This window comes from Jaculus jaculus, chromosome X (assembly GCF_020740685.1).
Source record: "Jaculus jaculus isolate mJacJac1 chromosome X, mJacJac1.mat.Y.cur, whole genome shotgun sequence".
NCBI lineage: Eukaryota > Metazoa > Chordata > Mammalia > Rodentia > Dipodidae > Jaculus > Jaculus jaculus.
Genome location: NC_059125.1, coordinates 29,222,522 through 29,338,026, shown reverse-complemented (window position 1 = coordinate 29,338,026; position 115,505 = coordinate 29,222,522). Strand labels below are relative to the sequence as shown.

The 115,505-nt window shown below is 41.2% G+C and overlaps 2 protein-coding genes and 1 long non-coding RNA gene across 5 annotated transcripts; 2 read left to right on the top strand and 1 right to left on the bottom strand.

Moving 5' to 3' along the window:
- Window positions 1–14,889: 14,889 nt before the first annotated feature.
- On the top strand, window positions 14,890–16,110 carry LOC101603851 (E3 ubiquitin-protein ligase RNF168-like). Its single transcript, XM_045139840.1, has one exon. The coding sequence runs from the start codon at window positions 14,890–14,892 to the stop codon at window positions 16,108–16,110; it is 1,221 nt and encodes a 406-aa protein (XP_044995775.1).
- Window positions 16,111–33,713: 17,603 nt separating this feature from the next.
- Window positions 33,714–102,765, bottom strand: Acot9 (acyl-CoA thioesterase 9). 3 transcript variants are annotated; one of them, XM_045140978.1, is made up of 16 exons: window positions 102,635–102,765; window positions 94,330–94,418; window positions 93,290–93,316; window positions 91,769–91,814; window positions 85,864–86,034; window positions 85,404–85,441; window positions 79,021–79,104; window positions 78,167–78,270; window positions 40,966–41,039; window positions 36,671–36,738; window positions 35,984–36,095; window positions 35,741–35,831; window positions 35,492–35,577; window positions 34,909–34,996; window positions 34,613–34,763; window positions 33,714–34,025 (listed from the first exon to the last, which is right to left on the bottom strand). In XM_045140978.1, the coding sequence occupies exons 1-16, from the start codon at window positions 102,652–102,654 to the stop codon at window positions 33,937–33,939; spliced, it is 1,338 nt and encodes a 445-aa protein (XP_044996913.1). In that variant the 5' UTR covers window positions 102,655–102,765; the 3' UTR covers window positions 33,714–33,936. The 3 variants fall into 3 exon arrangements, with proteins under 3 accessions (XP_044996913.1, XP_044996914.1, XP_044996915.1); XM_045140979.1 differs by lacking the exon at window positions 93,290–93,316; XM_045140980.1 differs by lacking the exons at window positions 91,769–91,814; window positions 93,290–93,316 and having other exon boundaries at window positions 102,635–102,684.
- A 217-nt stretch (window positions 102,766–102,982) lies between these two features.
- On the top strand, window positions 102,983–114,933 carry LOC123456727. Its single transcript, XR_006634642.1, has 2 exons — window positions 102,983–103,078; window positions 114,226–114,933. It is a non-coding gene; the product is annotated as an uncharacterized LOC123456727 (long non-coding RNA).
- The last annotated feature ends 572 nt before the right edge of the window (window positions 114,934–115,505 follow it).

The window sequence follows — 115,505 nt, the reverse complement described above, 5'->3', positions numbered from 1 at the left end:
ACCAAAGCTCTCTGGTTCCCTCTTTTCTCTGAATGCACAGTTTTAATGTAAAACTAAAATTATAAGTAGTACCTTTTACATACACAAACATAATTTAGTTGAAGAAGTAAAAATTGGTCTAGAGAGATGGTGTCAAGGTTAAGGCATTTGCCTGTGAAGCCTAAGCACCCAAGTTCAATTCCCCAGTACCCACATAAGCCAGATGCACAAGAAGGCATGTGCATCTGGAATTGCTTTGCAGTGGCTAGAGGCCCTGGGGTGCCCATTCTCTCTCTCTCTCTGCCTCTTTCTTGCTGACTTTCTCTCTCAAAATATTTTTTTAAAAGGACTGGAGAGATTGCTTAGTGGTTAAGGTGCTTGCCAGCAAAGCTGAAGGACCCAGGTTCAATTCCCCAAGTCCCTTGTATGCCAGTTGCCCAACGTGGTATATGTGTATTAAGTTCATTTGCAGTGGCTGGAGGCCCTGGTGTGCCCATTTATTCCCTCTCCCCCCCCTCAAATAAGTAAAAATAGGAAAAAAATTAAAGAAGTTGAATATATAGCTTAATAAATGGCAACATAACAAAGCAGAACTCCATTGCTACTTCATCACCCCCATTAGCCACCTCATATGACAATCACTTTATGGTCATACTATAAACATAGCATGTAGTAAGGGAGCTAGTATCCAAAAGTATTTCTTTCTTGCTGTCTTTCATGATAACCCCTTAGATACTCATTTTCTCTGGGAAAGACCATCATTAGAGGTAAGGGTGTCACTGGCATCCTGGTGAAGCTGAATTCTATTACATGTAGCAGGTGATTAGTACAGACATGGGAAACCCAACTGTCATTCATAATCTTTCTCTAAATCAAATGATATTCTAAATGCTAGCTGATAGTAAAAATTTTAGAAATCAACCTATTAGTAAAGTTGAATACTGCTAGGTTAATGTTGAATGGATTTATGATAACCTTATCAACATACCTATTACAATTGGAATTCTTAGATTTGTTCTACAGCCTGAAAAGTACAAGTTTCTTATTCATGGGAAAAACTTGTGACTTTTATTTCTTTTTTTTTTTTAGAAAGGGCCTCACTATGTAGCCCAGGCTAGCCTTGACTTCCAGATAGTCCTGCCTTGGTGTCCCAAGTGCAGGTGTGCATAGCCATACTTGGGAAGATTGAGCCTGTGTCTTTAATAGCTTATTTGAAGTTTTGTTAGCCTCTTGTTCATTTTATGTAGGTTTACAAGGTTTTTAGATCTACTCAAAAAAGCCAATGATGGCCCCATCATGTGGAGAAGGTTTAGTGAATATTCACCACTCAAGCCTGAGTTTCATCCCCAAAGCTGTGGAAAATGCTATAATCCCAGCACTAATGGTGAGATGGGAGGAAGAGACCTGAGAGTCTCCAAAGCTCAGCGAGCATAGTGAAAAAGAGCAACAGGGTTGGAGAGATTGCTTAGTGGTTAAGGTGCTTGGCTGCAAAGCCAAAGGACCCAGGTTTGATTTCCCAGTACCCACACAAAGCCAGATGCACAACATGCATGCTTCTGGAGTTCGTTTGCAGCAGCTAGAGGCCCTGGCGTGCCCCTTCTTTCTGTCTCTCTCTCTGTCCCTGCTTGCAAATAATTTAATAAAATATTTTTTTTAAAAAAAGCAACAGGCAGGGGGGCTGGAGAGATGGCTTAGCGGTTAAGTGCTTGCCTGTAAAGCCTAAGGACCCCAGTTCCAGGCTAGATTCCCCAGGACCCACATAAGCCAGATGCACAAGGGGGCGCACGTGGCTGGAGTTCGTTTGCAGTGGCTGGAGGCCCTGATGCACCCATTCTCTCTCTCTCTCTCTCTCTCTCTCTTCCTGTCTGTAGCTCTCAAGTATTTTTTTTTTTAAAGTAACAGGGCTGGAGAGATGGCTGAGCAGTTACGGTGTTTGCCTGCAAAGCCAAAAGATCCCAGTTCGAGTCTCCAGGACCCACGTAAGCCAGATGCACAAGGTGGCGCATGCATCTGGAGTTCGTTTTCAGTGGCTGGAGGCCCGGGTGTGCCCATTATCTCTATCTATCTCTCTCCCTCTATCTCTCTCGTTGCCTCTTTTCTCTCAAATAAGTAAATAAAATATTTTTAATTGTTTTATTTTTATTTATTTATGTGAGAGCGACAGATAGAGAGAAAGGGAAACAAACTCCAGATGCATGCACCCCCTTGTGTATCTGGCTTAGGTGGGTCCTGGAGAATCAAGCCTCAGAGTGGGGTCCTTAGGTTTCACAGGTAAGTGCTTAACTGCTAAGCCATCTCTCCAGACCTAACATATATATATATATTTTTTTTTAAAAAAAAAAAAGAGCAACAGCAGAATAATATCAAGAAAACCCTGCCTCAAATGGGGTGCAGTAGAAAGGATGGACCCAAAAATTGTCCTCATCTCCACATGCCCCATGATACTTGTTTATACACACACACAATTTAAAAAGCCATCATTAGCCAGGCATGTCAAAGTGGTGGTTTGAATGTAAAATGTTCCCTGTAGTCTTACATGTATTGAATACTTGGTCTTCAGCTAGCAGCAACTCAGGAAGAGGTAGAGCCTTGCTAGAGAAGGTGTGCCACTGTGGAGGAGCCTTCAGGTTTATTAGTCCAGATCCTTCTCATATGTGACATGAACCAGCTTCCTGCTCCCTTCATGAAGCTTCCTTTCAACACTATAAACCCCTGGTCTAGAGGGATGGCTTAGCAGTTAAGGCGTTTGCCTGCAAAAGCCAAAGAACCCAGGTTCGATTCCCCAGGACCCACATTAGCCATATGCACAAGGGGCCACATGCATCTGGAGTTCGTTTGCAGTGACTGGAGGCCCTGGCATGCCCATTCTCTCTCTCTCTCTTTTCCTCCCTCACTCTGTTCTTTCTCTGTCAAATAAAATATTTTTTTCCCTCTGTATGACTTTTTATTTATTTTTTAATCTTGTTTTATTTTTCCTCAATTTTTAAAAACATTTTCCATGATTATAAAAAATATTTTAAAAATGGATGACCAGCCATTGTGGAAATCAGTGTGGAGGTTCCTAAAACAGCTAAAGATTGATCTACCATATGACCCAGCTATAGCACTCCTGTTGGGGACCACCCTTAAGAAATGCTTCATCTTTCCCTTGCCCCCTCCTCCACCCCCGCTGCATTCTGGCTAAAGAACAAACATTCTGCTCTGCGCCTGCAGTATCAAGGCCCCTGAGTTATGACTTCCCAGAACAACCACAATGTCTCTGGCCTGAGGCCAAGAAGAGTTTGTAACCTTCCACCACCTAGGTCACCCTGACCCCCTTCCATATGATCCATGCCTTGTGCAAGAAGATTCTGTATTGTCTCACCCTCTACTCCCCTTACCCCTCCCCTACCTAAAACTGACTTTAAAAGATGAGCCTTCTGGCTGAATAAACGACTCTCGACAAGCATTGGTTTGCCTGAGTCCATTCCCCTCTCTCGCCCATTTTCTTCACAGGCTAAGGTCCTCCTGGTGCCCTCACGAATAACTAGGTCCCGCGGGTCGGGGCACACTCCTAGGCATATATCCAAAGGACTCATCTCATTTCCTTAGAAATACTTGCTCAACCATGTTTATTACTGCTCAATTTATAATAGCTGGGAAATGGAACCAGCCTAAATGTCCCTCAACTGATGAGTGGATAATGAAGATGTGGCACATTTATACAATGGAGTTCTACTCAGCGGTAAAGAAAAATGAAGTTATGAAATTTGCAGAAAAATGGATGGACCTGGAAAGGATAATACTAAGTGAGGTAACCCAGGCCCAGAAAGCCAAGCGCCACATGTTCTCTCTCATATGTGGATCCTAGCTACAGATGACTGGGCTGCGTGAGAATGAAAATACTTAGTAGCAGAGGCCAGTAAGTTAAAAAGGAGACATAAAGGGAAGAGAAAGGAAGGGAGGAGGATACTTAATAGGTTGATATTGTATATATGTAAGTACAATGATTGAGATGGGGAGGTAATATGATGGAGAATGGAATTTCAAAGGGGAAAGTGTGGGGGGTGGGGAGGGAGGGAATTACCATGGGATTTTTTTTTATAATCATGGAAAATGCTAATAAAATTTTTAAAAATTAAAAAAAATGTACAGACTTGAGGGCTGGAGGGATTGCTAAGTGGTTAAGGTGCTTGCCTACATAGCCAAAGGACCCAAGTTTGATTCTCAGGACCCATGTACACCAGATGCTTAAGGTAGCCTGTGCATCTAGAGTTGTTTGCAGTGGCTGGATGCCATGGCTTGCCTATTCTCTTTCTCTCTCTCAAATAAAAATAAAATATATAAAAAAATAAGTATAGATTTGAAGGGAAAACAAGACATTGGATAGGTGGATGGATGCTGTAAAAACGTATTATTTTTAATTTGTGTCTAAAGATGTATTTTGGAAACATGTTATCTTAAAGCTTCTTGTAAAGAAAAAAAATGGATGAGAAGCCTTTATTTCAAATGCTTTACTTATTTATTTGACAGAAAGAAGGAGGGAGAGAGAGAAAATGGGCACACCAGGGCTTCCAGATACTGCAAACAAACTCCACACGCTAACATGAGTCCTGGGGAATCAAGCCTGGGTCCTTTGGCTTTATAGGCAAGCGCCTTAACCACTAAGCCATCCCTCCAGCCTGAGAAGAGGTTTTATGAAGTGGCTTAAACTGAAGCCACCTGAATGTTCTGGAACTAATACTCTGTAGGGTGCAGGCTTCAAGGAAAAAAAAAAATATATATATATATATAAATATATATATATATTTATATAAAATATATACATTATATTATTATATATATTATAATATATATATATATATATATTATATATATATATATATATATATATATGTATATACCCTTTCCCCTATAAGCTATTCCTGGTCTGGTGTTTTGTCAGCAAGAAGAAGGTAACTGCCACAGTTAACATTTGGTAACTTTGTTGACCACTTACTCTAAATACCTGGCATCAGTGACCAAATGACAATTTTTTGCCTTATTTATTACTGAAGCAGGTGCTGCTGTTGTGATATTTATTGGTAACCACAGTAAGTAAGAATGCTCAATACTTTTCATATTAGCTGATGATGTAAAGAGCCTATGAGTGAAGAACCACTAAATACATATATCTCTTGGTCCTTTTAAAAGCAAGTCTGAGGGACTAGGGAGTGGGTTCAGTGGTTAAAGGACCTTGGTTGCAAAGCCTGTAAGCCCAGGGCCAAATGCACAAAGTGGGACATGTGTCATCTGCAGTAGCAAAAGCCCCTGGTGTGATCATAGTGTCTGTCTCTCCTAAATGAGTATAAATAAAAAAATATATTTTTATAAATTAGTCTGTGAAGGTCCATGGGTCCAAAATGATACACTAAGCAGAAGAGGGGGGAAAAAAAGTGATCTGGAGAGGATGGGCCCAGATACTGCCCAGAAGACCTATTTCCAGAAAATGCTGACCTACCATCATCCAGAGCAGTGATGCCCAACCTGGTTAGTGTAGTGATTTTTAGTTGTCAGAACTGGAAGGACTGGGGTGTAGTTCAGAAGTATAGGAGTACTTGGCATATATGATGTCCTGGGTTCAAACCCCAGTACCAAAAGAAAGTAAGGAAGTACTCTGGACTTACTTGATAGGGGTCAGAGATGCTGTCAAACACTCTGCTATACCCTGATAGTCCCACAACAAAAGAATACCGGTAGTGGTGAGGTTGAGACCATGTTCTAGAGACAGCTGGCAATGCATCAAAGCAAGGAGAAAACTAACACCATTTAAGTTACTACCTGTGCAGCTGGAGTACAAAACCATGCCATAGCAGTAGGAACTCATCTTAAATAGTGACTCAGAAAGCTACCTGAAGCTTTTGCTCAATATGAGACATGTCTTTTCAGTGTAGTAATTATATAATATATACACTTGCCTGTTTCTCAAATTTCTGCTGTTCTGTTGAATCTTTCCAGTATTTTGAGCATCATTATGACAATGGTGGACTACCCTTGGGTATTTCTTACTCCCCAAAATCTCACACAAAGGACCACCTCCTAACCCCCATCATCTCTGTCTAAGAGCATATCTAACCCTATATCCAAAACTTCCCTTCCATCAATAGGGTTACAAGTTGTAATGTTTCATTCTCAAACACATTAACCACTATTTATTAGTTAATTTTTGTATCTTAATCTACAACTATGAAACATGGAAGACTTCCTCACAATGTTACCTGTGTACCTTATGACAATACTAGGTCACGGAAGTATCTATGTAATTTTTTTTTCTTTAGTAAAATTTTTTAGTTATGGACATAGTATGTAAACAGTACATGTTAGTACCATCTTTACCCTCATCCTTGCCGTTCCTCCAAAGGAACCCTTTTCATTGGGCATGCTGGGTATCCCCATGGGGATTGTGTATATATTTTTTTGTTTTGTTTTAATTTTTTAATTAATTAATTTTTAAAAAATTTTTTTATTTTATTTTTTATCTTTTCACAATTTTTATGAACATTTTCCATGTAATTAATTTATTTTTATTAACAGCTTCCATGATTGTAAACAATATCCCATGGTAATGCCCACCGTCCCCCCACTTTCCCCTTTGAAACGCCATTCTCCATCATATCTCCTCCCCTCTCAATCAGTCTCTTATTTTGATGTCATGATCTTTTCCTCCTATGATGGTCTTGTGTAGGTAGTGTCAGGCACTGTGAGGTCATGGATATCCAGGCCATTTTGTGTCCAGAGGATGACGTTGTAAGGAGTCCTACCCTTCCTTTGACTCTTACATTCTTTCTACCACCTCTTCCACAATGGACGCTGAGCCTTGGAAGGTGTGATAGAGATTTTGCTGTGCTGACACACCTGTCACTTCTTTCCAGCACCATGATGCCTTCTGAGCCATCCCAAGGTCACTGCCATCTGAAAAGACAAGGTTCTCTACCAAAAGTGAGAGTACATTAATACATGGGCATGAACATTAAGAGAAGTGCTTACTGTGCAGTTTGATGAGCATAGTATATACATTTAGCCAGACAGCAGCAGATGTTACACCCCTAGGGCTCATGACTACTCCTCTTTTAAGTTTTCAGTATCAGGGATGTATTCCCTCCCATGAAGCAGGCCTCCAGTCCAATTAGAGGGCAGTTGGTTTCCACCATGACTGATGTGACACTATTGCACCCATTGGCTCATTAGCCTGGCTGACCAAATATAAACCTTTCAGTGTCCACTGTTGAGTATCTTCACTGGTGATTTCTCTGTCTCACATTGAACTGCATGCAGAATGGCTTCTTCCAGCTTTCTGTCAGCTGGCCTACATGCAGGAGGTTAACAGCTCAGTTCCAGCAGAATTTCTCAGTGGCCTTGCAGCCCAAGTATGTGGACTCTTCAGCAATAAGGTCTTACCATCTATGGCCTATAATGTTTTGGGGGCATCAGGGACCTCCTGGCCAACAACTCACTGGAAGGTATCCCATCCCTGGCACTGAAATTTTTCTTGTAACAATCTATGGCTTATGAGTGTTCCATTGTCCAAAAAAGTAGGTTTTATTTATATCCTCTTAGATTTTGATTAACCCTCCATCTACCTTTCTTTTACTCAATCACTTCCTCTGACCTCACTTAGGCCTTTTCACCCCCATTAATCTATTCTACTTACATAAATACAATACCATCCTGTTAAGTACTCCTCTCCCTTCCTATCTATCCCCTTTATATATTATTTCTAGCTTACAGGTCTCTGCTACTGAGTTTTGTTCCTACTTACAGAGAAGTCCTGTCTTCTGTAGTTAGCATCCACATATGAGAGAGAACATGCAACGTTTGGCTTTCTGGGCCTGGGTTACCTCACTTAGTATAATCCTTTCCAGATACATCCATTTTCCTGAAAATTTCATAATTTCATTTTTCTTTACTCCGTTGGGTAAATGTGCCACATCTTCATTATCACTCATCAGTTGAGGGACATGTAGGCTGGTTCCATCCCCCAGCTATTGTGAATAGAGCGGCAGGCAATAAACATGGTTGAGCAAGTATCTCTAATGTAGTGAGATGAGTCCATAGGATATATGCCTAGGAGTGCTATAGCTGGGGTCACATGGTAGATCAATCTTTAGCTGTCTTAAGAACCTCCACACTGATTTCCACAATGCTGGACCAGATTGCATTCCCACCAACAGTGTAGAAAGGTTCCTCTTTTTCCTCATTCTCACCAGCTTTTATGGCCATTTTTTTTTTTTCATGATGGTAGTCAATCTGACAGTAGTGAGATGGAATCTCAATGTAGTTTTAATCTGTATTTCCCTGATGAGTAGGGATGTAGAACATTTTTAGAGATGTTTATATGCCATCTGTATTTCTTCTTTTGAGAACTCTCTAGTTCCATAGCCCATTTTTTAATTGGATCGTTTGATTTCTTATTAACTTTTTGAGTTATTTGTACATCCTAGATATTAATCCTCTATCAGATATATAGCTGATAAAGATTTTTTTCCCATTCTGTAGGTTGCCTCTTTGCTTTATTCACAGTGTCTTTTGCTGTGCAAAATCTTGACATACCAGTGGTTAATCTGTGGTTGTATTGCCTGAGCAATTGGGGTTATAGTCAGAAAGTTTTTGCCAAGACCAATATGTTGAAGTGTTTCCTCTACTTTTTCCTCTACAGTTTCAGAATTTCCGGTCTGATGTTAAGGTCTTTAATCCATTTGGACCTAATTCTTGTGCATGGAGAGAAAGAAGGATCTATTTTTATATTTTTATCCTTCTACAGATACATCTCCAGTTTTCCCAGCACCATTTGCTGAAGAGGCTGTCACTTCTCCGATGAGTATTTGTGGCACTATTGTTGAAGCTTCCAGTTTTCCCCCATTTACTAATATGCTGGCTGTAGGCTTGTCATAAATAGCCTTTATTATATGGAGATATGTTCTTTCTATTCCCAGTCTCTGTAGGACTTTTATTATGAAGGGATATTGGATTTTGTCAAATGTTTTTTCTGCATCTGATGAGATGATCATGTGACTTTTGTCCTGCAGTCCATTTATACAATGTATCACATTTATCGATTTGTATATGTTGAACCATCCCTGCGTCTCTGGGATAAAACCTACTTGGTCAGGATGAATGATCTTTCTGATATATTCATGTATTCTGCTTGCCAATATTTTGTTGAGAATTTTTACATCTATGTTCATGAAAGAGACTGATCTATATTTTTTTTTTTGTTCTATCTTTGCCTGGTTTTGTTATCAGGGTGATGCCGGCTTCATAGGAGTTTGTTAGGATTCCTTCTTTTTCTATTTTATGGAAAAGTTTAAGAAGCATTGGTGTTAGTTATTCCTTGAAGGTCTGGTAAAATTCACCAGTGAATCCACCTGGGCCCGGACTTTTTTTAGTTGGGAGATTTTTGATTACTTCTTGGATGTCCATACTTATTATATGTCTATTTAAGTGATTAATCTCATCTTGATTTAATTTAGGTAGGTCATATAACTCAAGGAAATCATCCATTTCTTTCAGATTTTCAAACTTAATGGAGTATATGTTCTTATAGTATATTCCTATGATTTTTTGAATTTCTCTGGTATCTTTTGTGATGCTGCCCTTTTCAGCTGTAATGTTATTAATTTGTGTCTCTTCTCTCTTTCTTTTGCAGTTAGCCTGGGCTAGAGTGAGACCCTGCCTTAACAATATATATATATATACTGAGCGAGAGAAAATATGGGCACACCAAGGACAATGAAAACAAACTCTCCAGGCATATGGGCCACTGTGCATCTGGCTTTACATGGAGATAGGCCAATCAAACTTGTACTGAAAGGCTTTGCAAGTAAGTTCCTTTAACTGTTGAGCCATCTCTCCAGCCCAGAAACACTTCTATAAACTCTTAAATTGCTTACCCAGATTTTATGAAGGAAAAACAATTATTATAATGGTTACTATGTCTGGGCATGGTAGTGCATGCCTGTAGTGCCATGAGGCTGAGGCAGAAGGATCACAAACTTGTGGTCAGTGTGAGGTATATAGAAAAGTTTTGTCAAAAAAGCCAGTGGCTGAGGCATGTAGCTCAGTGGTAGAAAGCTTGTCTAGCATAACCAAGGCTCTGGGCTATATCCCAGCCCAACACTGAAAAAACTAACACAGAGAGAGAGGGAGGGAGGGAGGGAGGGAGGGAAGATTTGTAAGTTTTCTATTGAAATATGCTGTACCTGCACTATATCTCAAGGACCACAAGATGGCACCTAGCACAAGGAAACCATACAGTGACTTGCCAATTCCTCAGGCTGCTAAAAGAACTTACTTTTTAAAATTTCGTTTGAGGTAGGGTCTCGCTCTACTCCAGGTTGACCTAGAATTCAGGTCAGTAGTTTCAGGCTGGCCTCTAACTCAGAGCAATCCTCTCCTATCTCTGCCTCCCAAGTGCTGGGATTAAAGATAATGTGCCACAACACCCGATTTAATTAAGTCAGTCACAACTGTAACAAAAATTTTATTCTACAAGATTTTTAAAAATCCAAAAGTAATTGCCGGGCGTGGTGGCGCACGCCTTTAATCCCAGCACTCGGGAGGCAGAGGTAGGAGGATCGCCATGAGTTCGAGGCCACCCTGAGACTACAGAGTTAATTCCAGGTCAGCCTGGACCAGAGTGAGACCCTACCTCGAAAAACCAAAAAAAAAAAAAAAAAAAATCCAAAAGTATTTCAGCCATCTTATGCCTGAAATTCAGCTGCATTATGAGACATGTAACCCTTTATCATTAACAGCTGAGAAACTATGTAACAGATGAAGCAAAGGACCAGTAGTCTACACATAGATACGGTCATAGGGTAGTCTTTGGGAAGTGACTTTCTCTCTGTGTTGCTTTCCTTATTTGCAAAATGTGCATAATAATGGTACTGACCTCAAAGAGTCACTGTGATGATTGAGAGATTACATTTTAATATAAAAATAATTGATAGCCGGGCGTGGTGGCGCACGCCTTTAATCCCAGCACTCAGGAGGCAGAGGTAGAAGGGTCGCTGTGAGTTCAAGGCCACTCTGAGATGACAGAGTGAATTCCAGGTCAGCCTGGACTAGTGTGAGACCCTACCTCGAAAAACCAAGAAAAAAAAATTGACCTATAGTAAAAATCCACTATGTAGCTGTACATAGTGGCACATAACTATGATCCCAGTATTTGAAAGGTGGAGACAGAAGAATCAGGTGTTCAGGATCATCTGCTACACAGTGAGCTTGAAGGCAGTCTGCCCTACATGATACCCTGTCTCAAAATTAAAAAATTAAAAATACTGTGTTAGCCATATATATATAAATTATTTTATGATTGCAATCTTATAACAAGCTGATTTTGTCATGTTTGTGCTATATTTTATTAATATACAATTTGCTGTGAGAGTATATAAATCAAGTGAGAAAACTTCAATTCCTTACAAATGACTTTATGATAGAGTATGAAGCATTATTAAATTTTACCTTGAAGCTATTGTTCTGAAGCAGAAACCAGTAGCAAATTTGAATTCTCTTTATTATATAGGATATCAAGAATAAATTAACCTTTACCATCTTCCAAAGCCAATTACTTATACTCTCCTCATGTGCAAGATGCATCATAATGCTAAAATCACTCAAAATTTGTTTTTATAAAGTTAAGTAAGTACATTGGTAAAATTTAACATTTTATAAAATAACAGCAGTCATAGTAAACAGTTGTATTCCTCTTTAAAAAAAAAAAAAAAGAGGGGGCTGGAGGGATGGCTTAGCCATTAAGTCATTTGCCTACAAAGCCAAAGGACCCAGGTTTGATTCCCCAGGACCCACGTTAGCTAGATGCACCAAGGAGCACACACCTCTGAAGTTCATTTGCAGTTGTTGGAAGCCCTACCATGCCTATTCTCTCTCTCTAACCTCCTCTTTCCCTGTCAAATAAATAAATAAATATATTTTTTAAAAAGAGGGAGGCCAGGTGTGGTGGCACAGACTTCTAATCCTAGCACTCAGGAAGCAGAGGTAGGAGGGAGGATCACCATGAGTTCAAGGCCACCCTGAGACTACATAGTGAATTCCAGGTCAGCCAGGGCTAGAGTGAAACTCTACCTCGAGAAAAAAAAAAAAAAAAAAAAAAAACAGGCTTGGTGGTGTACAGCTTTAATCCCAGAACTTGGGAGGCAGAAGTAGGAGGATTGCCATCCTGAGTACATAGTGAATTCCAGATCAGCCTGAGCCAGAGTGAGACCCTAACTCGAAAAAAAAAAAAAACATGAATAAAAAACGGACTGGGAGATGGCTCAACAGTTAAAAGTGCTAGCTTTCAAAGCCTGCTGGGTTCAATTCCCTAATATACATGAAAAGCCAGATGCATAAGGTGGTGCATGCATCCGGAGTTTTTTGCAGCAGTTTGAGGCCCTGGTGCACCCATGTACTGCTCCCTCTTCTATCTCTTCTCACAAACAAATAAAAATAAAAGGCTACCAACCTTTAAAAGTTGGAAAGATCAGCCAGGCGTGGTGGCACACGCCTTTAATCCCAGCACTTGGGAGGCAGAGGTAGGAGGATCGCCGAGAGTTCGAAGCCAGCCTGAGACTCCATAGTGAATTCCAGGTCAGCCTGAGCTGCAGTGAGACCCTACCTCAAAAAAAAAAAAAAAGTTGGAAAGATCATACTTATAAACTGTCATCCAAAAATTTGCTTTTTAATTTTTTTTTTCTGAGGTAGGGTCTCACTCTAGCTCAGGCTGACCTGGAATTCACTATGAAGTCTCAGGGTGGCCTCGAACTCACAGCGATCCTCCTACCTCTGCCTCCCGAGTGCTGGGATTAAAGGTGTGCGCCACCACATCCGTCTAATTTTTTTTTTAATTTTATTTGCAAGCACTGAGAGACAGAGAGAAGATAAAGAGACGTAATGGGCACACCAGGGCTTCTCGCCACTATAAACAAACTTCAGGTGCATGCACCACTTTGTGCATCTGGCTTTGCTAGAGAATCAAACCCAGATCGTTAGGCTTTGCAAGCATATCAAAGGGTCATACATCCACACATGATTACTGATACACTATCCACAATAGCCATTATATGGCTCATATGCACATGAATGATATATAAAATAGAATGTGGGATAGAATATTATTTGACCATAAATAGACCAAAATTCTGCCATTGGCTCATGGATGCAATTAGAGGATACTATGTTAAACAAAATAAATCTTGCACAGAAATACAAATATATGTTTATCTCATAGGGGCAGAGTGGTACAGTGGTTACTAGATCCTAAGAAGGGGGGCTGCAGGAAGAATGGTCATTTGGCTGTGAAGAATAACTCTAATGTCCACTAGCAAAGTGAGTTAACTATGAATGACAATACTCATATACTTAAAATAAGTGGTGGAGAGGAATTTGAATGTTGCCGATACAGAAAGGACAAATGTTTGACATGGTGGATACACCAGTTGCCATCACCTGATCATTGTACACATATATTGAAATACTAACTTTTACATATATGAGCCATAATATGCCAACTGAAATTAAACAATATATTTTAAAAGAAACCTAATACTGAGCTGGGCGCAGTGGTGCACGCCTTTAATCCTAGCACTTGGGAAGCAGAGGTAGGAGGATTGCTGTGAGTTCAAGGCCACCCTGTGACTACATAGTGAATTCCAGGTCAGCCTGAGCTAGAGTGAGACCCTACCTCAAAAAAAAAGAAAAGAAAAGAAAAGAAAGAAAAAGAAACCTAATACTAATATTTAATTATTTATAGTAAGAGAGGGAAGAGCCACTTAGCCTTTGGATTATATATATTATTTTTCTTGTTACAAAATATTATTAATTATTAAAATTATTAATTGAAGCTTCCTAAACATTATAAAAATACTATTATATTTAATGTGCTCATAGATACATATACCACTTTGGACTTTAGATGGGTTCTAGGGAATCAAACCAGGGCTGGCAGGCTTTGCAAGCAAGCACCTTTATCCACTGAGCCATTTTCCCAGCCCCTCATAGATTTTTTTAATAGGTCTGTGACCACATAGTTTTCACAAGGCCTAGAGTTAGAAAGGGAAGCAAATTTCTATCTGTATTTTCAACTGGTTGTAAACGAATCTGCATTATAATATACCCAAGGAAGATTATACCCCAGTGTTTCCCAGTTATTTGTGAATAAACTTTTCTAAGAGTATCTTCCAAGCATGACTCAGTCCTTTCCACGTAGCACAAGACCCTATAACTTCTTTGAAACCAAAGATAATACACTATTTTGAAAACTGCATATTGGAGAAATCTTTAAAAACAAAAACTAAGAATTTGCAGCTTGTGTATGGTGACAGTATGTTGATAATCCCAGCATTTAGGAGGCTAAGGCAGAAGGAACAGGAGTTCAAGGTTAGCATGGGCTATTATGTAGTATAACATTGTTTCAAAACTAAAGAAAACCGGGCTGGAGAGATGGCTTAGCTGTTAAGTGCTTGCCTGTGAAGCCTAAGGACCCTGGTTCCAGGTTCGATTTCCCCAGGGCCCACGTTAGCCAGATGCAGAAGGGGATGCATGCGTCTGGAGTCTGTTTGCAGTGGCTGGAGGCCCTGGCACGCTTATTGAATACAAAGATATATTGTGGACAATCAGCAGTACTGGGAAATTATTAAAAGTTCTTCTCTAGCAAAATAGAACGTTGTTGCAGAAGAGAACGTTGTTACAATGTAGCGAGCGTGGACCCTGTGGACCGCGTGGACCTGGGGCTAAGAAACGAAAACATGGAAGGTGCCCTGCGGAAGGTCGGAAGGTGCCCTGCAGAAGGTGTCCTTGGCGGTTGGAGCTGTGGTTGGAGCGGTTGTATCGGTTAGAGCCGTTACAAGAGCCTGCTACGTGGCCAGTGATGTTACTAAGTAGTAACACAGGCAAATGGCTGCATCCAAATTTGTAGCCCCTTCCCTGTCAGAATGCCAGTGCCTTCTCTGTACGGAAATCCTAATTGAACCTGTGACTTTTCCTTGCGACCACACAGTGTGCAAACCATGTTTTCAGGAACTGCTCCTGAAGATGGAGCTACGCTGTCCTTTCTGCCGCACCTGGATCTCTTCGTGGGTGCAATACCATAGCCAAAGAAATACTCTCACCGACCTAGATCTGTGGGCGAAAGTCCAGAGACACTTTCCCCAGGAATGCCGGCTCAGAGCTTCTGGGCAAGAAACTGGGCTCGTCTTTGAGAGCGACCCGCCGGTTCATGTGTTAATTGCCCCTGGGGAATTGAGGCGAGAATATGAAGTGGAGAAGAAGAAGATGGAAGCTGAGCTCAAAGCCCAGAAAGAAAAAGAAGAAAAGGCTAGTGCAGAATACATACAATCACTATTGGAAGAGGAGGAGGAGGAGGAACAAAAACTACTGGCAGAAAAACGGCAGAAAGAGCTGGAAGAACAACTGAAAAGGGAAGAAGAAGAAAGAAAGCTAAGCATTAACAATCCAGCCACGACAAAAGCATCAAGAAAAAGAAAGATGAAGCAAAAGCATGGTGACACTACTGCAGCTCAGTCTCAGAGTGGGTCAACATCCCAGCCTGAAGTACAAGAAGTCAGGAGTGCGCTATCTGATAACAGGGGTAGCCTTGCAGAAGGCCCTGGGGGGCAAGATAGGAATGTGGAAGAAAATGTGCCAACCCCTGCTCCACAAACCAGCCTTGAAATTCAAAATCAAGGTGAGAAGTCCACAGTACAGTCACCTATGCTATCACCTTGTGCCAGTAATGTAGAGTGGGGTGTCGAAGAAAATGTCCCAAGACCCAGCTGTACTGGAATCAACTCGACTAAAGAAAACCCCAAATCTTTGCTTGTTTCTGCAAGAGGAAGGAAAGTGTTCAGAAAATATTCCTCAGAGCTACAGAAAGCAAAGATTAATGTTATGGAAAAAATGGCACATTTGGAGCAGCTGTATTTTGAGAAACAGAAACAAGAAGAACAAGATAGGCTATTTGCATTGCAACTTCATGAAAAGCTTAATAAAACCATAATTAAAAAATGGCAGAAAGAATTAAAAAAGGAAAATATAACCAACGATATAACAACACCTCCAAACACCCTGGAAATGGAAAATGAATGTACAACAAATTCCAATGAAAATGACTCCTAAAAGGTAAAGTGGTGCTTTTAAAAGACTTCATACTTTTAATTAATAACATTAATTGAATGCTAATGTTAATAATAATATTGTATATAAAGTAATGCATGGGTAAAATGTTCTATAATCTACTAAAATTTTACTGAGAACCTGTTTTCTATCACAAAGTCTATAAATTTGTCATTGAATGTTTATAAAATTGTTATCTGATAGGTATACTCAATACTCTTTTTTGTTTTTTCTTGTAGAAACAGTTTCTCTCAAACGTGAAATCCAATTGCTGTCCTCCCAACTGCTAGAATTACTGCATGCATCACCAATGCAGGCTACATTCATCATCTTTAAAGAATTTTGATTACAGAGAATATTCTGTACAACTTAGTGATAAGCTGTTCTATTGTTCTGTTGTTAATAGTGTGATAGACTAAGTATGGTAGTTCTTATAGGTATAAAAACACCTTGGAAACACTATGCCTCTGGAAAACTTGTATCACCAACTCCTGGATTGCATGTTAGTCAGATAAGCCTGTCAAGATGAACTCAACATCAGCAACTCTGCAGAGAGCATTCGGGCCTTCAGCATCTGACCAGGACTGCCAGAGGCTTCCAGAAGGCAGTGGTCTCGTTTTGTGAAATGCTACTTTTTTTGAGACTATTGCTCATGTTTCATTGTTATGAACTTTTAGCAAACAATAGTTTTAACACTTCTGATGTTTATTCATTTATCCTGTTAACGTAAAAATATGTTTAAATGTTCTATAGTGAATTTAGCTTGCATTTGTAAACATTTTTTCACTGTTTGCTTCTCCGAATTTTGTAATTAAAACTGTTAATCTTTACATACTCAATGTCATCTATAGACATATTATCGGATAAGTTATAGGGAGGATTTTAGTGTTTTTTCTTCTTTGCTTTTTTTAAATTTTGCAGTGCTGGGGATCAAATCCAGGCAAACACCATTGAGCTATACCCCCAGCCCTCTAGTGCTAATTTAAAAATTTGTTTGCCTTACTCAAAGAAAATAACCTCTGAACAGTGATAGCAGTGTTATGAAATATAATTGGAAACTAACCAAATTTGTTTAAAACAGAAAATATATCTTCTCATTAAATAAATATTGTTTGTAAGAGAAATTTCACTTTATATTTTAGGATAGACATTGTTGGAAATCCTCAAAACATCTATAATTAAATCTTCTTAGAATAGACCATAATCAGAATAGAATATGCTATATTATGGTATATTTGGATTTATATAATTGTTTACTAAGAAGCCTTCCTAACTAATGTTGATTTTAGGAGAGATTTTTCTCTTAGTTTTTCTGCTGTTTCAACCATATATGACTTGTTAAAAACTAATAAAGATTTGTTTTGGTTACTAAAATGCATTGCTTTTTCTTCTCATTTTGGTGAGAGGGTACAAACTGTTCAGTTTCACAGAGAATATTAAAAACATGCTAATATTAAGTCTAAAAATTAAAATTATTTTAAAAACATTTTATTATTTATCTATTTATTTATTTGACAGAGAAAGGGGGGAGAGAGAGGATAGACACACCAGGGCCTCCAGCCAGTGCAAACAAACTCCAGGCGCCTGCACCCCATTGTGCATCTGGCTAAACGTGGGTCCTGGGGAACTGAACCTGGGTCCTTTGGCTTTGCAGGCAAATGCCTTAGCTGCTAAGCCATCCCTCCAGCCCTAAAATTATTTTATTTATTATTATTATTTTTTTTTTGGTTTTTCGAGGTAGGGTCTCACTCTGGTCCAGGCTGACCTGGAATTAACTCTGTCATCTCAGGGTGGCCTTGAACTCATGGCAATCCTCCTACCTCTGCCTCCCGAGTGCTGGGATTAAAGGCGTGCGCCACCACGCCCAACTAACTAAATTTTTTTTTTTACTATTTTATATTTTACTTATTTATTTGAGAGAGAGAGGCAAATACAGGGTGAGAGAGAAACTGGGCACACTGGGGCCTTCAACCACTGCAAACAAACTCGAGAGACATATGCCACTTGGTGCATCTGGCTTTACATTGGGTATTGGGGAATCAAACCTGGGTCCTTTAGCTTTGCTGGCCAAGCACCTTAACTGCTAAGCCATATCTCTAGCTCTAAATTTTATTTATTTTTATTTTTTAAATTTATTTTTTAAAAGTTCTCAGGGCAGAAGAGATAGCTTAGTGATTAAGGTGCTTGCTGGCAAAGCCAAAGAACCCAATTTTGATTTCCCAGTACCCATGTAAAGCCAGATGCACAAAGTGGCACATACATTTGGTGCTCATTTGCAGTGGCTAGAGGCCCTAGTGTGCCCATTTGCGCTTTCTCTCTCTCTCTCTCTCTCTCTCTCTGCCTCTTTTTCCTTTGTTTTAGAGAGAGAGAGGAAAAATGAGAATTGGCGCCTCAGGGCCTTAGCCACTGCAATTGAACTACACATGTCTGTGCCACCTAGTGGGCATATGCCACCTTGCACTTGCCACACCTTTGTGTCTGGCTAACATGGGATCAGGAAAGTAGAATATAGGTCCTTAGGCTTCACAGGCAAGTGCCTTAATTACTAATCCCTCTCTCCAGCCCATGCCCCCTCCAAAATGAATAAATCATTTTAAAAAGTTCTCATCTTGATTGAGATGGGGAGGTAATATGATGGAGAATGGAATGTCAAAGGGGAACGTGTGTGTGGGGGGAGGGAGGGTATTACCATGGGATTTTTTTATAATCATGGAAAATGTTAATAAAAATTAAATTAAAAATAAATAAATAAATAAATAAATAATCCCTATGGCCAAAAAAAAAAAAAAAGTTCTCATTTCATTTCCTTCTTTCATTCTCTCCAGCCCTGAGAACTTTTATAAAAAATTTTAGGGATGGAGAGATAGCTTAGCAGTTAAGGTGCTTGGCTGGCAAAGCCAAAGGACTCAGGTTTGATTCTTTTCTTTTGTTGGGGGAGCCCAGGCTGCCTTCAAAACTCACTGTGTAGCTAAGGATCACTTTGAGCTTCTGATCATCCTGCCTCCACCTCCCAAATTTTAGAATTATAGGCATATTCCACCACACCCAATTTAGGCAGTACTAGAGTGTTGAACATGCTAAAAAAGGATCCTACACACTGACTTATTTTTCCAATCCTCTCTTCTATTTCTTTTTAATTTTTTTAGTTTTATCTATTTATTTGTGTACATGTATACATGTGTATATGGGTATACCAGGGTCTCTTTTCATTGTGACTTAACAGTAAATGCTTGAACCACATTTTTCATCTGGCTTTATGTGGGTGCTAGGGAATTGAACCCAGACTGGCAGGCTTTGCAAACAAGCTCCTTTAACCACTGTGATATCTCCCTAGCCCTCTCTTATGTTTCTTAAAAATAAAAATAATTAATAATTCAGAAACAAGGGCTGGATAGGTGACTCAGTGGTTAAAGGTGCTTGCATGCAAAATTTGAAGGCCTACATTTGCTTCCCCAGTACTCATGTAAAGCCACATGCACAAAGTAGCACATATATTTGGAGTTCATTTGCCATGGCAAGAGGCCCTGGCATGCCCATAGTCTCTCTCCCTCAATAGGTAAATAATAATCCAGAAACAACTGTAAATCTTTTCTAGTTTGCTTCTTTCTATCTGCTTTAAGTCCTATATGAACAATAAAAACACCTTTAATCCCAGCACTTGGGAGACAAAGGTAGGAGGATTGTCAAGAGTTTGAGGCCACCCTGAGACTCCATAGTGAATTCCACGTCAGCCTAGGCTAGAGTGAAATCCTACCTCAAAAAAACAAAAAAAAGAAAAAAAAAAAAAACTACAGCTGGGGAGATGGCTCAGCAGTTAAAGACACTTGTTTGCAAACCTTGATGGCCTGGGTTCTATTAGTCAGTACACATATTAAGCCATATACACAAAGTGGTACATGCCTTTAATCCCAGCATTTGTGAGGCAGAAGTAGGAGAGCGCTATGAGTTTGAGGTCAGCCTGAAACTGACTACATAGTGAATTCCAGGTCAGCCTGAGCTAGAACGAGACCCTATCTCAAAAAGGGTGGGGGTGGGGGCATGGAGAATCAGCTTAGCAGTTAAAGCATTTGCCTGCAAGGCCAAAGGATCTCGGTTCGATTCTCCAGGACTCACATTAGCCAGATGCACAAGGGGGCACATGCATCTGGAGTTCATTTGCAGTGGCTGGAGGCCCTGGTGCACCCATTCTCTTTCTCTCTCCCTCACTTTTTCTCTCTCAAATAAATAAATAAAATATATTTAAAAAACCACTTTTGGGCTGGAGAAATGACTCAGAGGTTAAGGCACTTGCCTGCAAAGCCCAAGGGCCTGGGTTCAATTCCACAGTACCCACATAAAGCAAGCTGCACACGGTGTGGGGAGGTAATATGATGGAGAATGGAATTTCAAAGGGGAAAGTGGGGGGGAGGGTATTACCATGGGATTTTTTTATAACCATGGAAAATGTTAATAAAAATTAAATAAGTAAAAATTAAAAATGATTAACCCCTCACCAATTTAAAATATAACAAAGATCTTGAAGGATGCCTCTCCATGTTTCGTGTTGTTATGTCTAATATTGGCCAGACATGTCATGTTTCATGTAGTCTGTCCTTATGTATGACTAAATTTATGATTATTAATTGTTCCACTGCTTATGGTCATTAAATGTTCTGATGCTCATATACTTTAACATAATGTTACTTTATTATAACCAGGTTTACAATATATTTAAAATAATTAACCTCTATGTTTTTGACAACATGCTTGTTCATGCTTACTACAATAGACGTATTTGTATACCAAATTCTAATCTTGCTTCTAGAGAAAGAAATGTATTTTTGGATCAGAAAAGACTTTATAAGATAAAAGATTATTATAAGGTATGTTATTAAAAGGATATGAAAGTGATATGAAAAGGTTTGAGACTTAAACTGAAAAAGGTTTGAGTTGCCTATGATAAAATGGGTTGACTTAAAAAAAAAAGATGTACACGGTGGTGCATGTGTCTGGAGTTTTCAGTGGCTAGAGGCTGACATGCCATTCTCTCTTCTCTCATAAATAAATAAAAATAAAAAATACTTTTTAAAAAAGTAGTTCATGTGTCTGGAGTTCATTTGCAGTGATAGGAGGACCTAGTGTGCCCATACATTTTCTCTTTCTGTCTCTCATAAATAAAATGTTTTTTTTTTTAAGATAAAAACCTTGAGGGCTGGAGAGATGGCTTAGCGGTTAAGCGCTTGCCTGTGAAGCCTAAGGACCCCGGTTCAAGGCTCGGCTCCCCAGGTCCCACGTTAGCCAGATGCACAAGGGGGCGCACGCGTCTGGAGTTCGTTTGCAGTGGCTGGAAGCCATGGCGCGCCCATTCTATCTCTCTCCCTCTATCTGTCTCTCTCCCTGTGTCTGTCGCTCTCAAATAAATAAATAAATAATGAACAAAAAAAATATTTAAAAAAAAAAACTTGAGCTGGGCGTGGTGGCGCACACCTCTAATCCCAGCACTCGGGAGGCAGAGGTAGGAGGATTGCCATGAGTTCAAGGCCACCCTGAGATGACAGAGTTAATTCCAGGTCAGCCTGGACCAGAGTGAGACCCTACCTCGAAAAACCAAAAATAAATAAATAAATATAAAAACCTTATGCTGGGCATGGTGGCACATGTCTTTAATCTCAGCACTCAGAAGACTGAGGTAGGAGAAGCAACATGAGTTTGAAGCCACCCTGAGACTAAATAGTGAATTCCAGGTCAGCCTGGACTAGAGTGAGGTCCTACCAAAAAAAAAAAAAAAAAAAAAGAATTAATGAATAAATAAACAAACACTTTGGGCTGAGGAGATGGCTCAGCATATATGGACCTTGTTGGGCAAGCATGAGTACCTGAGTTCAGATCCACTGAACCTAAAGGTGGATGCTGGAGCGTTAGCATATGCTATCTCAGCTTGCCTACTGGGGAGATGGACTACAGAGACAGGAGAATTTCCCGGAAGCTCATGGGTCAGCTAGAGTCATGAATACAGTGGTGATCAAGAATCCCTGCTTCACAGAGGCCAGTAAGTTAAAAAGGAGACATAAAGGGAAGAGAAAGGAAGGGAGGAGGGTACTTAATAGGTTGATATTGTATATATGTCAGTACAATGATTGTGATAGGGAGGTAATATGATGGAGAATGGAATTTCAAAGGGGAAAGTGGGGGTGGGGGAGGGAATTACCATGGGATTTTTTTTATAATCATGGAAAATGCTAAAAATTAAAAAAAAAGAATCCCTGCTTCAAAAACAAAAGAGAGAAAGGAAAAAGGAAGGAAGGAAAGAAAAACAAAAGGGAAAATGAGGACTAGAGAGATGATTCAGCAGTTAAAGGGGCTTGCTTGTGAAGCCTAACAGCCTGACATGAAAAGCCAAATACACAAAGTGGCACATGCATCTGGAGTTCATTTGCAGCATCAGGAGGCTCTGGTGCACTCATACTTACTCTTTCTCTCTCTGCCTCTTTTTCTCTGTCTCACAAGTAAATATATAAAAATAGATTTAGAAAGGGGAAATAGGGGCTGGAGAGATGGCTTAGTGGTTAAGCGCTTGCCTGTGAAGCCTGAGGACCCCGGTTCAAGGCTTGATTCCCCAGGACCCACGTTAGCCAGATGCACAAGGGGGCGCACGCGTCTGGAGTTCGTTTGCAGTGGCTGGAGGCCCTGGCACGCCCATTCTCTCTCTCTCTGTCTATTTGCCTCTCTCTCTCTGCCACCCTCAAATAAATAAATAAAAATGAACAAAAAAAATTAAAAAAAAAAGGAAGGGGAAATAGAATGCTTCTCTTTGGGTTCCTAAAGAACACTGCGGCACTGGGGATAACCTCCCCTATGGAATGGCTTGAAAGCAGTGTAGTGAGTGGACTGCTTAAGAAAACCCTGTGCTCACGCTGCCAGTTCACTTCTGAGCTGCTGAATCTTGGGTGAGCTCCTTAACCCGCCTGTGCTCTAAGTTGCTTGTAAACGTCTTATAGGAGTTACAGATCCTGCCTCACAGTGCTACTTGGGCTGGGTGTGGTGGCGCACGCCTTTAATCCCAGCATTCAGGACGCAGAGGTAGGAGGATTGCCATGAGTTCAAAGCCGCTCTGAGACGACATAGTGAATTCCAGGTCAGCCTGAGCTAGAGTGAAATCCTATGTCAAAGACAAAAAACAAAAACCAAAACAACAGTGCTACTTGTAAAAAATACATATGAACTAATGCATATCAAATGCTGAGGATGGCACCTACTTAATGCATGAGAAGTGCTCCACAACCATAGTCAGCTACTGTTCTTATGTTTTTATTTTAATTAATTTTATTATATATAACAGCTTATACTTTAAAATTTTATTTTTATTTCTTACTTTAGAGATGGAGAAACAGATAGGAGAGAATTGGAGTGCCAGGGCCTCCACCACTGCAATCAAACTGCAGACACTTGTGCCACCTACTGGGCATGTTCAACCTTGTGGTTGCCTCACTTTTGTGTGGCTGGCTAATGTGGGATCTGGAAAATGAGACATGGGTCCTCAGGCTTCGCAGGCAAGTGCCTTAACTGCTAAGCCATCTCTCCAGCCCACAGGTTGTACTTTTTTATACCCTTGCCCCTGCTCCTGTTTCCCTGGGGTTTACGGGGTTATGATATTCACTGTGGGGTCATGAAGGCCTCAGACAGGCCCTATGGAATTGGGGGGAACCAAACCTCAGGGTATTTCTGCCCATTCTGTGGATTTTAAATCTTTCTGCCTGTGGTGGTTTGATTCAGGTGTCCTCCATAAACTTATGTGTAATGCTATGTTCCTAATTGATGGCAATTTGGGAATTGGAGCCTTCTGGAGGCAGTGTATTGTTGGGGGCAGGTTTATGGGGGCTGCAGCCAGCTTCCCCTTACCAATGTTTGGCAAACCTTACTGTTGCTGTTGTCCACCTGATGATGGCCAGGAGATGATGTCCATCCACTGTTTATGCCATTGTTTTCCTTGCCATCATGGGAGCTTCCCATCAAGTTTGTAAACCAAAATAAACTTTTTCCTCCCACAAGCTGCTCTTGGTCAGGTGATTTCTGCCAGCAATGCAAAGCTAACTGCAACACCACCTGTTCCACAATGTTCCCTGGGCCATGGCAGGCCTGTTGGCAGTTTGATTTGGTGTTAAGGTCTCGGTAGCCTATATGGATTTCTGCTTTGATGGGTTTTAATTGTCTATCACCTTCACCCTTGAGCTGTTCATCAGGGTAGCAGTAAGAACTGCCTTTATTGTGTGTGTGTGTGTGTGTGTGTGTGTGTGTGTGTGTGTGTGTGTGTGATACATGTGTGTGTGGATATACATTCATGTGTGTCGTAGTGCATGTGTGGAGGTCAGAAGACAACTTGGGGGTATTGGTCCCTTTCACCTTATTTACCAATGTTTTTGCCAGACTAGCTGGCCCATGAGCTTCTATGTGTTTCTGCCTCTCCTGGCCCTAGGCATGGCTGGGTTATAGATATGGGATCTGGGGAATCTCAACTCATGCTTTACCTACTAAGCCATTTCCACCACCTGTGGTCCTATTGTCAAATTAGATCTATCCTGCCCAGCTTCTCACACTATAGGCTAAGGAGCTGCCTAGGAAATTAAAGAAGAAAGGGTCATGCGTTTCTTCATCTATATCATCTCTGAATAGATACTTGTGGTATTTTTACATTTAAAGTTTTCCAGCAAATCTTTTTATTTCTTTTTTTAAAATTATTTATTTATTTATTTGAGAGCGACAGACACAGAGAGAAAGACAGATAGAAGGAGAGAGAGAGAATGGGTGCGCCAGGGCTTCCAGCCTCTGCAAACGAACTCCAGACGCGTGCGCCCCCTTGTGCATCTGGCTAATGTGGGACCTGGGGAGCCGAGCCTCGAACCGGGGTCCTTAGGCTTCACAGGCAAGCGCTTAACCGCTAAGCCATCTCTCCAGCCCTTTTTATTTCTTTTTGATTTTATTTGTTTACAAAAAGAGGAGAAAGAGAGTCCAGATGCATGTGCCACTTTATGCATTTGGATTATGTGGATACTGGGAAATCCAACCTGGGTCATTAGACTTTGCAGGCAAACCCTTACCTGCTGAGCCATTTCTGCACAACTCACAATAGATTTCATATCCTGTATAGGGGTCATATCCTTTGCTAAATCCCTTCACCCCATTTTTCATGTACCTTTTACCAACAACAAAACCTTGGACAAGGAAGCAAGAAAAAATCGTGTAGGGTTGATGGAATTCTAGACAATATAGAAAAATTGGTCAGAATTCAAGGATGTTTTCAGAGTTCAACAGCCTGTGGCAAACTGTGGGTGCCAGACTACCCTAAGGAGGTGCTGCAGCACAGGTGGCCCCTGCAACATAAGCCAGCAAGATGGCAGAACTTCCACACTGATTCGAGAGTGGAAAATCTGAAGAGTCAAGCAGGAAAGAAACCTTAAGCCAGATATGGAAACTTACTTCATCACTAGCTAAATATACATACATTTTATAATTTTTGTTTATTTTTATTTATTTATTTGAGAGCGACAGACAGAGGAAGAGGCAGAGAGGGAGAGAGAATGGGCATGCCAGGGCCTCCGAACAAAATCCAAATGCGTGCACCCCCTTGTGCATCTGGCTAACGTGGGTCCTGGGGAATCGAGCCTCAAACTGGGGTCCTTGGGCTTCACAGGCAAGCGCTTAACCGCTAGACCATCTCTCCAGCCCTAAATATATGTTTTTTAAAAGAGAGTTTGGAGCTGGAGAGATGACTCAGCAGTTAAGGCATATGCGTGAAAAGCCTAAGAACCCAGGTTCAATTCCCTAGCACCCATGTAAGCCAGATGCACAAAGTGGTGTGTGCACCTGAAGTTCATTTGCAGCAGCTAAAGGGCGTAGCATGCTCATTCTCTATCTGCCTCTCTCTTTCTTTCTTTCAAATAAAATAAATGGGCTGGGCGTGGTGGGGCATGCCTTTAATCCCAGCACTGGGGAGGCAGAGGTAGGAGGATCGCCATGAGTTCAAGACCACCCTGAGACTACATAGTGAATTCCAGGTCAACCTGAGATAGAGTGAAACCCTACCTCGGAAAAAACAAAATCAGAAACGGGGGAGGGGGGAAAAATAAAAATAAATGAAAATTTTGGAAAGTACCCTCTGAGAGTGGATAATGCTATACCCATAAGCCATAGATTGTTATAAGAAAATTTCAGTGCCATGGGTGGGAAACTTTCCAGTGAGCTTTTGGCCAAGGATGTCCCTACTGCCCCAAAATATTACAGGCTGCTGCCAAGGCTCTTAGTACCCCACCAGAACTAGATGGCAAAACCCTACTGCTGAAGAATGCACATGCATAGGCTGCAAGGTCACTTAGAAGTCAAGCTGGAGCAGAGCTGGAAAGAGCTATGCAGTCTGTTGAGGGAGAAAAATCATAAATGGTCTTAACCAACAGTTGATCTTGCAAGCTTTATGGCTGGCAAGCCAGGCCAAATTTACCAACTATTCTTTTTTTTTAAATTTTTTTTATTATTATTATTTTTATTTATTTGAGAGTGACAGACACAGAGAGAAAGACAGGTAGAGGGAGAGAGAGAGAATGGGCGCGCCAGGGCTTCCAGCCTCTGCAAACGAACTCCAGACGCGTGCGCCCCCTTGTGCATCTGGCTAACGTGGGACCTGGGGAACCGAGCCTCGAACCGGGGTCCTCAGGCTTCACAGGCAAGCGCTTAACCGCTAAGCCATCTCTCCAGCCCATGTACCAACTATTCTAATGATAGAATATCTACTATGGAGAAACCAACTGCCCTCTGATTGGACATGAGGCCCACTCCACAAGAAGGAATTCCTGTCTGATACTGGAAATCTAATAAAAAGCCTATGCTGGGATTGGAAAGATGGCTCAGTCATTAAAGGCACTTGCTTGCAAACTCTAAGGGCCCACGTTTGATCCCCCAGTACCCATGGAAAGCCAGATGCACAAAGTAGCAAGAGTCCTGAGTTCATTTACAGTGCCAAGAGGCCCTAGTGTGCCCATACTATCTATATCTACTTTTTTCTCTGTTCTTAAGAAATCATTTATTATTTATTTACTTACTTATTGAGATAGAGACATGACCTCACAGTGGCTGACATTACCTACATAATACCTGCATAATAAGAGTGAAAAAAAATGATGACATTAAAATAGAAGAGAAGACTTCCGGTTAAGATGGCCGTGTAAGTACCATGCCAAAGCAGCATAGGGGGCAAAAAGACAAAAAAACTCAGCAAAATACACACTTTTACTAAAAAGTGAGGTGTATAGGAAAATGAAATGGCAGTGGAGAAAAAGAAGAGATCCAGAGCATCCAGAGCCCACACAGGCCGGCAAAAGCGGCCTCGGCAGGTCCCCTGACCACGGCGGTGCACCAGAAAGCCACCAGGCTCGGCCTGAGCCGTAGGAAAAGCCAGGTGCGGGAGCTTCCACTCACACCGGTGCTCTCCGCAAACTCTAAAAACGTGAAGGGAGAGCTGCAGTGAACAATGGAGGAGCAGATCACAAGGTAGAAGAACACGTGGAACAGCAAGAGAACTAGAGCAGCATCAGCTCCCTCCCCTCCCCCACTGCCTGTGCCCAACTTCAGCGAACAGAGAAGCATCCCCGGAGAGCCGACAGCAGGACCCAAGCAGGAGCAGAGTCTGGCAGCAACATCAGCAGCTCCAGCATAGGCAACAGCGGCCCCAGCAGCAGCAGATCCTGCAGTGGCAGCTTCAGTGGCAGCAGCGGCAGATCCCGCAGCAGCAGCTTCAGCAGTAGCAGGGGTGGTTCCAGCAGCAGCAGCTTCAGAGGCAGCAGTGGTGGATCCAGCAGTGGCAGCTACAGCAGCAGCAAAGGATCCAGCAGCAGCAGCTTCAGCAGCAGCAGTAGCGGTTCCAGCACCGGGGCTGCTGATCTGCAGGGCCACAGTTACTAGGCTCGGTTTGCCCCTCAGGAAAAGCCAGTGCCCAGCTCCAGAAATCAGAACAGTGGCCCAACAACCCAGGCAGCAACTTGACTGAGACCAAAATCATCCAAGGTAACTGGAATTGCACCAGGAAAGGGTCTCACTTGGTCACAAGCTGACTTGGATCCCTCGACAGACCAGAAATCTTAACCTCTTTGTTGATAGAGGATCTGGTTGTTATAATAACTACTCTTGTATATATACTTGGGGCTGTTTTTGATTGAATGTGTACAGTGTTTAGTTAACTTTTGGAATCTACCTATATTTTATTCCATTAAGCCTACCTGAATACTCCCATAGCAGGCAAACCCAACCCCTAGGAACACCTTTGTAGATACTCTGAGAGTCTTAAGAGCCACACCTACAACTTAAGCTCCTACCCTGAAGATATATAAAATCTGATCAATTGCTACAGCTAAGAATACCCAGCTAGCTAGAAAAACCAAGCATTAACTTAACCCAAGATGCAAAAATATATACATTATAACACAAGAAACACTAAAAAGAAAGACAATATAAATCCACCTAAAAGTATTAATGCATCAGAAATGACCTCCAGTGAGAACGAGTTAGAGAAAATGCCTGAGAAAGATTTCAAAAGAATGATTGTAAATATGTTCAAAGAAGTCAAAGAACAAATCAAAGGAGTCAAAGAGGAACTCAAAGAGGAAATCAAAGGAATCAAAGACGCAGGACACCAATTTCATGAAATAAAGAAGGCAATACAAGACATAAATAAGGAAATAGAAATAATAAAGAAAAAGCAGTCAGAATTACTAGCAATGAAGAACACAGTTAGTGCAATAAAAAACTCTGTAGAAAATCTCACCAGTAGAATGGATGAAGGAGAGGACAGAATATCTAAGCTAGAAGACCAGGTGGCAGATCTAATCAGTCCAACAAAGAGAAGGACAAACTTATAAAAAAGTATGAGTGGGAATTTCAAGATATTCGGGACACTATGAAAAGATCAAATATAAGAATTCAGGGCATAGTAGAAGGAGAAGAATTCCACTCCAAAGGCATAGTAGGCATCTTCAACAAAATCATAGAAGAAAATTTCCCCTAAATTGGGAAAGAGGTGCCAATGCAGATGCAGGAAGCCTTTAGAACCCCAGCCAGACAAAACCTGGAAAGAACCTCTCCTTGCCATATTATAATCAAACTACCAAACACACACACCAAAGAAAAAATATTGAAAGCAGTTAGAGAGAAAAATCAAGTTACCTACAAAGGCAAGCCCATCAGGATTACAGCAGATTATTCAACACAATCTTTAAAAGCCAGAAGAAGCCGGGCGTGGTGGCGCACGCCTTTAATCCCAGCACTCGGGAGGCAGAGGTAGGAGGATTGCTGAGAGTTCGAGCCCACCCTGAGACTACAGAGTGAATTTCAGGTCAGCCTGAGCCAGAGTGAGACCCTACCTTGAAAAACCAAAATAAATAAATAAATAAATAAATAAATAAATAAATAAATAAAATAAAAGCCAGAAGGGCTTGGAGTGATGTATTCCAAGTTCTGAAAGATAACAACTGTCAACCAAGGTTACTTTATTCTGCAAAGCTATCCATTCAAATAGACGGAGAAATAAGGACATTCCATGACAAAAGCAGGTTAAAGGAATACTTGAAGACAAAACCAGCTCTACAGAAAATACTTGAAAGAATCCTCCATGCTGAAGAAAAGGAAAAGCACACATATAAGGAACCTGGAAAAAAAAAAGGGCAATACTCAAATATTAGTTAACACAAAAGAGCAAAGGTAGAACTGGAACCACAAAAAAAAAAAAAAAGGCAAACATAAAAACACACCTTTCAATAGTATCTCTTAATATCAACGGCCTCAATGCCCCAACCAAAAGACATAGGTTTGCAGACTGGGTTAAAAAGCAGGATCCTACAATTTTTTTGTCTCCAAGAAACTCACCTTTCTACAAAGGATAGACATTATCTTGGGGTGAAAGGTTGGAAAACGGTGTTTCAAGCAAATGGGCCTAGAAAACAAGCAGGGGTTGCTATCCTAATATTTGACAAGGTAGACTTCAGTCCAACATTAGTCAAAAAAGATAAGGAAGGTCACTTTATATTGATTAAGGGCACACTCCAACAGGAGGACATTACAATCCTAAACATATATGCACCTAACATGGGGGCTCCCAAATTCATCAAACAAACACTATTAGAACTAAGGTCACAGATAACACCAAACACAGTGGTGGTGGGTGACTTTAACACCCCACTCTCATCAATTGACAGGTCATCCTGGGAAAAAATAAACAGAGAGGCATCTGGACTAAATGAGGTCATAGAAGGAATGGACCTAACAGATATCTACAGGACATTTCATTCAAAAAAACAAACAGACATTTCAATTGTCCCCACATGTGATTTTTTGGGGGCCCCAAATGTTTTTAACTAAAAATTTCATTACCAATTGAAGGTCAGTGGCATACAACATTAAAGTTTAATCACACTTTTCTGTCTCCTCCCACTTTCACAAAATAAAGTAAAATGAGTGGGCCATCAGCTATGTGGTAAAGTTTCTTAGAATGACCAAAACCAAAAACTCCCTAAACTTCCTTAACTCTACTTGTAATAAGGACCTCAAATTGCAACACAAAACCTGGTCAAACGAACCACGTAGAGACTGGTTGACAAAGATGCCCTAAGTAAAACTTATTTGAAAATAAAAATCAAGCTCTTTTTGAGATATTTGTAGTGATCTCCCTTCTCTCAGAAAAATAACAGCTTTTATGGAAAACTGCCTTTCAATATCAAAGAAACATGTCCTTTATCACATGATCTTTAAGTGACATTTGTTCACTTAAAGAATATCTTTAAATGAACAAAACTGAGAATTCAGAGCTGGGAGATGGCTTAGCGGTTAAGATGTTTGCCTGCAAAACCAAAGGACCCAGGTTCAACTCCCCAGTACTCACATAAGCCAGATACACATCTTGGCACATGCATCCAGAGTTCGTTTGCAAGTGGCTAGAGGCCTTGGTGCTCCCATTCTCTCTCTCTCTTAAAATAAATAAAATTTGGGGCTGGAGATATGGCTTAGGGGTTAAGGTGCATGCCTGCGAAGCTTAAAGACCCAGATTTGATCCTCCAGGTCCCATGTAAGCCAGATACACAAGGTGGCATATGCGTCTAGAGTTCGTTTGCAGTGGCTAGAGGCCCTAGTGTGCCCATTCTCTATCTCTAATAAATAAATAAATAAAAACAAATCTTTTAAAAAAATAAATAAAATTTAAAATAAAACAAGTTTTAAAAAATAGAAGAGAGAGGGCTGGGCGTGGTGGTACACACCTTTAAACCCAGCACTTGGGAGGCAGAGGTAGGAGGATCTCCATGAGTTCAAGGCCGTCCTGAGACTACATAGTGAATTCCTGGTTAGCCTGGGCTAGAGTGAGACTTTACCTTGAAAAAAAAAAAAAATAGAGAGAGACTAGTTGAAGGGATTCTATGGAGGCCGGATTTGGGAGTGGGACAAGGGAAGGTAATAGAAGATTATGATTATGGTATATTGTCTATATGTCAGGAGGTTGTCAATTTCTTTATTTTTTGGGGGGGTTTCAAGGTAGGATTTCACTCTAGCTCAGGCTGACCTGGAATTCACTATGTAGTCTCAGGGTGCCCTCAAACTCATGGGGATCTACCTATGTCTGCCTTCCAAGTGCCAGAATTAAAGGTGTGTGCCACCATGCCTGGCTTTGATAATTTTTTTTAAATATTTTTTGTTCATTTTTTATTTATTTGAGAGCGACAGACGCAGAGAGGAAGACAGATAGAGGGAGGGAGAGAGAATGGGCGCGCCAGGGCTTCCAGCCACTGCAAACGAACTCCAGACGCGTGCGCCCCCTTGTGCATCTGGCTAATGTGGGACCTGGGGAACCGAGCCTCGAACCGGGGTCCTTAGGCTTCACAGGCAAGCGCTTAACCGCTAAGCCATCTCTCCAGCCCTCGATAATTTTTTTCAAAGGGGCTAGAGAGATGGCTTAGCAGTTAAGGCACTTGCCTGAAAAGCCAAAGAACCCAGCTTAAATTCCCCAGGACACATATAAGCTCGAGTTTACTGGAAGTGGCCAAAGGCCCTGGAGTGCCCATTCTCTCTATCTGCCCCCCCTCAAATAAATGTATTAAAAATTAAAAAATATATATAAATCAGGAATGAGAAGCCATCAAACAAGCATCATGGAAGTCAGTCCTCCTACTTAAACTTCATCTCCTGTGATTGACAGGCCACTGAAATGCAATTCCTAATATGTAGGGCAATTCAGAGACTGAGCATGTGGAAGCTGGCTAGATACATGGGCAAGCTGGCACTCAACATGAGCATAAGCCAGATAGAAGGCAGTGCCCCAGACAAGGAGGCCAGCAACTCGCCTGAGAGCAGTGATGAGACCACCTTGTCTTGAGTCTAATATTGGCCCCTGAATATGGAAGACAGACCTGCTGTTCCCTCCAAGAATCAGAGCCCTGATAGTGGTATAGCAGCTTCTTCTGTGACCCCATGTCCATCCCAGGCCAGCGAAGGCCAACTTAGAGGCCCCAGAGGCCTCTGTGTCCCCTACTCTGGCAAAGCCCTCTGCACATACCCATAGACTCCACCTACCATACTACGTTACTGTGTTCAACTACACCGTGAAAACAGTGTCGCCACAGGATGCTATTTATTCAGGTGCAAAAGGCTTGAGCGAGCCAGACCCTGTCCACCACATGAGCAGACCCACCAGCATTGCCCCTGCTTTCCAACCCTGGCCTCTGGGCCAAGATATTCTTAATTCTCTTTTAAAAACTTTAAATTTTTTTCTCAGCAAAGGGAGCTGTTTTGCCCCCCCCCCAGCTCCCCCCACATACACCCAGGGTCTCAATCTAGACCAGGCTGACTTGGAACTTACTATGTAGCCCTAAATTGGCTTGAACTCATGGTGATTCTGCTACCTCAGCCTCCTGAGTGCAGGGATTAATGGTGTGCTCTACCAAGCCCAGTTCATTGTTTTCTGTGAAAGCCATTTTATGCATCTATGCAGTTCTATGGTTTCCTGATGGGGCTACACAAATTCATCTTAGGGAAATAATTTTGGTTCAAAACTAACTGACCAGGTATTTGTCCTTTCCATCAAAATAAGTAACACTTAAGGCCCAGGAAATAACTACTGATGATTTGTGTAAAAAAAAAAAAAAAAAAGTTACCTTTGGGCTGAATGGCATAGCAGTTAAGGCAATTGCCTGTGAAGCCTAAGGACCAAGATTTGATTCCCCAGAATCCATGTAAGCTGGATGTACATGGTGGCACATGTGAATGCAGGTTTACTGGACTGACTAGAAGCCCTAGCACACCTGTTCTTTCTCTCTCTCCCTCTCTCTAATAAGTAAATATATATATATTTTCTATTTTTTGAGGTAGGATCTCACTTTAGTCCAGCCTGACCTGGAATTCACTATGGAGCCTCAGGGTGGCCTCGAACTCACAGTGATCCTCCTCCTCTGCCTCCAGACTGCTGAGATTAAAGGCGTGTGCCACCATGTGCCACTATACCCAGCTTGATTTTTTTAGAAGAGTCATCCAAAAGAATGTGTCCATTTGTATAAAAAGGCAAATTTCTTAGGAGAGGTGGCAACATAGTAGATTCACTAGTCATATAGTTTTAAAAGTATTTATTGTTTAATAACTTTCAGTCATCAACTCTATACAGCCACTCTTTCGGTCTGCTTTTTTTTGATCATCCTAAAGGCAGAATATATGCTCTTCTATGGAGAATGCGAAACAATGCTAAAACCAATATATCTGATCAAGACTTTATCAGGTGCTATGTCACTGTGTATATGTGTGTGAGAGTGCTGGTTTGCCACAAGTAAGGTAATATTAGGGTTCCACATTGTAGTCCTTTTTCATGGTCACCGGGACACTCATGGACTTGAAATGCCGCTGCCCATCTAAATACAACATGGACTCTGGAACACAAGAAAGATACCTCTGGAGAAATTTGCAATAGCTGAAACAGTCACACAGAAAACTGTCTATTCAGGAACACTAAGACAGCAATGAACATGAAAAATCAATAACAAGGATGCAGTTGGGGGCTGGGGACATGCAACCATGCCAAGGAGCAGGCCCTGCTCCCTCTGTTTCCTTCGGCTGGACTAGTCTTTCACTACCAGAGGCTGCTTGCAGCTAAAACCAGCCCTGCCTATAACAGCCAGCTAGGAAGAATAGCAAAGGCCACCAGAGGCTAAATGGCATCTTTGGCCTTCAGGTCTATAGGAATTCAAAAGCACAATGCTCTTGGGCTGATAAGCATGGAAGTTCTATGACAATTTAAAAGAAGAGGGCTGGGGATATAGCTCAGTGGTAGAGCACTTGCCTGGCATATGCAAAGCCCTAAGTTCAATCCCTTCTGCCCCAATGAAAGAAATATATATATATATATTGGGCTGGAGAGATTGCTTAGTTGTTGTTACAGGTACTTGTATGAAAAAGAAAAAAAAAACTAACCATAAATATCTTCCTTAATTTAGAAGAAGCAATAATCACTGCTTACCTCCATATGTTTTAGGGAAAACCAAGGGTACTTCATTTTCCGACATGAATGTAAAATGAAAGACATTGGTGGTCATATGCTCTTTATTCTGAAGAGAGGCCACTTCACTATGTACTCTGACTTGAATGTAATTTTTCTGAGTAAAGCATACCTGAAAGGTTATAACACTGTAGTTAGTCGGTTGCATTAGAAAGAGGGAAAAGGCAATCATAAGAGAAATAGTGGATTCAGAACACAGAAACCTCTTTTCTAAGTACAAATGACAAAAAGTTTTTCATCTCTAATGAAACACCTACCTGTGAAGAAAGATAGAGCAATGAGCCAACTTCAACAGGTTTCTGAAACATGATATCATCCACTGTTACCAAAAATGGCCGGGAACCACTAATAGATAAAAGACCAAAAATGGAGTCAACTGCAAAATTCAGATGAACTCAATTTTTACCCCCTAACAATCCAATGAAACAAATTAACAGTGGTCAAAGAATAAATATGGAGAAGAAGGAAATTATTTTATTGGTGACAAATGGTAAGAGATATCACTGTGGCCACAAAGGGCCAAAATCAGTGTTGCTTTTCTCATCTATATATCACTACTACATTTTCTCTATAGGTCTTCAATGGTCTAACAAAGAGCAACAATTTCCAAAAGCAAAGTCAAACCCAGCTGGTATGAGGTCAATATTCATTTTAAATAGCATATTCTTATAGTAGGAATGTAGTTCAGTGGCAGACGCCTTGGGTTCCATCCCTACCAGTACTGAATGAATGAATGAATGGATTAATTCCCAAATATATCTCAACTGGTCCAAAATGTTACTTTTCAGTGGAGTGGTATAAGTTGCTTCTCAGAAGTTAACTGCCTTAAATTTAACTTACCCAAAGCTACAAGCAGTAGCCCATCCAAGTTCATATGCCTTCCTCATAAGAAAACCACCAAAGATCCTATTGAAAATGTTCCGTTCCTATAGGGCATAAATCATAAATTCCAGTTTATGGCTACCCCCATGTACAAAACAAAGAAATTAATGATACTATAGAACAGAGGTCAGTAAAGGTGTGTAAAATTTTGGACATATATTGTAAATCCAAGCTAACCTATTCAGATGTCTCACAAAATTCTAGTACCTGAGGGTGACAAATTTCTAAGCTCTTCAGTTTGGTATTCTCCATCCACACTGCATTAGAGGGCAAAACTCGACTCTGAAAACTTATAGTCCTGTTCAAACAGACATGAATTAAACCCTGTTAATATCATGTTTTCACTACCGAGAAGAATCCATTTGTAAATACTCTCTAGGCAAGTATGGACTGGAAGAAGAGTAAGTGTTGAATGTTTTCTAAACTCAGAGTCTCACCATCTTAACTTACTTTGGATCCAGTGTGCTAAGAAACATATCATGTATGGTGTTCCTCTCCTCAGCACTGGGAGCCATTTTCAGTAATGAAGCGGAGCTAAAGGCAATCCTTCTCCCCTTGTTCACTGCAACAGATGTGAAGAAGGAGCTATGATCAGGAGGGTCACCTCACAGCATCTAAGATTCTTTATAGCCTACAAAGGCAGCATTCCTAACTTTCAAAATCACACAAGAAATTGTATGATCCAAGAAAAGTCTGCAAAGGCCATATAAACTTTTCAGAGAGGAATCAGAGAAGTAGCTCAGTGAGATAGCACTTACCTAGCATGTACAAGGCCCTAGATTCCATCCCCAGCACCAATAGGATTTTGCTTTCAAATGGAAATTACATCAGTTTAGAGCAAGAACACTGGTTATCATCCTGGTCTAGAGCCCTGACTGGCATTTATAGCATTAACATACATTTCCTATCTCACAAAAAATAGTAAGACAAACTGTCTCACTTCATATCATATGATAAATAAAATTGTTCAAAGTGTGAATGCCACAGAACAAAAAATAAGGTATTTTAATGACTATAAATTCTTGGCATGAGTAAGACATTTGATTGATATGAGGGCTCCATATGTAATCTTAATCACTTTTGTAGTATAAATAATATGCTGTTCACTTTTATTTAGTTATAAACAAATTAACATACATTCTCCTTGTCTAAAGAGTTCTTCATCTTCTGGGCTTTCAAGGATGAGTGGATTTACAAATGCAGGCCTAAAGAAAAGAAGAATTTCAGTTTAAGATTTAGGCTTGGTAAGGGTGATGTTTTTCTGATGAACCGGATACCAGCACAAAAGGGAAGGAGATCAACGCAGAGAAAAATCAACTCCTACCAAATCAGAGAGCCAGAGCCTCAGAGGCCCCCAACACCTCAGCACTGAAGCAGACCAAAAATGAACCCAACATAACTCAGGGAAATTTTGCAGAAGAGGGGGCGGAAAGAATGTCAGAGTCACATGTTGGGTCATGATATGCAGAGACATTTATCATCCCAATAACTGTGGGCTAACTGCACAATGCACGACCCATTTACATCAACAAGGAGGGTCCAATGGGAGGGGGTAGATCATGGATGAGCCTAAACAATGGTACCAAACTGCCTGTATTTGCTGAAAAGAAAACTAATAAATTAAATTAAAAAAAAAAGATTTAGGCTTGGTGACTCATGCCTGCAGTATCAGCATTAAGAAGGCTGAGACAGATGGATGTCAAGTTCAAGGTCAACCTCGGCTGGTCAAAAAGCAAGAGATGTGTAATAATTCAAGATGAACAATTGTGCAATGGTTTTAAAGTCTGTGTCTGGAAATGTAGTTCAGTGGTAGAGTGCTTGCCTAATATGAACAATGCCCCTGGGCTCCATGGAAAGACCTGCAAACAAAGAGGTCTTCTTCCATTATTTTAGGTAATGCTTATTGATTGCCTCATAGAAGAACACTGAACAATTAAGGGAGCTGTTTATAGATTTTAAAAAACAAGAGAAAATTCCCACTATGAAAAATGTACAAAGCCAGGCATGGTGGTACACACCTTCAATCCCAGAACTGAGGAGGCAGAGGTAGGAGGATTGCTGTGAATTCAAGTTCACCCTGAAACTACAGAGTGAATTCTAGGTGAGCCTGGACTACAGTGAGACCTGACCTTGAAAAACAAAAACAAACAAAAAAACAAAAACTGTGTAAGTAAATGGCAAGAATGAAGCAATCTTGACTTTCTTTTACAAAGAACAAATGTTCCTAATAAATAAAGTCATGTTGTCCTTGATAGAACTCCAGCTAATAAACGTACAAAAATGACAGAACTTGAGAGCATTTTATACATCCCAAATGAAAATCACTACAGCAATGATCAACTTGACTTTAAAAGACTAGTGGAGAACTATCTAATAACAGGATGACAAAGAACACCCTGTAGGTACTAGAGAATTGAACCTGGGCCATCAGGCTTTGCAAGCAACCACCTTAATGGTTGAGCCATCTCCCCAGCCCATGTAGTTTGTCTTAAAATTGGGTATGGTGATGACAAAAATATGACTATTTTCTTAAATAACTACATCAGTGGACTAGGGATGCACCTCGGTGGTAGAATGCTTGGCTAGTAAGCATGAGCCCTGAGTTTAATCCCCAGCACTGAAAAACAAAACAAAATTCTAAACTGTATTACGATTCTTATGCCTAGCAAATACAGTAACCCTTAATATATTCTAATAATCAGTTCATATTCAGTTTAGTTTTTCCTAAATGTGTATTATTTGCTAAATATATTTTAAAAATTTGCTCAAATCAGCATCCAAAGAAAGTCTGCATATTGTTTACTTTTTAAACTTAAAAAATACATTTATTTATTTGCAAGCAGAGAGAGAGAGAGAGAGAGAGAGAGAGAGAGAGATTGAGGGAGAAAGAGAATGAGGATGGGTGTACCAGGGCCTCTTGTAAGCAAACTCTAGATATAGGTGCCACTGTGTATCTGACTATACATGGGTACTGAGGGATTGAACCCAGGCTGGCAGGCTTTGTAAGCAAGGGCCTTGAACCACTGAGATATTTCCCCAGTACATGCTTTGTAAAAATGTTTTATTGACAACTTCTATACCTATAGACAATATATTATGATTATAGTTCCCTCTCACTATGTTCCCTTTCCCCCTTTCTGAATCCCATACACACAGAATCCATTCTTTCCAATTCCTGGCATCTGGAGTTTGTTTGCAGTGGCAAGGGACCCTGGACTGCCCATATTCTCTCTCTCTCGCTCTCTCTCTCCTTTAAATAAATATATAATAATTTTATAAAGATATACTAAGGGCCAGGTGTTGTGGTGCACACCTATAATGTCAGCACACAGGAGACAAAAGCAGGAGAATTGGGAGTCAGTGGCCAATCTGGCCTACATAGTGAATTCAAGACCCTATCTCAAAAACAAAGCCAGAGCTGGATATGGTGTTGCATGTCTTTAATCCCAGCACTTGGAAGGCAGAAGTAGGAGGAGCACCCTGTGAGTTTGAGGCCACCCTAAGATTACATAGTGAATTCCAGGTCAGCCTGGGCTAGAGCAAGACCCTACTCGGAAAACAAACAAACAAATAAAAAAATCCAGGATGGTGGTGCACACCTGTAATACCAGGACTTGGGAAGTGGAGGCAGGAGGATGGGGAATTTAAGGCTGTACTCATGTAGTAGTTTGAATGGATGGCCCCCAATATATTCAGGACTCTATACTTAAGTTTGTAATTTATATTTCCAGCTACCTGGAAATATAAATTAAGCATGTGTCACCATGGGTGGATTCTAGGGTCCAGTCCTAAGGTGTGGGGACAGATTTGGAATTCCAGTCTAAACATGCAAAATGCCGGTACTTTGCCTTGAGTTCCTAAGTGTGTTTGCTTGTGGAGCTAGTGTGGCTTGTGGCTTTCTCTCTCTCTGCTTGGTCCTGTGAAAGTGGGCCAACTTCTGCCATTATGGAACTTCTCCTGGATCTGTAAGTTTAAAATAAATTTCCTTCTTCTAGAACTGTGTCTGGTCTAGATGTTCATCCTAGCAGCCTGAAACTGTCTATTGCATCTCAGATACACAGTTAGTTCGAGTCCAGTCTTGGCTAACTGAGATCCCATCCCTAAACAAAAAATCATGACAGGGCCGGGCATGATGGCGCATGCCTTTAATCCCAGCACTCGGGAGGCAGAGGTAGGAGGATTACTGTGAGTTTGAGGCCACCCTGAGACTACATAGTGAATTCCAGGTCAGCCTGGGCTAGAGTGAGACCCTACCTCAAAAACCAACAACAGGGCTGGAGAGATGGCTTAATGGTTAAGTGGTTAAGCCTAAGGACCCCGGGACCCACATTAGCCAGATGCACAAGGGGGCGCATGCGTCTGGAGTTCGTTTGCAGTGGCTGGAGGCCTTGGCGCACTCATTCTCTCTCCCTCTCTATCTGCCTCTTTCTCTATCTGTCACTCTCAAATAAATAAATAAAAATAAACCAAAAAATTAAAAAAACAACAACAAAAAATCATGACATACTATAGAGATTTAACAAGGAAAACATCATGATATTTGCATTAAATATATTCTAGGAGTCCACCAGTTAAAGGCATTTGCTTGTATAGCCTGCCAGCAAGGACAGATGCAAAAAGGTGGCCAGACTCAGGGAACATTGTAGAAGAGGAGGTGGAAAGATTGTAAGTACTGAGTGGGTAGGATACCTCAAGACATGGTATCCAGGCTACCCCACAGAGACGGACTGAGGTCTTCATGACCCCACAGTGAATATCATAACCCACTGAAGAGTGGCCCCAGGGCAATGTGAACAGGTGTGAGGGGTAAAATAATATAACCTGTTATGATAATACTATATATATATTTAAATTTAAAAGGTGCAATTTGTATATATTAACAGATAAAATATTTCACATTTTAAAAAGATGACTACACTCACTACATTTATAGTTCAAATATCATTATGTGTAAGATTTGTTTTAAAATACATATTTTCTTTTTTAAAAAAAAAGGAATCTGGGCATGGTGGCACACACCTTTAATAGCAGCACACAGAAGGTAGGATCTGTGACCTTTTGCAGGACAAACAAGGAGTCTGAATCTGGCGGAGGAGAAAGACAGCTCAAAACTCTAAACTCTGCACTTTGTAGATGAAACAGTTGGGATCTAGAACTGTGTGTGACTGGGACCCAAGGGCAAAGGTCACAGAGATAGGAGGATCGCCATGAGTTCAAGGCCAACCTGAGACTACATAGTGAATTCCAGGTCAGCCTGAGCTAGAGTGAGACTCTATCTCAAACAAAACAAAACAGAACAAAAAAAGGAATTCGGCAAAAATGTTACAGTTAAATCTGTTAAGTCTAGGTGATAGGTACATGCAAATTAATTATAACTTTATCTCTAGTTTTATGTTGAAATTCTCCAAAATAATTATGAAAATATCAATTACCCTTTATTTTCAGAATCACGAGCCACCATTACAAACGTTGCCTCCAAAACAGGACAAAATTCATCACCATGCAGCTAGAGAAGAAAGGGGAAAAATGTAGACATAAGAAATGCATTTACTGGGGAAGACCTGCAACTCTGACAGCATTTATGCTTTGACAAAGTTTGAAAATAAAAGCAGACAAGTGCATTCATTAATCACCTTGGCTGGGATAGCCCTAGGCTCTGAGATGGCAGGACAAACAAGGAGTCTGAATCTGGCAGAGAAAGGCAGCTCAAAACCCTCAACTCTGCACTCTGTAGACGTGACACTTGGGATCTGGAACTGTGTGTGAATGGAACCCAAGGGCAAAGGTCACAGAGCAACTTTCTGCATCAGCACTGAACTTACTGTACTGCACAGAATCCGGGCTTTCCTCAGGGCCCCCCCTTCACCCTAACAACACATGCACCAGAGTGGATCCCCACTGTACACACAGCATGGGTACTTTCATAGCACTGCAGCATGCCAACTGGCAACATGTGTTTATACTTCCTTAGCTGAGCACAGGAACTCCCAAGAAGGGATAAAAATCAGTGATGATTCTGTGGTGAAATGAAATATTCACCATGCACAGGCCTTCAAGGTTTTCAGATGTTCTCTTACTTTCTAGAAGTTTGTACTTCCAGGAAGGTCATATCATAAAGAAAAAGCAGTAATGAAAGCTTTTTATAACCTGAGAGCACATTCAGTTCCTTCCTCAATAGCTGATATCACTGCTGGTTCAGGCTCTTACTGCCAACCCCCATCAACTGTGATAACAGTTTCACCAATCTTACTATACCCCTGCCCTGTTCAAACCTTCCAGTACTGTCTCCTTTTTTCTGGCACCTGGGCTAATCCTGTTTTCTCAGCACAGAAAGCTTTTTTTTTTTTTTTTTGGTTTTTCAAGGTATGGTCTCACTCTAGTCCAGGCTGACTTGGAATTAACTCTGTAGTCTCAGGGTGGCCTTGAACTCATGGCAATCCTCATACCTCTGCCTCCCGAGTGCTAGGATTAAAGGCGTGTGCCACCACACCCAGCTCTAGAAAGCCTTTTCAACAAGTGCAGGATTGCTCTTTGGCTTTCACAAACACTGCCCATGTGCCTGTACATATTTCTCTAGCCATAGCTAGCTAACAACTGAGATGGGCGGAAGTGCAGTCATCTGTGGATGGACACCTAGACACTACACCTTTGCTTGATGCCTTCTTGTGGGCCTCATGCTCCACTGCCCAAACCCTTGTCCCCAGGCCAAGTTCATGAAGCCTTCCCCTGAGAATAGATCTCAGTGAAAGATTAGATAGATAAATAGGTAGACAGACAGATGAACAGAAGGAAGGAAGGAAGGAAAGGGGGAAGGAAAGAAGGGAGGGAAAAAGTTGGGGAATTCAGAGGGGAGACAAATTATCAAAGTAGCAGCTTCAACCTTCCCAAAGCTAACATTTCCACAAGCAATCCTCAAAGTGTTTAACATTGCTTACTTAGAAACAACTGGAAGAGCAGCTCAAGTTCAAACAAAGGAGTTCTCTTTTCCCTTCCTCACTTTCCCCCAACTGAAGAGTCCTATAAAGCCCACTATCTGAAATCTTAGGTTGGCTGTGCTCTGCTCTTGAGAGTCAGTCCTGGCAGTTCGTGTTTTTCCCAAATAAAAGCTTTTATCTTTGACTCAGTGGTTTGCATGGTCTTGGTCACTCCTGAACCTTACACTGACCACAAAGCTAAAGGGTGAACTGACAACAATAAATTCAATTAGCTACACCTTCTTGGTTGAAAGCTAAAAAGCTAAAAGGCAAACTCACAGAAATCAATTCCATTAGCTATCTCCTATCTCAAAAACCCATCCAGAGTTGGGCCACACAGAGTAGCCTTTAACTGAATGTAAAGTTACAACCAGGCTGGAGAGATGGCATCATGGCTAAGGCCTGCGAAGCCTGAGGACCCACGTTCAATTCCCCAGGACCATTTAAGCCAGATGCACAAGGTGGCCCATGCATCATGCTTGCAGTGGCAGGATGCCCTGGCATATCCATTCTCTCTCTTTGTATCTTTCTGCCTCTTTCCCTCTCTCTCTCAAAGAAATAAATAAAAATAAAATATTAAAAAAGAGACAGTTTGAGCAGAAGGATCTTGTGGGGGTAGATAATGCTGTACCTAGAAGCCATAGGTTGTTAAAGAAAAATCCCAATGGAGATATTGTTCAATGGTTAAAGGCACTGCCTTGCAAAGCCTACTATTATGGGTTTGATTCCCTAGTAGCTATGTAAACCAAGCACACAAAGTGGTTCATGCATCTGAAATTTGTGTGCAGTGGTGGCAAGAGACCCTGGCATGCCCATTCTCTCTCTCATATACATACATACATACATACATACACACACCCACACACACCTACATACATACACACAATAAAATAACAAAAGGGCTGGAGAGATGGCTTAGCGGTTGAGCGCTTGCCTGTGAAGCCTAAGGACCCCGGTTCGAGGCTCGGTTCCCCAGGTCCCACGTTAGCCAGATGCACAAGGGGACGCACGCGTCTGGAGTTCATTTGCAGAGGCTGGAAGCCCTGGCGCGCCCATTCTCTTTCTCTCCCTCTATCTGTCTTTCTCTCTGTGTCTGTCGCTCTCAAATAAATAAATAAAAATTAAAAAAATAAAATAAAATAACAAAAGATTTAAAAACCCCAATGCCAAGGGTGAGGTGCCTCCCAGTGAGTTGTTCATCAGGAAGATCCCTGTAGACCCCAAACCAATACAGGCTATTGCCAAAGCTCCTGGTTGTCCACCAGAACTAGATGGTAAGACTCTATTGCTTAAGACACCACATGCTTCAGTTGTAACACGCTGAGAAATCAAGCTAGAACTGAGCTAGAACCTTTATCTCTGATGACTAGCTGTCATAGTGCTGGAAAGTACTATGCAGCTTGCTGGGGGAAACTAGTCATCAACAGTCTTAACCCTGTAAGCACACAACTGGCCAGCCAGGCAAGATGAGCCTACGAGTACAACAGCAGCATGTTGTCTGTTATGGGTATAACCAACTGCTCTCTGATTGGACTTGAGGCACACTCCACAGAAAGGAATCTATACCTAATATGAAAACCTAGTCAAAAGTCTGTGGCTGGGAAGTTCATAAACCCTAGAGGGGAAGCTATTACTATTGTTTAGCTAAATGGGTATCTTATGCCTACTAAGTTGCCCTCTAAATATTTACATTTTATGCCAATGTATTAGTGCCACTCTCCCTTCTGGTTAAAGAAGTTTCTGCTTTCAGATGGTGGTGACTGCTAGGAAGATTCAAAACTCATCAAAGTGCTGAGAAAAAGTGGCAGTTGAGTGTTTAGCACTAAATGAGACATCTTTATCACAGTCTCCAAGGCTCAGGGACCACAGTGGAAGAGGTGGTGGAAAGAATATAAGAAACAAAGGGTAGGAAGGAATGCTTTGGAATGCCATTTCGTAGGCACAAAATGGCCAGTGCCTTCATGATCTCACAGCAGCTGTCATTACCTGACCTGCATAATACTGGGCCTATCAACATGTCATGGAGGATGGAAGGCAAAACAAAATGACAAAAATAAAAGAGGGACTAGTTGTAAAGAAGAACAGGTTCAGTGGACGGGGTATGGAGAAGGGAACAGAGGAAGGTGTAGAGGGGACTCATGATCAGGATATATTGTGTATATGAATGAAGGTTGTCAATAAAACCTTTCAAAATACTTAGGGATTAGGCTTAGGGATTTTCCAACTCTGAAATCCACTCCATGAGGAGTCTATGTTCTCTCTGCTTTCTTTTTCTCTTACTTTGAAAAAAGCTTTATCTTTTAAACCCTTTACTGAAAATGAGGTGGCTCATATATATAACCCTAGCACTTGAGAGGCTGAAGAAGGAGAATCACCACAAGTTCAAGACTTGCCCGGGATACCAAATAAGACCCTTCCTCAAAAAAAGGACTGGAGCCAGGCATGGTGGTGCACACTTTTAATCCCAGCACTTGGGAGGCAGAGGTAGGATGATTGCCATGAGTTTGAGGACACCCTGAGACTACATAGTGAATTCCAAGTCAGCCTGGGCAAAAGCGAGACCCTACCTCAATAAAAAAAAAAAAAAATCAATCAATAAATACGAACTGGAGAGATAGCTCAGTGTTTTAAAGGTAGTTCCCATGTAAGCATGAGGGCCAGAGGGGTTCTAAGACTACCAGAGTTCAAAATTCCAAATCCCACATAAAATAGCCAGGCATAACCACACTCACCTATAACCCCTGTCCCACAAGGGAAGAGAGACTCAAGAAATATTGGGACCCTGCAATCTCCAGAATCAGCAAAAAAAAGAGACTCCAGCTCAAAACAAGACCAGGTGGAAGAGCAATGGAAGGGAAACACCCAACATTCCACTCCAGCCACCTTAAGTGAGAGATCCTCCCACCACTGCAGGAAAGCATATGGGGCACCACAAAGGGACACACACACAAATGCACCATAACACACACACACACATGCAAACATTAAAGTAAGTAAACATTTTTATGTTTTTTGGGTTTGTTTTTTTTTTTTGGTTTTTCCAGGTAGGGTTTTGCTCTAGCCCTGCTAACCTGGAATTCACTATGTAGTCTCAGGGTGGCCTTGAACTCACAGCAATCCTCTTACCTCAGCATCCCAAGTGCTGGGATTAAAGTTATGCACCACCACGGCCCAACATTTTTTTGGGGGGTGGGTTCAAGGTAGGGTCTCACTCTGGTCCAGGCTGACCTGGAATTAACTCTGTAGTCTCAGGGTGGCCTTGAACTCACGGCGATCTACCTGCCTCTGCCTCTGCCTCCTGAGTGCTGGGGTTAAAGGCGTGTGCCACCACACCCGGCTGGCCAACATTTTTTTTTAAAAGGAGTTTAACTTGGGGATGGTGGTGCATATCTTTAATTCCAGTACTGGAGAAACAGGTAGGAGGATGGCCATGAGTTTGAGACTAGCTTGGGCTAGAGTGAGACCCTGCCTCAAAAAAAGAGAAAGAAAAAAAATCTGGGTATGGTAGTGCATGCCTTTAATTTCAGCACGTAGAAAGCTGTAGTAAGAGGATCACTAAGTGTTGGAGTTCTAGGTCAGCCTGGGCTAGAGTGGGACCATGGTTCAAAAACAAAATATAAAAGGGAGCCTATGTTTTATCAAGATAATTACTTTGTTGTTTTTGTTGAGTTCATTAAGCTCTTAACCACTTAGGAAACTAGGTCTTTACAAAATCTGGATTTAATTGTCTGTTTTAAACTTTTCTTAAATATGCACTTTATAATTTGTTAAATAAACAACTATTATGTTTGACCTGGGTGTGATGGTGCATGCCTTTAACCCCAGCACTTGGGAGGCAGAGGTAGGAGGATCGCCGTGAGTTCAAGGCCACCTTGAGACTCCATAGTGAATTCCAGGTCAGCCTTGGCTAGAGTGAGACCCTACCTCAAAAACAAACAAACAAACAAAAAGGCAAATAAAATAAAATAAAATAAACAACTATTATTTTAGGTTACTATGATACAGTTAAGAATATATATATATGTATATATATATCTCTTTATATGAATAAAAAAGTATGTATCTCTAAGAGCTAAAAGTGCTATTTATCTAAATGCAATACAAAAGTTGAAATGGAAACCCACAACTAAGTCTTCAAGACTGATAAGAGGAAAATGAGGCTGAGGAATCAATGTTTTGGCCCTTGTCCTACAAAGTCAACCAGGATACAGAGGAAAACAGGGCCCCTCTAAAATAGCCCTACAACTCCAGTAAGTCCCCTTTCCTTGCCCTCAGAGAAGCCATGGGGATCCCAGAGGTTGGACTTTCATTGGTGCACATTCTGCAGAGAAGACTAAAGGAGGAAATGCTCCTTGTCTTTCTAGGGACGCCACATGGTCAACAAGACCTATCCCAGCATCTCAGATGGCACAACTGGTAAAGGAAAAACAAAAGGACCCAGGGGGTCCCTCCTAAGTCCCTAAGAGTAACTTCCAAAGGGCCTCAATTTATCATGAAAGTAGATAGTTTTGAGCTGGAGAAATGACTTAGTGGTTAAGGCACTTGCCTTCAAAGCCAAAGGACCTAGGTTTGATTCCCCAGGACCCCTGTTAGCCATATGCACAAGGTAGTGCATGCATCTGGAGTTCTTTTTTTTTCTTTTGGATGAAAATATTTTATTTATTTTTTTAAATTTTTATTAACATTTTCCATGATTATAAAATATATCCCATGGTAATTCCCTCCCTTCCCACCCCCACACTTTCCCATTTGAAATTCCATTTGGAGTTCTTTTTATTTAATCTTTTTTTATTTTATTTTATTTTTTTCTTTTTTTCATTTTAAATGGTATATTTTTATTACACAGTGAGGCATGAATTTATTTTCAGTGTAAGTATATAAAAATAAACATCAAAGTCCCCTGTGATCATCACCCTCAATGCCATTTCTCCTCCTCAGGATAAATTGTGCAGCAATATTTGTCATGGTAGGTTTGGGTGTGCTGCAATAATAAACATTTTCAAGGTCTCTGTACTTTTTTTTTTTTCAGAGGTAGGGTCTCGGTCTAGCCCAGGCTGATTTGAAATTCACTACATAGTCTCAGGGTGGCCTCGAACTCACGGCGATCCTCCTACCTCTGCCTCCCGAGTGCCGGGATTAAAGGCATGTATCCCCATGCTGGGCAAGGTGTCTGTATTTTTTTTTTATTTTTATTAACATTTTCCATGATTATAAAATATATCCCATGGTAATTCCCTCCCTCCCCACCCCCACACTTTCCCATTTGAAATTCCATTTGGAGTTCTTTTTATTTAATCTTTTTTTATTTTTTATTTTATTTTATTTTTTTCTTTTCACAATTTTTATTAACATTTTCCATGATTATAAAAAAAAAATATCCCATGGTAATACCCTCCCTCCCCCCCTCATCTGGAGTTCTTTTGCAGGGGCTGGCGGCCCTGGCATGCCCATTCTGTCTGTCTGTCTGTCTGTCTGTCTGTCTGTCTGTCTCTCTCTCTCTCTCTCTCTCTGTTTCTCTCTTTCTTAAATAAATAAATATATTTTAAAGTACAGTTTTAAACACCAAACTAAAAAATATAACAGCAAAAATTGGACTAATGCAGAGCAAAAGAAGCTTGACTAAATCTAAAACAGGAAATAAAAACACAAAAAAATTTTAAAATGTAAAAAGGGACTGAGTGCTATGCCAGCTATCAGGATCTACTCATATAGATACTCTTAAACAGTATTCAGGAAAAATGGTAATAAATACCAGTAATTTCTGACCATTACCGTGGTGTTTTTAACTGATAGCCATAAAAAGTCCACATTACTACTCTCAGTAGCTCTTCTAAAATTATAAATGTCAACACTTCTTAGTATATTATCATCATATATATATATATATATTTTGGTTTTTCGAGGTAGGGTCTCACTTTAGCTCAGGCTGATCTGGAATTGTCTATGTACTCTCAGGGGGGCCCCGAACTCACGGTGATCCTCCTACCTCTGCCTCCCAAGTACTGGGATTAAAGGCGTGCGCCACCACACCCAGCTCCATCATATTATTACTTATACATCTTCTAAGTAATGGCCACTTAATATATATGATATATGTTCCTGGCCCTCTTATCTCAATCCTAAAACTTTCTTCTGGCACTTTCTACTTTTCCTATCTTAACTGTTTTTGGTGCATATATTCAGTCACCTTAAGTGAGAGACAATCCCCTCCCTCCCCCACCCCCCAGGATAGGACAGTAACATCTAGTCCTGATCAAAACTCAGCTTCACTATACTTTTTTTTTAAATGGGGCTGGAGTGATGCTCAGTGGTTAAAGGCATTTGCTTGGAAATCCTGATGACCCAGGATAGATTACCCAGTAAACACATAGAGCCAGAGGCACAAAGTGACCCATGTGTTTAGTTTGTTTTCAGAGACAGGAAGCTCCTACCATGCTCATGCTAATTCTCTCTGTGTGTCTCTGCCTCTTTCTCTCAAATAAATAACAATATTTTTATTTATTTATTTATTTGAGAAAGAGAGAATGGGCATGCCAGGGCCTCTAGCCATCGCAAATGAACTCCAGACATATGTCACCTTGTGCATTCAGCTTACATGTGCACTGGGGAATCAAACTTAGGTCTTTAGGCTTCACAGGCTTTGCCCTAACCTCTGAGTCCTGTCTTTAGCCCCCCAAGATATTTTTAATGACTTAAAGCAATATAATTCTACAATTAGATTTTCTTTACAAGAAAGACAAACTGGGGCCTGGAGAGATTGCTCAGCAGTTAAGGCACTTCCCTGCAAAGACTAAGGACCCGAGTTCAATTCCCCAGCACCCACGTAGCTCCAGATATACAAGGTGGTACATCTGTCTTGAGTTTGCTTGCAGTGGCTAGAGGCCCTGGCGTCCCCATTCTTTCTTTCTATCTGCCTCATTCTTTTTCTCTCTCTGTCTCTTTCAAATAAGTTTAAAAAAAGATATTTAAAAAAAAAAAAGACAAATGGAACCCCAGCACACAGGAGGCTGAGGTAGGAGGATTACTATAAATTTGAGGTCACCCTTAAGACTACATAGTGAATTCCAGGGCAGCCTGGGCTACAGTGAAACCCTACCTCAAAAAAAGAAGACAAATGGAAACTAGAGAGATGGCTCAATGGTTAAATGTTTGTGCTTGCAAAGCCTGAGTGTCTGGGTTCAATTCCCTGGTACCCACATAAAGCCAGATGAACAAGGTGGTTCAGGCACCTGGAGTTCATCTGCAGTGGAAGGAGGCCCTGGCATGGCCATTCTCATTCTCTGTTTCCCTCCCCCACTCTCTCTGCTTGCAAATAAATAAATAAAATATTTTTTAAAAAAAGATAAAAAGGGCAGGCTGGAGAGATGGCTTAGTAATTAAGGTGCTTACCTGCAAAGTCAAATGACCCAGGTTTGATTCCCCAGTACCCATGTAAGCCACATGCAAAAGGTGGCACATGCATCTGGAGTTCTTTTGCAGAAGCTGGAGGCCCTGGCATATCCATTCTCTCAATCCTTCTCTTTTTTTTCTCTCTCTCTTCCTTAAATAAATATTTTTTTAAAAAAAATTAAAAAGACAAAATGGTCTGAGATACTTGTGTCTTTATATCAGAACCCAAAGTTATTGGGATTTACAAGACTTGCTGTGTTCATGTGCCCCTAGGAAACAAAAGAGATCCCTTAAAGGATATATTACTAGACACCTGTGGAAGGTTACTAAACACCCCCAGCAGGCAACTAGAGGAATTCATTAAACAGCCTAAATCCTGGACAAAGTAAGAAGGTACTAGAGGCAATGCTTGCTACCCTTGTGAGAAACTAGATCACCGAAACTGCCCTCAGTGGGGGTTTTAAAAACCAGGCCTGGGCTGGATTTGAACTCATATTCAAATCTCCAGGTCTCATGTAGCCAGACACACAGTGATACAAGTGCACAATGTCGCACATGCTCCACAGTGGGGCACACACATCTGGAGTTTTTTTGAAGGAGGCTGAAGGTCATGGTGTTCCCATTCTCTCTCTGTCTCTTTCTCTCTCTCTCTCTCAAAAATAAAAATAAAAACCAGGGCTTTGGGGCTGGAGAGATGGCTTAACGGTTAAAGCATTTGTCTGTAAAGCCAGAGGATGCTGCTTCGATTCCCCAGGACCCATGTAAGCTAGATGCACAAGAGGGTGCATGCATCTGGAGTCTGTTTGCAGTGGCTGGAGGCCCTGGCACACCCATTCTCTCTCTCTCTCCCTCTCTCTCTCTCTCTCTCTCTCTCTCTCTGTCTCTCTCTCTCTCTCTCTCCCCCCTATCTTTCTTTCTCTCACTCTCAAATAAATAATTATGTAAATAAATAAAATTAATTTTAAAAAACAAGGCCTTGACCCTCTGTAAAGAAGTACTTAAATAAAATATATCCCTCCCTCCCTCTGAAGGGAAAGACCTTCAGCTTCAATAATCAATCCTCTTGAGGATGAAAGCTGTCTGAATTTTTTGGTAAAGTTCCTTCAAACAACTAGAGGTAATCACTGAGATGACTTGGATATGGCTGATATGAAGCTTATAGGGTTAGTTATAATGTCTCATTCTGGACCCTTCTCCAAACTTTAGAGTCATGAGGCCAAATAAAAGGTTGTTAAAAGGATTCAGGGATCTTACCACTTAGGAAGAGATGCTTTAGATCATTTTTATTGTTCCTTGTTTGTTTAAGACCATCTTTCATGTAACTGAAACTTGCTTGCCTTGAACTAGCTATGAACCAAGGATGATTTTGAACTGCTGATCCTTGTGTTCACCTCCTAAGTGCTAGGATTACAGAATTATAGGAACCATACCCAGCTGCTCTTTTTATTTTATTTTTTTTTCGAGGTAGGGTCTTACACTAGCCCAGGCTGACCTGGAATTCATTATGTAGTCTCAGGATGCCTTGAACTCACAGTGATCCTTCTACCTCAGCTTCACGAGTGCAGGGATTATAGGCATGTACAATCATGCTCCCAGCTGCTCTTGATCAGTTAACAAAAATTATATATATAAGCAAAATTCAGGGCTGGAGAGATGACATAGCAGTTAAGGCACTTGCCTGCAATGTCTAAGGACCACGGTTTGATTCCCCAGTACCCATGTAAAACCAGATATACAAGGTGGCTGGAGTTGGTTCTGGAGTTGGTTTGCAGTGGCTGGAGGCCCTGATGTGCCCATTCTCTCTCCCTCCATCTCTCGGTCAAATAATATTTGTTTATATTTTTTTGTTTATTTCTATGAGAGCAAAAGACAGAGAGAGAAAGAGGCAGATAGAGAGAGAGAGAAGGGGCGCACCAGGGCCTCCAGCCACTGCAAAGGAACTCCAGATGCATGTGTCCCGTTGTGCATCTGGTGTACGTCGGTCCTGGGAAATCAAGCCTCAAACCAGGGTCCTTAGGATTCACAGGCAAGTACTTAACCACTAAGCCATCTCTCCAGCCCAATAAATAATATATTTTTAATTCTACCAAAAAAAATTCTACCAAACCAGCAATCTTGACCTAGTTCAGCCAGGGGACCTGATAGACATATAGTCATCCAGAAACCAACTTCAGACCATTCAAAATAGGACTTTAGGCTGGGAAGATTGCTCCATGGATAAAGTCCTTGCTGCATCAGCATGAGGATCTGAGTTTGGATCCCCAGTTCCCATGTACAATGCCAGGCATGGTGGCATGCATCTGAAATCTCAGCACTGGGCTGGCTAGCTAGTCTAGCTGAATTAGTGAGATCCAAGTTTACTGAGGGTCTTTTTTTAAAAAAAAAAAATTAAGTGGGATTGGAGAGATGACTCAACAGTTCAATGTGATTCCCGTGCAAGCATGAGGGCCTGAGACCACTGGAGTTCAAATCTCCAGAACTCACATAAACACCTGGGTGTGACCACACCCACCTGTAACCCTAGGCCTACAGGGGAGCAGAGACCTAGTAACTGCCAGAGCTTGTGAAAAAAAAAATAATAATAAAACAAGCTCCAGGATCAGTAAGACAGTGAGGCTTAAGCAAGAAGAGGCAGAGATCCATAGTGCTCATGACCTCACAGTGACTGACAATACCCACACAATACCTGCATAATAGGAGAGGAAAATGATGACATCAGGAGAGAAGAGACTAGGTGAAAGAAGGGATTCAGTGAAGGAGGACTCAGGAGGGGGACAAAGGAGGGTAGTGGGGGAAATTATGTCTATGTTACATTGTCTTTATGTAGTAAAGATGTCAATAAAATGTTAAAGAAAAAAAAAAACAGGACTTCCGGTTAAGATGGCGGCGTAGCCACGCCAAAGCAGCCTAGGGGGAAAAAAAGACCAAAAAAACTCAGCAAAATACACACTTTTACTAAAAAGTGAGGTGTATAGGAAATTGAGGCGGCAGCGGAGAAGTGGAAGAGTTATAGAGCATCCAGAGCCTGCACAGGCGGGAACAGCGGCTCCGGGGCGGCCGGGGCGGCTCGGCCACCCGCCGCAGCCGCGGAGCGGCAGAAGCCGCCGGTCTCCCGGCTCGAGCCGCAGGACAAGCCAGGTGCGGGATTTTCCCCTCACACCGCGCTCTCCGCAACTCGGGAAACGTGAGGGGAGAACGGCAGCGAGCAACGGAGGGAGGAGCAGACCGCGAGGTAAAAGCACACGTGGAGAAGCGATACAACCAGAGCAGCCGCGGCTCCCTCCCCTCCCCCGCCGCCTGAACCCAGCTCCAGCGAACACAGCAGCGGCCCGGGACCGGCCACGCCAACTTGGGCTGACGGCGGGACCCAAGCAGGAGCAGAATTCGGCACCAACTTCAGCGGCTCCAGCACTAGTACCAGTGGCCCCAGCAGCAGCGGACCCAGGAGCGGCAGCGGTGGCAGATCCCGCAGCAACGGCTTCGGGGTGAGCAGCGGCGGTGGACACGGCAGCTTCAGCAGCGGTGGTGGCTCCGGGGGTGGCAGCTACAACAGCAGCAGAGGCGGCAGCAGCGGCTCAGTTTGCCCCGTAGGAAAAGCAAGTGCCCAGCTCCAGAAATCAGAACAGCAGCCCGACGACCCAGGCAGCAACTTGACTGAGACCACAATCACCCAAGGTAACTGGGATTGCACCAGGGAAGGGTCTCACTTGGTCACAAGCTGACTTGGATACCTCAACAGACCAGAAATCTAAACCTCTTTATTGATAGAGGATCTGGTCATTATAATAACTACTCTTGCATACATACTCGGGGCTGTTTTTGATTGAATGTCTACAGTGTTTAGTTAAATTTTAGAATCTACCAGTATTTTATTCCACCCAGCCGGCTTGAATACTCCTATAGCAGGGAAACTCAACCCCTAAGAACATCTTTGTAGATACTCTGAGAGTCTTAAGAGCCACACCTAATACCTTAAGGTCCTACCCTGAAAATATATTACATCAAATCAATTGATACAGCTAAGAATACACAGCTAGCTAGAAAATCCAAGCATTAACTTAATCCAAGATGCAAAAATATATACATTATAACACAAGAAACACTAAAAAGCAAGACGATATAAATCCACCTAAAAGTATTAATGCATCAGAAATGTCCTCCAGTGAGAAAGAGTTAGAGGAAATGCTTGAGAAAGAGTTCAAAAGAATAATTATAAATATGTTCAAAGAGGTCAAAGAACACATGAAAACAATCAAAGAAGAAATCAAAGAGGAAATAAAAGAGGAAATCAAAGGAATCAAAGAAGAGGCAGGACACCAATTTAATGAAATAAAGAAGGCAATACAAGACATAAATAGAGAAATAGAAATAATAAAGAAAAACCAGTCAGAATTACTAGCAATGAAGAACACAGTTAATGAAATAAAAAACTCTGTAGAAAATCTCACCAGTAGGATGGATGAGGGAGAGGACAGAATATCTAAGCTAGAAGATCAGGTGGCAGACTTAATGCAGTCCAACAAAGAGAAAGACAAACTTATAGAAAAGTATGAGTGGGAATTTCAAGATATTCGGGACACTATGAAAAGATCCAATATAAGAATTCAGGGCATAGTAGAAGGAGAAGAACTCCACTCCAGAGGCATAGTAGGCGTCTTCAACAAAATCATAGAGGAAAATTTTCCCCAAATTGGGAAAGAGGTGCCAATACAGATACAGGAAGCCTTTAGAACCCCAGCCAGACAAAACCCAGAAAGAAACTCTCCTCGCCACATTATACTCAAACTTCCAAACACACAAACCAAAGAAAAAATATTGAAAGCAGTTAGAGAGAAAAATCAAGTTACCTACAAAAGCAAGACCATCAGGATTACAGCAGATTATTCAACACAAACTTTTAAAGCCAGAAGGGCTTGGAGTGATATATTCCAAGTTCTGAAAGATAACAACTGTCAACCAAGGTTACTTTATCCTGCAAAGTTATCCATCCAAATAGATGGAGAAATAAAGACATTCCATGACAAAAGCAGGTTAAAGGAGTATCTGAAGACAAAACCAGCTCTACAGAAAATACTTGATAGAATCCTCCATGCTGAACAAAAGGAAAAGCACACATATAAGGAACCTAGAAAAAACCAGCTATACTCAAATACCAGTTAACAGAAGAGAGCACAGGTAGAACAAGTAACACACACACACACACACACACACAAATGGCAAACATAAATACACACCTTTCAATAATATCTCTTAATATCAACGGTCTCAATGCCCCAACGAAAAGACATAGATTTGCAGACTGGGTTAAAAAGCAGGATCCTACAATTTGTTGTCTCCAAGAAACTCACCTTTCTACAAAGGATAGACATTATCTTAGGGTGAAAGGTTGGAAGACGGTGTTTCAAGCAAATGGGCCTAGAAAACAAGCAGGGGTTGCTATCCTAATATCAGACAGGGTGGACTTTAGTCCGAAGTTAGTCAAAAAAGATAAGGAAGGTCACTTTATATTGATTAAGGGCACACTCCAACAGGAGGACATTACAATCCTAAACATATATGCACCTAACATGGGGGCTCCCAAATTCGTCAAACAAACACTATTAGAACTAAGGTCACAGATAACACCAAACACAGTGGTGGTGGGTGACTTTAACACCCCACTCTCATCAATTGACAGGTCATCCAGGGAAAGAATAAAAAGAGAGGCATCTGGACTAAATGAGGTCATAGAAGGAATGGACCTAACAGATATATACAGGACATTTCATCCAAAGGCTGCAGAATATACATTCTTTTCAGCAGCACATGGAACATTCTCTAAAATAGACCATATATTAGGACACAAAGCAAATCTTAACAAATTCAGGAAAATTGAAATAATTCCTTACATTCTATCTGACCACAATGGAATTAAACTACAAATCAGTAGTAAGAAAGGCTATAGAGCATACACAAAATCATGGAAACTAAACAATACACTACTAAATGATGAGTGGGTCAATGAAGAAATCAAAAAGGAAATCAAAAACTTTATAGAGTCAAATGATAATGAGAACACAACATACCAAAATCTCTGGGACACAATGAAGGCAGTTCTAAGAGGTAAATTTATAGCCTTAAGTGCCTATATTAAGAAATTAGAAAGGTCGCAAGTAAACGACCTAATGCTTCGCCTTAAAGCCTTGGAAAAAGAAGAACAAGGCAAACCAAAAAGTAGTAGACGGGAAGAAATAATAAAGATTAGGGCAGAAATTAATGAAATAGAAACAAAAAGAACAATCCAAAGAATTAATGAAACAAAGAGTTGGTTCTTTGAAAGGATAAACAAGATTGATAAACCCTTAGCAAATCTGACCAAAAGAAAGAGAGAAGAGACACAAATTAATAAAATCAGAGATGAACAAGGTAACATCACAACAGATACCAGAGAAATTCAAAAAATTATAGGGACATACTATAAAAGCATATACTCCACAAAGTATGAAAATCTGAAAGAAATAGATGATTTCCTTGATCTATATGACCTACCTAAATTAAATCAAAATGAGATTAATCACTTAAATAGATCTATAACAAACATGGAGATCCGAGCAGTTATCAATAATCTCCCAACTAAAAAAAGCCCAGGCCCGGATGGATTCACTGCTGAATTTTACCAGACCTTTAAGGAAGAGCTAACACCATTGCTTCGTAAGCTTTTCCAGGAAATAGAAAAAGAAGGAATCATACCAAACTCCTTCTATGAGGCCAGCATCACCCTGATACCAAAACCAGGCAAAGATAGAACAAAAAAAGAAAATTACAGCCCAATCTCCCTCATGAACATAGATGCAAAAATTCTCAACAAAATATTGGGAAACAGAATACAAGAGTATATCAAAAAGATCATTCACCCTGATCAAGTAGGCTTTATCCCAGAGATGCAGGGATGGTTCAACATACGCAAATCTATAAATGTAATACATTACATAAATGGGTTGAAGGGCAAAAATCACATGATCATCTCATTAGATGCAGAGAAAGCATTTGACAAAATCCAACATCCCTTCATGATAAAAGTCCTACAGAGACTGGGAATAGAAGGAACATATCTCAATATAATAAAGGCTATTTATGACAAGCCTACAGCCAACATATTACTAAATGGGGAAAAACTGGAAGCTTTTCCACTAAAATCAGGAACAAGACAAGGGTGTCCACTGTCTCCACTTCTATTTAACATAGTTTTGGAAGTCTTAGCCATAGCAATAAGGCAAGAGACACACATAAAAGGGATACAAATTGGAAAGGAAGAAATCAAGTTATCATTATTTGCAGATGACATGATTCTATACATAAAGGACCCTAAAGACTCTACTAGCAAGCTGTTAGAGCTGATCAAAACCTACAGCAATGTAGCAGGATACAAAATAAATACACAGAAATCAGTAGCCTTTGTATATGCTAACAACAAACACACAGAGGATGAAATCAGAGAATCACTCCCATTCACAATTGCATCAAAAAAAAATAAAATACCTTGGAATAAACCTAACCAAGGAAGTAAAGAATCTATACAATGAGAACTTTAAAACACTCAAGCGAGAAATTGCAGAAGACACTAGAAAGTGGAGAAACATCCCTTGTTCCTGGCTTGGAAGAATCAATATCGTGAAAATGGCAATCTTACCTAAAGCAATCTACACATTTAATGCAATCCCTATCAAAATTCCAAAGGCTTTCTTCATGGAAATAGAAAAAACAATCCAAAAATTCATTTGGAATCATAAAAAACCTCGAATATCTAAAATAATACTGAGCAACAAAAAAGAGGCTGGTGGTATCACCATACCTGATTTTAACCTATACTACAGAGCCATAGTAACAAAAACAGCATGGTACTGGCACAAAAACAGACATGTAGATCAGTGGAACAGAATAGAGGACCCAGATGTAAGCCCAAGTAGCTATAGCCACCTGATATTCGATAAAAATGCCAAAAATACTCATTGGAGAAGAGATAGCCTCTTCAGCAAATGGTGTTTTGAAAACTGGATAAATATCTGTAGAAGGATGAAAATAGATTCTTCTCTCTCGCCATGCACAAGAATTAAGTCCAAATGGATTAAAGACCTTAACATCAGACCGGAAACTTTGAAACTGCTAGAGGAAAAAGTAGGGGAAACCCTTCAACATATTGGTCTTGGCAAAGACTTTCTGAATACAACCCCAATTGCTCAGGCAATAAAACCACAGATTAACCACTGGGACCTAATGAAATTACAAAGATTTTGTACCGCAAAGGACACAGTGAAAAAAGCAAAGAGGCAACCTACAGAATGGGAAAAAATCTTCGCCAGCTATATATCTGATAGAGGATTAATATCTAGGATATACAAAGAACTCAAAAAGTTAACTAATAAGGAATCAAACAAGCCAATCAAAAAATGGGCTAAGGAGCTAAATAGAGAGTTCTCAAAGGAAGAAATACGAATGGCATATAAGCACCTAAAAAAATGTTCTACGTCACTAGTCATCAGGGAAATGCAGATTAAAACTACATTGAGATTCCATCTCACTCCTGTCCGATTGGCCACCATCATGAAAACAAATGATCATAAACGTTGGCAGGGATGTGGAAAAAAAGGAACCCTTCTGCACTGCTGGTGGGAATGCAATCTGGTCCAGCCATTGTGGAAAACAGTGTGGAGGTTCCTAAAGCAGCTAGAGATTGATCTACCATATGACCCAGCTATAGCACTCCTAGGCATATATCCAAAGGACTCATCTCATTTCCTTAGAAGTACATGGTCAACCATGTTTATTGCTGCTCAATTTATAATAGCTGGGAAATGGAACCAGCCTAGATGTCCCTCAACAGATGAGTGGATAATGAAGATGTGGTACATTTATACAATGGAGTTCTACTCAGTGGTAAAGAAAAATGAAGTTATGAAATTTGCAGAAAAATGGATGGACCTGGAAAGTATTATACTAAGTGAGGTAACCCAGGCCCAGAAAGCCAAGCGCCACATGTTCTCCCTCATATGGGGATCCTAGCTACAGATGACTGGGCTTCTGTGTGAGAATGAAAATACTTAGTAGCAGAGGCCAGTAAGTTGAAAAGGAGACATAAAGGGTGGAGAAAGGAAGGGAGGAGGATACTTAATAGGTTGATATTGTATATATGTAATTACAATGATTGTAATGGGGAGGTAATATGATTGAGAATGGAATTTCAAAGGGGAAAGTGTGGGGGTGGGGAGGGAGGGAATTACCATGGGATATATTTTATAATCATGGAAAATGTTAATAAAAATTAAAAAAAAAAAAAAAAGAAAGAAAAAAAAAACAGGGACTTCTGGTTAAGATGGTGGCGTAGGTACCATGCCAAAGCAGCCTAGGGGGGGAAAAGAACAAAAAAACTCAGCAAAATACACACTTTTACTAAAAAGTGAGGTGTATAGGAAATCGAAGCGGCAGCAGAGAAGTAGAAGAGATCCAGAGCATCCAGAGCCTGCACAGGTGGGAAAAGCGGCTCCGGCAGCTCGGCCAACCGCCACGGCCCCGGCGCACCAGAAAGCCGCCAGACTCGGCTCGAGCCGCAGGAAAAGCCAGGTTCCGGAGCTTTCCCTCACACCGCGCTCTCCGCAACTCGGGAAACGTGAGGGGAGAGCGGCAGCGAGCAACGGAGGAGCAGACTGCGAGGTAGAAGAACGCGTGGAGCAGCGAGAGAACCAGAGCAGCTGTGGCTCCCTCCCCTCCCCCACCGCCTGAGCCCAGCTCCAGTGAACACAGCAGCTGCCCGGGACCCGGCCACGCCAACTTGGGCTGACAGCGGGACCCAAGCAGGAGCAGAGTTCGGCAGCAACATCAGCGGCTCCAGCACCGGTAACAGCGGCCCCAGCAACAGCAGACCCAGGAGTGGCAGCAGTGGAAGACTCGGCAGCAGCAGCTTCAGGGGGAGCAGTGGCAGTGGACACAGCAGCAGCAGCTTCAGCAGCACTGGTGGCTCCAGCAGTGGCAGCTACAGCAGCAGCAAAGGCAGCAGCAGTGGTGGGTCCAGCAGCAACAGCTTCAGCAGCAGTGGCTATAGTCCCACCAGGGGCAGCTTGAGCAGCAGCAGTTCCAGCAGCAGGGGTGCTGATCTGCAGGGCCACACTTGCCAGGCTCGGTTTGCCCCACAGGAAAAGCAAGTGCCCAGCTCCAGAAATCAGAACAGTAGCCCAACGACCCAGGCAGCAACTTGACTGAGACCAAAATCATCCAAGGTAACTGGGATTGCACCAGGGAAGGGTCTCACTTGGTCGCAAGCTGACTTGGATTCCTCAACAGACCAGAAATCTTAACCTCTTTGTTGATAGAGGATCTGGTCTTTATAATAACTACTCTTGCATACATACTCGGGGCTGTTTTTGATTGAATGTGTACAGTGTTTAGTTAAATTTTAGAATCTACCTGTATTTTATTCCACTTAGCCTGCTTGAATACTCGGATAGCAGGGAAACTCAACCCCTAAGAACATCTTTTTAGATATTCTGAGAGTCTTAAGAGCCACACCTTACACCTTAAGGTCCTACCCTGAAAATATATTACATCAAATCAATTGATACAGCTAAGAATACACAGCTAGCTAGAAAATCCAAGCATTAACTTAATCCAAGATGCAAAAATATATACATTATAACACAAGAAACACTAAAAAGCAAGACGATATAAATCCACGTAAAAGTATTAATGCATCAGAAATGTCCTCCAGTGAGAAAGAGTTAGAGGAAATGCCTGAGAAAGAGTTCAAAAGAATGATTATAAATATGTTCAAAGAGGTCAAAGAACACATCAAAACAATCAAAGAGGAAATCAAAAGAATCAAAGAAGATGCAGGACACCAATTTAATGAAATAAAGAAGGCAATGTAAGACATAAATAAGGAAATAGAAATAAAAAAGAAAAACCAGTCAGAATTACTAGCAATGAAGAACACAGTTAATGAAATAAAAAACTCTGTAGAAAATCTCACCAGTAGGATGGATGAGGGAGAGGACAGAATATCTAAGCTAGAAGATCAGGTGGCAGACCTAATGCAGTCCAACAAAGAGAAAGACAAACTTATAGAAAAGTATGAGTGGGAATTTCAAGATATTCGGGACACTATGAAAAGATCCAATATAAGAATTCAGGGCATAGTAGAAGGAGAAGAACTCCACTCCAGAGGCATAGTAGGCGTCTTCAACGAAATCATAGAAGAAAATTTCCCACAAATTGGGAAAGAGGTGCCAATGCAGATACAGGAAGCCTTTAGACACCCAGCCAGACAAAACCCGGAAAGAACCTCTCCTTGCCATATTATAATCAAACTTCCAAACACACACACCAAAGAAAAAATATTGAAAGCAGTTAAAGAGAAAAATCAAGTTACCTACAAAAGCAAGCCCATCAGGATTACAGCAGATTATTCAACACAAACTTTTAAAGCCAGAAGGGCTTGGAGTGATATATTCCAAGTTCTGAAAGATAGCAACTGTCAACCAAGGTTACTTTATCCTGCAAAGTTATCCATTCAAATAGATGGAGAAATAAAGACATTCCATGACAAAAGCAGGTTAAAGGAGTATTTGAAGATGAAACCAGCTCTACAGAAAATACTTGATAGAATCCTTCATGCTGAAGAAAAGGAAAAGCACACATATAAGGAACCTAGAAAAAACAAGCAATACTCAAATATTAGTTAACAGAAAAGAGCGCAGGTATAACCAGAAACACACACACACACACAAAAATGGCAAACATAAATACACACCTTTCAATAATATCTCTTAATATCAACGGCCTCAATGCCCCAACGAAAAGACATAAATTTGCAGACTGGGTTAAAAAGCAGGATCCTACAATTTGTTGTCTCCAAGAAACTCACCTTTCAACAAAGGATAGACATTATCTTAGGGTGAAAGGTTGGAAGACGGTGTTCAAGCAAATGGGCCTAGTAAACAAGCAGGGGTTGCTATCCTAATATCAGACAGGGTAGACTTTAGTCCGACGTTAGTCAAGAAAGATAAGGAAGGTCACTTTATATTGATTAAGGGCACACTCCAACAGGAGGACATTACAATCCTAAACATATATGCACCTAACATGGGGGCTCCCAAATTCGTCAAACAAACACTATTAGAACTAAGGTCACAGATAACACCAAACACAGTGGTGGTGGGTGACTTTAACACCCCACTCTCATCAATTGACAGGTCATCCCGCGAAAGAATAAACAGAGAGGCATCTGGACTAAATGAGGTCATAGAAGGAATGGACTTAACAAATATATACAGGACATTTCATCCAAAGGCTGCAGAATATACATTCTTTTCAGCAGCACATGGAACATTCTCTAAAATAGACCATATATTAGGACACAAAGCAAATCTTAACAAATTCAGGAAAATTGAAATAATTCCTTGCATTCTATCTGACCACAATGGAATTAAACTACAAATCAGTAGCAAGAAAGGCTATAGAGCATACACAAAATCATGGAAACTAAACAATACACTACTAAATGATGAGTGGGTCAATGAAGAAATCAAAAAGGAAATCAAAAACTTTATAGAGTCAAATGATAATGAGAACACAACATACCAAAATCTCTGGGACACAATGAAGGCAGTTCTAAGAGGTAAATTTATAGCCTTAAGTGCCTATATTAAGAAATTAGAAAGGTTGCAAGTAAACGACCTAATGCTTCACCTTAAAGCTTTGGAAAAAACAAGAACAAGGCAAACCAAAAATCAGTAGACGGGAAGAAATAATAAAGATTAGGGCAGAAATTAATGAAATACAAACAAAAAGAACAATCCAAAGAATTAATGAAACAAAGAGTTGGTTCTCTGAAAGGATAAACAAGATTGATAAACCCTTAGCAAATCTGACCAAAAGAAAGAGAGAAGAGACACAAATTAATAAAATCAGAGACGAAAAATGTAACATCACAACAGATTCCAGAGAAATTCAAAAAATCATAGGGACATACTATAAAAGCATATACTCCACAAAGTATGAAAATCTGAAAGAAATGGATGATTTCCTTCATTTATATGACCTACCTAAATTAAATCAAAATGAGATTAATCACTTAAATATACCTATAACAAACATGGAGATCCGAACAGTTATCAATAATCTCCCAACTAAAAAAAGCCCAGGCCCGGACGGATTCACTGCTGAATTTTACCAGACTTTTAAGGAAGAGCTAACACCATTGCTTCTTAAGCTTTTCCAGGAAATAGAAAAAGAAGGAATTCTACCAAACTCCTTCTATGAGGCCAGCATCACCCTGATACCAAAACCAGGCAAAGATAGAACAAAAAAAGAAAATTACAGCCCAATCTCCCTCATGAACATAGATGCAAAAATTCTCAACAAAATATTGGCACACAGAATACAAGAGTATATCAAAAAGATCATTCACCCTGACCAAGTAGGCTTTATCCCAGAGATGCAGGGATGGTTCAACATACGCAAATCTATAAATGTAATACATTACATAAACGGGTTGAAGGGCAAAAATCACATGATCATCTCATTAGACGCAGAGAAAGCATATGACAAAATCCAATGTCCCTTCATGATAAAAGTCCTACAGAGACTGGGAATACAAGGAACATATCTCAATATAATAAAGGCTATTTATGACAAGCCTACAGCCAACATATTACTAAATGGGGAAAAACTGGAAGCTTTTCCACTAAAATCAGGAACAAGACAAGGGTTTCCACTGTCCCCACTTTTATTTAATATAGTTTTGGAAGTCTTAGCCATAGCAATAAGGCAAGAGACACACATAAAAGGGATACAAATTGGAAAGGAAGAAATCAAGTTATCATTATTTGCAGATGACATGATTCTATACATAAAGGATCCTAAAGACTCTACTAGCAAGATGTTAGAGCTAATCAAAACCTACAGCAATGTAGCAGGATACAAAATAAATACACAGAAATCAGTAGCCTTCATATATGCTAACAACAAACACACAGAGGATGAAATCAGAGAATCACTCCCATTCACAATTGCATCAAATAAAAAATAAAGTACCTTGGAATAAACCTAACCAAGGAAGTAAAGAATCTATACAATGAGAACTTTAAAACACTCAAGCGAGAAATTGCAGAAGACACTAGAAAGTGGAGAAACATCCCTTGTTCCTGGCTTGGAAGAATCAATATCGTGAAAATGGCAATCTTACCTAAAGCAATCTACACATTTAATGCAATCCCTATCAAAATTCCAAAGGCTTTCTTCATGGAAATAGAAAAAACAATCCAAAAATTCATTTGGAATCACAAAAAACCTCGAATATCTAAAATAATACTGAGCAACAAAAAAGAGGCTGGTGGTATCACCATACCTGATTTTAACCTATACTACAGAGCCATAGTAACAAAAACAGCATGGTACTGGCACAAAAACAGACATGTAGATCAGTGGAACAGAATAGAGGACCCAGATGTAAGCCCAAGTAGCTATAGCCACCTGATATTCGATAAAAATGCCAAAAATACTCATTGGAGAAGAGACAGGCTCTTCAGCAAATGGTGTTTTGAAAACTGGATATATATCTGCAGAAGGATGAAAATAGATTCTTCTCTCTCTCGCCATGTACAAGAATTAAGTCCAAATGGATTAAAGACCTTAACATCAGACTGGAAACTCTGAAACTGCTAGAGGAAAAAGTAGGGGAAACACTTCAACACATTGGTCTTGGCAAAGACTTTCTGAATACAACCCCAATTGCTCAGGCAATAAAACCACAGATTAACCACTGGGACCTAATGAAATTACAAAGATTTTGTACCGCAAAGGACACAGTGAAAAAAGCAAAGAGGCAACCTACAGAATGGGAAAAAATCTTCGCCAGCTATATATCTGATAGAGGATTAATATCTAGGATATACAAAGAACTCAAAAAGTTAAATAATAAGGAATCAAACAAGCCAATCAAAAAATGGGCTATGGAGCTAAATAGAGAGTTCTCAAAGGAAGAAATACAAATGGCATATAAGCATCTAAAAAAATGTTCTACGTCACTAGTCATCAGGGAAATGCAGATTAAAACTACATTGAGATTCCATCTCACTCCTGTCAGATTGGCCACCATCATGAAAACAAATGATCATAAATGTTGGCGGGGATGTGGAAAAAAAGGAACCCTTCTGTACTGCTGGTGTTAATGCAATCTGGTCCAGCCATTGTGGATAACAGTGTGGAGGTTCCTAAAACAGCTAGAGATTGGTCTACCATATGACCCAGCTATAGCACTCCTAGGCATATATCCAAAGGACTCATCTCATTTCCTTAGAAGTACATGCTCAGCCATGTTTATTGCTGCTCAATTTATAATAGCTGGGAAATGGAACCAGCCTAGATGTCCCTCAACAGATGAGTGGATAATGAAGATATGGCACATTTATACAATGGAGTTCTACTCAGCGGTAAAGAAAAATGAAGTTATGAAATTTGCAGAAAAATGGATGGACCTGGAAAGTATTATACTAAGTGAGGTAACCCAGGCCCAGAAAGCCAAGCGCCACATGTTCTCTTTCATATATGGATCCTAGCTACAGATGACTGGGCTTCTGTGTGAGAATGAAAATACTTAGTAGCAGAGGCCAGTAAGTTAAAAAGGAGACATAAAGGGAAGAGAAAGGAAGGGAGGAGGATACTTAATAGGTTGATATTGTATATATGTAATTACAATGATTGTAATGGGGAGGTAATATGATGGAGAATGGAATTTCAAATGGGAAAGTGTGGGGGTGGGGAGGGAGGGAATTACCATGGGACATATTTTATAATCATGGAAAATGTTAATAAAAATTAAAAACAAAAAAACAAAAAAATAACAGGGGGCTGGAGAGATGGCTCTGCGGTGAAAATGCTTGCCTGCAAAGTCTGAGGATACAGTTCCCCAGCACTCATGTAAAAGCAGATGCAGAAGGTGGTGCAGGTGTCTGGAGTTTATTTGTAGTGGCTAGAGTCCCTGGCATGCCCATTCTCTCTCTCAAATAAATAAATAAACAGGCAGAACAGTGATGGAGCAGATCATCCAATGTTCTGCTCTGGCCACTGCAGGCAAGCACACCCCACCACAGTATCTTGGGCACATACATACCATACAAACACATATACACCCAAGCAAAAAAATAATAAGGTGAAGAATAATTGAGAAAAACACCCAACATGGACCTCTAGCCTCCATATTCACATGTGCCAACACACATACACACATGCAAACATAAACACATGCACACCATAAAGAGAGACTGTATCAGGTCTTTAAAAGTCGTACCCCAACAGCTGTCAAATTCCAGGGAACTACTAACAGTATGCATGTGTCCAGAATAAAGCTTTATTTTTCCAGAAAGTACTTAACATGAGACACAAGTGGACACTATACTAAATGAGGAATTGTAATTTGTTTTTAAAAGGGACTCCAAGGGTCATCTTCAGATACTCTACACAGTCGATAGCTCCTGGATTTGGCATTATCTTCATGGGAGGTTTCTCCACACTGCTTGTGCTTCCCCTTACCTGTGCCACACCTGACAAATCCTTGAGTGAATGCCTTGAAAACCACTTTAAAAGGGTTTTACTTTCTATTGACCCTAACGTGTCCAGATCTGAGTAAATGGGAATCCAACTCTCCTTTTAAGCTCTCCTCTACTGCTGCTGGAGAATCTCCACAGCAGTAGGTCTTTTCACATTCATACTCAGGCTCTACCCACACTGCCTCTACTTCATCCCAGCCATCAAAGCATGTCTCTGAACTATTCCTACAAGTCTGACCCCAGGGACCCTAGGACATCACTGGGCAAATGATGCACACAAACTGGTCATGCCTAAATTCTCCAATCTTTTCTTCTATCTCATGGAAATTTCCAGAAAATAATCCTCTGCACCTTCCTCCATGGCACAGCAGGGTATAGTCTTCTTGCTCTCTTCCCTAGTGGATGTTCCCGCCCTGTCTTCTGGGTTCCCAAGCTCTGTCTTCTAAATCCTAATACCCAGACCCCTTTAACTTGTGCATCCAGTTTATACCTAGCCAGCTCCAATCTATTCTTCTTCTCCAATAAGACAAAGACTTCTTGTTAATTTTTCTTCCCTTCTCAATGTTAGGGCTACTTTCTTTCAGAACAGTACCCTTGGGAACTTGGAAATGGCTTAGCGGTTACAGCATTTGCCTCTGAAGCCCAAGGACCTGGGTTCAATTCCCCAGGATGCAGGCAAGCCAGAAAAGCCACCCTATATCTAGTGACAACTGTATCTAATCTCAGGTCCGGCATGCTAAGATGCCATCATTTCATCTGCCTACCTACCTCTTGGCCTTCCCCTAGATGGACAAAGACTAGGTAACCCTGAGTAGAAATGACACCCCTAAACAGGAAGTTGATTTTACAAAAAAAAAAAATGAAAGGGGCTAGGGAGATGACTCAGAAGCTGAGTGCTTTCCATACAAGCATGAGAGCCTGATTCATCCTCAGTTTGATTCCCCAGCACTTATGTCAACAGCCAGATGAGGTCACGCATGCTTGTGTAACCCAAGTCCTATGAGGAAGAAGAGACCATAGAATCACTACGGCTAGCCAGTCTGACTGAAAATGACAGCTGTGGGTTCAATGAGACTCCATCTCAAAGTAAGTGAGTGAATGAGCAATAGAGGAAGAACACCAGACGTTCTCTCCAGCCCCCACATGTGTATGGGGTGTGCGCATCTGCACATACAAGTGCATATATACCATACACACATCACACCACACACATACACACACACACACACACACACCCCTACAAAATATCTTGACTCCTTTTGCCTTACAAGAAGAAATTTATCTTGACAGAGGAAATTTAGGATAGGTATGGAATTAGGGAATTACAGCAGGAAGCATATTCCTAAAGAAACAGTTTAAAATTTTCAAATGCTAACATTTCAGTAAACAACCCTCAAACTTCTTGTCATACTTGATTGACAATGAATTGGGGTGATGGTGCTGCAGAGATTTCTCAGTGGTTAAGGTGTTTTCCTGCAAAGCCTAAGGACCTGGGTTTGATTCCCCAGTACCCATGTAAAGCCAGATGCACAAAGTGACAGGTGTGTCTGGAGTTCATTTTCAGTGGCTAGAAGCCCTGGCAACCCCATTGTCTCTCTGTCTGCCTTTCTCTTTCTCTCTCTCCCTCCCTCCCTCTCAAATAAATTAAAAAAGATCTCTTTACAAAATGAACGTGGGGCTGGAGATATGGCTCAATAGTTAAGGCACTTGTCTGCAAAGCCTAACAACCCAGGTTTAATTCCTCAGTACCTACATGAGGCCAGATGCACAAAGTGGCACATGCATCTGGAGTTAGTTTTTAATGGCTGGAGGCCCTGGCACACCCATACTCATTCTCTCTCTCCTTGCTAATAAACAAATAAATATTTTTTTAAGTGAAGTAGTAGAGTAGCTTGAGGTCCTAACCTGGCCACAAAGCTAAAGGATGAAGGGATGACAGTAAATATAATTAGCTGTGTCTTCCTGGCCCAATAATAACAAACAACAAAAGCTAAACACAAAGTAGTAAGCTTGTTTAGCTATCTCCCATCTCAAACATCCATCCTGCTATTGGGCCATACAGAACAGCCCTTAAAGAACTGCAAAGTGTAAACAAATAAAAAAGAGGAATGAAGTACGTAGTTATTTCTTCCTCAGCTTATCCAAGGTGACAGAGTGGAGTTTTCATGCCAAAGGTTCACATCATCCTGCGAGTGAAGCAGTTTTTATTCCCAGCTTCAACAAAGCCTCAATGTAACTAGTTATATCCTAGTTTAGTCAAAAGGCATGCTATTCTTTCCCTGAACTATATTTTTTTAATCTTTCTATTTGAGAGAGAGAGAGAAAGAAAGAGGCAGACACAGAGAGAAAAAGTAAGCATAGACATACCAGGGCCTCCTGCCATTGCAAACAAATGACACATGTGCCACTCTGTGCATCTGGCTCCGCATGGGTACTAGGGAATCAAACCTGGCCTATTAGGCTTTGCAAGCAAGTGCCTTTAACCAATGAGCCATCTCTCATCTGTTTTCATTAAGTTTTCTTAACTTTTCTTCTGTTTTTCATTTGGTTTTTCTCCTGGGAAAATGCTCTAGGGAAGGTATCTCTAACCTTAGGCAACCTCACCCAAGAACCAAGATGATTTTCCAATTCTCTGGTAACAAAAATAAATCCTTCCTTCATTAGGGTATTGTTCTCACAGCAACAAGAAATGTAAACAATACAGAAAATTGCTATTAAGAAGTGGGCCTGTCGCTGTGATAAACCTGATCATGTGGTTCATAAGCCTTTGGAAGTGGTTTGCAGGAACAATTTAGAAATGTATGGACATGTGGGCTACAGAAGCCCTAGAATTCTTCCAGGAGGACTAACTGAGTCATCAGATGGGACCAAGGCCTCTTTTTAGGAACTGGACTCATCTTACATTCTGGCAAAGGAACTGACTATTTGTGTGTATCTTTTTTTTGTGTGTTTGTTTGTTTTTGGAGTTAGGGTCTCACTCTGGTCCAGGCTGACCTGGAATTCACTATGTATTCTCAGGATAGCCTCGAACTCATGGCGATCCTCCTACCTCTGCCTCCTGAGTGCTGGGATTAAAGGTGTACGCCATCATGCCTGGTATCCTTTCTTTTTTTATGTAAGAGAGTGAGACTGAGAGACAGAGAAAGAGAGAGAGAGAGAATTGGCACACCAGGGCCTCTAGCCACTGTAACTGAACTCCAGACGCATGTGCCACCTAGTGTGCACATGCGACCTTGTATGCTTAAGTCACCTTGTGCATCTGGCTTATATGAGATCTGGAGGGTCAAGCATGGGTCCTTAGGCTTTGCAGGCAAGTGCCTTAACTGCTAAGCCATCTCTCCAACCTGTGTCCTTAATTTTTTTAAAATTTTATTTATTTATTTGAGAGCAACAGAGAGAGAGAAAGAGAGAGAGAGAGGGAGGGAGAATGGGTGCACCAGGGCCTCCAGCCACTGCAAATGAACTCCAGATGCATGTGCCCCCTTGTGCATCTGGCTAACGTGGGTCCTGGGGAGTCGAGCCTCAAACTGGGGTCCTTAGGCTTCACAGGCAAGCACTTAACCGCTAAGCCATCTCACTAGCCCGTGTCCTTAATTTTTAGGTGAGGCTAAATTAAAAAATAATGAGCTAACTTAATTGGCAGGGGATTTTTTTTTTTTGAGACAGCATAGCAGTCAGGCTGTGACATGATTGGTGCTTACTGCTTTAAGTCAGTTTCAGTGAAAAACAAGCAAAAATGTGGGGATATGAAAAGTATGCAACTTTCCAAGGAAGGAAACATGAGTGTATTTTAAAGTTGGAGAAGAAAAATGTGAGAAAGTAACTACACTGTTAGAGATTAGCTCCATTAAAGAGTCTCCATATACTCTGCACTAGCACAATGGGAAAGATGCTTTGAGGGCAAGACCTTTGCCAAATAAAGGCTCCAGGGTATAAAACTGAAAACTTGGGTTAGAGAGATGGTTCAATGGTTAAAGACACTTGCTTATGCAAGCCTCACAACCTTGGTTCAGTTCCCCTGTACCCACATAAACCCAAATGCACAAAGAGGCACATGTACCTGGAGCTCATGTGAAGTACCCTGGCACACCCATTTACTCATTCATTCATTCACACATCCTTCCATTCTTCTCTCTCTCTGTTTATTTTTGTCTCTCTCTCTGCTTGCAAGTAAATAACAAATTAAAAAAATACTTAGAAAAAACTGAAAACCCATTTGAAAGAGAGTGACATTTCAGGGGTTCCCTGCTCAAATGGGGCCACCTAGGGAAGTAGTCTCCTGGGCTCGGTCATGCCAAGGTACTCAGAAGCTACAGCAGTCATGGTCAAAGGGGAATTAGCTACAGCTTAAGGTACCAGCAGAACATGGCATCGTCTACATGGTGCAGGTTGTAAAGACAGTGTGACAGCTAAGTTCTGTTGTCAACTAGATCAGATTAGGACTCCACAGACACTTCTCTTATGTGGGTCTTTGAGGTTGCTTCCAGGAGGATTAACTGAAGGATGAAGTCCTTCCATCAGTGAGTCCTTCCTTCAGAGTGGGTGGCCCTCCCAGTGATGGAATGTGTATAAGGACACTATGACAGGAAAAAAAACCCATCTTTTTTTTTTTTTTTTCCCACCTGGCTGCCTGTGCTACTTGTATGTGCATCTATCTTGTTTGGTTATTCTTCTTCGGCATTGGAACCAACTTTCCTCAGCCTTCTAGCATGGACTGAAGACCAATAGCTCTCCAGGAAACCTTCAGGGTGTCAGTGCTGGATTGGGACTGTTGAGGCATCCAGCCACATGAACTCAGCAGCTACCAGATTTCTCAACTTTCAAGCCTGCAGACAGCTATTATTGGACTGCTGTAAGCCCATTCCATAAATTCCCTTTTTAATACCAATCCATTCTATTAGTTCTGTTACTATAGAGAACTGACTAATGTGGACAGGCAGAATAAAAGAGTGACAGGGGGCTGGAGAGATGGCTTAGCGGTTAAGCGCTTGCCTGTGAAGCCTAAGGACCTCGGTTCGAAGCTCGATTCCCCAGGACCCACGTTCACCAGATACACAAGGGGGCGCATGCGTCTGGAGTTCGTTTGCAGTGGCTGGAGGCCCTGGCGCACCCATTCTCTCTCTCTCTCTGCCTCTTTCTATCTCTGTCTGTCGCTCTCAAATAAATAAATAAAATTAAACAACAACAATAAAAATTTTTTTTAAAAAAAGGGCTGGAGAGATGGCTTAGCGGTTAAGCCTAAGGACCCCAGTTCGAGGCTCGGTTCCCCAGGTCCCACGTTAGCCAGATGCACAAGGGGGTGCACGCATCTGGAGTTTGTTTGCAGAGGCTGGAAGCCCTGGTGCACCCATCTCTCTCTCTCTCCCTCTATCTGTCTTTCTCTCTGTGTCTGTCACTCTCAAATAAATAAATAAATGAATTTTTAAAAAATTGGATTGTTTGTTAAAAAAAAAAGTTAAAAAAAGAGTGGCAGAATCATGGAACTTTACACCAAGGCTCCAGAAAAAAAAAATGTTGGCCATGAGACCATTTCCAACATGGGGATCCGTAGGAAGTTATGTGAAACTGTGAATGTGAAGCTTAGGTTCCAATAAGGACCCCAGCCAAGAATATGGAACATCTGCTGAGCAAAGCTGAAATCACTAAGTGGGGCCAACCCAAGACAAAGGTCACATATGCCACAGGCAATAGGGCCATAGTTGTGGGGGTTGCCCAAGCCTAGTGGAGCTCAGATAATGAAAATATGTGCCTTGGGTGCTGGACATGAAGTTACGACGTTTAATGTTTTCCCTGCTAAATTTCAACGCTGCTATCCTCCTGTCTATTCCTTCTGGAACAAGAATGTTTAATCTGTACAATTGTATAATAGGAGTATGGATATATTATTTTTATTTTACAGGGGCTCATAGCTAAGAATTTGCCTTGACTCTTGACAGAGGCTTGGAATTCTTGATCAGAGCTGAAATTGTTCAGACTATGAAGAGTTTAAAGTTGCATTAAATAAGTTTTATATTAGGAAATGCCTTTGAACCTTTAGGGGCCATAGGTGAAGGGTTAGGGCTTGAATGTGAAATGTCCCCAACATGCTCGTGTGTGTGTGTGTGTGTGTGTGTGTGTGTGTGTGTGCTTCTCTTTATGTGAAAAGAGGCTCATGTCCTTGAGTAGTTGATTCCTAGCTGGTGGCACTGTTCTGGGAAGTTGTGAAACCTCTGGAATGTGGGCCCTAGCTAGCAGAAATGCTTCACTAGGCATGGGTCCTGAAAGTTATCTTTTCTTCTGGTCTGTGCTCTCTTTCTGTCTGTTGACAGTACTCTCAGTGCCAAAAATGCCATGATCAGGCTGGAGAGATGGCTTAGCAGTTAAGCACTTGCCTGTGGAGCCTATGGACCCCAGTTCAAGGCTCGATTTCCCAGTACCTGCGTTAGCCAGATGCACAAGGGGGCACATGTGTCTGGAGTTCGTTTGCAGTGGCTAGAGGCCCTGGAGTGCCCATTCTCTCTCTGCCTCTCTCTGTACCTCTTTCTCCCTCTGTCTGTCGCTCTCAAATAGATAAATAAAAATAAAACAAATTTTTTAAAAATGCCATGAACATTCCTTGCATGGACTGGAATCCCACTGAGACTATGAGCCTAAATAAATCCTTCCTCTTTAAATTGCTTCTGTCATGTATTTGTTATGGAAACATGAAAAGTAACTAATACAGGGAATAATCAGGGCACTAAACACCTCATAATGCAAGTCTACAGAACAAACAATTTTCTGGACAAAATGTTAAAGTGGCCCTGATGAGAAACACTGTGTAATAATATATCACAATCATTTATTTATGTGGCTGTCTCCTTACTCTGTGGTAAAATCCTTGTGGACCATTATCACTTTTATTCACATATGTCTTGTCAATACTCAGTGAAAATATTGGCATCAATACTTTCCAGTGAGTGAATGATTTAAATCATTCATAAGACCTATTAGAATATAAACTCTAAGAGAAAAGGACTTTGTTTTGCTCAATGTTATATGCCCAGCCCAGAAGAGGTACTGAATAAATAACTGCCACATGGATTTAATGAATGGATGTTCAGAAGTGTGTTGAGCGACTCAGAATGCAGGTCCTGCTGTTGAGTATTATACTGTCTAGTGGGAAAGATAACTGTACACAGTTCTGTGGGAGCAGAATAGCAGATGCCAGGAAAGACAGTCAGAGAGCACATCTTGAGAGAGCAGGTCTTAAGAGAGCAATGTATGCTCCAGGCTCAAAGAATCAGGGAAGAGGTCAAGCAAGAAGTGACCCCTGGGGCTGGGGAGATGGATCAGTGGTCAAAGGTACTTGCTTGCAAATGCTGCTGGCCTGGATTCAATTCCCTAGCCACTCAAATAAAGCCAGACAGGCATCTGCTCACAGCAACAATGAGACCATGGTGCATACACACATGTGCACAAATAAATGAATAGCAGTTTTTAAAAGATGAAGTGACCCTAAAGCATAATAGGAATGAAGATACCTAGAGCAGAGTACAAGGCATTTCAACCAAAGGAAAAGACATAAACAGAGATTAACTTGCTGAATATTTAAATTGTGATTTATTATAAGGGATTCTTACTAGTGCCAAACACTGGACAAACTCATACGACTTTCTACTCACAGGCTACCCAGTGACCAGCAGTGAGCACTAAGAAGGAAAGAGAGCTAGGACCGTTGCTCATTGGTACAGCATTTGCTTAGCACACTCATGGCCCTGGGTTCAAGGAAAAAGAAGTAATAGTGACTTGAAGGGAATACACTTGGGAAGGTAGGCTAGAGCTAATTTATTAGGCATAGTCACCTGGGGGGTCTAATCAAAGGACTTTGAATTTCAATCCACAGTCAATGGTCACTGAGGTTTTTTTTGTTTGTTTTTTTTTTTTTTTTGGTTTTTCGAGGTAGGGTCTCACTCTAGCCCAGGCTGACCTGGAATTCACTATGGAGTCTCAGGGTGGCCTCGAACTCACAGCGATCCTCCTACCTCTGCCTCCCGAGTGCTGGGATTAAAGGCGTGCGCCACCACGCCCGGCTATCACTGAGGTTTTTGAGAAAGGAACTGATATCAAGGTCAGCTTTGCATGATTTCCCTGGTAAACATGGGCAAATCCACAGAAAGAGGACAGACTAGAGGGAAGACTTGAATAAAACATTGGAGGCCAAAGGTGTAAGGAAGAAAAGATTCAGGTGAGTTGGTGTGGCTACCACATGTCAAGACTTGGCAAAAGGTACACAGGAAAGGCAAAAATTAAAACCATCAGAAAGGTTTGGAGCTGGGCAAAGTAGAAGGCTGGGAAACTTTGTAAGGCACTGAAGTGTGGCTACCATGATAAGGTAATAAATATAACTGGTACCCAGAATGGTGTGAGGTTAATCCTGAAGATTTGGGACCACCTCAGTACTACTGATAATAGCATTACTGCCAACAACAGTTACCGAGTGACAGGCATCATATCACATTCTCTTCATTTCTCGCTTACCACAATCATAACATGATACCATGACCATTTTCATGTTACCATTGAGAAAACAGAGGCTCAGATAAATATTTGTCTATTGCCACATGTCTAAGGAGCAGCAGAGCTGGGATCAGAACTTAGGATACCCAAACCAGAGACAAAAGGCTTATCCCCCTACTACCTCTCTGGCATAAAAAGGATTACTCAAGTCAGGAGTTATTAATCAAATAACCAAAAGGAATGCAAACTTAAAACAGGTTTTAGCTCATGAGGAAGAGGACTTGCCTAGCATGCACAAAGACCTAGTTTAGTTCCCCAGCAAGCCATACAACAGGGAATGGTGGTGTATGCCTGCAATCCCAGCAGGAAGGTAGAGGGAAGAGGATCAGAATCTGGAGGTTATCCTGGGCTACATAGTAAGCTTGAGGCCATTCTGGACTACATGACGGCATGTCTCAAAAAGTTTTTATTTAAATGACACTATTTTTTTTCATTAGCTCTCTCTCAGTAGTTCCTCTATTTTTTTTTCCCTAAGCCATTTGTCCAAGATTTGAGTTGTCAAGATTCCCCAGAAGGCAAACCCTAAGCCAGGAATCCACCATTCATGACAGTAAGCAGACTAGGAATTAATCAAGAATTTTTTTTCAGATTTTTCTTGTCAAATTTTTTCATTTGTTTATAGTAGCTATTCTGAGTTCTTCTGTTCCTAAATGCCATCCTATGTCTGTCAGGAATTGGAGGCTGGGAGTAGAGCTCAGTGGCAGAGCACTTGACTAACATGTCCAAGGCCCTGAGTATGAGCTTCATCACAACTAAACAAACAAAAAAGAATACTGAGCTTATAAAGATGGGCTAGTGGTTAAGAGCACTTCCTGTGTAAGCATGAGGGCCTGAGAAGGCCTGAGAGACTGGTCAAGTTCAATCCTCAGGACCCACATAAACAGCTGGGTGTGGCCATATACATATAACCCCAGTTCCATAGGGGTGCAGAGACCTGAGAATTACTAGAGCCTGTAAAAGAAACAGCAAGCTCTGGGATCAGTTAGACTCCAGCTCAAATAAGAATGGGTGGAAAAGTGATGGAGTGAGACACCTGACACTCTGCTCCAGCCATTGCAGGCAAGTGCACCGTGCGCCCTGCTATAGTTGAGCACACAGGACACTGCATGAGCACATTCATGTGCATACATCACACCAAACACACACACACACACACACACACACACACACACACACACACACACACACAGGGGATTGGATTGTGCCCTCCACCTCCCCTCCCCAAAATACATGAAAGTCCTAAATCCCAGACCCATGAGAGGGAATTTATTTGGAAATAGACATAATTAGTTAAGATAAAATTTACGTGTGGTAGCTCAAACCTGTAATCGCAACACTTTAGAGGCTGAGACAGAAGGACTGCCTTAAGTCCCATAGTGAGTTACAAGCCAGGCTAGTTTACAGGGTAAAACCATGATTCAAAAAGAATAAAAATGAGAGCTGGAGAGATAGCTTAATGGTTAAGGTGCCTGCCTATAAAGCCAAAGGACCTAGGTTCAATTCCCCAGGAGTCATGTAAGCAAGATGTACAAGGTGGTACATGCATCTGGAGTTCATTTGCTGTGGCTAGATGCCCTAGTGTGCTGGCACACTCTCTCTCTCACTGTCTCTTTCTCTCTCAAATAAATAAAAATAACATATTTTTTAAAATATCAGCCCTATTTTTAAAAATTAAAAAGAATAAAAAGAGGGACTGGAGAGATGGCTTAGAGGTTAAGGCACTTGCCTGCGAAGCCAAATGACCCAGGTTAGATTCTCCAGGACTCACATAAGCCACATGCACAAGGTGGTACATGCATCTGGAGTTCATTTGCAGTGGCGGAAGGCCCTGGCACTCCCATTCTCTCTTTATCTGCTGTTTTTTCTCTCTCTCTCTCAAATACATAAAAATAAAGTAAAAAGATGGGCTAAAGAGATGGCTCAGTAGCACTTTTCTTGCAAAGCCTAAAGGACTGGATTCAATTTCCCAGTACCTACATAAAGCCAGATGCACAAAGTGGCACATGCATCTGGAGTTCATTTGCAGTGGCAGGACCTTCTGACATACCTATACTCACTCTCTCTCACTCAAATAAAAAATATGGTTTTTAAAAAGTGAAAAGATGAAGCCTGGTATAGTGGCACATGCCTATAATCCAAGCTCTTGGGAGCTGGAAGCAAGAGGATCAGAAAATCAACTCCAGCCTCAATTACAGAGACAGTCTTAGGCTAGGCTAGGCTAGGCTAGAGAAAACCCTGTATCCAAAAACTCAATGAAGGCGTGGTGGTACAGGCCTTTAATCCCAGCATTCGGGAGGCAGAGGTAGGAGGATTGCCATGAGTTCAAGGCTACCCTGAGATAACATAGTGAATTCTAGGTTAGCCTGGGCTAGAATGAGACCCTACCTGGAAAAACCAAAAAAAAAAAAAAAATCACATCATACTGGCATAGGATGGGACTTCAATCCAATATGATTATCATCCCTACAAAAGAAACATAGATACATGAGAAGGTCATGCAATGACAGAGGCAGAAAACCACCATAATCCAAGAAGTTGCAAAGATACTTTCCTAAAATTTGAGAGGGAACAAGGCCCTAGTGACCTCTTTATGTAAGAACCAGAGTGGGATGGAGAGATGACTTAGTGGTTAAGGCTCTTGCCTACAATGCCTAAGGACCCAGGTTCAAGTCCCCAGAAACCACATAAGCACAAGTGGCACATGTGTATGGAGTATGTTTGCAGTGGCTAGAGGCCCTGGTGCACCCATTATTTCTTTTACTCTCTCTCATAAATAAATAAATAAAAATAAGAACCAAAGCCTCCAAACTGTGAAACAAATGTCTGGGGTATTTAAGCCAACCCATTTGTGGTATAGCAATCCCAATAAAGTAAGATAGTGATCAATAACATAATTCAGACTGGTGGGAAACCCTCTTGGACAAACTAAGAAACAAGCACCTTAGTGGATTACATGATTACAAATAATTAATATACATAAATATTAATTTCATATATCAAATAATATGTCAGTCTTTATCTAAAAGGAAGATGTTACCTAACATCTATATGACATGAACTACCTGTCTATGCCTATCTATGAACACAGAACTTTTCTTCCACTGAAACTAGCTGGTTGTATTTGAACAGTAGACAATCTTTAGGTATACACATACCTGGAACATTTGCATCTTCACCTCCATGGATGTCTTCCCAACCCAACTAACATGGCCTGTGAGCTTAATGTCCTGTTCTGGGCTTAAGCTCTGCTTACACATATCTGAAAAACAAGCACACACACACAAAAAGAGTACATCCAAACCATACTAAAAAGTGGACAATTTCACTTGAAAAGTTGCATATTCTACATTTTTATCTCCAAAACTAAAATAATTTTAATATACAAAAGAAATTTGTATGTCTTTTTGAGAACTGTAGACAATGAATAGAATACAAAAAAAGAAATCATGCAAACCTTTCTACCTAATTATATTAATATATTACTATACTGCAGCTAACTATTTTCATATATGCATTAAAATTCCCCAAAGGAAAGGATTTCCTCCAAGCTCAATAATACCGTGTAATTATTAAAAAATACATATATATATATTTTTTGGTTTTTCGAGGTAGGGTCTCACTCTAGCCCAGGATGATATGGAATTCACTATGGAGTCTCAGGGTGGCCTCGAACTCACGGCAATCCTCCTACCTCTGCCTCCCAAGTGCTGGGATTAAAGGCGTGCGCCACCACGCCCAGCTTTCAAAAATCTTTTTTGAAGCTTAGGAAGACTTTATTAGATTATAGGTAAAAATTAAAAAAAGAAGTAATGCCACACTCTTGCCCAAAAGAGGAGGCAGGAGAGGGCTCCAGAAAATAGATCTACCTAGAGATCTAGATTGGGGTCTTTTCAAAATTATGAGAAGGAAAGACGGCAAAGCTCCTGCAAAATAAGAGGGGTCCCGAGTGAACAATCCCTACTTTAATTATTAAAAGTTCTAAGTGTGCATAGAAGCTGATATTGCTTACCAATCTTGTCCACCAGGGCTGTAACTATCGATAAAGGAGACATCTTGAGAGAAGGATTTTTGGTGTGCATGTAGCAAACAAGAACTGTAGGAAACCGGGAAAGCATAAATAATGGAAAAGCAGAATTATTTCTTTTTTTTTAAATTTTTGTTTTGTTTGTTGAGGCAGGGTCTCATTCTAGCTTAGGGTGACCTGGAACTCACTCTGTAGCCTGGGCTGGTCTGGAACTCATGCCAATCCTCCTTCCTCATCTTCCCAAGCTCTGGGGTTATCTTATTTATTTATTTATTTATTTATTTATTTATTTATTTATTTATTTATTTGAGAGAGGGAGGGAGAAAAAGGGAGAGAGAAAAAAAGAATGAGCACACCAGGGCCTCCAGCCACTGCAAATGAACTCCTGAAGCCACCTTGGTACATCTGGTTTTATGTGGGTACTGCGGAATCAAACCCGGTCCTTTGGCTTTGCAGGCAATCACCTTAACAGCTAAGCCGTCTCTCCAGCCATAAGTACTAGGATTGTAGATGTGTGCCACCACATCCAGCTGTTGAACAATTTTCATACATGTTGACAATTTTCATACATGTACATAGTGTATTTTGATCATAAACTCCTTTCATTACCTTTTCTTGTCCCCTTCCCCTATATTTTATAACATATACAATTTTCTCCCTGAAATTCATAAAATAATCATCTCATTTTAAAGATAAACCCCTAGTAGTCTAGAAGTGATCTGCTTCTAGGATCAAATACTTCTATTCTGGTTCATCGAGACAGAGTCTCTTACTACAGCCTAGACTGGTCTGGAACTCACTACATATCCCTCAAATTCATGTCAACCCTCCTACCTCAATCTCCTTAGTACTGGGATTACAAGTGTGAACCATGATGCCTAGAAAAGAGATAAAGAAAGACCTCATATGTACGCCAATCTGCTTTCAGACTTGTAATCCTCTTGCCTTAATCTCTTAAGTAATGGGATTGCAGGCAAACACTACAACACCAGGCATCTAAGACTTTTAAAAACAGAATAGATCTGAGGATACTCTGCTCTGATTGCTCCCTCAATTTTAGATTTAGTGAAGAATCTAAACCCCAAAGCCCAGATGCATGGCTTGTCACCACTCCATGGAAATGTACATAGTGCCTAAATCAGAATAAAAAGACAAGAGCCAGGCGTGGCGGCGCACACCTTTAATCCCAGCACTCGGGAGGTAGAGGTAGGAGGATCACTGTGAGTTCAAGGCCACCCTGAGACTCCATAGTGAATTCCAGGTCAGCCTGAGCTAGAGTGAGATCCTACCTCTAAAAACAAAAACACACACAAAAAAAAATACAAGATCTAAGACAAGTCTAGCAGTATTAGGCAAACACAGATCACAAGGACTCAGCTAAAGGTAAGAAACCCCATTTAAATTTTTTTCTGGGGATGGCATGGTGGTGTATACCTTTATTCCCAGCATTGGGGAAGCAGAGGTTTGCCATGAGTTCGAGGCCACCCTGAGACTACATAGTGAATTCCAGGTCAGACTGGGCTAGAGCGAGACCCTACCTCGAAAAATAAAAACAAAACAAAAAAAACAAATATTTCTGGGGCTGGGGTAATGGCCCAGTGGTTAATGACACTTTCTCTACAAGCATGCCAACCAGAGCTCAGCTCACCAGCACCCATGGAAAGCTGGATACAAAGTGGCACACACACCTATGGCAATGGGAGGCATTCAGGAGAATTTTGAAGCTTGTGGACCAATATGTCTGGCCTTTCCAGTGGCAAACAACAGTAAGAGAGACCCTGTCTCAAACAAAGTAGAAGAGGACTGACAAAATGAGGTTGTCTTCTGACAACATGTGTACTATGGCATGCACTTGTGCACATGCACATACACAAATAATAACAAATTTTTAAAATCAGGGCTGGAGAGATTGCTTAGTGGTTAAGATGCTTGCCTACAAAGCATAGGGACCCAGGTTTGACTCCCCAGAACCCATGTAAGCCAGACACACAGGTGATGCATGCGTATAAGGTGGCACATGCATCTGGAGTTCCACTGCAATGGCTAGAGGCCCTCGTGTGCCAATTCTTTCTCTCTCTCTAATAAAAAAAAAATCTGAAAAAAAAACACATTTTAAGCCTTGCAAGGAGGAGAGAAATAGTTTATCAGGTAATAGTGCTTGCCACATAAGCATAAGGTCCTGGGACCACCACAGTTTGATTCCCTAGCACCCACATAAAAGCTGGGCATGCTGGGTGTTGTGGCCCATGCTTTTAATCCCATTCGAAGCCAGCCTGAGAGTACATAGTAAATTCCAGAACAGCCTGGGCTACAGCAAAACCGTACCTCAAAAATAAATAAATAAATAAATAAAAAGTTGGGCATGGCCCCACCTATCGAATGCCAGTCCATGGGGGTGGAGACCACAGAATCACTGGTGAAAATGGAATTTCCAAGTGGAGTAAAAGACTGTCTCAAGAAAACACGTGGATAAGTGATAGAGGACACCTGACATTCTCTGGTCTCTGCACATGCATGCATGGGGTGCACACATCTGCATATACACATGAATGCACTACACACACATTACACACCATGCTACAATGCTCTAGACACACAAACATACACATGCAGGTGCACATGTGCAAAAAAGAAGAGAAAACCCTTCTAGTTCCCAGAAAAGAAATCATGTGGGTCTGACTTAGGGAAATAGTAGTAAAATGAAAAGATCCAAGGCCTAATAAGTAGACCTGACAAGGTTTGATTAAATGTAAGTTTCTAGCTTACATGAGTAAAATAAAAAGAAAAGAAAATATAGGAAGAATGGGCCATTTCCAATTTGTTGATATTTTTTTTTTTTGCAGTGCTGAGAATTCAAACCAGGGCTTAATGCATGCTTAAGTAGCACTCTACCTGTGATCTATAACTCCCGGCCAATAGGATGAATTTGAGAAGGCTAATGTAACAGCACTTCTAAATGAAGATAGCCAGCAGACAGGAGGACAAATTGATTAGAACTCAAGGAAGGAGGATGGCTTTATAAGTATTCAGTATACTGAGAGTAAGTGAAGACATTGAATATAAATGAGATTACTTATGCAGAATGTAAAAAGTTAATCCTCCCAAAAGGGCAGAAAATAAATGACATTTAATGGATACATAGGAAACAAGGAACCTACAAGAAAGACTGGGAAAAGCTTCTTGCATATTCTGATTATCAATGTCTTATGATGTTTTTAAATCAGTAAGTAAATGAGTGACCAAGCCAATTAGAGACTCTGCTCACTGTCTTGCTATGTCATTTCTGTGAACAAAATTTTGAATGTCAATGTATTTTTAACCTGGTGTACAAATTTTCAATAAAATATTAAATATAGACTGGTAAGAAGTTGCCAGAGAGGCAAGAGGAAATATGACCAGATACCAAAAATTAGTAGGAGAATATTAGAAATGACAAGGGGGGAGGGTCGAGTAACCTGTGGAAAGTATTCATCAAGTTGTGCAATGAGGGGACTGATAGTGAGTGAGGAAAGAGCACTTCCAATTGCACAGGGAAAAAAAAAGTCTGACAAATAACAGGTCAGACATAGGGGCAATGAGAGCAAATAACTTTTCTAATTCCTTCCAGAAAGTTAGCAATGAAGTACAAGAGGAAGGCAGTCTTTTCAGGATGTTATAATGAAAAAGGGTCTTTATTTTAAGATAGAGAACCTTGCCGGGTGTGGTGGCACACACCTTTAATCCCAGCACTTGGGAGGCAGAAGTAGGGGGATTGCTGTGAGTTTGAGGTCATCCTGAGACTACACAGTGAATCCCAGGGCAGCCCGAGCTTCAGCAAGACACTATCTTGAAAAACCAAAGAGAGAAACAGAATCTTAACATGTTCATAACTTGAGGGAAAGGTAAAGTTTGAAAAGGCTTGGGATATAAGGGAGGAAGCCTGCATGATACGAGTCCTTTGAAGAAATGGAAGGCATTGTAGAAAAAGAAGGGTAATGACAATGGAATTTGTGCAGGTAGGGCAGATAAGTAAATCAAAATAAGATATACATATGTACATGCACATGTAGTTTTTAAAAGAATTATTTAAAAATAAGAATTTTTTTTTTTGTTTTTCAAGGTAGGGTCTCAGTCTGACCCAGACTGACCTGGAATTCACTATGGAGTCTCAGGGTGGCCTTGAACTCATGGTGATCCTCCTACCTCTGCCTCCTGAGTGCTGGGATTAAAGGCGTGTGCCACCACGCCCGGCTTTAAAAATAAGAATTTTTAAGTAGGATCATTTACTCCAGAGGAAAAGGTAGCTAGGTGTAACCCTATCAGTGGGCTTATGATTATGCTTTATGTGCTATTAGGATCTTTCTTCAAATCCCTTCCAACAGGTCAGGTAGGAGCAAGCAAGGCAGGCTGTAGCAGCATATTGTGGCCCAAACAAGGGGAAGAGGGTTTCTGCCTGGGACAGTGGGCTAACAAAGGGTGCTGGAGCTCAAGCAAAGTGATGAGGACATTCATGCAGAAGGAGACAAAAGCAACATCTGTAGCCTGAACACAATGAAGAGAGTGACACCACAAGGATGGGACCTAATAATGGAGAATTAGAGTCCAACCAAGTGAGGGAAGAAGAGTGCTTGCTGTAAGGGCTTAGGGGTGGTGGTTCTGAAACTATTTACACACAGGGAACTTATCAAGTTAGTGAATATATTAAAGACAGTGGAGTCAACTGGAGAAGGAATGACAAATATGCAGTGTCAAGAGGTCTGTTCATATTCTCTCTCTTCCCCCTCTTAAATAAATAAAGCATTAAATAAAACAAAAGGGTTACTATTATGAAAGTCAAGGAAAGACCAAGGAATTATTTTTAATACTACTACTAAATACAGCCTGTGATTCTGTACTACACCCATCTGTAATAAAAGGCCATGGGTGAATGTTGAATAGGGCCCAAGGATTAGACAGTGTTAATTTCCTGATTTTGGTGGTTGTACTATGGTTATATATGAGAAAGTCCTTCTTCATAGAAAATATATACTAGAATATTTGGACAAGGTGTTGCCACCTGTCAGAAACTTACATAATTCAGGGAAAAAAAATCTTCATGTGGTCGTTGCAACTTTTAAGATTCTTTAAAAAAAAAATATCAGAAAGCTGGGGGCACAGCTCAGTGGTACAGCACACATTAGCAAGCTTTAGGACCTAGGTTCAATCCCCAGCACCCAAAACAGATTAAAAACAATTACTTATTCAGATTATTACTTCATTAAATAGAAAAGCATATCTGAAGCTGGAGAGATGGCTCAATAGCTAAAACACTTGCTGTGCAACCATGGGAGTATGATCCCCAGACCCCACAAAAACTGGATGCTAGGGCCAGGTGTGATGGCTCACCTTTAATCTCAGCACTCAGGAGCCTGAGGTAGGTGGATTTCTGAATTTGAGGCCAGCCTGGAGCTGCAGAGTGAGTTCCAGGTCAGCCTTACCTAGAGTGAGAACCTACCTCTAAAAAACAAAAATAAAGAAAAAAATAGGGCTGGAAGCCGACGTGGTGGCACTCGCCTTTAATCCCAGCACTCGGAAGGCAGAGGTAGCAGGATTGCTGTGAGTTCGAGGCTACCCTGAGACTCCATAGTGAATTCCAGGTCAGCCTGGGCTAGAGTGAAACCCTACCTCGAAAAACAAAAAAACAAAAAAAAAAAAAATAGGGCTGGAGAGAGGGCTTAGTGGTTAAGGAACTTGCCTGCAAAGCCTAAGGACCCAGGTTCAACTCCCCAGAACCCATGCCCATGTAAGCCAGATGTACACTATGGCACATGCATCTGGAGTTCACTTGCACTGGCTGGAGGCCCTGGTGCACCCATTCTCTTTCTCTCATTTCTCTCATAAACAATTAATTAATTAAATTTAATAAAAATAAAAAACCTGGATGCTATATAGCACTAGCATCTGTAATCCCAGCATGCACAGGGTGAGAAGGGAGCTGGAGACAGAGGACTGCCCTAAAGCTCATGAGCTAGGGCACCTGGAGAACCCAGTAATAAAAAAAAAAAGAAAAAAGCAAAAAAAAAAAAAAAGCCTAAAACAAGGTAGAAGGCAAGGAACAATACCTGAAGTTGTCCTCTGACCTCCACACGCGTGTGTACCTGAATTCACACACATGAACACTCCCCACACACATATCACACACACACATATGCCACATAAAAATCTATATTTACAAGAAAAAATTATGAAAATTTAAAGTGAAATGAAAATTTCTCTCTCTTTCTCTCTTTTGCTCCTTTCAAATACTCTCACATATGCAGGTTAAAAAACAAAAAATAGGCCCTTTCTAGTCACCGGATTCAATGTATGACTACAACGATGTATGAGAGGTACTAAAGTAATACCAGTACCTCCTAAGCTGTCGAGATCCTCAAGAATCCTGCCAAATCTGTGAAATAAAGCAAAAAGAGAATTACATTAAAACCATAATGTTCTCCCTTTAAAAGATAATTAATGCACTGTGGAATGAGAAAAATATTCTAAAATCGATTGTGGTTGTGCTGCACAAATTTTTTTGTTTGTTTGTTTGGCTGTTTTGAGTCAGGGTCTCACTCTAGTACAGACTGGCCTGGAATTTACTCTGTAGCCCAGGCTGACCTCAACTCGTGGCATTCCTCCTACTTCAGCCTCCCAAGTGCTAGAATTAAAAGTGTGCACCACCATGCCCGCTACAACTCTCTTAATATACTAAAAACTACAGGATGATACATTTTAAATAGATTATGGTATATGAATTATATCTCAAAGTGTTTCTTGTAAAAGGAAATAAAATAAAGACAAATAACGCAAGTGAAAATAGCACCATGTTACCTTACTGTGTTTTGAACAGTCAAGTACTTCTCTCGTAATTCAGGCTCACTGCCCAAAGGCAAGAGAACTTCAATTAAACTGTCCTTCATTTTCCTAGGTGGTAATGCTTTCTGTGACTTAGCCAAAAAAGTATGAAGTAACTTCCTTTCCTCCATTGCTTTCACATGGTCTCTGAGAAGAAAAGGTGAAGCTTCATAAAACATGAGTAGTGCTATCCCACGTTTCTATCAACTTCCCACCACAGGCCAGATAGATACCATCACAGGAAGAAAGGAGGGATGTGAACCTACCTCATCTTCTCCACCTTCCTCCCTTCCATTAACATGTTTCATGAACATGTCTGGTGACATTTTTTTTAGGTATGTAGATAAGAAGTATACACATAGAAGTGATAGATAAACCCAAATGGAGTGTATACTCAACTTGGTCAAAAGATTATTCACTCTACTGAGGAAATCCAAAACTCATCAAGGTGATGAGAAGAAGAGAAAACTCAGTGTTTAGCACTGGACAAGTCATCTCCGTCACATCTTCCAGGTCACACAGAACATTGCAGAGGAGGTGGCAGGAAGAATTAATGCTACTTTCACTGCTGGCCAGACAGAAGCTTCTCTATGGAGATAGTGGTAGACTGAGGAAATTCAAGATTCATCAAAGTGTTGAAAATAAGCTGCTGATAGCCCAACACTAAATGAGACATCTCTATCATGTTCTCCAAAGGTAAGAGAACACTGAGGAAGAAGAGGGTGGGAAGCAGTACTTTGGGACACTGGCATCCAGACATAAAGTGACCAGTGCACTCATGATCTCATGGTGGTTGTCTATAGCCCCACAAGACCTGTACAATACTGAAGCCATCAACATTTTGACACTGAGAATGAAAGAGCACAAAAGGAATGAGACATCAAAACAGAAGGACTACTTGGCAAGAGGGTGCTTAGTAGAAGAGAGGTAGGAGAGAGGGAACAAACCAGGGTAATGGGAGAGGAATACAATCACATTACAGTACATTCATTTGTAAGTAGTATCCTATAAGTCATCGATGATGGTGTTTCAATTATAACTGTATTATTAAATTACAAAAATATCTTAAGTCATATTTATCAATCTTTAAAGGTTTTTTTTTTTTTTTTTGAGGTAGGATCTCACTTTAGCCCAGACTGATCTGGAATCACTCTGTATCTCCTAGCTGGCTGAAAACTCACAGTGATCTTCCTACCTCAGCCTCTTCAGTGCTGGAATTAAAGGTGTGTACCACCACACCCCAGCCATATTTATCAATCTTTTAAAAATGTTTATTTACTGGGCTGGAGAGAGGGCTTAGTGGGTAAGGAGCTTGTTTACAAAGCCTGATGGCATGGGTTTGATTTCCCAGAACCCACATAAAGTTGCAGAAAGTAGTGCATGTGTCTGGAGTTTGTATGCAGTAGCAAGGAACCCTGGTACCCCTTCTAACTCTCTTTCTCCCTCTCTGACTTTTCCTTGCAAATAAATAAATAAGTAAATATTTTAAAAATGTTTATTTAGGGCTAGAGGGATGGCTTAATGTTAAGGAATCTGCCTGAAAAGCCAAAGGTCCCAGGTTCAATTCTCCAGGACCCACATTGGCCAGATGCACAAGGGGGAGAGGCGCACGCATTTGGAGTTCATTTGCAATGTCTGGAGACCCTGACGTACACATTCTCTCTCTCTCTCTTTTTCTCTCCCTCTCTCTCTCTCTTTCTTTCTCTGTCAAATAAATAAATAAATAAAATGTTTATTTACCCTGGACCTGTAGCTTAATGGTAGAACATTTGTCTAGTATGAGCAAGGCCCTTGGTTTATAGGATATTTGGAATCAAATTAAAAGTACAGAGAGCCAGTAAGTTAAAAAGGAGATATAAAGGGAAGAGAAAGGAATGGAGGACGGTACTTAATAGGTTGGTGTTGTATATATGTATGTACAATGATTGAGATGGGGAGGTAATATGATGGAGAATGGAATTTCAAAGGGGAAAGTGTGGGGAGGAGGGTATTATCATGGGATACTTTTTATAATCATGGAAAATGTTAATAAAAATTGTGAAAATAAAATAAAATAAAATGAATTTGAAAAAAAAAAAAGTACAGAGAGATGGACCCAAGCATATACAAATGGGAGAAAAAAAAAAAAAAAACAACGCATGGAGGCTAAGGACATAACTCACTCAATAGAGCATTCACCTAGCACATGTGAGGCCCAGGGTTCAATTCCAAGCATGAGAGGAAAGAGAAGACACAGAGAGGAGGAGAAAAACAGAGAGTGACAATTTTCAGATATTTTTTGTGTCCTGGTACATGCATTCTTTGCTTTCCTCCTACCCCTCTCTCTCGCTCTAAATTTCTATTTCTCTGTCTATAGCTACCGTTCTCTATCTCCTCCAAAATACCTTCAATTTCATGACAGACAAATGAGAAAAATATATTATGTCCAAAGGAAATTGGGGAGCAGAATAAAAGGTTAAGAAAAAGAAAACATTTCAAAAGACAGAATGGGGGCTAGAGCGATGGCTCAGCAGTTAAAGTGCTTGCATGCAAAGCCTAATGATCTGGGTTCAAGTCCCCAAGACCCACGTAAAGCCAGATGCAAAAAGTGGTGCAAAAAAAATTTAAAAAAAAGTGGTGCATGCATCTGGAGTTCATTTGCAGTGGCTATAGGCCCTACTATACCAATTCTCTCTGTCTGTCTTTTTATCTCTACTTGCAAATAAATAAATAAAAATATTTTTTAAAAGACAGATAGGGAGCTGGGCATGGTTGTGTATGCCTTTAATCCTAGCACTCAGGGGGCAGAGACAGGATGATCACTATGAGTTCAAGGCCAGCCTAAGACTACTTAGTGAATTCCAGGAAAGCCAGGGCTACAACAAGACCCTACCTCAAAGAACTAAAAAAAAAAGACAGAAAGGTGGGAAACGAAAGGTTAAGGTGGAGAAGAGAAACACAGGTATGGGGATCTAAAAGGTTGGGAGTATAAACATAACTGATGAAGTATTGTTGCCATCAATGCTTAACTCAAAAAAAAAAATTAGAAAGCAGAAAACCAAGTTAAATGGTATCAGAGAAGTCTAGAATATAGAAAATTCCCAAGACAAATTCCTTGGCCTCATGGAAATCAAAGTCATAAAGGATAAAAGGACATGAGAACTATGCCAGGGTAGGGTCTCACTCTGTCCCAGACTGACCTAGAATTCTATGTAGTCTCAGGCTGGCCTCGAACTCATGGTGATCCTCCTACCTCTGCCTCCTGAGTGCTGGGATTAAAGTCGTGCGCCACTATGCTCAGCTTTATTTTGTTTTTGTGAAAGATGGTATTATTCTAGCCCAGAATGACCTGAAACTCACTCTACAGTCCAAGTGGGCCTCAAAGTCACAGTGCACCTCCTTCTTTAGCTTCTCAGTGCAGGGATTAAAGCGTGCACCACATTTGTTTTATTTATATGTGTGTGTGTATGGATGTGGGTGTGCCAAGGCCTCTTGCCTCTTGGGAATTATATACCCGATTCTTGCACCACTTTTTGGTTCAGGTTTATGTGGGCAGCTTGGGAATTGAGCCTAGGCCAGCAAGCTTCAAAAGCAAGCACCTTGAACTACTGAGCCATTTTCCCAGCTCTATTTTTTTAAATTATTTATTTTATTTACATGTTGTGTGTATGGGCATGCATGTACCATAGCACACATATGGAAGTCACAGTAGTTATCTGGGTTCCACCTACAAGACAGGGTGTGGTAGTCTGAATGGATGTCTCCCAAAATATTCAGTAGTTTATTAAGGATTATGCTTTAGATCTGAAGACTACTGCCTGAAGGAGGTATAAATGGGGATAGATTCTAGGGACCAGCCCTAAGGAGGATCTAAATTCCAACCTAAGACATGCAAAGTGCCTGAGTTCTGCCTGAGTTCCAAAGTGTACTTGCCTATGGTACTATTAGTGACTTTTCTCTCTGTGTGTAGATTTGGTGAAGGGGGACAACTTCTTTGCCATTAGGAAACTTCTACTGAATCTGTAAACTTCAAATAAATTCTCTTGCTCCGTAACTGTGTCAGGTCTGGAGGTTAATTCCAGCCAAAATGAGGCTGTTTACTCCACAGGGTCTCTTTAAAATATATATATTTAAAGCCGGGCGTGGTGGCACACACCTTTTATCCCAGCACTCGGGAGGCAGAGGTAGGAGGATCGCCATGAATTCAGAGCCACCCTGAGACTACATCGTTAATTCCAGGTCAGCCTGGGCTAGAGTGAGACCCTACCTCGAAAAACCAAAAAAAAAAAAAAATATATACACACACACACACACACACACACACACACACACACACATACATTTATTTAGGGCTGGAGAGATGGCTTAGCAGTTAAGTGCTTGCCTGTGAAGCCTAAGGACCCTGGTTCAAGGCTCGATTCCCCAGGACCCACGTTAGCCAGATGCACAAGGGGACGCACACATCTGGAGTTCGTTTGCAGTGGCTGGAAGCCCTGGTGTGCCCATTCTCCTTCCCTCTCTCTCTCTCCCCCTCTCTGTCTATCACTCTCAAATAAGTAAAAAATAAACAAAAAATTAAAATATTTATTTATTTATTTATTTACAAGCACAGAGAGAGGGGGTGAGAGAATGGGCACTCCAGGGTCCCTTTCTACTGCAAACAAACTCTAGATGCATGTGCCACTTTGTGTACCTGGCATTATGTGAGTGCTGGGGAAATGAACCCAGGCTGGCAGGCTTTGCAATCAAGTGCCTTAATCCACTGAGCCATCTCCCCAGCACAAGATAGTGTCTCTTGCTGCTGCAAAGGAGTATGATCTGCAAGCTTCTTATTCTCCTGGCTATGCCTCTTATTGTTGTATGCACACTGGGATCACAGGTGCATATGCCACTTTGTGTCAGGTTTGAAGTGGGTCTTGGGAAATTAAACCCAAGCTCATAGGCTTTGCAAGCAAGTACATTTAACCACTGAGCCATCTCCCTAGCCCCATATCCACTCTTTTTTGTTTTTATGGTAAATTTAACAATGCTTATATAAAGAGTTTAAAATTATGTCACAAATTTCTATGTGAACAGATTATTATTTACTGACCAATATCTATTTTGAACACTGATCTTTTTCCTTTTATTTTTAATATTTTATTTATTTATTTGAGAGAGAGAGAGAGAATGGAAGAGAGAGAATGGGCATGCCAGGGCCTCTCGCCCTTGCAAATGAACTCCAGATACATACGTCATCTTGTGTATCTAGCTTCATGTGGGTACTGGAGAATCAAACTTGAGTCCTTTGGCTTTGCTGGCAAGCGCCTTAACTGCTAAGCCATTTCTCCAGCCCTCATCCTTTTCCTTTTAATCTAATTTTAGCTTCAAAATTCTGTGTACCATGAGGTATATGATTCTGCATTACACAAAAAAATAGAGAAAAATATATAGGAAACCTGGCTAAGAGTAAATTGGTAAGAAGTAATAAAAGGGGCTGAGGAGATGGCTTAGTGGTTAAGCGCTTGCCTGTGAAGCCTAAGGACCCCGGTTCAAGGCTCGGTTCCCCAGGTCCCATGTTAGCCAGATGCACAAGGGGGCGCATGCGTCTGGAGTTCATTTGCAGAGGCTGGAAGCCCTGGCGTACCCATTCTCTCTCTCTCTCCCTCTATCTGTCTTTCTCTCTGTGTCTGTTGCTTTCAAATAAATAAATAAATAAAAATTTAAGAAGTAATAAAAGAGTCATATTGTATAAAATAAAAAACCAAGAGACTTGAATTCCAAGTCCCAAACTATGACTTTGAATTTCAATTTTATTACATGTAAAAAAGAAATAAAAATATGCCATAAGCATGCCACACGTTTTGTTATGAAAATTACTGCCTAGTGCAATCCTTTGCAGATGAAACACTAAAGTGTATACCTCCAGTTTGTTGATGCTCCTACTATTTCCCGCAACTTATCACGAACTGAAACAAAAACAAAAGAGGTTGTTAGGAGAAGCGATATGATAAAAGGGTAGGCCAATGAGCTCAAGAACTACAAAAAGCAACTCATGCGCTCAAAAATTTGCAAGTCTCATGATAATGCCATTAGAAACAGCTCAGTGAAAAGATCAGGCCTCAGCTCCCTGAATGCCATAAATAATTATACTATCTTTAGTGTAAATAAGAATACCATTGTGCTGGGTTGGAGAGATGGCTTAGTGGTTAAGCGCTTGCCTGTAAAGCCTAAGGACTCCAGCTGGAGGCTCAATTCCCCAGAACCCATGTTAGCCAGATGAACAAGGGGGCACACACATCTGGAGTTCGTTTGCAGTGGCTGGAAGCCCTGGCGCATCCATTCTCTCAATCTCTCTCACAGCCTCTTTCTCTCTCTGCCTGTCATTCTCAAATTAAAAAATAAGATAAAAATGAACAACAACAACAAAAATTTTTAAAAAGAATACCATTGTGCCTATCACTGAGGTTTATTTAAATAAACCAGAAATAAAATTTTCAATGATTCATCCAGTGAGGCTATATCAACATCGGGTGTGTAGTCCTCTTGAGAATAGAGATATTATGAACAGAATCCCCACCTATCTTCTTTTAGGCAGTATTAGATCAAATTACCTAGTTCAGGAACCAATACTAATACCCAAATCTGAGTCTCACTGTAATTGATTTTTCAGGCTAAGGAGATGGCTCAGTGGTTAAACATGCTTTCTTGCAAGGCCTACCGGCCTGTTTTCAATCCCCCAGTACACATATGCAACCAGATACACAAATTGGTACATGGTCTGGAGTTCATTTGCAGTGGCAATAAGCCCTAGCATGCCCATATACACACTTGTGTGCACTCTCTCTTTCTCTCTCACACTCTTGCTCTCTACCTCTTTCTCTCTACTTGCAAATAAAAATATTTTAAGAAACAAAATAGGGCTGGAAAGATGGCTCAGGGGTTAAAGGCACTTCCTTGTAAAGCCTGATGGCCCAGGTTTAATTCCCCAACATCCACATAAAAGACACACACAAAGTGGTGCATGTGTCTAGAGTTCATTTGAAGTGAGAAGAGGTCATGAATAAATATTTTAAAAAGAAACAAAACAGCCAGGCCTGGTAGTGCATGCCTTTAGTCCCAGCACTTAGGAGACAAAAGTAGGAGAATCACCAGTGAGTTCAAGGCCACCCTGAGACTACATAGTGAGTTTCAGGTCAGCCTGGGATAGAGTGAGACCCTACCTCAAAAAAAAAAAAAAAAGAAACAAAACAAATAATTTCTTTTTCATGTATTTATACTATCCTAATTGTTAAAGCAGTTAAAGGCAGAAAAATAATAACCCAAATCAAGACAAGGCAAAGAATACAGTTTAGTTTTAGTTAATGCCCACAATGCAAGAGTGAATTAGCTTAAAACAAAATTTAAGGGCTTCACAGAAAAGTTGGTGCTCATTACCACATACCATGATTCACATGTATAGACGAACATGCTATATGGATAAAGGGAAAATCAATTAGATAAGAATAACTCAAAATTTAAAAATAAATGTATAGTATTTCTATTAATGTATTTTTGCTAGAATTTCAAAATATACATTTCAGTATTGAGTAATTAGAATTGTACTCGGTCATTCATTCAATAACTAAATGATCCAAACTAAACATGGTTAGATTAGTACACACTTCAACTTTCATGAAAAAGTGGTTGATTTTTTATCAATTATGTATAGACCACAAATTTGACACACATTTTAATTGCAGTAAATAATAAAGAACTATGAAAATGACTATTAGCAAAGTGATCTTTTTTTCCAATATTTTTCTCCTGAGTTCCTTGAATAAAAGAATGGACACAAAATACCCTAAACAGTCCACAGACTACTGATGATAACTAATACTAGATTATTATCACATTTAGTCAATATAAGAAAAGGTGGTGCTAAGGACCAAAACAGAAAATAGAACTTTAAATTTTATTAACATATATATCCACATTCACATACACTTTGGTTTGATTCCACAATTTTAATTATACCCATAAGTACTCATAAATTGATAATGGCTCCTAAATTTGATAAATTAATAAATCCATTGTTTCATAGTTTGCATATCACATTAGTAAAACTAACTTCAATTCATTATAAATTAACAGAGTTCCCTCTATTAAAACTAAGGACTAAGAGTGCTTAGTTAGTACAAATGACATTTAATCTCTTATTCATGCTTTAGATTTTTCTTTCATGCCTCTCCTATGCCCTTAGTAACTATACACAGGAAGTAGAAATAACTCAAGAGCTCAGTTCCCAAGTTTCCAAGGAAAAACAACTCAGATTCTGCATGTGATTTTTACCTAAAACTATTATGTAAATATACTAGCAATTTTATAAATGAGAGGTTTCTGAAAAACCTATATTTAACATGTATGTCTCACTAGTCCCATTCTATCATTCTGAGCACATCCCAAGTAAAACATTTTTTTTTCGTCAAAATCATCCATGTTTACCTTCATGCATGTGTAAGACTCCTTGTTTACTGGAGCCCTGGATCAGTCCTCGGCTAGGAGCAAGCAATGCCTTGCTAGAGGCACAAAGCCTATAAAACAAAAGAAAACACACTTAAAGTAGCTTCTCAGGACTTCTTCCCAGTCCAATCAGTCTCAAAAACCTACACCTCCTGAGTATCTGGCCACACTCTACCTTTGGTATATAGGTTCACAGTCTTGAAGCACTTATTTCATAATACTTGTAAATTTGCATTAAAGGTACGCCATAAATTATTTTTGTAACTCCAACTATTTTTTTCTCTTTGTTTTTTATTATTTTTTGAGGCAGGGTCTCACCCTAGCCCATGATAACCTGGAACTCACTCTGTAGCCTAGGCTGGTGTCGAACTCACAGGGATCTTCCTATTCAGCCTCAGTGCTGGGATAAAAAGCCTGAGCCACCATGCTTGACTATACTTTTTTTTTTTTCAAGCAGAGTTGGAGTTCATTAGGAAACATTTTAACAGTGATTCCAAGCACAATGATTAATAAAAAGAAAAGTGCCGGGCGTGGTGGCGCACGCCTTTAATCCCAGCACTCGGGAGGCAGAGGTAGGAGGATTGCCGGGAGTTCGAGGCCACCCTGAGACTCCATAGTGAATTCCAGGTCAGCCTGGGCTAGAGTGAGACCCTATCTCGAAAAAAAAAAAAAAAAAAAAGAAAAGTGCTCAAAGGAAGAATAATACACAGACAAATGTGAGCATCTCAAGAGACAGTTGCCTTTTTTTTTTTTTTTTTTCTCAGATTGGGGTTCATGTATTCCATGCTGGTCTGATATCCTGATACTCTTGAATTCACAATTTTTTTTTTTTTTTGATTTTCAAGGTAGGGTCTCACTTTAGCCCAAGCTGACCTGGAATTCACTATGTAGTCTCAGGGTGGCCTTAAATTCATGGCAATCCTCCTACCTCTGCTTCCTGATGTGCTGGGGATTAAAGGCAGATGCCACCACGCCCAGCAACTTCACCTTTTAAGTGTGGGATCACAGGTATGCACTACAACACCTGAGAAACAAATTGGCAATTTCTTTCTCTTCCTCCTTTTTGCAATACTGGGGTTGAACCCAGAGCCTGGTACATATTAGGCACGTGTCCTACCACTGAGCTAAATCCTCAGTCTAATTACTTTTTGAGAACAAGGACAAACTACGTAATTACCTGAAAAATAATAAAAAAAGTTAACCAGGTTTAATGGAATTAATCTTGTTCTATTTTATTGGCTTCAGAATCCCAGAAGTGATTTGATAAACAACTGGGCACATTACTTATCAACATTTGCTTTGTACTTTATTGTCATACCATAGTTCCTTAATAAATAAGATAAACCTGATTATAAACTAATCATCTTTGGATTATACCTTTGTAGACTCAAAAGAAGTACTTACTGAACTTATGCAGAAATTTCCTAGATCCCTAATGTAATAATACAAAATCTATACACCCAAATTTTCTAGCCTAGCTTCTCAAAAAAAAAAAAAAAAAAAAAAAAAAAAAAAAAAAAAAAAAAGCTGGTTAGGGGCTACAGAAATGGCTTTGGCAAAGCACTTGCTGCAGAAGTGTGAGAACCTAAGTTTGGATCCCAGCACTTAACATAAATGCCAGATGGGTATAGTGGCCCACCTATGGTCCCAGCACTCAATATGCAGAGATGGCCCCAATGCAATCTGGTCAAGTAGACTAGCAAATTGGCAAGCTTTGGGTTCAAGTTAAGAGTCCCAGTAAATAAAATGGTGAATAAGGAAGATACCCAATGTCAACCTCTGCTTCCACACACATGCACAGAAATGTACACACACACACACACTGTACACATATACCGGCAAAAAAGCTAATTAAATTGATTTTGGTTCACTACTTCTTAAGTGTTGGCCCTTACACACTATCTTATTAGAGATAACACACATATTTCAGAAATTAACAAACTGAGCTGGGTGTGGTGGTGCATGCTTTTAATCCCAGCACTTGGGAGGCAGAGGTAGGAAGATCAAGTGAGTTCAAGGTCAGCCTGGAACTACATAGTGATTTCCAAGTTAGCCTGAGCTGGCGTGAGACCAAACCTAGAAAAAAAAAAGAGAGAGAAATTAACAAACTGATCTGTGAGTATAATTATAAAAAAAATGAAAGTGATCAAGAAATTCCAGATACTTTCACTCAGTATAGCTCAAGTTACTTGTAAATTCTTACTACCTAACGTGAGTATAATGACTAGCTAAAACAGTGTATTTCCATCCTTATCTAAGATACTATAAATTTCTCTTCTGAAATTTAGGGAAAGTCTCTGAGTAAAAATGTTCTGTTAAAGCCTGCATGTAGTCTTGACACTTGTGCACTGCTAAAACAAATGCCTGACCTTTCCCCAAGCCAATTTATCTAGCTGCAAAGAACACACAATTGTGTATACACAATTACTCATTGGTGAATTTAACTTCCCAGCCATACTATCATTTAATTTGGCTATGACACAATCCCTGCTGGCTCACTAAGATCAAAATTCTTACTGAGGGCTACAGAGATGGCTCAGCAGTTAAGGTACTTGCCTACAAAGCCTAAGGACCAGGGTAAAATTCCCCAGTACCCACATAAAGCTAGATGCACAAGATGGCACCTAGGTATGGTGTTCATTTACAGTGGCTGGAGGTCCTGGTACACCCATTCACTCTATCTTCTCTCTCGGCTTGCACATTAATTAGTTAATTAACTAATTAATTAACAAAGTCTTACTGAAAGGCTTTAGGTTTTGGTTTTCTGCTTATTCTTCAAGATTATGGCTAACAAGCCTCTATCATGTTAACTTTGGCATTATTATTTGCATTTTCTTAGAACATGACTTCAATTTTCCCACTTTTTTCAACATTTGACATATTTTCTGTTGGTTCAAATTTCTTACTGAAGGAACAGGTTATGCATTATTTTATTCTATTATGGCATAAACAAGCATTCTGCAATTGAACATAGCTAATTTTAAAGAACACACTGGAAAAATGCTAATCCTTTCCATTGTTACCTTTAGCTGAAGAGAAAAATTCATGCCTGGGCTGGAGACATGGCTTAGCAGTTAAGCGCTTGCCTGTGAAGCCTAAGGACCCCGGTTTGAGGCTCAATTCCCCAGGACCCACGTTAGCCAGATTCATGCCTGTATTAGTCAGCATCAGGTCAGTGGGATGAACCTCCAGACCAGACACAGTTTATGGGAGGGAGGGATTTACTGAAGTTTACAGATAGAGAGGAAGTTCCATAATGGCAAAAGAAATTGGCCCCCTTTACCAAATCCACACACAGAGAGAAAAGCACCCACCATCAGCATAAGCAAGCACACTTCAGGAACTCCAGGCAAAGCTCAGGCACTTTGCCTATCTTTTAAACTAGAATTCCCCAAATACAACTTAGGACTAGACCCTGGAATCTACTCATTGTGATACCTCCTCCAGTCAAGTGGCTGGAGATCTAAATTACAACCTTTAATAAACCCCTGAATTTATTGGGGGACATTCATTCAAACTACTACATTCTACCCCTGGCCCCTGATAGATTATAACAATCTCATATTACATATTGTACTCAGTCCAATTTCAAAGATTCCCATAGTCTTTACCAACTTAAGATAGTTCTAAAGTCCCAAGTCTCCTCTGAAATTTAAGATTGTCTCTCAGTTGTGAGTCCTTCAAAATCAAAACAAGTTACATACTTTCAACATATAAAGGCACAGAGTAAATATTTTCAACTGCTATAAGGCATAGCAAGGAGAGACTGGTACAATGCAAACTCAATAACCACCAAGCTAACATCAAACATCTGCAGTTCAAGTCCAATACCATAACCAGCGACTGACAGTCTCCAGATTTTCCAATTCCACTCATCAAGCTGAGCTGAGTAACATGGTAGCCTTTGCACAATCCTGGTATAACCGAAATATCTTTGGGTCTCCATTGCAAACCACGGTCCATCTTCCAATGACTTCACCATCCTTTTCATCAGAGTCATCATGCCCTTTGGGCTGGAAAGATTGCTTAGTGGTTAGGTCACTTGCTGGTAAAGCCTAAGGACTAAGGTTTGATTCCCCAGCACCCACATAAAGCCAGATGCACAAAGTGATGCATGTATCTGGAGTTTATTTGCAATGGCTAGAGGCTCTGGCATGCCCATTTTCTCTCTTTCTCTCTCTCTCTCATAAGTAAATAAAACATTTAAAATAAAAATAGAAATAAGAAACCTAAAAAAAAATTACAATCTTAAATAAACTCCTGAATTTATTGGGGGACATCCATGCAAACTACCACAATGCTCTCAATACATTACCATTTATAATAGATATTTTTAATATAAGAAATGGGATTTAGCCAGGCATGGTGGTGCACGCCTTTAATCCCAGCACTTGGGAGGCAAAGGTAGGAGGATTGCCATGAGTTCAAGGCCACCCTGAGATGACAAAGTTAATTCTAGGTCAGCTTGGACCAGAGTGAGACCCTACCTCGAAAAAAAAAAAAAAAAAGAAAAGAAAAGGGATCTGAGGGCTGGAGAGATGGCTTAGTGGTTAAGGCACTTGCCTGCAAAGCCAAAGGACCCAGGTTTGATTCCCCAGGACCCACATAAACCAGATGCACAAAGTGGCGCATGTGTAGGGTCTCACTCTGGCCCAGGCTGACCTGGAATTAACTACGTAGTCTCCTACCTCTGCCTCCCGAGTGCTGGGATTAAAGGTGTGTGCCACCATGCCCAGCACACACAGGAATTTTTGACGTATTACTCTAATAAGCACCAGTTTCTGAAGACTAATGGGTATCATTCTATCCTGTGCCTGTGTGAGGCCATATAGCACTGTTCTCAGAACAGGTCCCCACTGTTAAATGATGCACCACTGTAAAATGCAGCACTGCAGTAGTGGTGGAAGAATAGCTTAATCAATACCCAGCCCCTCAGTGCCATGGGATTACTGGCTTCTTTATTCCCTAATAAGTCTATAAGAGCATCCCAACAAAATTCCTAGGTTTTTAGAAGAAACCACCTTGGGTTCTTTGGGACACTCAGGCTCCCGTGCCCTATGATGAACCTTTCCAATTACACACACACACACACACACACACACACACACACACACACTCCAAAGCTTACCTAGGGCATCACAGAGTCACCTGGAGTTGGCAATAGACATGGCTTGACTCCATCCCAAATTCTAAGTGTAGAGAAAGTGGCAAAAAGCTAGGTATATTGGCCCACACCTTTAATCCCAGCACTTGGGAAGCAGAGGTAGGAGGATCTCTGTAAATCTGAAGTCAGCCTGAGACTACATAACGCATTCCAGATCAGCTTATGCAAGAGTGAGAACCTACCTCGAAAAAAAAAAAAAAAAAAAAAGATTCTTCAGTGCAATAATAGGCATTGTGAAGCTGGGGATGTGGCTCAGTGATTAAACACTTGCCTAGAATGCATGAGGCCATGAATTCACTCCCAGCATAGTAGTAGCAGCAACAACAACAAAACAGGCAATGTAGGGCTGGAGAAATGACTCAGAGGTTAAAGGTACTTGCTTGCAAAGCCTGATGGGCTGGGTTCAATTCTCCAGTACCCATATAAAGCCAGATGCACAAAGTGGCACATGCACCTGGAATTTTTTGCAGTGGCAGGATGCCTTCTCTCTGTCTGCCTCTTTATGTCTGTCTCTCAAATAAATAAATAAAAATATTTTTATTTTTTATTATTTATTTACAAGCAGAGAGAGAGGAACAGAGAGAAAGAGGGAATGGGCATGCTAGGGTCTCTAGCCACTGCAAATGAACTCCAGATGCATGCACAACTTTGCATATGGTACTTTATATGGGTACTGGAGAATCTAACCCAGGTCATTAGGCTTTGCAGGCAAAACCCTTAACTGCTGAGCCATCTCTCCAGCCCAAATAAAAGATATATATATATATTTTTTTTTTTTTACAACAGGCAAATGGGGGCTGGAGAGATGGCTCAGCAGTTAAGGCGTTTGCCTGCAAAGCCTAAGGACCCATTCTTGACTCCCCAGATTCCACACAAGCCAGATGTACAAGGTGATACATGTGCAAGGTCAAGCATGTGCACAAGGTGGCACATGCATCTGGAGTTCGATTACAGTTGCTAGAGGCCCTGGTATGCCAATTCTCTCTCTCATTAAAAAAAAACAGGCAATGGACTGGCGTGGTGGCACACGCTTTTAATCCCAACACGGGATCACTGTATGAGGCCAGCTTGAGACAACAGAGTAAATTACAGGTCTGCCTGGGCTAGAGTGAGACCCTACCTCCAAAAAAAAAAAAAAAAACTAAAAAACTAAAAAAGCAGGCAATGTCATTTATATGCCTTCTATCTTGTGGAGATACCTCAATTTTAGAAACTAAGCCAGGTGGGATGACTTCTCTATGTCTGCAAAAAAAGCTGTACAGTCTGCACATGTAATAATCTGACTATCTCAGTTTGTATTCATATAGAAGTTACTTCTATTACTAGACATGACAGAGTACCGGCTTAAGGTTCAGTAGGACTCAGAAGAAACACTAGGCAATCGAATTCAAAAAAGGACATACAAGCTGGGGGTGGGGAGAAGGAGCTCAAGAAAGATCTTGAGGAAGAAGATACACATGAAGTGCTTCTGCTAGTTATGTGGTCTTCTCCCACAAGAGCTCCTTCCTCACACTTTGATTTCCTCTTGTATTCCATCACCTAGTATTCTTAGGTCTAGTTCAAGCTAGTCAACCATTCCTTTCTTACAATGACTTTCCATCTGTCTTCAAACAGCTTGACCAAACTTTTATTTATTTTTTTTAAGTGTTGGAAGGGAACTTATAGTGATCCATCCCTTGCAAATTAATAGCAAGATTTCCCAGAACTGTGAGAGGAATCCAGGACCTCCAAGAGAATGGGATCAGTGTTAAGGGCAGGCCCCATCAGCAGCAATATGACTTCAGAATCTAGAGCATGTGTGTGTCCCGTGGAACCTAGATAAGCCACAAGAACTTGGATGCAGTGGGTTAAGGGACAGCCAGACAGGGAGCTGGAAAAATGACGTACAAATTGGGATAGCCAGACATGCACTATAGTCTAAAGGCATTACTTTTTAACTAGGCCAGTTGGGGAAATTACATATACTAAAAGGCATTTTCTCCTTGCCTAGCTGGTCCCATTGGAGCTCCTCCATTACAAGGGTTTTGCTACTCCTTAAAAGTACAGCCGTTGGGCTGGACAGATGGCTTAGCAGTTAAGGCGCTTGCCTGCAAAGCCAAAGGACCCAGGTTTAATTCCCCAGAACCCATGTAAGCCAGATGCATAAGGTGGCACATGTGTCTGGCGTTCCTTTGCAGAGGCTAGAGGCCCTGGCATGCCCATTCTCTCTCTCCCTTCCTTTCTCACTCTGACTCTTTTTCTCTCTCAAATCAGTAAATAAAAAAGTAAAGTTCTCACACACATCTGGATACACACACACACACAGCAAATAAATAAATTTTTAAAAAGTGTTTAGGTCTAAGGACATGGGACATGGTGATGCACACTTGTAAATACCAGCACTAACAAGTCTGAGACAGGAGGACTGGATTGCAGGGAGTTCAAAGTTGGCAAGGGTGTATAGTGAGACTGTGGCTGAAATAAATAAATAAAGCTACTATTTTGAGAGCCTAAAGGTATCTTGCAATCTTGGCCCACGTGGCAATAAACTTAAATCAGATTCCAAGTGTGTCAAGTCCTTGATCCCAAAAATGATCAGACAAGAGCAAAGGCTTGGAGGGGCAAGACATTATTCCAAATACGAGCTTTCTGACAAGGGGCTACCCTAAAGGTTTCCATCTGCACCCCTGATGAGCAAGGAGAAAAGAATTTTAGGGGAACACCCAACTTCCTTAAAAGTGCTACTTTCGGTACGGGTGTTGGGACCCACGCCATTAATCCCAGCACTAGGGAGGCTTGGTTAGGAAGGATCGCCCTTGGATTCGAGGCCAACCTGTGCTACAGAGTTCCGGGCCAGTGTGGGCTAGAGTTAGATACCGCTTCAAACAAACAAACAAACAAACAAAAATTCTACACATCAAACTCCGTGTCTGTCGCTAAAGTGGAGCGGCGTGCCCAGGACTCTCTAGCCCTGTGGGCCCATGTCCGGTGATGGTGAGCACGCGCCCTTTCCTCAAGGCCCAAATACCCGCGATATTCGTCCCGCCCACGGCTTCTTCCTCACAGCCTGCTCGGCGCTCCGAAGAAGGGCGTGGGCACCTCGGTACAGCGCCCTGACAGACCCTTCCACGCCCGACTACCTACCGCAGTGCTGCCCGCCTCATGGTTCTTGACTGCCGGGCCCTAGGATAGCCACGCGTGCTAGTCAGCTGAGGGAAACTGAGGTGACAGAAGACGTAAACGCCTGCGCGGGCGCGGGCGCGGGCGCGAGCGGGGACCGGAGCGAGCCGGGGCGGGAGGAAGCCGGGGCCGGAACGAGCCGCGGGCGGGATCGAGCCGGGGTCCGGGTCAAGCGCGTCCCCCGCCTTTTGCGTGAAGCCTGTCCGAGGGCGGGACGTCACGCCAAGAGGGCGGGGCTATCACGCTTGGGTAAGGCAGTCCCTGCCTGTTGATTGGCGGTGGCTAGACTCCATCTCTGTGGTACTTCCCCCTCAGCTGCGTCGGGTGTGTTGTGTGAAGTCTTCTTCGCGCCATTGTTACGAATGAGAAGCTAGTGAACCGCTGCACTCCGTTTGGCGTGACCTAGAGGTGAGGCCCTCCTCTGTCCTGTTTGCTTGCTTGACCCTTGCGCATAGATTCCACTCAGTCTTGACCTTGACTTTATTCAGACACCTCCTGAGCAGCTTTCCAAAAGAGTAGTACACGCCAACACTAGAACGTGAGACCCTATCTCAATAAATATATAAACGGAAAAAAATATATATATATATATATATTTTTTTTACTGAATTCTCAATTGAACAGATAGGAGGGAATTTTCAAGCCAAACACATACCTACCATGTCCTACCTACTCTGAAAGATGAGGCAGAAAAATCACAAAATTCCAAGCCTGCCTAGGCTACAGACTGACTTCAAGGCCAGCCTGGGGAACTCAGCAAAGCTCTATCTAACAATGAAAAGTGAAAAGAGGGCTGGAGAGGTGGCTTAGCGGTTAAGCGCTTGCCTGTGTAGCCTAAGGACCCCGGTTCGAGGCTCTGTTCCCCAGGTCCCACGTTAGCCAGATGCACAAGGGGGCACACGCGTCTGGAGTTCGTTTGCAGAGGCTGGAAGCCCTGGCGCGCCCATTCTCTCTCTCTCCCTCTATCTGTCTTTCTCTCTGTGTCTGTTGCTCTCAAAATAAATAAATAAATAAAAAATTAAAAAAAAAGAAAGAAAGAAAAGTGAAAAGAGGTTTGTGAATATAGCTAAGTGGTAGGATGCTTGTCTACTAGGATGCCTAAAGGTCAAGGTTCACAAATCAGGACAAAAATAAAAAAGAGAGAGAGAAAAAAAGACAGCATGAATTTTCAGGGCCAAGCACCGTGACACAATCCTAAACAGTCAAATGTGCTAGGTCTTACTAGGAATTTCCTCTCTACAACCCATGACAAGATGCTGAGTTACAATCTACTAAATTGGCTATTTCCACAAGTACCTAAACGTGGGTATGTGAAGCATTTTCTTAAAGCATAATTACTAAGTAACCAACCCCATAGATGGCCACTGCAGGTGCTGTTTAGAGAGAAGTGTCTCTTTACTTGGACAACCTGTTAAACCTAGCCAGCCTCGAATTAATCTGTGTCTCTATCTCCATTGGTATTCTGCATAAAATTCTTAAAATAGCTTAGCAAATCTTATTTCTGTATGTTATGATTGTTGCTATTATAGAGCATTTATGCTATATCACGTTTTGGATAGAAATGGAAGGAAAACTGGTCACAAAACCAGGCAGAAAACATGCAACAGTTGAATAATGGAGAAAGTCATTGTTCATACATGCAGATTTAACAACATGCCTTTTTGTTTACCTGTTCTGTTCCAGTAGTTCTATTTTTATATGTTCTCAGGATGACATAGTATCACATGTATTATTAAAATATAAAAGCACCTGATCATGCATTGACAGATATATTGTGAATGTCATTATTACAAGCAGAATAACAACATAAAATAATGAGGGCTGGAGAGATGGCTTTGTGGTTAAGGCACCTGCCTGCGAAGCCCAAGTACCCAGGTTCGATACCCCGGTACCCACAGAAGCCAGATGCATAAGGTGCTACATGCATCTGGAGTTCATTTGCAGTGGCTGGAGGCCCTGGTGAGTGTGTGTTTGTCTCTCCCTCTGCCTCTCTATCTGCTTCTCTCTCTCTCAAAGAAATAAATAAATTATTTAAAAAAAATAAAATAGCCGGGCGTGGTGGTACACGCCTTTAATCCCAGCACTCGGGAGGCAGAGATAGGATCACCATGAGTTCGAGGCCACCCTGAGACTACATGGTTAATTCCAGGTCAGCCTGGACCAGAGTGAGACCCTACCTCAAAAAAAATAAAATAATAAAATAATGAGGGCTGGAAAGATGGCTTAGAGGCTAAACATTTGCCTGCAAAGCCAAAGGATCCTGGTTCAACTCTCCAGGACCCACGTAAGCCAGATGCGTAAGGGGGCACATGCATCTGGAGTTCGTTTGCAGTGCCTAGAGGCTCTGGCACTCCCGTTCTCTCTCTTTCTCTCTCTCAAATAAGTAAAAATAAAATATAAAATAATTAAATATAATAATATTTTCACTTCAATCAAGTATTATGTAGTTCAATCAAGTATCATGAGCAATCATTTTTGTGCTGCAGGATTTGTGGTATCATAGAGAATTCTCTTGGAAAACTATGTCATCAACATTTTTGTTTGTTTGTTTTCGAGGTAAAGTTTTACTCTAGCCCAGGCTGACCTGGAATTCACTATATATTCCCAGGGTGGCTTCGAACTCATGGTGATCCTCCTACTTCTGCCTCCCAAGTGCTGAAGTCAAAGACGTGCACCACCACACCTGGCTTGTCATCACCTTTTAACTTTGGACTTATGCTATGATTTGACAAGGTACAGAAACTACATTTTTAAAATTAGCATATTTCCTGAATGATATGACTCATACAAAAGGATCCAGAATAATCCACTGTGGTGGCACATGACTGAATTCCCAGGTACTCTGAAGCTGAGGCAAGTTCAATGCCAGCTTGGGCAGCTTAGTGAGTGAGCTGGTTTGATTGAGGTGTCCCACATAAACTTGGGTATTCTGAATGCTAGGTTCCCAGGTGATGGAGATTTGGAAATTAAGGCCTCCTGGAGGCAGTGTATTGTTGGGGGCAGGCTTAGGGTATTATAGCCAGTGTCCCCTTGCCATTGTTTTAACACACTCTCCTGTTGCTGTTGTCCACCTGAGGTTGGTGAGGAGGTGATGTCCGCCCTCTGCTCATGCCATTGTTTTCCCCTGCCATCATGGAGCTTCCCCTCAAGTCCGTAAGCCAAAATAAACCCTTTTCTTCCACAGCTGCTCTTGGTTGTATTTTTTATGCAGCAACACAGAGCTGACTGCAACAGTAAGACTGTCCTAAAATAAAGTAAACAAAAAGGGGGGAGTGGCTGAGGATGCTATTTCACAGGTACAGTGTTTGTTTCACTTGTGTGAGACACTAGATTTTAACCTTAATGCCAAAGAGGAGGGGGAAAGGATCCAGAATAAAGGAGGTGGGCAGGGAGCTAGAGGGAAACAATAAATGATAATGGAAAAGTATTTTCCCCAAAATTGAACAATGGAAACTGATTCGTATTACACTCTTTTATTCCAACAGATGCTAAATCCAGCCTATTGATAAGCTTTTTTATTGCTATGACAAAATGCTTGAAATAAACAACTTTAAAAAGGGAAAGACTGGAGCTACAGAGATGGCTTGGCAGATAAGAGTGTTTACTAAATAAGTATGTGGGTCTGTTTTGCCCAATCAGTGAAAGAATATGTCTCAAGTAAATATGTGGGTGGGAGATAGAGGAGGATATCTGACATTCTCTTCTGGCCTGCCCTTCTGCACAGTGTGGGTGCATCTGTGTGTAAGAACACACACACACACATGCACACACAAAAGGGGGAGTGGGCTGGAAAGATGACTCAGTGGAAGAAAGAAAAGGTCAAGGGTCTAGGGTCCCAATCTACTATTCAAGAGCATGCTCCCAATGACCCAATGACATATATTTATATATAAATTTTTTATTATATATAATTATATATATATATTATATATATAAAAGATCAAGAAAAGCTGAGTGTGGTGGCATATACCTTTAATCCCAGCACTCTAGAGGAAGAGTTAGGAGGATCACTGTGAGTTCAAGGTCACCCTGACACACATAATGAATTCTCTCTCTAGCCTGGGCTAGAAAGAGACCCTACCTCAAAAAAATAAAATAAAGAGCAAGGCTAAAGATGTCTTAGCAGTTAAGGAGCTTGCCTGTAAAGCCTAAGGATTCAAGTTTAATTCTCCAGGTCCCACATAAGGCAGATGCACAGTGATACAAGAGTGCAAGGTGGCACACGTCTGAAGTTTGACTGCAGTGGCTGGAGGCCCTGGCGCGCCAATTCTCTGTCTCTTTCTCACTCTCACATAAAAAGGAAGTCAGTTGGGCTTGCCTCAAAAAAAATGAGCAAGAAAAATGACAAACATTTAAAAACGTGTAATATTAGTGACATGAAATGACAAGCTGTTTTTGGATAGGACATTTGATTTCAGTGCGTCAATTTCAACATATATGTTTCAATGATATACGAAAAGTGGACAAGAGACGGTAATTGTGTTGAATGGCATCAAAATTCATTGTGTACATGTAAGATCACCATGAGTTTGAGGCCAGCCTGGGTTACAGGGTGAGTTCCAGGTCAGACTGGGCTAGAGTGAGACCCTGCCTCAAACAAACAAAAAGTCAGTAGGTGTCTCTCCTACCCATTCCTAATCATCTATTCACTTTCTAACCTGACCATGTCTGCCTTTCCTCTAAGATAATCTACCTTCTTCAACAACAGGCTATCTTCTATTTATTTCTCATTCTACATCCATTTTTTCTACTTGTTATCCTTTTTTTCCATACCAAACCAGCCACTACTAGTGTAACTGAGAAATAGATCATCACTGTAGCCTCAATGACACCCTGATTGGCCAGTGGAAGTTTCAGCGCTGCCATTCTTTAGCTCAAGGATCACCAAGTGTCTAACCCATAGAAGTACATTTGTGCCAGGACTCATATCATAGAAAGGATTCACATGCACTTGATCATGTGAAGCAATTTTAGAATTTTACTTTCAAATAACTGATTCCCAGAAAATTACAAAAATAGTACCTAAAGGGTGTGTGTATGTGTGTGTGTGTGTATATATGTATGTGTGTGTGTGTGTGTGTGTATATATATATATACATACATATATATGTATGTATATATATATATACATACATACATATATATATACATACACACATACATGCATATATATGTACATACATATATGTAGCAGACAGATTCAGGTTCGCTGAGATGAACTTCCAGACCAGGCACAGTTATGGAGGAAGGGATTTATTGAAGCTTACAGATCCAGGGCAAGTTCCATAATGGCAGAAGAAAATGGCCTGCCTTCACAGGCCCAAACAGAGAGGGAGAAATACAAGCCTAAAGGTCAAAAGCTACAGCACACTTCAGGAACTCCAGCTAGGCACATTTTGCATATCTTTAAATTGAAATCTGAAACCCACCACCACACCTTAAGGTCACCCATTGCCTCCAACAGGTGGCTACAAATGCAAACTACAAACAAATAACTGAATATATTGGGGGCCACCTATTCTATTCAAACCACCACAATATACCTACACATATATAGCTCCATCATAATATCAGAAATAGGAAATTGATACTGGTATAAAGTGTGGATATAATTCAATATCATTGTATCCCAAGTAAATTCAGGTAATAACCACTGCTATCAAAATATAAAATTATTCCATTACCACAAAGATCTTCCTCATGCTATCCCTTTATAGTCTCACAACTTCTACCCTTGTCACAATAACAGCTATTAATTTTAATTTTTCTACTCTGTAATTTTGTTATTCTTTTAAAAATTTATTTATTTATTTATTTATTTGAGATAGAGATAGAGAATGAGAATGGGTGTGCCAGGGCCTCCAGCCACTGCAAACAAACTCCAGACACATGTGCCACCTTGTGCAACTGGCTTACATGAGTACTGGAGAATTGAACCTTCGTCCTTTGGCTCTTCAGGTAAGTGCCTTAACCATGAAGCTATTACTCCAGCCCACAATTTTGTCATTCTGATAATTCCATATAAATGAAATAATATAGGATTTCTTGGGGCTGGTGTTTTGCACATCATAATGCCCTTGAGATATACCTTATGTTCTTGTGTGTGCCTATAGGCCTTTTGAACATGTATATGTGGAGGGGTGGTATACAAGTACATAGATGTGCATGCATGTGGAGGCCAGAGTTCAAGTTCAGGTGCCTACCCAGTCATCCACTACCTTATTTACTGAGACAATGTCTCTTAGTGAATTCAGGGCTCACTGATTTGATTAGTCTAGCTAGCTAGCTTGACCTGTCTGCACCTCCTGATCGTTAAGATTACCAGTGAAGCAGGGCATGGTGGCACACATCTTTAACATCTTTAATCCCAGCACTCAGGAGGCTGAGATAGTAGTAGTAGTAGTAGTAGTTCAAGGGTAGCCTAGGCTACAGAGTGGGTTCCCAGACAGCCTGGACATGAGTGAGACCCTACCTCAAAAAAATAAAAAAATTACAAGTGGATCGCCACACCTGCCTGCATTTGTATGTGTGTTGGTGATCCAAATGCAGGCCCTCATGCTTGCACGCTTTCACTTTACTGCCTGAGCGATCACCCCAGGCCACCCCCACATAGGCCTTTTGTGTAATTTGTGAATGCAATCGCATGGTATTGAATGGGCCATGGTTTATTTTTTTATAAATATTTTTATTTATTTACTTATTTGAGAGAGGGAAAGAAGTGAGGTAGAGCATGTGGGTGCACCAGGGCCTCTTGCCACTGCAAAAGATCTCCAGACACGTGCAACATTATACATCTGGCTTTGCAGGGGAGAATGAACCCTAGCTGGCAGGCTTTGCAAACCTTTAATCACTGAGCCACCTCCCTAGCTGCCATGGTTTATTTAACTATTAAGGGACTTTACTTTACATATATATATATGGAAACAGGATATATTCTTTTAAAAATATTTTATTTATATGTTTGTTTATTTCAGAGAGAGAGACTGATAGAGAGAATAGGAGCACCAGAGCCTCTAGCCACTGCAAACAAACTCCAGACACATGCACCACCTTGTACATCTGGCTCACATGGGAACTGGGGAATTGAAACAGGGTCCTTAGGCCTCGCAGGAAAATACCTTAACAGCTAAGCCATCTCTCCAGCCCAGAATATACTATTATATCCCCACACCCTGGCTCCCATTACCCTGAGGTCCCTCCTCAGTGTATGGTATTCACTGTGGGGTCATGAAGGCCTTAGTCAGTCCCTATGGGATAGTGGGAGAACCATACCTCAGGGTCTTCCTGCCCACTCTGTGGCTCTAACAATCTTTGTGTCTCCTCTTCCAAAATGTTCCCTGATCCATGGCAGGCCTGTTGGCAGTCTGATTTAGTGTTGAGTTCACTTCAGCCTCTGGATTTCTGCTTTTGATAGGATTTGTTTGATCACCATGTCTGTCACCATCACCCTGGAGCTTGTTTTCAGGCCAGTAGTAAGAACACTATTCATGTTACCTCTTCCTATGCCATTTCTCCTGGGCCCTGGCAGATATGGTAGAGGTGGCACAACTCATGGTGGACAATTGGCTTTATTTTTGTCTTATTGATTGATCTTGGCTATCCTCCATTTTCTCTACCATCTGGAAAATAAAACAGATTCTCCAACAAAGAGTGAGAGCAGCTTAGGTTAAAGGGGGCTGTGCATAGTTGTTTGAGAGGCTTTTGGTGTGCAAGCCCATTCTTCCTCTCCAGAGAGCAGTTGTGTCTTCTCTCCAAAGTATATGAGCTTCTTGACTCTGGGAATCTGACTTGGTTTCCAGGACCAGGTATGAGCTCTCTCCCACTAAGTGGGCCTCATGTCCAATCAGAGAACAGTTGGTTACCAGCAGAGGCTGTGTGCCACTATTGCACACATGTGTACTTCTTGTTCAGCTGGCTGATTTTATAGTCTGCAGGGTCCCCTGCTTATTCATGCTGTTGGTGACCATTGTCCTCCAGTGGCTCCCATAGGGCTTTCCAGCTCTATGAGGGCTAGCCAGGAGGGAGCTAGTTTGTTTCTCTTTCAGTTCCAGCATAATATTCTGATGTTCTGTGACCACAGCCTGTGGTGTCTTTGGCAATAGGATCTTACCTCTTACCTCTGACAGGTAATCAAGTGTTTTGGCAAAGCCCCACATTGTTTTGGGGGTCTTCCTGATTCTCCCTGGCCAACAGCTCAAAGTGGAGGGCAACCCAATTCTGGGCTGGGATTTACTAGCCAGAATCCCTGCTGTTGTTGTTTATTTCATTTTATTATTTGTTTATTTGCATGCAGAGAGAGAGAGAGGATATAGACAGAGAGAAAATGGGTGTGTCAGGGTCTCCATCCACTGAAAACGAACTCCAGATGCATGTGCCCCCTTGTGCATCTGGCTTACATGGGTACTGAGGAGTTGAACCTGGATCCTTTGGCTTTGCAGGCAAGTGCTTTAACCACTAAGCCATCTCTCCAGCCCATAATTTATTTTTTAATATGTATTTATTTATCTGTAAGCAGAGAGAGGACTAGAAGAGAGACAGAGAGAATGAGAATTGGCATACCAGTGCTTCCATCCACAGCAAACAAACTTCAGACCATGCACTACCTTGTGCATCTGGCTTACATGGGTACTAGGGAATTGAACCTGGGTCCTTAGGCTTTGCAGTGAAGCTCTTTAACTGCTAAGCCATCTCTCCAGCCCCGAGTCCCTGGCTTTAAGGTTAAGCTTTTTCCACTTTCTGTCCAGATTCTCCCTCCTCCCCCTTTATTAGCAGTTATATCTTGTAGAATACTAGTCAAAATGAGGATTTCTGTGGAACTGATTCATGTTGTCTTAACTTTTTTTTGTAATTCCCTTTAAACTCTCCTTACCCCTTACCTCTCCCACTCCTGATAGTCTGTCCCTCCCCTAACCTGTCAAATAATTCCTCCTCTCCTCTCTCCTTAGTTCTTCTCTCTCCTGGTCTCATTGTAGTTTTATGCCCATATTCCTGGTGCTGGCTACTATTTGAGCTCATCTCTAACTGATCCCAGTTAGGCACTGCAGATGAGAGAGTACATGAGACGTTTGTCTTTCTGTGCCTGTGTGACCTCACTTACAATTTTTTCTAGCTCATCCTTTTTCCTGCAAATTTCATTTTTTCTTACTGCTGAGTAGAATTCCACTGTGTATATGTAACACATCTTCATTATCCATTCACCAGTTGATGGCCATCTGGGCTTATTACAGTTCCTAGCTATTGTAAACAGAGCAAGTATCTCTGTATTAGAGTGGAGTCTTTAGGGTACATGCCCAGGAGTTGTATAGCTGGATCACATGGTAGATCTAGTTTCATCTTCTTTAGGAGTCTCCATACTGATTGTATATGTGCAATTCACTATGTAGTCTCAGGCTGGCCTCAAACTCACAGCAATCCTACCTTGGCTGGGATTAAAGGTGTGCGCCACCATGTTAGGCTCCATACTGATTTTATGGGACATTCTTGTATCCAACTTTTCACTATTACAAATTGCTACAGACTGAATGTTTGTGTTCCCTTTCTAAATTCATGTGCTGAACTCTAATCCTTACAGTGATGGTATTTAGAAATAGGGTGTTTGAAAGGTAATTATTAGATCATGAGGGTGAAGCCATCTTCAGGATTAGTGCTCTGTGAGAAGAGATCAAAGGGTGGCTGGCCCAGTGATAGGACAGTGCTTAGCATTCACCAGGCCCTAGGTTCAATCTCCAGCACACAAAAAAAGCAAAAGGCAAATGAGACCACAGAGCTTGCTTTTCACTCTTCAGTATCTTGTAGGGCACAACAAAAAGATGACCATCTGCAAACTGAGGAGTGGGCACTCATCAGACAGTGGATCTGGTTGTACCTTGAATCTGGACTTCTTGGCCTCTAGAACTATGAAGAATGAATGCCATTTAAACCACCTGGTCTCTGTTGTTATAGCAGCCCAAATGGACTAAGACACAAACAAAGCTACCATAAGTGTTCACAGATAGATTTTAGTGTAAAATTTTTACAATTTGTGTGTGTGTGTGTGTGTGTGTGTGTGGTATGTAGGTCTGAGAACATCTCAGGGTGTATCTTTGATACAGGAGCTTCTTCTGTTTGGCTGCTGCATGCTCCAATCTAGCTGGCCCACAAGCATTTGAATTCTCCTGGCTCTGCTTCCATAGTCATAGGCATGAGGTGGGATTACAGACACATGTACCACTTTGTATCTGGTTTTACATGGGTGCAAAGGACTCAAACTCAGGCCAGCAGGCTTGCAAGCAAGCACCTTTAACTACTGAGCTATCTTCTCAGGCTGGTAGGCTTGCAAGCAAGTACCTTTAACCAATGAGCCATCTCCTCAGCCCCTAAAAGGTAATTTTTATTCCTTTGATATAAATGTTCAAAAGTGAGTTTGTTGAATCATTTATATTTCCAAAAGCAATATATGAGAAATCTAATTTTTCTCAATGCTCACAGGAATTGTTATTGTCATATTTTCTAATTTAGCTATTTTTTAAAAAATTAGGTATATAATAGTTATGTCATTTATTTATTACATTTCCCTAATGACCAGTGACAATGAACATATTTTCATGTGCTTATTTATGCTCCTTATATCATTTTGAGTAAATTATCTCTTCATATTTTTATTTTCCAAGTAGATATTTTGTTTCTTTTTCAAAATTTTTTTTGAGGTAAGGTCTCTTTCTAGCCTAGACTGGCCTGCAACTCACTCTGTAATCTCAGAGTAGCCTTGAACTCACAGCAGTTCTCCTACCTCTGTCTCCCAAGTGCTGGGATTAAAGGCATGTGCTGGGCTGGAGAGATGGCCTAGCGGTTAAGCGCTTGCCTGTGAAGCCTAAGGACCCCGGTTCGAGGCTCGATTACACAGGACCCACATTAGCCAGATTCACAAGGGGGCGCATGCATCTGGAATTAGTCTGCAGTGGCTAAGCAGCCCTGGCGTGCCCACTCTCCTCTCTCTCTCTCTCTCTGCCTCTTTCTCTCTCCGTTTGTCACTCTCAAATAAATAAATAAAATAAACAACAAAAAAAAATAAAGGCATGTGCTACCACATGCCTTTTGTGTGTGAGATCGAGAGAGGGAGACAGAGAGAATTGGCATTCCAGGGCCTTGGCCACTGCCAACGAATGAACTCCAGACACTTATACCACCTTGTGCACATGCATCACCTTGTGCATGGATTCTGGGGAGTTGAATGATGTCCTTAGGCTTTGCAGGCAAATGGCTTAACCGCTAAACCATCTCTCCAGCCTTAAATAAATATTTTAAAAGTGAACCAGGGCTGGAGAGATGGCTTAGCGGTTAAGGCATATGCCAGTGAAGACTAAAGACCTAGGTTCAATTCTCCTCTCCAGGTCTGACGTAAGCCAGATGCACAAGGTGGCACATGTGTTGGGAGTTCGTTTGCAGTGTCTGGAGCCATGGTGTGCCCATTCTCACTCTTTATCTCTCTCTTTCTCTCTCTCCCTCTGTCTCAAATAAGTAGATAAATAAAATGTTTTTAAAAATATTTATTTAATAGAGCAGCTTCTGCTTCAAAGTTCACAGGTCTGCACCACAAGCCACTGAGCATCTTCCCATCTCTGAGCAGACATCAGCCTGGAAAAGAAAACATCTGCAGAAATGAACCCGTGCGTCACTGGAAACAACACTACTCCGCCTTCCATGCAGGATGTGCTCCAGAAGAATGGAGATGGAGTCCCCAGTCCCATTCCTATAGGGGCAGAGAAGTGCTTGCGGGACACCCCCGGAACCTCAGGAGCGAAGGGGAAGGAGGACTGTGCAGGAACGTGTGGCACACACCAGATGAAATCGACGGTGTTGATGAAGGATGGCCTGGCATCCAGATTTGAAGAAGGAACTCCGTGTGTCTCAAGCTCTTCTGAGGATCCACCTCTGACAGGAAGTGAGCCTGATGGTTCTGACCTGGAGACTTATGAGGACCCTGAGTTGTACCCAGGGGAGGAAGATTCATATGTCTGGAGCAAGTCGGAACTGACACGTTCTGAAGGCCCCCTTGGATCACTTGAATGGTGCCCCGTGCCCCCTGAAGAGTTGACTAAGGCATTTGATTTCTGAAGAAACAACTCAGGAAACCAAGAAGCAAAGGAAATGGCCCAGGCCTGTAAGCCGAGCTTCCAGGACAACTGAGGTGGAAGTGTTGCTTGCCTCCAGTAGTTTGAGTTAAACCTGTCTTGAAGAGCTAACCCTGTTTTATAAAAGAAAAGACAATAAATTCTCAAATGTAATTGAGTCAAAGAAAATATTTATTTAAGAGGAAGGTGAGGAGAGAGAGAAAAAAGGGGCATGCATGGCCTCCCACCTCTGCAAATGAATTCAAGTCACATGCACTACTTTGTGCATGGCTTTATGTGGGTGCTGGGGAATTGAACCCAGGCAATCAGGCTTTGCAAGCAAATGCTTTTAACTGCAGAGCCATCTCTCTAGCCCCATTTCTTCTTTTTTTTTTTAAGTTTAGAGAGACTTTATTATATTAAGAGAAAGAAAGAGGAGAGAATATAAAGAACTCCTGCCCATCAGAAGGGAGGAGTGGGTAAAGCCCCTTGTTGTTTTTTTTGTTGTTGTTTTGGGTTTTTTTTGAGGCATGGTCTCACTCTAGCCCAGGCTGGCCTTAAACTCATGATGATCATCCTAATTCAGATTTCTGAGTGCTGGGATTAAAGATGTGTACCACCATGCTTGGCTCCAACTAGATTTTTTTTTTTTTTTTGGTTTTTTGAGGTAGGGTCTCACTTTAGCTCAGGCTGACCTGGAAGTCTCTCTGTAGTCCCAGGGTGGCCTTGAACTCACGGCGATCCTC

Coding starts and splice junctions, on each gene's coding strand:
- LOC101603851 (XM_045139840.1), top strand. CDS start 14,890: ATGGCTGCATCCAAATTTGTAGCCCCTTCCCTGTCAGAATGCCAGTGC.
- Acot9 (XM_045140978.1), bottom strand. CDS start 102,654: ATGAGGCGGGCAGCACTGCG. Junction 93,317..94,329: donor AGTCTTACACATGCATGAAG/GTAAACATGGAT, acceptor TTATCCATATAG/CATGTTCGTCTATACATGTG. Junction 35,832..35,983: donor CTTAGCACACTGGATCCAAA/GTAAGTTAAGAT, acceptor CTGTTTGAACAG/GACTATAAGTTTTCAGAGTC.